Source organism: Elephas maximus, chromosome 11 (genome assembly GCF_024166365.1).
Source record: "Elephas maximus indicus isolate mEleMax1 chromosome 11, mEleMax1 primary haplotype, whole genome shotgun sequence".
Lineage (NCBI taxonomy): Eukaryota > Metazoa > Chordata > Mammalia > Proboscidea > Elephantidae > Elephas > Elephas maximus.
The window spans coordinates 77,725,694-77,865,378 of record NC_064829.1 but is presented as its reverse complement, the minus strand read 5'-3'; the positions used below and the strand labels follow the sequence as shown (position 1 = coordinate 77,865,378).

Genomic DNA, 139,685 nt, shown 5'->3' with positions numbered 1-139,685 from the left:
GAACTGTGCTCAAAAGTGGCTTGACTTAATTCTTCTTTTCTGTGTGGTTATATATTTGATGTATACTTAGGTTCATTATTTTTTACTTGTATTCAATTTTAGTTTGCTTTCTCCATCCTTTGATTTAATTTTTTTTTATCTGCAAGAAAAAAAAAGCATACGCATAATTTAAAAGTCAAAATCATATAAAGAGGTACACTCAGAGAAGTCTCATTCCCGTCTATGCTTCCTGCCCCCATTCCACCAACCTCCACGTGTAAATGTTCTCATTAGTTTATGGTTTCTCCTTTCTACGTGTCTTTTTGCAAAATAAACACGTACATATGTATTTCTTTAATTTTCCCTTTCTTTCTTACAGAAAGGGTAGCATGCTGCATATATTTTTTTGTACTTCATTTTTTTCACTTAAAATATATCCTGCAAGTCACTCTGTGTCAGTTCATAGGAAGCTTCCTCATTTTTGTTTTAGAACTCCATTATGTGGGTGTGCCATAGTTTATTCCATCAGTTTCTCCTAAATGGGCATACACTGTTTTCAGTATTTTTCTGTTATAAATAATGCCACAATTATGAAAAGCCTATTCTTATGTTGCTCTGTACTTATGGAGGTATATCTTCAAAGTAAATTCCTAGAATAGAATTGCTGGGTCAAAGGGTAACACATATGTAGTTTTGCTAGTTCCTTAAAAATTTTTTTGCTGAGGCATCTCCCTGCCCCACTAGCAGTATGTAAGAGGCCAATTCCACCACGGTCTGCTGTAGGAGACACTGCTATACTCCAGCCGACATTCTCTCACCTTACCTAAGTTCACCTGGAGTTGCCATAGGCAATTCTCAGGTTGCGGACACCTCCTACCTCAAGCACTTGTGTCTCTCTTTTCCAGAGGAGTAAGTAGAAGGCTACCAGGCCAGGATGGGAGCCCCATTTCTCTGAGGTTGAGAGAAAATGGTTTGCAGGAGTTGAGTATATAATTTGGAGATTGTTATGGATTGAATTGTGTCCCCTAAAAAGAGCTGTTAAAGTCCTAGTCCCTGCCCAGACAACTGTGACCTTGTTTGGGGGAATAGTATTTTTCTTTGAAAATGTTATCAGTTAGATTAGCAAAGTCATACTGGAGTAGGGTGGGTCCTTGTAAAACAGCAGAAGCACTTTCTCCTCTGGCCATCTGCTTGACCCTTACTCTGACTGTACCAAAGGGATGTGCCTGAAGGGAAGCTGACTTGCTCTCCTAGTGCCTTGGGGTAAGATATATGGTTAGCTATCAAGGGATCAAGACTGGGGGTAATGATCACCCAGACCATCACAAGCCCTGAGCCCAGACTGTGTCAAGGAGCGCCTTCCTCTTTCTCCCTTTCCCCTTTTCTCACTCACTCCAGCACATATACTGCTCCCAGTTCATACTACATAAACCTTGGGTCCGTTTGTCCCTTTATTCTTTTGTCCACAATGCATTAAGGGGCCAGCATAGAATAAGTTTCCTTGTCAACTCACCCTAGAATGAGGACCTATTGGGGGTACCGGCCCAATATAAATCTTACCCAGTTTCTCTTCATCCTTATTACTGTGTGGGTAATAAAAGCTGCTGGATAATGGCAATTATTTGCTGAGAGCTATAGCCCTGCATGAATTTACTTTAATTTTTCATCCTCTGCTCCCCACAGTTCTAGTCCTGATCCCTTCTGAGTGTAATGTTATAAAAGAGAAGGACAGACATGGAAACAGAATCACACACACCAGGGGAAGACAGCATGTGAGGGTTTATCTTCAAGCCAAGAAATGCCCGAGGCCATCAGAAGCTTAGAGAGTCAGCAGTGAGAGAACAGGACCCTGAGGACAACCTGAGTTCGGGCTTCAGTCTCCTGAACTGTGAAATAATAAATTTCAGTTCTTTAAAGGCACCCACTTTGTAGTCTTTTGTTACGGCAGCCCTGGGAGACTAAGACATGGAGCCGTAAGGATCCACTCTGGACAAATTGTGAGGGGCATCGTATGCCTTTGTAAAACACAAAATCAAAGGACAGCATCAGCTGCCACGCCAGAGACATAGGATCGTGGCTGCACCTTTCCACACTGTGTGTCTGCATGAACGTGGAAACAGAGGGCTGTTCTAAAGCGGCTGTCATGAGCGACGTGGCTGGAAGAAGTGTTCATGTAGTAAGGCAAATGAGAAATGACACAGGACAGGTGAAGAAGGGAGAGGACTGTAAGACTTTGAAAGTGAAGCTGAGGTGCTTAGATTTCAATCTATTGCATAGCATTTTTCCGAAGTGTGTTCTGTGGTATATGCTAAAAGGTGATAGATAAAAATATAATTTCACAGACAATTAGTTCAAGAAATAGAGGGTTAAACTAAGTTCAATTGGTTTCTCTACTGCTGGGTTTGCAGAGCCTTTAATATGCTGCTTTGAGAAATTTATCTCCAAAAGTGGAGTAAAATGAGTAGCTTCCCAAATTTGTTTGTCCACAAAATCCACATTTTCTAGAATGTCTTGTGGCAACTGGAAACATTGGGAAATATTGCCATAGGAAATCACTTGACAATTGACATTTCTGACCTGAGCAGCATCATAGAAGAAAGGCAGTATGGTTGCAGGCCAAGACCTCCCAGCTCAGGACCAAGCCCTGCCTAGGTTCTTTCCTTCTACTGACCAAGAAAGACCAGGAGAGGCTCAGAGGTTCCACATGAACAAAGGTTTATTAGTGGCAGAAAGAAAGCAGAGGCTCGCGAGCAGGGAACAGAGAGGGACCAGGCAACATTAGCCTCTGTTCCCCCAAACAAAGGTTTTTCTGGGGCTTATATCAGTTTGGCGAGGACAATAGAGTAATGAATATTCAGTAGGTTTCTTTCAAGGGTAAAGTACTTCTCAGAATGATGGTGCATACTAAATTAGGTTGCACGCACAACTGGAATCCAAGATGAAACCTGTAGCAAAAGCTCCTGGGACTGGGCAGCAGGACTTATTATGGGATGTCACACCTGCACAGTCCCCCCCCCCCCCATGGTGCCGGTTCAATTCCTGTCTTGGGTACTTGCATCAGGCAGAGGTAACCTTGTGGATGTCTCTGCATGCTCCAGGAGCCAGATCAGGTTGGTCCTTCTGAAAAACATCTTACAAGGAAGCACATTGTTTGGTCTTTCCTTATCGCGCATTTCAGGATAGGGGTTTTGCAGTCAATAGCCAAGCACATAATTTTGTTAGTAAGTTGCAAGTTGCAGGTGTTGCAGGGTTCCTTGCCTAGGGGCTCAGTTCTTTTTTCTTCCCTATCTCCCGTATGGTATCATGCCAATTAACCTTGGAACTTTAGGTAAATTTCTTAACTTCCAGGAGGCTCATTTCGTTATCTGTTGAGTGGCAAAAAATTCTGACTCCCACAGGCGGGTAATCTGGTGTTGAGGTTAAGAGTGTGGGCTCCAGAGCTAAGCACTTGGGTTCAAATTCTAGCTTTGCTGCCTAAAAGGTGTGGGGGACTTTGGGCAAATAACCTCACTCTGCCTCAGTTTCCTCAAAATAGTGTGAGAATAACAGCAATTCCTAGTCTATAAGATGTTTACGCAAATGAAGGAAAACATGTAACATTAGACAAGTGTTGGACACGTAGTAACCATTCAGTAGTCATTCCCTCTGATGTTTATAGTTGGAGAATTAACTGGCACCTGCCTCTCAATATTGTTATTCAGAAAGCAGTAATTTGGAATGTTGACCTGAGCATGGATTGTGGGGTAAGTTAGGCGCCTGTGAATCTGAGATCACACATTGACTTTGGGTGCCAGGAGGATGAGCATGGAGGTGGGGAGGAAGAGGTGCCTCTAAGAGTATTTTCCTGGAGATTCTACAGTATTTGACAGCTGAATATGAGGGGTCCAAAAGGACCACACAAAGATGGTCCGAAGGGTGAGCCCAAACATAGGGAGGTGGGCTTCACAGCCTCCGTGAGTGAAGGGTGTCCTGGGTATTAATGTGTAAGCCTGAGGGTCTTAGCATTCTGGTTCAAAAAATAACAGATATTTTGATTTCTGCTTTTAATAAATGCAGGAAAACAAAGACTTTCCATCTGCTTATGCAGAAGCCTGAAACCCGATCAATGTTTGTAAAGGAACAATCTGATTACATAGTTGTACTACAAGGAAAATTATGCCCGTGGTGCAACTTTGAACTTTGAGGACATCTCAGCTTTTTATTTAGGGCACTGAAGTGGTGGAATCGCTCCTCTGAGAGAAAATTAGGAGCGAAAAAAAGCTTACTGGTGCTCTGAATGAAGAAGAGAAACAATACAAGAAGGAGGAATTGAACAGGTCCCTAGAGAAATCAATATGCATAGATTGAAGAATGGGAGAAGAGGAAAAGATGGTTGAAATAGCAGAGAAGATTTAAGTACGGGAAACTTAGCAAGTGACTTAAAACAAGCCAGATATGCCAAATTACATGCACAATCATGTATTTTACTTTGAGTTAAAATTTAGCCCAAATTTGTTGTCATCTTCTCATTTTCTTATATCCTGCCTTTGGATACTAACCTTTGGGAACCCATGGGAGCCCAGAATTCCATTATCAGAAAGTAACAAACCTAAAAACATTCGAATAAGAAATATTTTAATGAATCAGCATCCTTAGTTAATAACAAATTAAATATATGGGTATTGCTTAACTTCAGTGTGCATATTTTCTTGCTTCTACCTCTCTTTTTTATGATTTCTTCCCACAAATTGTCTTGTCCCTCAGTCATTAGGATACCAAAACACAGGGCTGACTGCCCGGAATGAATGAATTTTATCAGACCAGAGTGTCTTTTTGTGTGCCAAGCTCTAAGAGTGAATGAATGCTTTGGGGAAGAAAGAAGGAAATCAATTAATTTGTATTGACTGGAGTGGTAGGCAGAATACTGTCCTCCAAAAATGTCCTTGTCCTAATCCCTGGGACCTGGGAATATGTTCGCTTACATGGCAAAAGAGACTTTGCAGATGTGATTAAGTTAAAGACTTTGAGATGTGAGATGATCCTGGATTATCTAGGTGGGTCCAAAGTAACTATAAATCCATTGCCATCGGTGAATTCCAAGTCATAGTGACCCAATAGGACAGTGTATAACTCCCCATAGAATATCTTTACAGAAGCCAACTGCCACATCTGTCTCCTGCAGAGCAGCTGGTGGGCTCAAACTGCCAACCTTGAGGTTAGCATCTGGTTGCTTAACTATTGCACTGCCAGGGCTCCTTAAAGTAATCATAGGGGTCTTTATAAGAGGGAGACAGGAGACCTAAGACAGAGATGTGACAATGGAAGCGGAAGTCAGAAAGAGAGACAGATTTGCAGATGCTGCACTGCTGGTTTTGAAGATGGAAGAAGGGGCACAAGCCAGGGAGGCCTAGGAGGCTTCTAGAAGCTGGGAAAGGCACAGAAGCAGATTCTCCCCTGGAGCCTCCAGAGGGAACACAGTCTTGCTCCTACTTGATTTTAGCCCAGTGAGACCCGTGTCAGATTTTAACCTTTAGAACTGTGAGCTTACACGTTTGTGTTGCTTTAAACCACTGTGTTTGTGGTAATTTGTTACAGCAGTGATAGGAAACTCATATAACCAGGGATACCTAAGTTGTGCCCCGATGTAGCCTCCGCTCCTATGGGTGTCCCTGAAGAGAATAGCTCTCTGCGCTAAGCAAGGAACGTTTATTTTCAGCTGATTGTTTGACCCATAAGTCCAGGCAGAGTTCTAGCCAGCGGGGTGGAACACTGAGGAAAACCCTTTTACTTAAGGTGGGCCAGCTTTCCAGAGCAGGTGGAAACCTTCCTTGACCTCGTTCCTTAAACCCAAACCCTAGCGACCAACGTAAGGAAAAGGCTAGACACACCTGACGGCAATCAGCAGAAGGAAGTATAAGAGACAGATGCAGATCCCAATCCGGGAAGGTAGCTAGTCCAGACTGTCCAATTTTACAAGCCTCACTCTAACAGCTATGAGAGAGAGAGAGAAATGGGAGAGAGCAGACAGAAACGGAGAGAATGACAGATGCAAGAGATAAGAACAGTGGCAGAGCTTCCCTATTGCCAGCCACAGATTTATGAGAAATAATCAGTTATTGTTTATGCCTCTAAGTTTTGAGGGTGGCCTGGTGTGTGATGTAGCCGCAGATAAAGCAGATAGGTAGATGTGCCCAGTTCTGGCTGATACGGCATGGGGGCCTAGGTGTCTGCTGTAAAAGGTTTTCCTTGCTGGTAAAATCACAAAAAGAAACACTTCATGTTTTTCTGCCTCTAGATCTTTTTCTCAGAGCTATTTTTTTTTTATGGCCACCATCTTAGACAGAGGATGAGAGGGTCATGTGTACTGTGTTTATGGAGCGGAGGGAGAGGTGGTGGGCTCTGGAACTCACAGAGTGAGGGGAGAGCAGCCGACTGAGGCAGGGCCCCTCTCAGCAAGGCCACTTGCTAACCGGCCCTTGCTAGCAGTAGTAAGCAAAATGCCATGGGTCTGAGTGGCCAGGCAGGGAGTCATACAGGAATATAGAATGAAATCCAGACCTTTGAGCAGGAAGGGATTGATGACAGGGAATTAGGCAGCTGCAGAATTGAAACTCGGAGGTCCATACCTGAAGGAGAGCTGTCTCCTGCATGCTCAGGTTGACTTTGAGATTTCAAGGAGCTGGGAGGTTCTAGGCACCAGGAAGCCCAGCGTGTCAGCAGCCACCTCCAGTGCAGGTGCGGCGACTTTACAGAAAAATTCAGGAGGCTGTTGCAAACCTTCTGTCAAAGCACTCATGTCTGCCCACCACAGCTAAAGAACAATACGCATACATTTGTAGAGAGTCTGACATCAGCTCAATAGGAATTAAATTTGGCTTTTCTTCTTATTTCCAAGTCTCATGCAAGTTCCTTTCAATGGCAGGATCTGACCTGGAGTCCTGCTGCAGGGATTCTGTTGAATGTAAAGCCCAGGGGACCGGCTCAAAAATCCAGGAGAGAACAGAGCAGAGGGAACGGGCTGTGTGGTCTGAGAGGCAGACACATCTGGCAGCCACAGCATCCTGTCTCCTCTGGGGATGAAGCCAGAGCCCAAAGGAGAAGGCCTTACTCTCTCCCTTTGAGCCGAGACTAGGATTTTTGAGCACCAATTGGGCTTTTTAGTCCCTTCTTTTTCCTCCTTTCATGCTAAGAACAAACCAGCAAAGTAAGAAGAGTCAGAGTTAGAATCAACAACTGTGTATTGAATGTCTTGTATGTGCTCAGCCCTGCTTTTGTCTTTGGGGATACAACGAGGCTGACTATCTTGGTTTGCCTGTGACTATTCCAATTTTAGCACTGAAAGTCCCATGACCCAGTAAACCTCTGGTCCCAGGGAAACCAGGAGGTTGGTTATCATTGATGCAGCTGTGGATAAGACAGTCTTTGCACTAAGGAACTCATAGTGAAGTCAGGAAACCCAGAGACACACAATCCGCTGCTGTCAAGTTGATTCTGACTCATAGTGACCTTTTGGAACAGAGTAGACCTGCCTCATAGGGTTTCCAAGGCTGTAAGCTCTATGGGAGCAGATGGGCAGGTCTTTCTCCTGAAGAGTGGCCGGTGGGTTTGAACCACCGATCTTTCAGTTAGCAGCCGAGTTCTTAACCAGTGCGCTGCCAGGGCTCTTTTGAGACAGACAATAAACCAAAAACCAAACCCATTGCCGTCATGTTGATTCTGACTCGTAGCAACTCTGAAGTACAGAGCAGAACTGCGCCATAGGGTTTCCAAGGCTGTAAATCTTTGCATAAGCAGACTTCCACACCTTTTTCTCGCAGAGCAGCCAGTGGGTTTGAACCACCAGCCTTTTGTTTAGCAGCTGAACACTTTAACCACTGCACCACCAGTGCTCCTAGGGGGTATAGAAGAGCCACTTTTCTGGCAGACTCAGCCTGCCCTTCCCAGCACTGTGTGCTATGGAGCACCCTGAGGTCTTTTCGGCAGGGTAGGCAACTTCCACATGTTGGAAAGAGGCCCTACCTCTGTGACCCTGCGTTGTTAGAAGCTTTCTGATGATAAGGATAATCCCACTGATGGATGGAGACATTAGCTGGACAGTTCTGGTCTCTTTGAATCAGAATAAGTAATTGACACTACTCACTGACGTGGTTACAGGCCTTTATTTCTTACATGGTAGTCAGGACAATGATAAATACAGCAGTGTTTATCCCAAGCCAAGTCCCCCATTAGGCTCCCTTTCAGAGTTGAGACGTTTAGTCACCTCCGTGCATGCCCCTCGATGCACTGTGGATGAGGAAACAAAGGGATAAAGGAACCCAGGCCTTACATAGTATAAACCAGAGGGTATGCATGCTGGAGTGCATGGGAAAAGGGGTAGGAGGCTAAGAAGAAGGTGCCTTTGTTCAGGGACAAATAACATGGCCATCCCATGACCTAAGTGCCTAACATTTTTTTCCCTCTAGCAATAAGATTAATTCTGCTGATTAATGATAAAGGACTTTAGAAAAACACCAAGGGGTCAGTTTCCTGTGGGGCACATTCTTTGATGTTACAGTAGTCATAGAGACAAAGAGAAGGAACTGAGAGAGAGAGAGACCCAATTCCCAACTTCCTTATCAGAGAATGTTCTGGGCCCAGGGCTTCAGCTTAGGTGCCTGGATGGGCATTGTAGAGGCAGGTTGCCCTCCCAACAGCTGGTAAGAGTGATACCATGGCCTCCAAGAGAGCTGACCAGGAGGGAATGTGGCCTAAGCAAACTTGTCCACTGCTGTATCAGGGTGACCAATCACTATGGTTTGCCCAGGATTGAAGGGTTTCCTGTGACACGGGATTTCAAACCCATAGCCATGTAGATGGCTGTTAGGACGGTCATAGTGTTTATCATTCAAACCAAGGCACTTTTGTGAGTGAAATGGGGAGCTGTTAAAAACACACCAATTGAACCAGGTGAGTATTGGAAGTATCCCGGGGAGCCTAAGACATGTTGTTTGTTGCCCTCACTACTTTACACAACATTCATATCGGATTCAAATTCCAGGAAGGTATGGCTCACCTTGTGACTGAGGCTCTGGGCTCTTCCCCAGGCCCTGGCCAGTGTGGCGACTGTGGGAACAATGACTGTTGTCATGGATTGAACTATATCCCCCCAAAAAAGTGTGTATAAATTTGACTGGGCCATAATTCCCAGAATTGTGTAGTTGTCCTCCATTTTGTGATTGTAATTTTATATTAAAGAGGATTAGGGTGGGATTGTAACACCCTTCTAAGGTCACATCTCTGATCCAATATAAAGGAAGTTTCCCTGGGGTGTGGCCTGCACCACCTTTTATCTCTCAAGAGATAAAAGGAAAGGGAAGCAAGCAGAGAGTTGGGGACCCCATACCACCAAGAAAGCAGAGCTGGGAGCAGAGTGCATCCTTTGGACCTGAGGTTCCTGTGCTGAGATGCTCCCAGACCAGGGGAAGATTGATGACAAGGACCTTCCTCCAGAGCTGACAAAGAGAGAAAGCCATCCCCTGGAGCCGGCGCTGTGAATTTGAACTTGTAGTCTACTAGACTGAGAGAATAAATTTTTCTTTGTTAAAGCCATCCACTTGTGGTATTTCTGTTATAGCAGCACTAGGTGACTAAGACAACTGTGGTGAAAATGTTAACTAAAGAGCTCAAATGTAAACTATATCACCCAGTTGGACACTAAATGTTCCCCAGAAAAGAGAGGAACGATGGCAACATCAACATAAAGAAATTCAGAAGTTTGCAGTGGAAAACACTGGGAAGAATCTGTTTCAATTTAAGCACATATATGTTTTAGAACGTATTTATTTCTAAATCACGAGATGTAGGAGTAAGAGATGCAAAATAACCTTTTCAGCACTTGGGGTCTTGAAAGGTTCCAACTGGCCCTGTCAGGAGTGAAATACACTTTCCCAATGGTAACATGGGGAGGGAGTGCTGGCATTGCTGAGTGCTTCCCTAGTCTCAGGCAGGGGTCTGCGCTACCATCAGTGTGCTGAGGACTGGGAGCCCCACACCTCATGGAAGATGGATCAGGATTTAAACTCAAGTTTAAATATAGAAGGGGATGGAATGAGCTCTGTTGATGGACAGGGGGCTTGGAAGGAGATAGCATATAGTTGCCTGTCCCAGCCCATCTGCAAAGAAGGGGTTGGAATGAGCTCTAACAGTGGACTGGGGCTGGGAAAGGAGATAGCAGATAGCTACATGTCCCTGCCTGTTCATATAACCACAGCTGTCCTGTGCTTCCTGCTGTCATTGAGAACAAACCCCAAAGAAGAGCTCAGCACTTCCCGGGACCTGATACTCCAGGCCAAGGGTCCCTAAAACCTTCTTGCAAATATATATTTCCTTGAAACCATGAGCTCATCAGCATAGGGAAGGTTTTAAATGGAGAGGAAGTAGAAGATGAGGGGCAAGGGAGTCCTGAGTGAAGCCTGAGGAGCAGGACACAAATCCCTACTTCAGGTACTGCTTGTCTGAATGGCTCTGCGCTGTCTGGTTTTTACTGGGATGTGCATGTAGCAAAACGGTCTTCACTTAGTATGCTGTAGAGTTTTTCCTTGCTGAAGTAAAGACTGGCATAATAACTGAACTCCATCCTGTGGATTTACCACAATTAATTTAGCCAGCCCACCAGTAATAGATACAAAGGCTGTGTCTAATTTTTATTAATATAAGCCATGTGGTAATAAAAGTTTACCCATTTTTTAAAATGTACTTCTTTTGCTGAATTTGTTAAATTTATCTTTCCTTAGGAGGAGTATCTTGAGGTGGCTTTGCTGGGGGCAGAGAACAGAACCAGCTGAACTTTTCATGCGCATTGCTTAACTCCCCTTTAGAAACCACTCACCACCTGACAGCATTCGACATCTAGATTTCCACTCACCCTGGAGTTTTTTTTTTTTTTTTAAACCCTGGTGGCATAGTGGTTGAGAGCTACGGTTGCTAACCAAAAGGTCAGCAGTTTGAATCTACCAGGTGTTCCTTGGAAACTCTGTGGGGCAGTTCTACTCTGTCCTGCAGGGTTGCTATGAGTCGGAATTGTCTCTGCGGCGGTGGGTTTGGTTTGGTTTTGGTTTTGTTAACAGTGGTCATTACCATTCTTTTTGCTTATGTGCTGGCAAATCTGGTAAGCAAAAATTAGTATGCCATTGTTTTTATTCTCACTTATTGCAACTGGTCAGATTAAATACCTTTCTACGTTTTTCTATTTGTATTCCTTTTGTGCATTGCTATTTAGCATCCGGTGGAAACTCTGGTGGTGTAGTGGTTAAGCAATACGGCTCCTAACCAAGAGGTTGGCAGTTCGCATCCGCCAGGCACTCCTTGGAAACTCTATGGGGCAGTCCTACTCTCTCCAATGGGGTTGCTATGAGTTGGAATCGACAGCAGTGGGTTTGGGTTTTTTTTTTTTAATGTAGCATCCAATGCCAATATTTCTATTGAAGTGTTTGTGTTTTTTGGTCATTGATATTTAAGCACTTTATATTTTAAAAATATTATATCCCTGTCTCATAACAGCCATATGTCACTCTCCTGTGTTTCCTGCCTTTTTGCCTTGTAACTGTATGTTTGCCATGCCAAAGTTTCAAATTTTTATGTAGGGAATGCTATCACATTTTCCCTGGCTTTCATATTATATAAAAAACAAACCCTATATCCACTCTAGATTTATAAAACATATTCTCCAATTTTTTAGAGTCTTTTTCTCATTTAAATTATTAATAGATTTGAAATTTATGCTGATGTAATAGGTGAGTCCCCCACATGTCTGTCAGTTTGTCATACTGTGGGGGCTTGCATGTTGCTGTGATGCTGGAAGCTATGCCACTGGTATTCAGATACCACGAGGGTCACCCACGGAGGACAGGTTTCAGCTGAGCTTCCATTCTAAGACAGACTAGGAAGGAGGACCCGGCAGTCTACTTCTGAAAAACATTAGCCAGTGAAAACCTTATGAATAGCAGTGGAACATTGTCTAATATACTGCTGGAAGATGAGCCCCCCAGGTTGGAAGGCACTCAAAAGATGACTGGGGAAGAGCTGCCTCCTCAAAGTAGAGTTGACCTTAATGATGTGGATGGAGTAAAGCTTTCGGGAACTTCATTTGCTGATGTGGCGGGACTCAAAATGAGAAGAATCAGCTGCAAACATCCATTAATAATTGGAACCTGGAATGTATAAAGTATGAATCTAGGAAAATTGGAGATCGTCAAAAATGAAATAGAAAGCATAAACAATGATATCCTAGGCATTAGTGAGCTGAAATGGACTGGTATTGGCATTTTGAATCGGACAATCATATAGTCTACAATGCTGGGAATGACAACTTGAAGAGGAATGATGTTGCATTCATCGTCAAAAAGAACATTTCAAGATGTATCCTGAAGTACAATGGTGTCAGTGATAGAATAATATCCATACGCCTACAAGGCAGACCAGTTAATATGACTATTATTCAAATTTACACACCAAACACTAGGGCCAAAGATGAAGAAATAGAAGATTTTTATCAGCTGCCTCAGTCTGAAATTGATCGAACATGCAATCAAGATGCATTGATAATTACTGGCAATTGGAATGCAAAAGTTGGAAACAAAGGAGAAGGATCAGTAGTTGGAAAATATGGCCTTGGTGATAGAAACAATACCAGAGATCAAATGATAGAATTTGGCAATATCAACGACTTCTGCATTGTAAATACCTTCTTTCACCAATATAAACGGCAACTATACACATGGACCTTGCCAAATGGACCACACAGAAATCAAATGGACTACATCTGTGGAAAGAGACGATGGAAGAACTCAATATCAGCAGTCAGAACAAGGCCAAGGGCTGACTATGGAACAGACCATCAATTGCTCATATGCAAGTTCAAGCTGAAACTGAAGAAAATCAGAGCAAGTCCATGAGAGCCAAAATATGACCTTGAGTACATCCCACTTGAATTTAGAGACCATCTGAAGAATAGATTTGACGCATTGAACACTAACGACCGAAGACCAGACGAGTTGTGGAATCACATCAAGGACATCGTACGTGAAGAAAGCAAGAGGTCATTGAAAAGAAAGGAAAGAAAGAAAAGACCAAGATGGATGTCAGAGGAGACTCTGAAACTTTCTCTCGCACATCGAGCAGCTAAAGCAGAAGGAAGAATTGATGACATAAAAGAACTGAACAGAAGATTTCATAGGGCTTCTCGAGAAGACAAAGTAAAGTGTTATAATGACATGTGCAAAGAGCTGGAGATGGAAAACCAAAAGGGAAGAACACTCTTGGCGTTTCTCAAGCTGAAAGAACTGAAGAAAAAATTCAAGCCTCGAGCTGCAATAGTGAAGGATTCCATGAGGAAAATATTACACAATGCAGGAATCATCAAAAGAAGATGGAAGGAATACACACAGTCATTATGCCAGAAAGAAGTAGTCAATGTTCAACCATTTCAAGATGTGGCATATGATCAGGAACCGATGGTACTAAAGGAAGAAGTCCAAGCTGCTGTGAAGGCATTGGCGAAAAACAAGGCTCCAGGAACTGATGGGATATCAACTGAGATGTTTCAACAAACAGATGCAGTGCTGGAGGTGCTCACTCATCTATGCCAAGAAATATGGAAGGCAGCTTCCTGGCCAACTGACTGGAAGAGATCCATATTTATGCCTATTCCCAAGAAAGGTGATCCAAAAGAATGTAGAAATTATAGAACAATATCATTACTATCACACACAAGCAAAATTTTGCTGAAGATCATTCAAAAACGGCTGCAGTGCTATATCGACAGGGAACTGCCAGAAATTCAGGCCAGTTTCAGAAGAGGACGTGGAACCAGGGATATCATTGCTGATGTCAGATGGATCCTGGCTGAAAGCAGAGAATACCAGAAAGATGTTTACCTGTGTTCTATTGTCTATGCAAAGGCATTCGACTGTATGGATCATAACAAATTATGGACAACATTGCGAAGAATGGGAATTCCAGAAGGCTTAATTGTGCTTATGAGGAAACTTTACATAGCTCAAGAGGCAGTTGTTCGGACAGAACAAGGGGATACTGATTGGTTTAAAGTCAGGAAAGGTGTGTGTCAGAGTTGTATTCTTTCACCATACCTATTCAATCTGTATGCTGAGCAAATAATAGGAGAAGCTGGACTATATGAAGAAGAACAGGGCATCAGGATTGGAGGAAGACTCATTAACAACCTGCGTTATTCAGATGACACAACCTTGCTTGCTGAAAGTGAAGAGGACTTGAAGCACTTACTAATGAAGATCAAAGACCACAGCCTTCAGTATGGATTGCACCTTAACATAAAGAAAACAAAAATCCTCACAACTGGACCAATGAACAACATCATGATAAATGGAGAAAATATTGACGTTGTCAAGGATTTCATTTTACTTGGATCCACAATCAACAGCCATGGAAGCAGCAGTTAAGAAATCAAAAGACGCATTACATTGCTGCGAAGGACCTCTTTAAAGTGTTGAAGAGCAAAGATGTCACCTTGAAGACTAAGGTACACCTGACCCAAGCCATGGTATTTTCAATCGCATCATATACATGTGAAAGCTGGACAATGAATAAAGAAGACCGAAGAAGAGTTGACGCCTTTAAATTGTGGTATTGGCGAAGAACATTGACTATACCATGGACTGGCAAAAGAACGAACAAATCTGTCTTAGAAGTACAGCTAGAATGCTCCTTAGAGGCAAGGAGGGCGAGACTGTGTCTTACATACTTCGGACATGTTGTCAGGAGGGATGAGTCCCTGGAGAAGGACATCATGCTTGGCAGAGTACAGGGTCAGCAGAAAAGAGGAAGACCCTCAATGAGGTGGATTGACACAGTAGTTGCAACAATGAGCTCAAACATAGCAAGGATTGTAAGGATGACTCAGGATCGGGTAGTGTTTTGCTCTGTTGTGCATAGGGTCACTATGAGTTGGAACCTACTCGACAGCACCTAAGAACTATAGGTGAGTGTATTAATCAGGGTTCTTAGTTGTAGTGTCTCAAAATAACTCTACCTTACAAGACCGGAGTATTTCACAGACTGAATGGCTGGAGGGGGAAGCTTGCTTGATGCTCCTTGGCCAGGAGCAGGTCCCCCATCGGTGCCTCCAATAGGCCGGTACAGACGGCACTCCAGCTTGCCTACAGGTACTCTGCTGCATGTCCCTGCCCACATGGGACACGAGGCTGCAATGCTTCGGGCAGAATATCTGCGCTGTACTCTCTGGAGATTCCATGAAGCTGTAGCTCTGCCATCCCCTGGCCAGAATGGACCCTAAGGGTCTGCCTCTTTCCTCCCTGCTTTGAATCCCAGAGCTTCTGATTTCAACTGAGGGAAGGCATGTGTGGCATTGGGTCACGGGCCCAAACCCACAAGATACAGGAGGCTGACAAGGCAAGGATCTGGCCCTGAGATGAGGAATTCTCTGACACCAGGTGGGTGTGCAGAGGCTGAGCTGCTCAGGCAATGACAGACATCCACAGTGATGAGAGTTTTCCACATGGCGATTCAGTTTCTCTGTTACCATGTGTTAGGCAATCAGTTCTTGCCCACTGAACTGAAATGTCACCGTTTTCATATATGGAAATTCTATAACTCCGTGGTCTGCTTCCAAACCTTCTATTCTTACAGAGTAAAACACTTTAACATTGGAGCTTTATAATGCATTTTAATATCTGGTAGTGCAAGACCCTCTATTTTTCTTCTTTTTAAGATGAGCTGTGCTATTCTTACGCATTTAAAAAGAGATTCTGCTAATTAAGAACTTTTTTTATTCTAAGAATATTCGTAAACACAAACCACGCTAAGTACTAGAGGAAAAGCACCCCTGACTGCCTCCAGTGATGCTGGCATCACCTGTATAGTCCATGACGAGTGGCTTCATGAACAGCCTTCCCCTCCCTGACCTGCTGAGAATTGTAACTAAAAACCCATTACCACCCAGTCAATTCTGACTCATAGTGACCCTATAGGACAGAGTAGAACTGCCCCATAGGATGTCCAAGAAGCAGCTGGTGGATTCAAACTGCTGAACTTTTGGTTAGCAGCCGAACTCTTAACCACTGCAACACCAGGGGTTCAAAGTGTAACTTGTTGTTGTTGTTGTTAGGTGCCATCGAGTCAGTTCTGACTCACAGCGACCCTATGCACAACAGAAGGAAACACTGCCTGGTCCTGTGCCATCCTCACAATTGTTGCTGTGCTTGAGCGCATTGTTGCAGCCACTGTGTCCATCCATCTTGTTGAAGGTCTTTCTCTTTTTCCCTGACCCTCTACTTTACCAAGCATGATGTCCTTCTCCAGGGACTGATCACTCTTGATAATATGTCCAAAGTATGTGAGACACAGTCTCACCATCCTTGCTTCTAAGGGGCATTCTTGTTGTATCTCTTCCAAGACAGATTTGTTAGTTCTTTTGGCAATCCATGGTATATTCAATATTCTTCACCAACACAACAATTCAAAGGCATCAATTCTTCTTCGTTCTTTCTCATTCGTTGACTAACCTTTGCATGCATATGAGACCATTGAAAACACCATGGCTTGGGTCAGGCGCACCTTAGTCCTCAAGGTGACATCTTTGTTTTTCAACACTTTAAAAAGGTCTTTTGCAGCGAATTTGCCTAGTGCAATGCGTCCTTTGATTTCTTGACTGCTGCTTCCATGTGTGTTGACTGTGGATCCAAGTAAAATGAAATCCTTGACAACCTCGGTCTTTTCTCCATTTATCATGATGTTGCTTATTGATCCAGTTGTGAGGATTTTTGTATTCTTTATGTTGAGGCGCAATCCATACTGAAGGCTGTGGTCTTTCATCTTCACCAGTAAGTACTTCAAGTCCTCTTCACTTTCAGCAAGCAAGGTTGTGTCATCTGAATAACACAGGTTGTCAGTGGGTCTTCCTCCAATCCTGATGCCCCATTTTCACATAGTCCAGCTTCTAGGATTATTTGCTGATCATACAGATTCAATAGGTATGGTGAAAGGATACAACCCTGACGCACACCTTTCCTGACTTTAGGAAATGCAGTATTGCCTTGTTCTGTTGGAACGACTGCCTCTTGATCCATGTAAAGATTCCTCATGAGCATAATTAAGTGTTCTGGAATTCCCATTCTCTGCAATGTTATCCATAATTTGTTATTATCTACACAGTTGAATGCCTTTGCATAGTCAGTAAAACACAGGTAAACATCTTTCTGGTATTCTCTGCTTTCAGCCAGGATCCATCTGACATCAGCAATGATTTCCCTGGTTCCACGTCCTCTTCTGAAACTGGCCTGAATTTCTGGCAGTTCCCTGTTGATATATTGACATGGCTGCTTTTGAATGATCTTCAGCAAAATTTTGCTTGCATGTGATATTAATGATATTGTTCGTGTTTGGCTGGATCACTTTTCTTGGGAATAGGCATAAATATGGATCTCTTCCAGTCGGTTGGCCAGGTAGCTGTCTTCCAAATTTCATGGCATAGGTGAGTGAGTACTGCCAGCACTGCGTCCATTTGTTGAAACATCTCAGTTGGTATTCTGTGAATTCCCAGAGCCTTGTTTTTCTACAGTGCCTTCAGTGCAGCTTGAACGTCCTCTTTCACTACCTTCGGTTCCTGATCATATGTTACCTCCTGGAATGGTTGAAAGCCAACCAATTCTTTTTGTATAATGACTCTGTGTATTCCTTCCATCTTCTTTTGGTGCTTCCTGAGCCGTTTAATATTTTCCCTGTAGAATCCTTTAGTATTGCAACTCGAGGCTTGAATTTTTTCTTCAATTCTTTTAGCTTGAGAAATGCAGAGTGTGTTCTTCGATTTTGGTTTTCTATATCCAGGTCTTTGCACATGTCATCATAATACTTTGTCTTCTTGAGCCACCCTTTGAAATTTTCTGTTCAGCATTTTTTGTTTTTACTTCATCATTTTTTTCCCTTTTGCTTTAGCCACTTGATGTTCAAGAGCAAGTTTCAAAGTTTCTTCTGACATCCATTTAGGTATTTTTTTCTCTCCTGTCTTTTTACCGACCTCTTGCTTTCTTCGTGTATGATATCCTTGATGTCATTCCATAACTCGTCTGGACTTTGGTCATTAGTGTTTAATGTGTCAAATCTGTTCTTGAGATGTTCTCTAAATTCAGGTGGGATATACTCAAGGTTGTACTTTGGCTCTCGTGGACTTGTTCTAATTTTCTTTAATTAGCCCGTGAAAGTGTAGCTAAAAATTATAAAATTTTATATAAATTTCTAAATAGTTTAGGTATATTTTCCCAAAATTGTCATAGAGGAACTTAGCATGTACCTCCACTTATTGTTTTTTTTTTTTTTAAATTCCTTTGGTAGAACTTAATAGATTTCTTTGTATAATTCCCTCAAATTCTTGAGTACGTTTCTAATATTCACATGCACCTATGTGCGTATATACATATGTATGTGTATATATGTAACCCATTGTAGTTGAGTTGATTCTGACTCATAGAGACCCTAAACAACAGAGTAGAACTGCCCCATAGGGTTTCCAAGGAGTGGCTGGTGGATTTGAACTGCCAACATTTTGAGCAGCCAAGCTCTTAACCTCTTTGCCACCAGAGCTCCATGTGTATATATGCAGACATATATATATATATATATATACACATACATATATGCATGTATATGTGTGTATGTGTCCTTTTTGCTGATCTTTTGGAAATGACATAAAATAAAACCATTGAGTTTTATAAAGTTATTTTGCTAGATACCTTATTTAATGTTTTCACTTGTCCTTTTTTATTTGGTTCTCGTGTGTTCGCTGAACTGATCATCTAAAAATTAATACATTTTAAATTATTCTGCAATATTTATAATTCTGATTTCTTTTTCTTAGTCTATTATTTAAAATTTCAGAGCAATATTAATTACAGGGAGTGCTAGTGGTCCTACTTGTCTTATTTAGGAATTTAATTGAGGCTCCTAGTGTTTCACCATTAATCAGGATGTTTGCTGTTAGTTCGTAATCAATTTTCTATCATGTTAATCTATCATGTTAAGGAAATCGCAAAATTGCTATGAGTTCTTATCAGGACAGTATATCTAAAATTATCAAATGCCTTTTTATCATTTACTAGATAAAGTGATATTGTCATCTGTTAATCATAAATGACATTTGTTTATTAAGAACCTGAGACATTTGTCCCGTGACATCTCTTGCCTTCCGTATTCAGTTAATTGCTTCCTCATGGTGTCCTTAAAGTTATTCTGTTCTGTGTAACCCCTATTCTGTGTATTTCCTATAAACTATTAGTTCTTTCTGGAGGCTTGGCTGGGGTCGGGTTCAATTACTTTGGTAAGAGTACTGTACAGGTGGGGCTGTTTTCTTCCTATTGTATCACATCAGGAGGCCCCTAATGTCTGGTTGCCCCACTCTTAGTGATGTTAAGGTTCATCAGAGGATTCAGGTATTGTGAGTTAGCAGTTCCTTTCATTATAAAGGTATCCACTAACATTTCACCTACTTGTTTTAGCATCCATTGACAATTGTTGTCTTGATCCATTGTTTTAATAACCCACCCACAGTCGTTGAGTCGATTTGATTCTGACTCACAGCGACACTGTAGGACAGAGTGGAACTCTCCCATAGTGTTTCCAAGGCTGTAACATTTATGGAAGCAGATTGCTACATCTTGTTCCCACGGAGCAGCCGGTGGGTTTGAACTGCCAAACTTTGGTTTGTAGCTGAGTGCTTAACCACTATGCTACCAGGGTCCTTATTGGTTTAATAGGAGCTCCAACACTGTGATTTGTAAAAATCTATTATTATATTTTTCCACTTTGTAGCTAAATTCTTATATAAAGAGGATCTTGTCCCCATTAACCATTTGGTCACCTTGAAATGCAGTTTGTACTGGAAAGAAAGGTTAAATGCTTGATTCTTTCCCTTTACTTACCGTTTGCAAGAACAATGAGCTGGTGCCCTGGCAACCTTAGAGAAAAGAGGCAGCTATGCGATGCTGTGTCCAGTAATGTCGTGAGTTTTGCTCTGCTTCCTATTTCTGTCAATAAGTGGTAATGTTAAAGAATATTTTTACTTTTAAACTGCTGAAAAGGCTTTTGATGAGTGTCACTGAGAAAACATTGGAGGGAAGAATCTTGTTCATCTCAGTGAGTGGTGGACATGTTCACTCAGCCTCACCGATTTTCCTTGTCTTCACCTCCATTTTGTTCTCCTGGTTGGAACATTTAGGATGACTATTCTCTGGAGGCATACGGAAGTTCCTTTTGTCTTAGGATGTTTTTGTGGTTTATTTTGTGACTCATTATAGGTTATAAAGTCTGTCAACATTATCCTTATTTGCTAAGTAAAATTTTATAGCTTCGTGTTGGAGAGAGCCAAAGTAACCAACTATTATGGACCAAGATATTAGAATGCCTGTGTCCCTCTGGGAGCAGATAGAAAGCTGTTAGGTTCTTATATTACAAGATTTCAAGAGCCTCCAAGAAGAAGCTCAAGAAACCAGAAGGGACAGACCCCTATGGTGAAATATTAAAATTGGTGAACGTTCTACCTCTCTTGATAATAACAATAGCCTCTTTGTGGGATATGGGTGATAGTGAGGATGATGATGATGATGATGTGTGTATTTATGTGTAAACATTGAGTTAGGAAGTGATTATACAAAATAGAGTAATTTGAGCAAAGTACCTAGCCTATGTAATTGTGGATTCTGTGAATCAGGGAGTAGGCAACACAAACTTTCAAGTCCAGATCCCAGGATGTAAGTAGCATCTATTGCAATAGGCTGTGGTGTCCAGTGTGTTGTGAGTAATCTGTGTAGCCAGGGACTGTTTCAGCCAATGCCTCAGGTTTGATTCAGGGTCTGTTAAGTCAGTATGAGGAAGAGTTGGTCTAAATCAGGACAGTTTGTCTTTGGGTTTGTCCTGCAAAATCAATGTGTATTTGATTCTTAATCTTATGTCTTAATCAGTAGGGGGATAGAAAGATGAGACAAAAAGTACACGTTGGACACAGGATGGAATCTGAACTGTGGTTGGTATACTGAATACGTCATGTGAAACCTAACAGATGGAATTCATTGCTTCATCTTCATTCAGCAAATATTGACCAGCACCCACTATGTGCCAGGCACCATCCCAAGCTGTGGGGACAGATCAGTGATTGAGCAAGACTTTATTCCTGCCTGAAGGTTTTATTAAGGAGCCCTGGTGGTGCAGTGGTTAAGTGCTCGGCTGCTAACCAAAATGTCTGTGGTTCAAACCCACCAGCCACTCTATGTAAAAAAGATCTGGCAGTCTGCTTCCGTAAAGATTACAGCTTTGGAAACCCTATTGGGTTTTTCTACTCTTTCCTATAGGGTTGCTATGAGCCAGAATCGACTTGATAGCACTGGGTTTGGATTTTTTTTTTTTTTTTGAGAGGTTTATTAGGCTATAATAAGAGATGCATCAAATAAATGGGCAATTACAATCACATATGATCAACTTTTCAGTGAGGATTTATTTGGGGTTCTCCGGGTGTGACATCTAACCCAGCCTTGGGGGACTTAGGGAGTGTGCCTGAGCTGAGCCCTCCTGGGCAGGAGGAGACAAGTAAGAGAAGTTCAGGCAAAGGTAACTTCATGTGCAAAGAGCCTGCCGTATCAGAGCTCTTCCTCAAGTTTTAAGATGGCAGGTGTGACTGGGGTGTAGGGTGGGTATGAGCAGAAGAGTTATAAGACACGAGACTGGAAAGAAGGCAGAGAGCAGGTCGTGACGGGCTTGGTAGTCAGTGAGAGGCTTGGACATTTGCTGAGGACACTGAGGCAGCCAGTACACATGGGAGGGGTGACATGAGTCAGACAGGTGTTCTAGAAAGCCACTTCTGGCATGTAATAAACACTCAGCAGACATGAGAGTCCTGGTAGCACAATGGCTAAGAGCTTGGCTGCTAACCGAAAGGTTGGTGGTTCGAACCCCCCAGCTGCCCCATGGCAGTCTGCTTCCACAGATTTACAGCCTTGGAAACCCCATAGAGTAGTTCTACTCTGTCTTATAGGGCCACTATGAGTTGGAATCGACTCAACGGCAACAGGTTTGGTTTTTTTTTTTGGTAGGTGTTTGTGTAAGGGCAGACAACATTTAATTTTCTTGGTCCTTGCTTCCAGACATAATGTAGTCCAGCAGGAGAGATCTTCTCTGCACCTGTGATGGCATCACCAAGTATGCAGGTCAGGTAGCCCAGGCAAGTGCCACCTTGACAGTCAAATGCAGTCCTTCCTTCTCAGTATTTCTATGAATTGCATGAGCTCTAACCTCTACCACCATCCCTCATGGCCGTTCAACCTCTACAACCTCATATATCAAAGGGATAATGAACCTCCACAACCTAATATATAAATAAAACTAACTTTGCTGTCCTCTGGTATAGCATAGAAATGATTGCATTTCTAAGACTCCAAATTCCAAACCAAACCCCTAGCCATCAAGTCAATTCTGACTCATGGCGACCCCGTGTGTTACAGAGTAGAACTGTTCCATAAGGTTTTCTTGGCTGTAACCTTTACAGGAGAGTGCCTGGCCTTTCTTCCGTGGTGCCGCTAGGTGGGTTCAAAACGCCAACCTTTAGGTTAGTTCCAGTGCAAACGGTTTCTACTCTGCAGAAGCTGCTAACATGTGGAGATACACACAAATTTATGTGCTGTTTCTGTCAGAGAATGAGAGGCCAAAAAAAGAAAAAGAGGCATGTAGAAGGTAGGACCGAAACTTGTAGATATGGTCAGAGATAAGAAAACTTCCTGAACTTAAGAGGGTTCTGAATAAGAGTGCTTTGATTGGCACAAGAAAAAAAAAAAGGGAAGAAAAGGCAAAGAAGCCAGCTTCAAGTGTTTTGTGTGTAGTTTTCATTTAACGTTACAACAGAGGCTGAGAAACATCCTTTCAAGTTGTAGAAACTCAGGGGATAACAAGAGGGACAGAGCTGTATCTGAGTGTGACGTGCGTCTGAGTGGCTGAAATGGAAAAGATGCCTGCAGAAGCTGGTGTGCTTCTTGACTGGTGTTGATCCTTCAAAAAACATTGCTCCATGAAATATTAACGCTTCTCCTTCAGCAACTACCTGAAGAAGCTGTGCTGGACAAGCTCAGAGCCTCCTTTGGATCCTGCATGCCAACAAGGGAGTAGGACAGCAGGGACACTGCTCATGACCAAAGGGGAGGCGAAGAGGCCAACACAAACAGGAAGGCTGTAACTAAGAAACAGACTGGGAAAGAGAATTAGAGCAAGCAGCCTCTCACCTCTGAAGGTCAGTAACCTACTTAGAAAAAAAGGTTGGAGGTGGCCAAGTTCATACATTTTAAATTAGTAGTGAGTGAAAGGGTGGGGCTGACAGTAAAACCCTATGACCGGTGAGATAGCAGGGAAAGAGAGCTATGGGGGAAAGCTGTAATTAGTTGAATGGTTGATGCTCCATAAACCTACAAGTTTAATGATGGGCATAGTTTAGTAAAAGGGTGTAGCTTAAGTACTTTTTGCTCAGTCTGTTCTTAGAATTGCATTTATAATAGGTCTGACAGTTTACTTCTTGAGAATAATAAAATTAAGCTGATTTGAGCCGTGTCTGAGTTACCAGGCTTAACCTTCCTCTCATAAGAAAGACTGAGCTTAAATATAAATACTATCTACAGACTTATTATCAATGAGGGCTGGCAAACTTTATATGTAAAGGGCCAGATAGTAAATATTTTACATTGTGTAGGCCATACATTATAGGTCACAACTACTCAACTTCATACGGTGAAAGCAGTTATACATGATACGTAAACAAATGAGTGTGGCTAGCAACTAACTTCATTTACAAAATTAGGCAGTGGGCTCAATTTGGCCCACGGACCCTAGTTTGCCAACCCCCAGTACTAGAGGTTCCTGGCTGAACCCAAACAGAAGCCCCTACCCTGAGTGGAGGTGGGTAGTTTAACCCCTGGTGCAGATCCATGACTTGCCAAAGTTCTAGGTATTCCAGACTGGGAGAAACCCCGTATCCCTCACTGGAAATACTCTCTTCAGGAGATTCTTTGAGGCAGGGAGCAGAAACCTGGGTGTTACAGTCCTGTGGAAGTCTTGCTGGGACTGTGAGCCTCTTAACAGCTAGGGTGTCCCGGCAGAAGATGTCAAGCTCTTGCATCTGACAAGAAGGGGAGGAACAAAGGACTTCACACCGTCATCTTCCCCAGCCCTAGTCAATTGTTGTCAGAACGCAGCACAGGCTTTCTGGTTTGCAGTCCCCTTCTTCCCAGCATGTTCCACACATGTCAGTAGTTGTCCAAACAACTGTGGGATGGCATCAGAACAGGGATAGCCTCACCATTGTCCATGTGAGGAGTTTCGCATGTGAGCTGGGGATGGTGGGGTTGGAATGATGAAGTAGAGACTAGAATTTTCCCAATGTTCAGAAAGGATAGAGACAGTACGGAAAGCAGAAAGATAGCAATGCAACTGAGAAGAGCGAATCTCCTGTCCATGTGGCCAGCCTAACAGAAAGAAGACAGCGTATCTGAAGAGCATCACCTAGCCTGGGTCATCAAGAGTCTGCAGTCAGAGGCAGGCTTTTAAGAGGAACTCATGTGGTTAGCTCGGTAGTAGAGAAATTCAGTACTATTCTGATTAATGACTTCCCTGAGGATAAAGCTCTTTCATATAGACAGCTCTATTAGAAAAAACCTGAAGCCAAAATCCCTTCATAAATCATGCAAAAAATGGCTGCCTATGCAACAAAAATAGCTCAAGTGGAGGATTTATTTGTCTTTGGTCAGATGTTGATAAATAGGGGTCAGCCTCTGGAAAGTTGTAAGAGCTGAACTTTACCTTTATCCACACGTCTCTCCTTGCCTTTGATTTGAACCTCTGACCTTTAGCCTCTCGATTTTAGACACTTGGAGGGTAGGTGCTTATGTTCTCTTTGTCTCTTAACTAAGTCTACTTTGGCTACCTTGGGCATGAAGGAGTTACAAAACAGTATTGTCAGTTAGTACCCCTTTTTCAATTATCCTTCCACATACCCGATCCCTTAATCCCAGGGGGAGAAGGTTTGTTGTAGGAGCTACTGAGAGTGGAGGATGCTATATTACACCTATTTTCTTTAGGGTCCATACCCAGCACACTGCAGCAGATGCCTACTGTGTTCCTTTGTCCCTTATATCTCTCTACTTGCATCTCTGCCTCACTTCACCCAGCTCTGACCCGCTTTCTTTTCCTGAAAACTCACACAGGCACATATACATGTGCATAATGTATGTTTTGGCATTCGTTTAGGAAGGTAGTGATTTTTTTTTTTTTTTTAATCATAAACTACTTATCTGACACCTGAACTATATAGTCTTTTGGGTTACTTATTTCCGGCTGTTAGCATAGTGTTTGTGACAAGGACTGTGCCACGGGGCTCTCAGGATGTGCTGTGTGGCTCAGTCTGTTTCTGCCCACCAGGGTGGTTGAGGATCAAGTGATATCGATGAGTACAAGGCCCACAGCAAATTAGGTGGCCTCTGCAATTGCAAACATCTGGGGTGTTTGGGCTCTTGCTACTCACTAGCACTAATTATTGAGGTGAAATTTATATAGCATAAAATTAACCATTTTAAACTGTACAGTTCAGTGGCATTTAGTACATTCACAATGTTGTACAGCAATCACCTTATATCTAATTCCAGAACATTGTCATTGCACTGGAAGAAAGCCCTGTACCCATTCAGCAGTCACTCTCCATTCCCCTACCCCCTGGCAACCACAAACCTGCTTTCTGTCTTTATGGATTTACCTATTCTGGACATTTCATATTAAAAAAAATCTTATATTATGGGACTTTTTGTGTCTGACTTCATCCACTTAGCAGGATGTTTTTCAGGTACGTCCACATTGTAGCATGTATCAGAACTTCATCCCTCTTTATGGCTGAACAATATTTCATTGTATGGATATACCACAATTTGTTTATCCATTCATCTGTTGATGAATATTTAGGTTGTTGATAAAGTCCTTTGATGTACAAAAGTTTTTAATTTTTATGAAATTTATATATATATAAAACCCAAACCAAATGAGTTTCTGTCGAGTTGATTCTAACTCATAATGACCCTATAGGACAGAGTAGAACTGCCCCACAAGGTTTCCAAGGAGCAGCTGGTAGATTCGAACTGCAGAACTTAGCAGCCAAGTTCTTAACCACCACACCACCAGGACTCATATACATGTATATATAACCACACTCATTGCTGTCGGGTCGATTTTGACTCATAGCGACCATATAGGACAGAGTAGAACTGCCCCATAGAGTTTTCAAGGAGCGCCTGGTGGATTTGAACTGCCTACCTTTTTGTTTAGCATCCGAGCTCTCAGCCACTATGCCACCAGGGTTTCCCTCTCTCTCTCTCTGTGTATCTATAAATACATAAAATATTGTATGTATGTATGTATATATGTATCTGTATATATATAAAATAATTTTTTTGTTGTTGAGAATATACACAGCAAAACATACACCAATTCAATAGTTTCTACATGTACAATTCAATGACATTGATTACACTGAGTTGTGCAACCATTTTCACCCTCCTTTTCTGAGTTGTTCCTCCCTCATTAACAAAAATTAACTGTCCCTAAGTTTCCTTTGTAATCTTTCAAGTTGCTGTTTTCAATTTGATCCCATATAGATAGACCTTGAAGGAGCACAATGCTCAAGGCAGACATACTTTAGTAGTTAAGGTGAAGTATTGTTTGGTTTTAAGAAGACTTCAGGGGATATTTTTGGTTTAAAAGGTTTAAAGATTATCTCAGGGCAATTGTTTCGGGTGTTCATTGACGCCCTTGGCTCCAGAAAGTCTGGATTCTATGAGAATTTGAAATTCTGTTCTACATTTTTCCCCTTTTGAGCAAGATTATTCTATAGGATCTTTGATCAGAATGTTTAGTAATGGTTGCCAGACACCACCCAGTTCTTCTGGTTTTATATATATATTTGTTACTCCTGCTTTTGGAGTCATATCTAAGAATCCACTGTCAAAAACAAGGTCCTGAAGCTTTACCTCTATGTTTTCTTCTAAGAGTTTTAGGGTTTTAGCTCTTATATGTAAGCCATTGATCCATTTCTGGTTGAGTTTTAGTTACACGGTATAAAGCATAGTAAAGATCTCTTTGAAAATCTGCATCAGGGATGTATGTGACATTAAGAGTCAGAATTGACTCGATAGCAGTGGGTTTTGGTTTGGGTGATGTTAAGAAATCATGTGTCTATATAATTCTATATGTTTATACAATTCCAAAGAAGTAATGCCAAGGCAAAGCCTTTAGGAACTTAGTGCTTTATTATTATTTTTATTTTTTCCTGTGTCTAATTTGGAAACCCTGGTGGAGTAGTGGTTAAGTGCTACGGCTGCTAACCAAAGGGTCAGCAGTTCAAATCTGCCAGGCGCTCCTTGGAAACCCTATGGGGCAGTTCTACTCTGTCCTATAGGGTCGCTATGAGTTAGAATCGACTGGACAGCACTGGGTCTGGTTTTTTTGGTGTCTAATTTGGTAAATCTTGCTACTACTGTAATACTAGGACTGTATTTTCCCTAATAACTAATGATGTAGTATATCTTGCCATTTGTGTATCTTCTTTGGAAAAATGTCTATTCAAATCTTTTGACAATTTTTTAATTGAGTTATCTGTCCTTTTGTTGGTGAGTTGTAAGTGTTCTTTATATATTCAGCTTCATCCAGGCAGCCTCCATCCCGAGCAGTCCTGGGCCTTCTAGCCCTAAGGGCCGACATGTTTTCCTCTAGTGCTCCTCTCTGAGTCACCTCCCCATCCCTTTTGGCTTGTTAGCTCTTCCATCACCCTTTCTGGTAGTTCCTCTTGTGAATTATCCTCTACTGAATCACTGGTGGCGTAGTGGTTAAGTGCTACTGCTGCTAACCAAAAGGTCAGCAGTTCGAATCCACCAGGCGCTCCTTGAAAACTCTTTGGGGGCAGTTCTACTCTGTCCTATAGGGTTGCTATGAGTCAGAATCGACTCGATGGCAACAGTTTATTTTTTATTTTTACTGAATTGCTGGGTATAGGCTTTATTTTCCTGACTAGATCATGTCTGGGAAACATGGGGTTAAGGATACCTATTACTGGTATATCTCTATATAATGGTAGATAATGTCCTGGCAGTCAGTTCCTTTCTCCTCAACTCCGTGGGAATCATCCTAGTTCAAGCCACCGTCATACCTTTGCTCAGATTATGGAAATAGTGTCCTAATAGTTTGTTATCCCTTCTTGTTCCTGTCCAAATTAGTTTTCATACAGTAGCCAGAATGATTGAACCAGGTAGTGCGTATGTGGATACAGGTAACAGAAACTGGTTTTCTGACTGGCTTATAGTACAAGTAAATTTATCACCTCACACAAGAAGCTCAGACTCCAGTGTTGGTGGATTCAATAGCTCAATGATGCCATCGGAGGCCCAAGGTTTTTTTCTACCCCTTTCTGTGATTCCCCATGAGTCATCTCAGTCCTCAGGCCAATTTGCTTCAGGATGTCTGCCTGTAGTAACTGGGGCAACATTCTTTATTGTATACATACATAGAGAGAGAGAGAGGAAGAGAGAATGAAAGAAAAGTGAAGGAAGGGCAGGAAAACTTTTTTGGCATGGAATATGACTAATTCACTCTTATGGTGTCAACTTGTGCCATGGATATTGCTTCCTTCCCCCAATCAATAATAGCTGTCATGGGGATGGCTTGATTGATTGTAATATCCCTATGGTGTATGAGAAGGAGTGGATTCTCAAAGTCAGGTTTCTGTTAGAAATAAGGAAGGGAAATGGGTTAAGTTCAGTTATCTTTCTAAGAATTTAAATCAGATTCTATCATTCTGGTGTCTAAAGCCAGTAACTTTCAGTTGCTCTTAGAGTCAGCAAGTCTATAAGTGTGAACAGAGTCTCACCTGATCTGTCTGTGTAACCCAAATCTCCAGCCATTTTCTGCCCCATCTCTCCTCAATTACTCTAGTGACAACAGCTTTGAAAAGTTCCCAGATCATCTCTGGATTTGTTCACTTGCTCTCCCAACTACCTGGAGATCTTGCCCTGCACCTGGCCACCTGCTACCTTGCTGCATGCTGATATCGAGTAGCTGACACCTACCAATAAACTTCTGGATTGAAACACGTGTGAAGCTCAGTGTTGACAGCAGGCAAAATCGTCTTTAGTGGTCTTGCTCCCCCTTTTCCTAATTTTTACCCACATTTTATTCTGACCCTCTGCTCATGGACCAAATCCATTCATACAATCCCTCTTGTTATAGAGGTACAAACATATTTTTATACTGTCACGTTAATACGTTCCTAACAAGTTTGTAAGAATTAAACTGTTACGTAACAAGTGGGGGAAGGGAGCAGTGATGGACCTAAAAAACCAGCCACGTTTGGATATTGTACTAGATTATTTAAGACATGACCACTGGGGAAATTGGAAGAGAGCCACAACATGGGACCTCTCTGTACTATCTTTGTGACTTCCTGTGAGTCTATCATTATTTCAAGATAAAAAGTAGAAAAACCTGAGGATTGACTTGTTTATACCCTTAGTCACCATACTGTAGTATCTAGGGGGCCTCCAGTGGTCTGTACATCACCATCAAAACAAATGCCAGAGGTAAGTGAGGAAGTAGAGGTGAAGGGAAGGCCTCTCCTCATGGGCCAGCAGCTCTGGGCTGAGCCGCGTCTCACCCTGCCCATACCCCCTTCCCAAAAGTCACAAGACTCATCCCCCTATGCCCTTGAGGTCTTTGCTCCAATCTCATCTCTCCATGAGGACTTCCTCTCTAAAAAGAGCGCTAATACCACACCCCATTCCCTGTCCCCATGTTCCTGTTTTATTTTTCCTCATAGCACTTATGACCTTTAACATACTATATTTTTTAATTCTTTATTTTAGTTTCTGTCTCTTCCCACTGGAATGTAAGTTCCATGAGGGCAAGAGATTTTTTTTTTCTTAATTGATTGCTGTATCTTCATTGCCGGGAGTGTGCACTCAGTAAATGTTTGTTGAATGAATGAAACTTTGTAGGAAATAAAAGCTTGGAAATAAGCTATTTCCCTGAGAGAAAAGTAATTCGAATCTACCCATCCATGTATGAGAGCAAATGTGCCTTTGAAGCTGAAATCCTTTTCCTGTGCTCACTCTTCAGAAAAAGAAGACACTGCTGATACAATCTGAGAGGAAGGAAATGGTGCTTTGCATACCATCATAAAAATTATTTTTTTTATAGACCAGCCTCCCAAAAGGTTTCCAGAGATGGGTTATTTAACTTTCCTGTTTGCTATTCTTCATGTATACAAAGGTAAAAATAATCTTATGTCTTCATTTTAAAAATTTACTCTTTTGCTGGCCTTATAGTGTAACATGTTCACAATTTGTAAAGCTCTTTAATTGGCTTAGGTAATTTCTCACTTGTTTAGAAAAACTAAAAGTTACAAATTTTGATTGTCAGTGATGGAAACCTTTTTAGACTAAGATAGAAATTGTTATTCTTTTATTATTATCTCAGTTGACTATCTTTCTAGGTTCTAGAAAGCTTAAGATATTTGTTTGGTATTTCACTCCTTAAGTCTAATTGAATTAATATGACGTTGTATATTCCAGCTCTGTGTGAAGAGATATTTTGGGACACAGCTATTAAATTGGCCGAGAATATGACTCTAGAATGTGCGTATCTGTCAATGGACTCCTTAACCCAAATGGAATGGTTCAAGATCAATACAACAAAGAAAGAGTCCATGGCGATTTTCAACCCTACTTATGGTGCCATCATAAGAGAACGCTATGCTGATAGAGTCTACTTCTTAAATTCAACCATGGGTCCCAATCATATGGCCCTGTCCTTTTACAATGCCTCTGAAGCTGATGTTGGTTTCTATTCCTGCTTTCTTTACACATTTCCATCTGGACCTTGGGAAAAGGTAATACGAGTGGTTCAGTCAGGTAAGGACAAGTTTCATTTTCCTTTTCCCCCACCTATGACATTTGATTCCATAAAACCCAAGTAAAAATCAAAAGAAAGAAAAACCTAAACCAGTTGCCCTCAAGTTGAAAGCTCAAGTAGAAGCTACAATAAGCTTGATCATATTTTTGTAGCATTTTCTAGTTCTATTTATAGATTTTATGATTTTATTGTTTTAAAGAAATAATAATGCAAATTGATCTCATTTTTCTTATGATGCTCTCATTTCTGAGTAGAAGCATCTCAGAAATTTGAAAGTAATGGGAGAAAGTGCAGGTTTTATATTGTCTGAATGGTGACGTGAGCCTAGATGTAACTGATGGTGGCAATGTTTGGGTTCAGGAGCCTGGTACCTCCCAGTTGGTGCTTTATCCTGGTGATGTTACACCATCCCCTTTCGCTGGGCACTCAGTGCTAACTTCAGTGTCTGGATGTTCAAAGTCCTTTCTATGGTGCCAGATCTGGAATTATTGGTGAATTCTGGGCAGGATCGCAATACTCGCTCCCTCTTTTGCCTCATCCAAGTTCAGCTAGAGAGGATTCTAGAAGTTATTAACTGTCGTGTTGGGAAGAATTTGAAGATGTCTTGGAGAGTTTTCTGCTGTACCTAACAGTGACTTTTGGCTTGGTGCTTAGCATGTTAATCATTCTATCAATAGCCACATGAGATGGGTTTCGTAGATTGGAAAGAACTTGAGTTTTATATTCATTGCATTCTATATAACCTTTGTTAGTTGCTCCATCCTTTGGAACCTCAGGTTCCTGAACAGTTAATTGGGGTAATAATACCTTTCTCTTTGTTGAGTGCTTTAGAGATAATATTTTTAAAGAATTTGACCCATGATAGAGAAAGGTACGTATTATTATTGCTAGTATTATTATTTCTTATGCTTTTGATACGAAGTGACTAGTGAAGAAATTTTCCAATGTCGGTTACATCCTAGGGGAGGAAATATTTTAGAACTGTATGTTTTTTGCCAGGGGTCATTCAACTTAAACCCTGTGGACATCCAACAGGGGACATGCCATGACATCTGATAGGATGCTTTCTTTTGAGGCATCTGCATCCTAAAAGAACAATTTATAGTATTAACTATAAGTAATATCAAATGGTAGAAGGTGAGAAAAAATTCCCTTTATTAGGGTTCCCTTTCTCTTCAGGTGTAGCTGAACTCAGGGTTGATTTCGTGACTCTGATTGGGGCTTACAGAGTGTCAGTTAACAAAATCTGTTTTTCATCTGTCACTCATTTATAAAGAATTCATGCTGCCACTGAAGTCTTTGTTTGCTATTGTTTGCAGTCATCTGTTGAATGTATCTGCTAATTCTTAGTGGATGGTCCACTTCTGATCAGCTATGGCAATAAAGGAGTGAATTGGCAAGGGTGTTAATGTATAGTGGTCCTTCAACAGATGGCCAGAACCACTGAGGTTAGAACGAGATGGGTCTCCTTTCTGCCCTGCATGGCCAGCCTTGGCAGTGTGGAGCCCAGATCAGATGTTCTGATTTCTGTCAGAAGGCAACCAGTTGAAACCCGGTGGCTTGATGTCTTCTGAAAGCTCAGGATAGAGAGTGAGACAAATTGTAGAGAATTAAATTATGGGTACAACACCAAGATGAGATTCTTAGCATCATGTATGGAAAAAAAAAAAAAAGGCAATATTTTCTTATTTTTATCATTCAGATTGCTCCTGCTGTTTTTTGAGGGCAGGGAAGGTGAGATCTCGGCCTCGTTGGCTTTTTCAGAAACAATGGTGATGTTTTCAGTCAGTCCCCCACCCAGCAAGGGGCCCTGACCCTCCTAGTCATTTGAGTTCTTCTTGATGGCATCCTTAAAAATGTTCTTTGCTGCTGTTGTGCATTTATATTTTAAAGAATGGGTTGAGATAAAGGTTCAGTGGAGTGTTCTACCCAGTATTTAAAAAATTTCATTTGTTTTTTTTTGTTGTTGTTATTGTGAATATATGGAGTAAAGCATATACCAATCCAACAGTTTCTACATGTACAATTCAGTGACCTTGATTATAGTCTTTGAATTGTGCAACTATTCTCAATCTCCTTTTCTGAGTTTTTCCTCATCCATTAACATAAACACCCTGCCTGTTCAGATTCCTGTCTAATCTTTCTAGTTGCTGTTGTCAATTTGATTCCGTATCGATAGGTCTTAAAAAAGTCTATTGCTCAAGGCAGACATTTTTTACCAGTTAAACTAAATTTTTTTTTCTCTTATTGTTTACCTATAGACCTGTCTAATCTTTGACTGAGGGTGAACCTCAAGGGTAACTTCATTATTGAGTTAAAACGGTGTCCAGGGGGTCATACTCTCAGAGTTTCTCTAGTCTCTGTCAGGCCAGCAAGCCCGGTCTTTTTTTTTTTTTTGCTTGTTTTAAGAAGACTTTAGGGGATATTTTTGGTTTAAGGTTTAAAGATTACCTCAGTGTAATAGTTTCAAGAGTTCATCTAGCCTCCATGGCTTTGGAAAGTCAGAAGTCCATGAGCATTTGAAAACATTTTCAACCCACTTTTGAGATTTGGGAGGAATCATTTATTTTAAAGTAAGAATAAAAGTGAATTTAAAAAACAGAGTGGCTGTATTTAAAAATTAACCTTAAATATATATAAAAATCTCTCTTTGTGCTTTATTAAAAACATACCAAGATTTATAAATATTGAATTTGTGTATAAGGTAAAAGGAAAGTGGAAGATCTATTTGACAGTAGAAAATGAGATTAGGAACTCAAAAATCCTAATATGTATAACTGATTGTAAGAGCTTCAAAGGGATTGAGAATTAAGCCACGTGCTCTGGAAATATCTTGATTTCTGTTCTATACTGACAACTAACCATGTGCTATCTCATATCTCACATCACCCCCACCACCCACTTTGATGCTGATAACACCTTGTTTTATTCTGAGCTGCAAAGAGCTCTGGTGACCTCTCCCAAACCTCAAACATCGCACCTGTCCCAGACCTGTTCTTTCTGATGACGATGCCTAGGCTCATTTCATGCCACCATGCTGGGGCCCATGTCTTGTGCTTCCTCTCACTTTTGTTTCTAGAAAGTCTAATCTCAGGCAGCTTTCACTCTGGAAATAATTTTATCAGCAAGTTTACACTGAGTTGAACTGGCCAAGAAAAGAATATATTCACAGTGGACCATTCTTTCTTTAGCCCACAGGATAGAGTTAGAGCACTTAAAGTTATATTTACGGAAATTTCTCCCAAGGGGGTGGCCTACCCAAAGTATGTGTTACCTAACCTTTACTGGGTGCCTATTCTGTAGGCGCGGGAGAAAGATGTGACAGCCTGCTTCTGTAAAGATTTTCAGCCTTGGAAACAATATGGGGCAGTTCTCCTCTATAGGGTTCACTATGAGTTGGAATCGACTTGATGACAATTGGGTATGTTTTTTTTATTCTGTATGAGGAGTCCCTGGGTGGTGCAAATGGTTAGCGCACTCAGCTGCTAACCAAAAGCTTGGAAGTTCGAGTCCACCCAGAAGCACCTCAGAAGAATGGTCCTGCAATCTACTTTCAAAATTATCAGCCATTGAAAACGCTATGGAGCTCAGTTCTACTCTAACGCTCATGGGGTCACCATGAGTCAGAGTGACTCCATGGCAACTAGTTTACTGTATAAGAGGTAGTCAGAAGCCAGCTTGTTTAGTACTCAAGAGACACTATAAGGTAGGTAATGTTATGCCATTATGCAGCTGAATAAACTGAGGTTCAGGGTGGTTAACTGACTTGTCCAAGGTGGCTGAGCTGCCAAGTCACAGCCCTAGGGCAAGCCCAGTCCCTATTTCTGAAATGCTGGAAATGAGGTGAAGGAGAGCATGATTTCAGCAGTGTGAATCGGGAAAGGCTCAGGAAAGGAAACATAGTGCTGGGTCTTGAAGAGTTGGGAGGAACTTTTAAACTCAGAGAATCTCAGGATGAGGGAAGGAGAGAAAGATGGAGGATATGCAGAATTATTGATGTGTGAGCAGAAGATGCATTTAACTCTCTAGCTCACGTTTACAGAGGAGATTATAGATTCTCACTCTGCACATCTGAGTATGTTGTGTTAGCCACATCACATATTTTTCTTACTTTGTGATCTCCCATGCTCCAGTCCATTATTTCAACTTGAGTACAGAGCTGCCTTTCACTGTCTCCCTTCAAGGATTTTATTCTCTCCTAGACTGTACAACGAGTCCCTGGGTAGTTGTTGTTAGGTGCCGTTGAGTCAATTCCGACTCATAGCGACCCCATGTGACAGAGTAGAATTGCCCCATAGGGTTTTCTTTGACTGTAATCTTTGTGGGAGCAGATCACCAGGTCTTTTCTCTGGCAGAGAAGCTGATGAATTCGAACCAAGAAGCTTTTGGCTAGTAGCTGAATGCTTACTCATTGCTCCACCAGAGCTCCTTCCCTCGGTGGTAAACCCATAAACTTGTTGCTGTTGAGTCGATTCCGACTCCTACAAACCCTAAAGGACAGAGTAGAACTGCCCCATAGAGTGTCCAGGGAGTGCCTGGTGGAGTCAAACTGCCGACCTTTTGATTAGCAGCCGTAGCCCTTAACTACTATGCCACCAGGGTTTCCTCCCTGGGTGGTAGCCACTCTTATTGTTAGAATCCTTCCTTTCTACCTCGTTCATGACCAAAGTGTCCTCTGTTCAGGCTACTGGCATTGACACAGCAGCTAAAGTGCTCATGCATTCTCTCACATTTGTTAGTGGGGCTGGGAAGCAAAAGAGGCTCCTTCAGTATTGTCCCTGCAGTGCCAAGAAATCCCATGGTGGAAGGAAATTCTAAAGGCCATGCTGGCCTGTGTTCTGACTATAATCACCACCGGCATTCACTTTTCTCTTGCCACTTGCCTCTTTTCTAATGTTGAGGTGATGCCAGATTTGAATTTGACTTAAAACTGGAAAGAGGGAAGTAGTTCCGATCTGGCTGGTGTAAAGGAGTGTGCTGATTTGTGCGAATGGAATTCACCTCTCTGTGGATTCACTCGTCAAGTCTTTACTGGAGTAATGTTCAGGTGATTTGGAGGACAGGAGGGCATAGATCTTAGCTCTAAATGTCATGCAGAATATTAAGGGCAATAAAAGTTGCATGTAGCAGATTATAATTTAATGCAACAAGTTATGTGTTATTGTAGTTCAGAGAATAGAATTTACTTTCAGCTGAGAAATTAAGGATAGATTCCTTGAAAAAGAGGAATTTGAACTTAACTTGAAGTGAGTAAGAGATGGGTGGAGTAGCATTCAGGATAACTGTTTTGGAAAATTATATAGAAAATAGACGGCTTTGGCTTTAGCATAACCTGGGTTGGAAGGTAACTTTCATTTAAAAACAAAAAAGCTAACAAAACAAAACAAAAAAAAAACCTCTCAAATTAACCCAACGCATGATATTGATTGGCAAACTAATGCAATTAATTATGGTTTACAATTCATGGCTTGGTTTCCTTTAAGATGCTGATTTAGCGCTTCAAAAAATATAGGATGCTAGGTATATTATATACTTTATTTTACAGTCTGTCTTAAGAAATTTGCACACTTCCATTTCAGCTTTTATTTTGCCTGTCCCAAAGTCAGAAGGAGGGAAACAAATGTATGAAAATGGTACTACCTTATCTATTAGTGAAGCCCTGGTGGCACAGTGGTTCAGAGTTACGGCTGCTAACCAAAAGGTCATCAGTTCGAATCCACCAGCTGCTCCTTGGAAACTGTATGGGGCAGTTCTACTCTGTCCTGTTGGGTTGCTATGAGTTGGAATCGACTTGATGGGAACAGATTCTTTTGGGTTTTATATATTAGTGACAGGTGCAGAGTGACACAGGGAAAGACTTGTTCTAAAAGGCTTTTGCCTGTCTAAGGAAATCCCAAAAAAGGGTTAAAAAAGGCCATGGTGAAGGATTCTTTCTTATTCTGCTTTACGAGGGTCATCAATACATGCCAGTTTGCTTTTTCCTTCTTTCGCTTTTGCCCATTATATGCAGCGCTATCTCTTTGATTTTTTTTTTTAAGTCGCATGGAAAAATATTGTTTCAAATCTAATGTTTAAAGAATGAAGCCATAAACACTCTCTTCTGGCCCATTCTAGTAAGCTCAGAAATAGGTCAGAAATTTTCCTTTTTACTTATCTCTGTGTGTGTGAATAAGAGTTTGGTAAAATGTTACTTTTTCACAGTTTTTCATTTAAAAAGAGGGAAATGATATTAAATAGTCCCTGTAAGAAATAGTCAACTGATGAAACAAACATTTGAGGGGCTTAGAAATCTCACTCATAATGAAATAAAATAGTAAATAGAGAAGGCAGACGATGAGTCCTTTAAGGCTTGTAGAAAGCAAGGTTATGGCCACTGCACGCCTCAAGGGTGAAATTAATGGGAATCCAAGAGTGGAATAGGACCAGCACCTGTGCCAAGTAGTTTTTATTGGCTTGCTTTCCATTTCCAAGTTCAGGGAAGAACATGCTGGAGAGTACATCTCACCATGGATCCAATACTCAGGCTTTGGGGTAAAGCTCTATAATCAAAAATTGCAAAGAAAGAAATCAAAAAACAACTCTAAAACGTTACAGTACTGGGTTTATATTCATCATTATATTCAACAAATTGAATGGCTGATAAAGTTTAATTACTGTGCAGGCAACAGTTTCTGCTGGGGGTTTAACGGGAGTGATGGCTCCTGTTTGTCTATCTCCATGCATGCACCTGCCTCATCTTCTTCCACCTGCTTTTGTGCCCTATGAGAACACCCAGTCCTTGACGCTTAATGTTGTTATTAGCTGCCGTGAGTCAACCCCGACTCATGGTGACCCCATGCACAACTGAACGAAACGCCGCCCTGGTCCGGTGCTAGCCCCGTGATTGGTTGCAGATTGGACAGTTGTGATCCATAGGGTTTTCACTGACTGATTTTCAGACATAGATCGATCGCCAGGGCTTTTTTCCTAGACCGTCTTAGTCTGAATGCTCTGTTGAAATGAAACCTGTCCAGCATCGCAGCAACATACAAGCCCCCACTGACAGACGGGTGGTGGCTGCACATGACCTGCTTCGGCCAAATGGAACCAGGGTCTCCCACGGGCAAGGAGAGAACTCTACCACTGAACCACTCTCCCCTGGGCCCTTATACTTCTCAGCTATAGCAAAGTCCAGAAGAAGACCTTTACTTTGGAGTTGCTTGAAAATGCATTCAGGCAACCGGAGCAGGGGATGCGATGTTCCGTGACTTTCGTGTGCACAAACTCTACACTTTTTCCCTTTTATTTCCAAGATGATTGTAGGGTGGGGGCGTAATTGGCTGAATTTCTAGAGAATCAGTGATGGCTGTAGCTCGGGGACAAGTCTTCCCCTGCAGGCCCTGAAGACTGTGTTCGTAGGCATGGAGACTACATAGTTCTTGGTTTTTCCTCCTTTAACTTTCAGTGATCAAGACATTTCAAACACCTTCCACTGCTCCTAACCACAGCTGCTTTTACCGAGCACTTCAGAGGCTGCCAACCACAGACCTGGGGCCCATTTCCTCTGCAGAGTGGGTGCTGGTGGGGTGTGGGGATGGGGTGGGGAGTATGGCCTCATGCCTGAGTAAGAGCCAGAGTCCTATAACCTTTAGTGTCTGTCTGAATGACTGTGGAGTGGAACATGGTCAACCTACATGTGGCCAGCTCCTCCCCACACCATCTAGTCAACAATACTTTTTTTTTAATTGTTTTATTGTGGTGCAATATATAAATTAAGCAAAACAATTGCCAATTCAACATTTTTTACATGTACAATTCAGTGGCATTGATTACATGTGTAACTATCACCACTATCTGTTTCCAAATTATTCTACCACCATTAACAGGGAATTCAGTGCCCCCTAAGCAAAAACTCTCACTTTCTCCCACCCACCCCTGGTAAACCCTCATAAGCTTTGGTCTCTAAACATTCGCCTGTTTCATATAAGTGGGATCATACAGTATTTGCCCTTTGGTGATTCACTTATTTCACTCAGCATAGTGTTTTCAAGATTCATCCATGCTGTAGCACGTGTCAGAGTTTCGTTTCTCTTTCAGGCTGGGTAAGTTTGAAATATTACTCTCATTTTAAGGCTGAGAGCCACAGTGACAGAGGGTAGCTCTCCAACGCTCTCCCCGGAAATTCTCCGTAGAATTAGTGGGGAGGTATCGGTGACCTTTAAAAAGAATTTACAGGAATTTACCCACCGACAGATCACATTCTTGAAAAAAGCAAAATATATTTTACATTTTATAAAATGGAAGCGCTGGGTTTTGGATGTTAAGAACAAAACAACAAGGCAACAAAAAAGGAAAATAAGTAATTGAAGAAGGAAGGAAAAAAGTAAAGCTCTGGGCTTGCTGGATGCTTCGGGCTCCTCCGTTGGCCTTCTCTTTGAGTTAATGCTGCCTGGTGCCAGTTTATTTGGCATTGATCAAAGAGACTTGGTTTCTAAGCTATGCTTTTGTTTGCTGGTTTTTGTTTTTCTTTGGTTTTATAGAGAGTGGGTTGGCAGGCAGGATGGATTTTCCTTTCCTTCGAGAAAATGTTAGGAGACTATTTCTGAAGACAACATTTGAGATTTTGAAACGGTTAAGAACTTTAAGACTATCAAGTCAATTCGTCAGGGATCAAAGTGAAATTATTCCTGTAGGCAGCTTTTCTTCTACTTGCTCCAGAGTGGTTTTAATTAAATAACTCACTGATGGGGCTTCTGGCACTTCCCTGGAGACATTATTCACAATCCAATAAATCTCAATGCGAGATGATTTCCCCTGACTTCAGCTGTTTAACCAACTTCCTTTTTTTTTTTTTCAAGTTGTCTTCATAATCTGCCCAGAGAGAAAGACCTATGTTTCCTAGAAGACTGATATAAAAAGTCTCCTTAGGACAAGGATGTGATATGCAGGATTCCCACTGACTCTCTCTGTAAATAGCTCCATGTGTCATACCTGCTGATTTTAGTGGGGTGATGATTATGGCCAATAAGAACAAAGTCTGTGCATGAATCTGTGAGCCTTTAAGTGCACCATTTAAATAGCAGAATGCTTAAGAAACTTAACATTCTCATTTCAGCAGACATGCTCTTAACAACATATTTGCTCCATTTCTTGGCAGGCTGCATGAACTTCTATATGCTACTAACACTGACATTTCCAGAATAGCTTAGTGAAGGGGTGTGCGTGTGTGCACATGTGTATTCTCTGTATGGACAGGATAATTTGAGGAGCCTTCGTGGTGCAGTGGTTAAGTGCTGAACTGTTAACCAAAAGGTCAGCGGTTCAAACCCACCAGCTTCTCCGCAGGAGAAAGATATGGCAGTCTGCTTCCATAAAGATTTACAGCCTTGGAAACCCTATGGGGCGGTTCTACTCTGTCATATATGGTCGCTGTGAGTTGGAATGGACTCAGTGGCAATGGTTTTTGTTTTTGTTGTTTGGTTTATAGGATAATTTCCTTCACGACAGGTAAAGAACTTGAGACATTAGAAAATGTTAGAGGTTCTGCATAATTTATTCTGCTAATGGATAGAGTGCATTTTTTTCTCTGTACAAACTGAATGCTGCAATTGAAGGTATACTATTTTTCATCTGAGAAACAGCCGGGAAATCTAGTCATTTTGTCTGAAACCGAGTTCGGCAACATAATTGTATCCCCCCAAATGAGACCATTTTCTCTGACCCTGTTATGGATTGAGTTGTGTTCCCCAAAAATATGTGCGTAAATTTTGGTTAGTCCCTGATTCTCAGTATTGTGTGATTGTTCACCATTTAGTCACCTGATGTGATTTTCCTACGCATTGTAAATCCTACCTCTATGATGTTAATGAGGTGGGATTAGTGGCAGTTATGTTAATGGGGCAGGACTTAATCTACAAGATAAGGTTGTGTTTTAAACCAATCTTTTTTGAGATATAAAAGACAGAAGTGAGCAGAGAGACAAGGGGACTTCATACCACCAAGAACGCAGCACTGGGAGCAGAGAGCATCCTGTGGACCTGGGGTCCCTGTGCTGAGAAGCTTCTAGGCCAGGGAAAGATTGATGACAAGGACCTTCCCCCAGAGCTGACAGGGAGAGAAAGCCTTCCCCTGGAGCTGGCACCCTGAGTTTAGACTTTTGGCTTCCTAGATCGTGAGAGAACAAATTTCTCTTTGTTAATACTGTTGTAGCAGTATTAGATAACTAAGATAGACCAATTAGCTTATGACATCATATTTCTCAAAATATCTCTTTATTATCTTTCAAGGAACATAGTTCCTCATTTAAATCAGTGAGTAAATATTTATTTAACATAGGGCTTATCTCTTCTTCCTTCTATTCTTCTTAAATTCTGGAAATGTTCTCTAAAACAGTGAACATTTACTATGATGGAAGTATTTCTACTCACTGGCATTGTGTTTCTTTGAGCTGACACAATATTTGAAATTTTATCCTTAACACAGTCTGACTATTATGTTTTCAGTGAAGATAGCAAAATTGAACCAAAGGGAAAATAGCTAAATTGAAGCAAAGAGAAAATTGTTAAACCTTGTTGTTTATATGACACTTTGAGGCTTTGAAGTTTGTTGTACCGTATAAATGTTGATAACAGTAATTTTAAAATTTGTGCAAATCTTTTCCATGTGTATTGAATACACATTTATTGTTTACTGTAAGGAGAAGAAGAAATGAGTAGGAAGGTCTTTGTTTTTTGAGAGGGAGGCTTGTACCTTGCACTACGTAAACACGTGGAACAAGTGCATGTGATGCAGGGTAGAACTTATCCATAGCATGGAACAAGGCTGTGGGGAGTTGGGAAGAGTTGACACAGATTATGTCAAGTTTGGGGAAACCTTGGAAGGTGTCCACACCAGGCATAGAAGTCGGGTTCTGATTTGGACGGGTGTAGATGAGGGATGGTGGAAAGAAGGGAACTACAGAAGGAAGATGCATCGTGAAAACATTACTTGAAAACAGGGAAAGTAAAGCATGTTTGGGGCAGATGATACAACAATGCATTTTGGCAGAGGTTTAGGGAAAGGTCATAGGGTAGAAGTGCTAAGTTTTGGACTTCATTTGGTGGTGAGTAAAGTTTTCAAATAGTGGAAGCCACATGTTAGCCATGACTGGAGCCATGATTTACAGCCATTACTCTAGCAACTGTGTATGATTTAGAGGCAGACTAACAGAAGAAAGGGAGACTAGAAAACAGGCAGGAGAAAGCAGTGCCTATGGTCCTGAAATAAAGTTGTGAGTTGGAATTGACTCGATGGTACCTTGTTTGGTGTTTTGGCTTTGCCTCCAATGAATGGCCTAACGAATACAGTCCTCGCAATATCTGTTTACTTTTTAAAACTCCGACAAATAAAGCTTCTTCCTTCTCAAGTTTCACCCTTCCGTTCCTAGCCCTCTCTCTTCCTTCCCTCTTTCATTCAGTAAATATTTGTTGAATGTCTATTATGTGCCCAGGGTCTGTGTGAGGTTGACGGTTCATAGGAGAACATCCCAGACCCAGATCTCAAGTTCAATCCTCAATTATAATTCAATTTGGTACTTACTATTTTTTTTTTTTATAATGTGGATGCTGTCATGGATTGAATTGTGTCTCCCCAAAATATCTGTCAGCTTGGCTAGGTCATGATTCCTAGTATTGTATGATTGTCTACCATTTTGTCATCTGATGTGATTTCTCTATGTGTTGTAAATCCTATCACTATCATGTAATAAGATGGATTAGTGGCAGTTATACTGATGAGATCTACAAGATTAGATAGTATCTTAAGCCAATCTCTTTTGAGATATAGAGAAGCGAGCAGAGAGACATGGGGATCTCATACGACCAAGAAAGCAGTGCTGGGAGCAGAGTGCGTCCTTTGGACCTGAGGTTCCTGTGCTGAGATGCTCCCAGACCAAGGGAAGATTGATGACAAGGACCTTCCTCCAGAGGAGACAGAGAGAGAAAGCCTTCCCCTGGAGCTGATGCCCTGAATTTGTCTTGTAGCGTACAAGACTGTGAGAGAATAAATTTCCCTTTGTTAAAACCATCCACCTGTGGTATTTCTGTTATAGCAGCACTAGATGACTAAGACAGGTGCACAGGACAGGTATTAGTGGTGATAGGGTAGCAGTGGCAATGGTGGTGGCGGCGGCAGTAGTGGCGATGGTGGTAGTGGTAGTAGAGGTGATGCACGTCTTTTAGAGAGATCGCTATAGAGCAATGAAAGGGAATCATTCAGGAAAGCTTCATAGAGCAAAAGATGCTTGAGCCTATTCATGAAGGAAGATTAGAACCTTCTTGGATTGAGGGATGGTCATGCTGTTAGCAGATGACATTCCTGCTAGAGGAAAATCAGGCTTAGTGGCACCAATGATGATAAAACAATGTTAAGTGTACATGAAGAAAAGAAGACGAAAGGGGTGTTATTAGACCCAGAGACTCCTCACCATCCACACCAGAGACTGCAAACTGGTGGCACCTAGACCCATTCCATTTGACCAGCATATTTTTGGAAAATTGGAAAAGCTCATATATAACAGTCTTGATGAACTGTCAGTCCTGGTCTGAATTTCATACCTGGCAGCTTTGTCTGGGATAAGTAGCAGCTGCCTTTTGGGAACTCCCTAATAACATCCTCTGTAAAGATGGATCCAAAGAATTCTTTGTTTTTGTCATTCTCTCTGAAAAACTTTTACTATGTGTACTGTTTTCAAATACTATCAAGTTTCTCTCTTTGATATGTCTAAAAACTTTTTGGCATGTATTTTGGAGCCTTTTGCAGGATATTTTTCAAATACTCCTTTGGCCTAGTTACTTATTTGTACCTCTGGGCTTAATAACTCTCCTCAAGTGAATGAACAGCCTCTTTGCTTTTTGGCAATACCTTCATCCCACTGAGGCCCTTTGACTTTCCCAGTTTAGCCATAAGGGGTTTCATTTCAAGCACCTAGTCCTTTAGATCTGCAGCATATATTTTCCCTGGACTTTCAAAGATGTGTCTTTCAGTAGTCTTGGGGATTCTTTTGGGATTTTTACCTTTTCAACTATACCTTTTATTTTTTTTAACCAGAATTTTTGCATTTTATTACAGTTTCCAATTGTGATTATGCAAAATTCCTGATGAATTTGTTTGACTTTGCTTTTCTAGTCAGAATTGCCCTTAGTCCTTTGATGGTGCTGTGATACAAAGTGCATACTATATTCCATAATGCAATATAAATTTCAATATATTTTTATTTCTTGTGGGTTTAGGAACCAAGTTATATGCTTGATCCCAATATAATGGCACCATATTCTTTCAGAGGTAGAATTTTAGATGGAATGTAGTTATTTCAGAACTTCACCAATCTTCCCTAGTGTGATTTTCCAGTTTATTGATTTTATTTAATATTATTCTTTTGGTTTTATGATCTTGGCTAGGGGGAGTCTATAGTACAACACAAGAAGCTAGTTTCTACCTGGTGAAATGTTACTTTTTCTGTAGCAGTTTGCCTATTAGGATATGATTTCTGTGTATGCTGTACCTGAAAAAAAGTCCTTTATCTATCTTCAGGAAATATCTTTTTAGTCTACAGGCACAATACTGCATTGATTTCTATTGATTAACCTCCTTCTACTCTGAATCACATGTGTCACTTATTTCAAGGTTGTCACTTTCTTCCAAGTTTCCTGTTAATCTTCTTAACTTTTTAGTCCTTTGAGATTTGTAGAGATCAAGTTATGAATTTCTGTTGGTCAGTTTCCAAATAAAGAGGGTGATAGAGCCATCAGTAGGGAACAGACATTTTTTTAAAAAGGTTGGAGCTGATGGGGCAGGGTAGGGACGAGGGAGAAGAGCTTTCATTTCTTTTGTCAGTTCCTGCTAAGAGACTAGAAAAAAAAATCATATGTCTGGAGAGTCTACTTGGTCAAAGCTTCAGTCCATGTGTATTTACTCACCACCTCCATGCCACTATATTGCCTTGGTGCAACCTGACCCTCCTTTCCAACATTATGATGTATTTGCTATTTTGTTATTGTACTTCCCTTGAAAACTGTTCTCAATGCGAATTTTTTTTTATCTGCCCTCATTACTTTAAAACCGTTGGTGGGGGTGGAATTGGGTTGACTGAAGGGTGACCTTCCCAGGCATTGGTTTTCAACCCTGTGAGTTCTGGAATGGCCAGGTCTTAGTTTCTGGACTTGCTGGGATTAGTGGAAAGACAAGTGCTTTGCTTCTGTTGAGGTCCAGCATTTCTGAATTAGGGACATGAGTTTCCATACAAGAGCTTCTCTCACTCTGTTTGTTTTTAGCATAAAGAACTACAGATATTCAGCAAGTACTCGATGCCTCTCTTTCTTGACAATGGAGCCATTTCTCAGTCTTTGTCTTAGGCTTCTATTAATATTTTTAAAACATTATTCCTCCTTTTGCTAGAACAAATTTAAAAGTTTGTAATACACTTGCCACATCTCCAAGGCTGTTTTTTCCAGCACTGTATATGCCTTAGTGCTCCATTTAATAAGTGATACCTGGCCATTTCTTGTGGGGAATTTCTTATGTTTGATGAAACTGAATTTGTGGGTAATAAAAACAGTGAGGATTCTTAGCAATATTCCTTTTAGTATAGTTATCCAAAAACAGAAATGGGGGCTTGTTTTTAATTTCTACAAACAAAATAAAACAAAACAAACAAACAAAAAACACCTGGAAGAAAGAAATCTCTAGGGTAAGAAGACACTGCGTAAAGAATATCAAGGAGGCAAATCATGCCAAACAGCACTGGATAAAATTTGGAGTGGTTAGCTTAAATAACATTTGTGTCCTTAACTTTGATTTACAGTTACTTAGTATTGATATTGATAGAGCCCCTGAGTGGCACAATCAGTCAGCACAATTGACTGATAACCGAAAGGTTGGGGGTTTCAGTCCACCTGGGGGTACCTTTGACGGAAGGCCTGGAGATCTACTTCTGAAAACTCAGCCATTGAATATCCTGTGGAGCACAGTTCTACCCTGACACACATGGTGACGCTAGGAACTGGGGTTGGCATATTGGCAACTGGGTTTTAATACTGACTGGAAAGCCTGGTAAAGTAGTGGTTAAGAGCTATGCCTGCTAACCAAAAGGTCAGCAGTTGAAATCCACCAGGTGCTCCTTGGAAACTCTATAGGGCAGTTCTACTCTGTCTTATAGGGTCTCTGAGTTGGAATCGACCCAACGTCAACAGGTTTGGTTTTGGTTTTTGGCGAGCAGAGAAGTCATTAACGGTCATATTCAAAGATAAAGTAAAGTGAGAAAGGGACTCTTGACTCTTCCTATAAGGCCTATCATTATGCTTGACCTTCTGTACATGATAACTGGGTCTGTAGGGAGGAATTGCTGGTTTATTAATGAAATTGGGTAGGGAAGGTAAAAATACTGGCGCTGTTTTTATTAGGTTCAGAAGCAATCCATGCCCTGAAGGTGCTCACAGCCTAATGGCACAATTTGATGTGCTCACTTCTAACGGGAATGTCCTCTCTTTGAAGTCATAAAAGAGGGACATGTGAGGAAATTTTCAGAGGTTCCCAGGCAGACAGACCAGCTGTGGAGGAGTGAATGAGAGTTGTGAATACATGAGGGTCCTGAGCTGCTTGCTGGGGCTGGCATTTATTCGGTGTGGAGGGAAGTGGTGAATGGTGCAGCCTGAGAGGGTAGTGTAGAGACAGGTTGTCCTTCAGGAGACTCTAAGGAGGCAGAAGTTTTTAAAGTGTAGGTTTATAAGTAGAAAGGCGCATGAACAGATTTACATTGGGAAAGATTGCCTTCCTGGAGGAAAGATTAGGTATAATCTCCATAGCCTCAGTATGAAACACTGAGCACTTGGCTTTTAAGATGGCAGTGACTGGTGGTGTGACGATGGAAAGGACAAACACACGTGGCTGCCCAAGTGAGAGAGGCCACAGATTTCTTTAAAAGACTCCAAATTACTAGGAGACTCGGTGTGCCTTATGATCTACCTGTAGCTAATACTCTGTTGCATAATGAGCCTTTGCTCTTTCTATTAAGAATTGTATAAAAGTTCTGGGTTCAAATACAGACTCTGCCTTCACCAGCCATGACCTTTACTACCATATTTTTACAATGATAATAATAATAGTTCCTAAAATGTAGGGTGGTTACAAAAGTCAATGAAACATTCCCTGGAAAGTGTATCACACTGCATGCTATACTGTATTTAGTAAATATCCAATATTATCGTAGTGAATTGGCCAAAATAAAGACACAAGAAGCAGGTACTAAAGTTGTTTTTCAGTTGAAGAAGAATTATGAGTAGCGTGGGGTGTTTTTGATGTTAGGTGCTGTCAAGTCGGTTCCGACTCATAGCGACCCTATGCACAACAGAACAAGATGCTGCCCGGTCCTGTGCCATCCTTACAATCTTTGCTGTGTTTGAGCCCATTGTTGTAGCCACTGTGTCAGTCCATCTCGTTGAAGGTCTCCCTCTTTGTCACTCACGCTCTACTTTACCAAGCATGATGTTCTTCTTCAGGGACTGGTCCCTTCTGATAACGTGCCCAAACTACATGAGGTGAAATCTTGCCACCCTTGCTTCTGAGGAGTATTCTGGCCGTACTCCTTCCAAGACAGGTTAGTTTGTTCTTCAGGCAGTCCATGGTATATTTAGTATCCTTCACCAATACCATTATTCAAATGTGTCAATTCTTCTTTTAGTCTTCCTTATTCATTGTCCAGCTTTCACATGCATATGAGGCGATTGAAAATACCATGGCTTAAGTCAGGCACACCTTAGTCCTTAAAGTGACATTTTGCTCTTTAACACTTTAAGGAAGTCTTTTGCAGCACATTTGCCCAATACAATATGTCACGGTAGAGAGAGAGATACAGAGGATGGATCTTTCATAGAAGTAAAAAAAAGCAGGTCTGGGATTTTTTACATAATATGAAATAAGAGAAGGAAGTATTGTTGAGACTATATGTAACTATATTTTATCAGCTGTGCTGTGGATTGAATTGTGTCCCCCCCCAAAATACATGTGGTAATTCCTAACTTCTGTGCTTGTGGTTATAATCCCATTTGGGAATGGGCTGTCTTTGTTATGTTAATGAGGCAGGTTTAGGGTAGGATGTGTCTTGAGTCAATCTCTTGAGATATAAAAGAAATTAAACAAGGATGCTAAAAGTAGAGATAGGGTAAGAGAGATGCCAAGCCACATGAAGATAGCCCAGAAGCAGTTCAGAAGAGACAAGGATCTTCCTCCAGAGCCAACAGAGAAAGAAAGCCTTCCACTAGAGCCAGCACCCTGAATTTGGACTTCTAGCCTCCCAAACTGTGAGAAAATAAATTTCTGTTGGTTAAAATCATCCATTTGTGGTATTTCTGTTACAGCAGCACTAGATAACTAAGACGAGCTGCATGGGGCATGACTTTTATCTTCCGTCTGAATGGACATTCGAGGGTAGTAGGGGAAGAGCTTTCTATGGGGAATTCTTGTCTTTCAAAAACATACACAGGAGGTTTGTGAATGCGAAGAACAAAAAGAAGTCCATTGACAAGGAGACAACTAGACCACTTTTTATCAGAACAAATGGAGGGAGAGAAAAAGTTCATTTCTAATAGCTTCTGTTAGGTAACGAAAGCAGTTAAGACAGTCTTCCATTTTTCCCATTTCCAGTTTTAGGCTTGAGCCTTGGTGGGAAGAGTGAGAACAACAGTAGATGTCAGTGAGGAGCTAGTTCTTGCTTCTTAAGGGAGCTAATTGACTCTTTTTGGAAAGAACTTCATTTTTTTAATCCTCATGGGGTGTCTGGTACTATTCATCAAATTATGTATCTTGTTGCTCACAGTTATGAATCAGTCATGATAAACAATTCTTTTTGTCAGGCTTAATAACCCTGTCCTGCATTGTTCAGTAAAATAAGAAGAAAATACGCTTCACTGAGTGCCATTTATTTCACGGAGATAATACTCTCTGTCTCTTCAGCATTTATTTATCTTAAATTTTAGATGGCTTTCTCACCTGCGGTTCTTTCAAAAAGCATAGTCATTAGCTTTCTTTTGGTACTAGAGATTGTTTGAAGGGTTTTATCTACCTTTCCAGGTGATCCTTTAAATATTGTGGTAGAAATGAAATATTTTGTCTTATGTGATAAAATTCCCTGGTTCAAGTCTTCCTTCACAATGTTTCAGATATTCTTTTGAGCAATATGAAAGGTCATTTTTTTTTTTTTTCCTCTTACATTTGAGAAAAGCTCCCTCTCAGCTTTTCTGGAATGTTGGAGTTGTCAGAGTTTCTCCAGAGTTCTTGAGCATAATAGGAATGGAGGTACCATGGCTAGTTCTTGATGTTTCTGGAGAAATAAAGCAGCAAATCAGCTGAGATAGTATACAGTGCTCATTTGAAGTAGTGGTTGTGGCTTCAGCCATCAAAATATTTACTTTTTAAAGTTTTAACCTTTTTCTACGTTTGATTCTTGTCTTCCATGTGGGATGCGCAGGTTCAACTCCTGGCCAATGAACCTCATGGACAGCCAATCCCCCCTCTCTCAGTGGAAGCTTATGAGTTGCTATGATGCAGAACAGCTTTCAGCAGAGCTTCCAAACTAAGAAGGACTAGAAAGAAAGATCTAGTGATCTACAAATCAGTCAGTGAAAACGCTATGGATCACAACAGTTTGTTCCGTAATAGATCACGGGGACGGTGGAGACCAGGGAGCATTTCGTTCTGTTGTGCATGGGGTCGCCATGAGTTGGGGGCCAACCCAATGACAGCTAACAACAACAACAACACATTTAACATTTTCTCTCCCTTTTGTTCTTTTCTCTTGTTTTAGTTGCTAGGTTCTCAGAAGCTAGGTGATTTCTCAAATGCTCCTTCATCTTTCAGTTTCTAGGCTTGGGACAGGCTCACCATTACTCCTGCCTCCCCAGTGGCTTCCTATGTCCATACTCTGCACAGCAATCAACTTGCTCTTCCCAAAGCTTCACTACTCTGGCCAAATGGCCAGTGGTGTCTATCGTCTACAAAATTCAGCACATGCATGTTGGCCAACATTCCCAACTGTCTAATTTTCCATCTGTATTTCTAGCAAATTCCATTTACTGTAGAATGTCCTACTCAGATGTACTGGATACTTGTCTACCACTGTGACTTTGCTGAAAGTCAAGTCAAGACATTGCTTTGCTGGCTGGGATATAACTCCTCTGAGATTGCTTCCCTCTCATAACTCATATCACTGTTTATACTGTGATTATCTGCTTAGTTTTCTGGCTTCCTTACTAGCTTATAGGAGTCCCTGGGTGGTGCAAATGGTCAATGTGCTTGGCTGATAACCGAAAGATTGGAGGTTTAAGTCCACCCAGAGGTGCCTGAGAAGAAAGGCCTGGCAATCTACTTTTGGAAAATCAGCTACTGAAAACACTGCGGAGCACAGTTTTATTCTGACACACATGGGGTCGTCATGAGCCAGAATCTACCTGATGGCAGCTTGTTTAGTTACTAGATTATAAGCCCTGTGAGGATAAGGACCGTGTCTGCCTTATTATCCATTGTATCCCTAATAGCTTGTTTAGTCTTCGTAGTCTACTAGGCCCTTACTAAATATTTTTCACCTGAATTAATGATTGGGATGAGGGATTTTTTTTTATGAGTGCCTTCAGGGTAGGGATAAGTCTTGTCCACTTTTATAGTCTATAAGTATTGTCTCATAGTTCCTTCTGCAGGAGGCTCTTACGGGTTGATTTGTTGTTGATGTTTATTCACCTCAGCCTTGAAAACCATTAATGCTCTGTCACACATGGGGAAGTGTTGGGTGTGCCTCTTTGTGTGTTTGGTGTGGTCTGGCACACCCTGGATGTTGTCTGATAGAATTAGGGTGCCTCTGACTCATTTTCAAAGTCTGAATCTAGGGGCTCTTAGTAATTGTAAAGCTGTTTTTCTCCTCTTCAGCATGAATCCAAACTGCTGGTATTTTCCTTCACCAAACCTTCCTCCTGTGACCTCAAAGAATAGTGATCAATGGATTAATAATTAAACTGGAGCCACAGTCTTTGATCCTTTTTAATGACTTTCTCCCCCTAAGCTTTACGAAGACTTAGAGATATGTTTATACAAATAGCTCAGAGGATACTTGATGTGCTGGATGAGGAAAGAGAGATGAAAGTGACAATTTGGAAAAAAGCACTTAAACTAACAAGACAAAATGAGGTAGGAACACATGTACATCTTTCTGCTTTATTAAAAAAAAACAACTATGAGAGGTTTATCTTAGCAGCACACTGCTAATAAAGAGGTAAATATAGGTTAAAATCTAAGCATAAAATAGAAGACCCTAACCTAGTCTGGGAGCCCTGGTGGTGCAGTGGTTAACTGCTCAGGTGCTAACCAAAAGGTTGGCAGTTCAAAGCCACCAGTGGCTCCGTGGGAGAAATATGTGGTGGTTCGCTTTCTTAAAGATTACAGCCTTGGAAACCCTATGGGGCAGTTCTATTCTGTCCTATAGGGTTGCTATGAGTTAGAATCAACTTGATGGCAATGGGTTATGGGCTAACCTAGTCTGAAGGAGCTCTGGTGGTGCAATGGAGAAATCCTCAACTGCTAACTTAAAGGTCAGCAGTTTAAACCCACCAGCAGCTCCGTGGCAGAAAGACTTGGAGATCTGCTCCCGTAAAGATTGCAGCCTAGGAAACCCTATGTGAAACTTCTATAGGGTCACTATGAATCGGAATTGACTCGATGGCATACAACAACAACATTGTCAGAGGAGGAGGAGCGATCTGAATGCTTTATGGAAGACACGATACCTGATTCTGAAAGACAGAAACAGTAGGCCGGGTGAAGCATGGAAGGAAAGATGGTGCTGGGAGAGGGAGTAGCTATACTAGAGATCACAGTTGAGGCCAAGTATGTGTGGTAGATAAAGGGACCTAAGAATAACCACTAGGCCAAGAAGACTGGCAGAATGAAGGGGAAGCTTGGAGAATTAGAAACAAAACAAAACAAAGCTCATTGCTGTTGAATCAATTCTGACTCACACAGACCCTATAGGACAGAGTAGAACTGCCCAATAGGGTTTCCAAGGCTGTCACCTTTACTGAAGCAAACTGCCACATCTTTCTCCTGCAGAGCTGCTGGTGGGTTCACACTGCTGACCTTTCAGTTAGCAGCCAAGCACTTAACCACTGCATCACCTGGGCTCCTGAAGCTTGGAGAAGTAGGAGCCCATTCCGTTAGGTCTTATAGTATGTGCCAAGAAGTTTGAATTTTATTCTAAAGTCTTGAGGGCACATCCACGAATCTTAAGCTGCAGACTTACAGGGTCAGCTTTGTGCGTTAGAAAGATTTCTCTAGCTGTGTTATGGGAGGGTGGTGAGTGGGGATGAGGCAAGTTCAAGTAAGGAGAACAATTACAAGGCTATTGCTACAACCCAGGGGAGCAAGGATGGCGAGCAGCATGTGGATTTAAGGGAGGAAGAGGTGGCAGAACTTGAGGAGGGTTGAATTTGAGTGATGAGCAGTGAAGGATGGATTCTATATGGGTGCCAGAGTGAGTGGGGATGCCATTTGCCAGGATAGAGAGCATCAGAAGAATACCACCTTGCAGAGCTTCGGAATGTATATACCCAAGGTTATACCACTATTTCTACCTCCTTTAAAGCAAAATTGATGAGCATATAATGAATGTTTATTGGATATGCTTATTGAGTATGAAAATGTTCTTTTGTGTTCTCTAATACCAAAATATCTAAAAAGTATGCTTTATACTCTTGGTAGGTTTATACTTTAACTGATGAACTGTTTATTCATTATAAAGTATGAAACTAAGATCTCTAGTCTGCTGGGAATGATTCAGAAATATTATCTTGTGGTTCTACTTTTGTCTAAACATCGAGAAAATACACTGTTTGTATTACTCTGTGAGTCAAACACATCTCTGTTTCTAGTTGAGATGGTATATGTTTTGAGTCACAGCTTTCTGGTTAACTTTTTACTTCATACAGATTAGTCTGATAGCCTATTTTTTCTCTCGTATTACTTCTTTAAAATATCATTTTATTTATTTTGTTATTGAGAATATACGCCGTAAAACACACACAATTCAACCATTTCTACATGTATCCTTTAGTGACATTGATTACATTCTTTGAGTTGTGCAACCATTCTCCTTTTCTGAGTGGCTTCTCCCCCATTAACATAAATTCAGTGCCCCCCTAAGGTTCATATCTAATCTTTCCTGTTGCTGTTGTCAATTTGATTCTACATAGATAGTTCTTAAAAGAGCTTAATACTCAAGGCAGACATTTTTACTAGTTACGCTGAACTGTTTAGTTTTAAGAAGACTTCAGGGGATATTTTTGGTTTAAGTTTTAAAGATTATCTCAGGTCAGCAGTCTCAGGGGTTCATCCAACCTTCATGGCTCCAGGAAGTCTGGAGTCCATTAAAACTTGAAATTCTTTTCTGCATGTTCCCCCTTTTGATCAGGATTCTTCTATAGAATCTTTGATCGAAATGTTCAGTAATGGTAGGCACCATCCAGTTCTTCTGGTCTCGTGGTAAAGGAAGCAGTTGTTCATGGAGACAATCGTCCACACATTCCATATCCTCCTCCTGTTCCCGACTTTCTTTCCTCTGTTGTTCCAGGTGAATAGAGACCAATTGTTGTGCCTTGGATGGCTGCTTGCAAGCTGCTTATAAGAACCCGGATACTACACATTGAACTAGGAGGTAGAACAGAGGCACTAAAACATGTTATTAGGCCAATTAACTAGGTTGTTCCATGAAACCATGACTCTAAACCTCCAAACCAAGAAACCAAATCCCATGAGGTTTTTCATTATACAGCCTCAGCAACTATTCTGTTTTCTCTTTTATTTTTAATTAAAAAAAATATATATATACATATATATATTTCATTTTTTAGGGTCCAATCAATATTTGGTGGATGGGAGAGTGGAAATGTGCAGTGGTCAATGTCATAGTAAATTACTTCCTAGATAGGGCTAGAGTATTGCTAAGTTCTGTTGTATAGATCGGTTCTACTTGATTGATTTTAAGAGATAGGATTTTATAAGTAACTATACACCAAATATACCACAGTCATGCGGTTCAAACCCACCCAGAGGCTCTGAAGGAGAAAAGATCTGGTGATCTTCTTCCATAAAGATTGTAGCCTTGGAAACTCTATGGGGGCAGTTCTGCTCTGTCCTATAAGGTCGCTACGAGTCGGCATCGACTCCATGGCAACGGGTTTGGTTTTGCATGCATCAAATTATTCTTTTCCTGAAATATCTAGTGAGGTTTTCAGTTTTGTTGTGTTGTATCAGAAACAAATCTCAAATCCTCATCTTAGTGGTTATCTCTGGGTGCTGAAACTGTCAGGGATTTTTCTATATTCCCCATTTAGATGGCCAGTTTCAGCCTGTGAGTAAATTATTTTTGCTGTTGAATACAATTAATCTATTGACAGGCAAAAGAGATGCTTTATTCTCCGAACTATTACTTTACAGCAACATGCCTCTGAAACGAAACAGCATTGCTGTGACAAACTTCACCTGGATTGAAGTGCATTGGGGTATATTTGTAATCGCGACTACTGGCTCCATAACAATCTGTGATTAGACCGGAGCCTGAAATTTTACGGCATTTTGTTTTGTTTTGCTTTTAAAAGGGAAACCCATAAATGTAATAAACGTAATTCCAAGATAATGCAGTTAGGAAGCTATTACTGAAGGCAATTTTAGGGGAAAATGGAGAGTGTAAAATGACGACTTAAAATATTTAAAATTATGGAGGTGGAAATTAAACCACAGACTTTGGAGGGAAGTGTGGACCATGCTGGGGAAATGAAAATCATCCCCAATTTAGAGAAAAAAAGTTTAAATGGAGATAAAAGAGCTAGGGAGAATGGCAAATGTTGAACTTATATGTTTCAGACGTAACCATTTTGATTACTTTTTGCATTAAAAAACTGGCACATAGCAATAAACCCGTTGCCGTTGAGTTGATTCCGACTCATAGCAACCCTATAGGACAGAGTATAACTGCCCCATAGGGTTTCCAAGGAGCGACTGGTGGATTCAAACTGCCAACCTTTTGGTTAGCAGCCAAGCTCTTAACTACTGCACTGTCAGGGCTCAGCACATACCAATACATAACCCATTTTCGTTGAATCAGTTCCAACTCATAATGACCCTATAGGACAGACTAGAACTGCCCCGTAGGGTTTCCAAGGCTGTAATCTTTACTGAAACAGATGTCACATCTTGCTCTCATGGGGTGACTGGTGGGTTCAAGCCACCAACCTTTCAGTTAGCAGCCAAGTTTTTAACCACTGTGCCACCAGGGCTTCTATGTCAATATGTACAGGCATATTTGTGGTACAGTGGTTAAAGATCTCAGCTGCTAACCAAAAGGTTGACAGTTTGAAAAGACGAGCAACTCCGTGGAAATCCTATGGGGCAGTTCTGCTCTGTCCTATAGAGTTGTTATGAGTAGGAATCGACTTGACAGCAAAGGGTTTGGCTTTGGTTTTAGAGGCATAATAATCACAGCTCTTTCTGATCTAGCTTCAGACAGTATGTTTGAGTGGCACCTGTCATCTGAAAAAGGATTCCGTTTCTTCTTTCTGTTTCTTCTTCGCTTCCAGTATTTACAACTTACTGCAGCTCTTGAATGAGTTGTAGCAAATGGGAGCACCAGCACAGTAGAATCCCACAGGCCTCTTTGGTTAGTGACATTAAGATTGGATTCATTTATTAGATTAAAAACACATCATACAGGATGTTTGGTTATTTATTAAAACCTCTATACATTTCTGTCTACTTCAACCAAATCTACTACTAAGAAAGCAAGTAGCAGTGATTCCCAGCCCTATCAGACCCACTGTTCCCTTTTATAATAAATACATTGTAAGTCCCCTGAAGTATTTTCAAAATCATATTCATAGATAATGAAACCTGCCTACACGGAATCAAAGGCCTGTTGGTTGGTGTGAAAGGCACTGCAGTGAAGCGTTAGAGGAATGTTGGTGGTTCACCAGTAGAACTGTCACCTTCCATGAGGGAGACCTGGGTTTGATTTCCAGCCAATGTACCTCATGCTGAGCCACCACCCGTCTGACAGTGGAGGCTTGCTTGTTGCTGTGATGCTGAGCTTCCAGACTAAGCCAGACTAGGAAGAAAGGTCTGATGATCTACTTCCACAATTCCACCAATGAAAACCCAATGGATCACAATGGTGTGATCTGCAGCTGATTATGGAGATGGAGTACGACTGGGCAGCGTTCCGTTCCACTGTGCGTGGGTTGCCACGAATTGGGAGCTTAGTTGATGGCTGCTAACAATAACAACACCTACACAGATAACCTCGAAAGAATCAATATAAAGCTCTAGCTGTAACACAAAGGAGAAATAACAGTATGTGTTTATAATAAGATATATAATAATATATCTTATATATAATTAGATAGTATGTATTTTAATATGTAAATGTTCTTGCACCATTACATGAGAAGATAAATGTGTGCGCTAATGCTTAAAATCACCTTGAATCCTACCACTGCACTTGTTCTAGGTGACTCGATTACCCTGCACGGCAGTTTTAAAAAAAATTTTTGTTTATTTTATTGTTGTTGAGAAAATACACAGCAAAACATACATCAACAGTTTCTACATGAACCATTTAGTGACACTGATTACATTCTTCGAGTTGTGCAACCACTCTCATCCTCCTTTAGAGTTGTTCCTCTCCCATTAACATAAACTCACTGTCCCCTAAGGTTCTTGTGTAATCGTTGGAGTTGGTGTTGTGCCTTTGATCTCATATAGATAGTTCTTAAAAGAACAAGACATACATTTTTTACTAGTTAAGCTAAACTATGGTTTTAGGAAGACTTTAGGAGATATTTTTGGTTAAAGGTTTAAAGATTATCTGACAGCAAATGTTTCAGGGGTTCATCCAGCCTCCATGGCTTCAGAAAGTCTGGAGTTCATGAGAATTTGAAATTCTGTTCTGCTTGTTCCCCCCTTTGATCGGGATTCTCCTATAGAATCTTTGATCAGAATTTTCAGTAGTGGTAGCTGGGCACCATTCTGTTCTTCTGGTCTCATGGCAAAGGAGGCAGTTGTTCATGGAGGCAGTTAGCCACACATTCCATGTCCTCCTCCTGTTCCTTACTAATCCTTCTTTCTCTGTTGCTCCAGGCAAGTAGAGGCCAATTACTGTGCCTTGGATAACCACATGCAAGCTTTTAAGACTCTAGGCACTACCCTGTGTGGAATTTTCATCACTGATGTTGTTTCCAAAATAAACAACTCCTGGTAAAGTTTCAATACTTTGAAGTGCAATATTCCCTCAAATGGAACAGAAATAGGATTGCTAGAAAAGTCAGAGTATGCTTAAACAATTCAGAAAAATTTTGTGGACTTTTTTTTGTATTTACATTCAGATGAGACAAGGCCTCTTACATTATTCTTTGTAATTCCTTTGAAGGTTGTCAGGTTTTGTCCCAGAGCTCAAGACATCATCTTAAATAGAGCAGATCCTCAGTGGATGGTTATTTGTGTGAGTTTCTTTACAGCATGGACTTTTCTGTTTTATTGGGAGTTACACAGTGACAGCCGAATGCAACTAAAAAGTTTGGTATTCATTCTCCGTTAGAAGAGGGACCAAAATCTGGCCTTTCTTCCTCTTCCTTTCTTTTCCAATTTCTTTTGGTAGAAATGCTTTTATAAGAGAGTGTGATATGTAGGACCTGGGACAATTACTGAACCTTCAGTGAGAAAATTGGAGACTGGCAGAACCATTACCAGGAATTGGCAATCATGGGCTCAAGTCAAAATTTGAAGCGTAATATTTTGCCTTGTACATGGAAACAACTGATGTGTTGACATACATTGTGCATTGTGAGTTTCTTTTATGGTAATGTTAATGAACTTGAAGGAGGCTTGGTGATGCAAGGCTTAAGCACTCAGCTGCAAACTGAAAGGTCTGCAGTTCAAACCCACCTGTGGCTCCACAGGAGAAAAGACCTGGCCATCTTGTCCTGTAAAGATTGAAAAGACTTACAGCCTAGAAAACTCTATGAGGCAATTCTACTCTGTCATACAGGGTCGCTATGTGTTGGAATCGACTCAAAGCCGTAGAATAACTACAACAGCAATGAACTTGAACCAAGTCCCTCTTGTTCTTCCCCCCATGCCAGTGGCACTTGTTTATGAGGTGATAGGCTGTAGACAATCAAAGAAGTTCTTACCAAACTTCTTAGATTGGCTGGGGGATGCAGTTGGTCTTGTGGCTTGTTAGCATGTGGTAACCTATTAGGCTAAGAGTCACAAAGCTGTCTGGCATGTGGTGCATGGAATATTGTTGTAGAAAGGTAGAATTTCAGAGCCAGAAGGCTTTCGGTTTCTAAGGTAAGATTTACAAACCAAACTCTTACATGGTATTAGGATTGAATTGTGTCCCCCAAAAGTATGTGCTATAAATCCTAACCTCTATACCCGTGGTTATAGTCCCATTTGGGAATGGGTTTTCTTTGTTATGTTAATGAGACAGTATGAGTGTAAGGTATATCTTAATCAATCACTTTTGAGATATAAAGGAGCAGATTAAGCAAGGAAGAAAGCAAGCACACGTGGCAGAAGATAGATGCCACACCACAGGAAGATCACGAAGGAGCCAAGGAATAGAAGCTGAAAGGAGACAAGGACCTTCCCCCAGAGTGGACACAGAGAGAGCCTTCCCCTAGATCTGGCACCCTGAATTCAGACTTCTAGCCTCTTACAGTGTGAGAAAATAAATTTCTCTTTGTTAAAGCCACCCACTTGTGGTATTTCTGTTATAGCAGCACTAGATAACTATGACAGATGGTATTGTAAAAATTTAGATCAGTCTTCTGAAATAATGATAAGACAATATCACAATGAGATAGCTTTCTAAATTATAGAAAAGTCTCTAATAAAAAGAATACATCTCCTCCAACTCATTTTTTTCCAGAAAGCTCATTCAACAGCATTAGAAATATATAGAAAGCACAAGATGCCAATTTCTTCCCACCACACTTAGATAAGAAGCATTTCTTTCTTTCCCTTCCCTTCTTGAGGTGGTCTATAACCCTCTAGCTGTCTCAGCTGGTCTGAGGTTGCCCCATTTCCCTGGGGCTGGTTCCTTCCTTGATGATATGTAGGCTGAGCACTTGGACACTTGAGTCCAAGGAGAAGAGTCCTCAGTCCACAGTGGTCCTACCTGCCTTGCAAAGGGACCACTAGGACTTCCTCCTCAGCTACTGCTGACACTTCCCCCTCACTGGGAATTTAAGTGATAGATGACAGGGGTTGTCACTCTAAGAGTAAGATAAAGGCTTATCGATTTTGCTCTAAGGTGCTCTCCTTTTTTTATCTTAAAAAAAATTGTGTTTTAGGTGAAAGTTTATAGTGCAAATTAGTTTTTCATTCAAAAATTTTATACACAAATTGTTTTATGGCATTAATTGCAATCCCTGCTATGTGTCAGCAGCACTCTCCCCCTTTCCCTTTCCATCCTAGGCTCTCCGTGTCCATTCGTCCAGTTTTCCTGTCCCTTCCTGCCTTCTTGTCTTTGCTTTTGGGCAGGTGTGCCTATTTGGTCTCATATGTATACTTCATTGGACCAAGAAGCACATTCCTCACCTGTGTTATTGTTTGTTTTAGAGGCTAGTCTAATCTTTGGCTGAAAGGTAGACTTTGGAAGTGGCTTCAGTTCTGAGTTAGCAGGGTGTCTGGGGACCATAGTCTCTGGGCTTCCTCCAGTCACTATCAGGCAAGTAAGTCTGGTCTTTTTCTGTGAATTTGAATTTCGTTCTACATTTTTCTCCAGCTCTGTCTGGGACCCTCTATTTTGATCCCTGTAAGCAGTCGGTGGTGGTGGCCGGGCACCATCTAGTTCTCCTGGGCTCAGGCTAGTGGGAGCTGTGGTTCAGGTAGTCCATTAGTCCTTAAGAATTATGTTTTCCTTGTATCTTTGGTTTTCTTCATTTTCCTTTGCTCTGAACGTGATACAACCAATAGATATATCTTAGATGGTTGCTCTCAGGCTTTTAAGACCTAGGTGCTACTCACCAAAGTAGGATGTACAACGTTGTCTTTATGAACTATGTTATGCCAATTGGCCTAGATGTCCCTCAAGACAGAATATTCACAGTTTAATGTATAAACATAGATGAATGAAATTCTAGAGTTGTTTCAGGCAGTTTTCACTTAGATAAAATCATATGGTTAGAAAATTAAAAGCTTATGTTGTTTTCTTTTTGTGGCCAACCCAGTCCTTTTCCCGACTTGAGAAATGAGAAACTTAAATGGCAAAATAATCTTATCGGTGATTTAAGTGTATTTGTCTCCTCAATCAAGATTTCTTTTGTTTCCCAAGCTCTGCCAATCTGTTTTCTAAATGTGCTCATGTTGTTTTTCTTTCTATGATATTCTTGATATTCTACACACCCTTTCCTGTTCCTCTTTAGACGAGCCTCTCTCTCCTCTCTACTGCTTCTTTGAAAAGGGCAGGGGTGGAGTGGGGAAGACATCCAACAGCTCCAGGTACAGTGTTGCTGGTGGATGCTGGGCCAGGCTGGTGAGATGGCCTGTGTCTACCCCTGGTTGTAGGTGCAAGCATGCTCTGCCCACCAGAGGTCATCTACTTTCTCACCTGTACTCCTGATAAGCAGAGCCTCTATTAGACCTGGGGGAACTTACTCTAGTTATAAGAAACCAGTGGATCAAGCGGCTTGTTTCAGGTGGCTCCCTGGATACACTATCTGATAGCTCCTCATTGGCCTGTGTTGCTTTCCTACCTATGGCTGAGGGGAGATAGAAAGATAGCACATTTGTTAAGAAGGATTCGGTTCAAGTCCTGACCTCTCCTTGCTTCTCTGGCCTTACTTTTATCACCTATAAAATGATGGTAATAATACATTATTAGATTCAGATGCCCTGGTGACACAGTGATTAAAGTGCTCAGCTACTAACTGAAATGTTGGTGGTTTGAACCTACCAGCTGCTCCATGGAAGAAAGATGTGGTGGTCTGCTTCTATAAAGATTTACAGCCTTGGAAACCCTATGGGGCAGTTCTACTTTGTCCTATAGAGTCCCTATGAATTGGAACCAATTCAACAGCGGTGGGTTATTGGATTGTTGTGAAGGTTAAAATGAAGTAGTATATGCAAAGCATTTTGCATAGTGACAAGCAGATTATCAGCATTCAAGAAGCCTGGCTGTTATTATTCTTATCTCAGACCTAGAGACTAGATCATCATCATCCTTCTTTTTCTTGATAAGGATCATAAAACATAACGGAAACCCACAGCAAATCAGGGATGACAGTTGTTCTAGTTCTCTGTGTGGGGAGGATTTTTAGATCCAAAATTATAAAGATTTTCATAGTCTAGATATCACAATCTCAAAACGTGTGGAATTTTTATTTGCCAGTTGTCAGGACTGAGGAAGAAAAAGCTGCTGTGTGGAGTAGAGACAGCAAAAGCATAAAATGGACACCATTTAGAGAGTAGCCAGTGACTCACACTATGCCAGTATTTCTCATTTTCCTGTCTCCTTCACATAATAGGACTCAATCATTTTATATTGAACAGAAGATATTAAAGAAACACATTGAGTAGGTATAAGGAAATTAAAAAACAAACAAACAACAACAACAAAAAACTATACTCAATTGAACAAAAATGTGTTAAGAAGTTCACAGCCAGGAAATATGATTAGGAGATACCTTTTGGTGAACAATGATTCTTTGTTTAGTATATTCATAATTTCTATTTTATTTTGAGTAAAGAATAAAAAACACAGTTTTTTGAAAAATTTATACCAAAGTATTTACCTCTTTATTTTAACCAAGTGATGAAAAGATAAAGGAAAACATAAACAGGGCAATATGAGGGGGAGGAGAATGTGACCGTAAGAGCAGGTGCTTTGGACCAGCACGTGTTGATGGAGAATCTTGGCCTCATTTTGAGTGACATTGGTCATTACCCAAACTTCTGTGACCATCAGTGTTCTCATCTGTAAAGTTGATGGTGTACTGGCCTGTTGAAGTTAAATCATGAATGATCGACTAGGTCTACTCTGTTCTGTTCTGCTCTATGAGCTTTGATTTTGAGGTTGTTCCTTGCACAGTTTTTGGAGATACATCTACTTATGGGTCATTTTCAATTTACTTTGGTCCCAGGACTTGGTGGACATATTGGCTTTTAGTAGCTCATTATTTTAGCTGTATATGTATCAGCATTTAGAGGAAATGGTACTGGAGTTTAGCAGCTTTTGCTAATCTACTTCATCCTTTACCCCTTCCTCAAGGAAAGACAACTTCGCAGCCATCTTCAGTGACCCAAACCTATCTCATTGAAGCTTTCTCTGAATTTTATAACATTTTTGACTTACTTTAAAAAATAGGATTAACCCCTGCTTCTCAATGCTTACATGTCTCAAGAGATACAGAGAAATTGCATTCTTCAGCTAAAAAAATGTAGGGCAATTTTAATTAACATTTTTTTGTGTACTCCAGCATGGTGCACTAACTCACTTTCCTAACACCCAGTTTTATGTTTATGGCTTTGGTTCCAGCCATGATAAACCAAAACAACCAAACCCAGTGCTGTTGAGTTGATTCCGACTCATAGCAACCCTATAGAACAGTGTAGAACTGCCCATAGAGTTTCTAAGGAGCGCCTAGCAGATTTGAACTGCCAACCCTTTGGGTAGCAGCCATAGTGTTTAACCACTACGCCACCAGGGTTTCCTCGAGCCATGACAGTTTCTTATTATTCTCCTCCTCTAACCAACTCTAGCGCAGCCCAAACGCCCCCATGGTATTTACTCAGTTTTGTTTGTATTATTCAAGACGACATTGCAAAAGCATTCCTGCTGCTCTACCATCTGCCTTGTCTTCCTTTTCTTTTCTAGGCTCCCAAATCCTACCCCCCTCCCTAATAAAATTTTTATTTTGGAGTATCTTTAGATTTACAAAAAAGTTACAAAGACAGTGGGGAGAGTGATCATGTTCCCTTGACCCAGTTTCCCCCACTGTTAACATCTCACATTGTTGATGTTTTTGTGTGCTTCTACTCTGTGCTTTGGAAGTGAGTCACTAAGTTCAGCCCACCTCCAAAGGGTACTCTCCTGCTTTTGAAAATAATTATTAACGCACAGCACCAAGAATATTCTAACCATGTAGTATACAGAGATTTTAAAGCACATAAAAATAAGTAAATAAAAAGCTCGAAATCCCATTCTTTTGTTTCGTTTTTTATATTTCCTCTTTGGTTCTGTTCAGAGGCATGCATGTATTTTGACTATCATCAAAGTATAGATGTCATTGATAATTTTTTTTCTTTTAACATTATATCATAAGCATTTCAAATGTTGATTTACCAGTGTCCTTATTTTTCATAAGTCACTTAGCCTTATTATGTTGCTGGACATTTATTTCCATTATTTACTGTTTCAAATAATGCTTGATACCCATCTTCACACTTTGAATGCTTTTAAAATTTGTTCATTTCCTAGGACTGATTTGTAGACATTTTTTTTCTAACTTATAATGAACATAAATTGAATATTAAATAAATATATTATTCTTCCCTTTTTCTGCTATGTCTGTTTCTTTTATATGAATCCTGAATTTCCTTTTTAATCCAAATAAATGGCACGGGCACTCCCTGTTTCCCTCCTGCTGCCAGTTCTTTCTGTCTCTTGCTTTTCTGGACAGGTCTGAAGAGTACAACTATCCCTGCCAACAGCCACACTCTTGCTGGTTTTTCAGTATACTTATATTTTTCATTTTAACTTCATTATAACTTGAACTAAATAATTTCAGCCTTCCCTACCTCGGAGGGTTATGAGAAATATTGCTGGCCTTGCCAAGGTTTGAAAAGCACTGGAAGCTCTTTGCAGAGAAGGTATTAAAGCCATAAATACTGCAGTGCTGGTTGACACTCAGGGCTGTGGCTCCAGGAAGGGCAGCTTCTGTGAGTGCTTCACTTGGCCAACCTGGGAACCAAGACCCAAATTCACATAGGACCTCGGCTGGAAAATATTATTCTAGGTTCCTGATGAAAAACAGTCACTGTCAAGTCAATTCCAAATTATGGTGATCCCGTGTGTGTAAGAGCTCAACTGTGCTCCATAGGGTTTTCAATGTCTGAGTTTTCTGAAACAGATTGTCAGGCGGGGGCCTTGGTGATCTAGTGGTAGAATTCTCATCTACCCAGGTTTGATCCCCGGACAAAGCACCTCGTGTACAGCCACCACTTGTCCATCAGTGGAGGCTTGCATGTTGCCATGATGCTGAACAGGTTTCAGCAGAGCTTCCAGACTGAGATGAACTAGGAAGAATGGCCTGGTAACCTACTTCTGAAAATCAGCCAGTGAACAACTTTGTGGATCAAATGGTCTGATCCCACTGTGCGTGGGCTCCTCATGAGTTGGAGACTGACTTGATGGCAAGCAACAACAACAAAAATTGCCAGACCTTTCTTCTGAGGCACTTCTGGGTGGGCTCAAACTTCCAACCTTTGGGTTTGCACACTAACCATTTGCACCACCCAGGGGCTCTAGGTTCCTGGTATTATCCACTAACTTGAAAACAGATTTCCACCTTCTGAGATAGTTTCTCATCCACCTTATTCTACATTTATTGAGCAACTTAGTGTGCCTGGCATTGTGCTAGGATTCAAACATGTAGAAGGCACATTGTCTTTTAGGGCTGGCAGTTTCTTAGGGCAGGGAGATATGGTAGCAAGCAAAAGACAACACAATAGAAAGGACAGAAATAAAACAGAAGAGGAAGCAGTTAGCCTCTCTTGGGATGAGCAAGAAAATAGTTCCTCAAAGAAGGTAGTATTGCAGTTGAGTGTTGCAGGATAAGTCACAATTTTCCTGGGATGGGGAGGAAAGAGTACATCTAAGCCATTTCAGGAAAAGAGATGGCTGATGCCAGATCATAAGTAGGGTGTCTGGTAGATTCTAGCAGGAGATGAGACTGGGGACAGAGGCAGAAGTAAAATCAGAAAGGATTTAGCTAAGGGATACGTACTCTGTCTTGTAGCACAGGGAAACACCTGAACCTTTTCAAGCAGCCATGTGGCAGCATCAGGTTTGCATTACAGCTATGCAATTTTGGACACAGTGTGAATTAGAGGGAGAAAGGGCTAGAATTAGAGAAATCACTGAAGCAACTACTTTAATATTGTAGTTGAAAAAATAGCCAAGTCTCGGAGGTTTAAATTCTTTCCTTTCATTCTCCTTGGTGTGAAAGTCATTCTTTCTGTTGTACGGATTTCTCTGAGGTCATGTTTAACCCATCACAGAAGTCCTTAGTGAATGAGTGAAAGAAGGACTGATGAGGAGGTGAAATTTACTTGCCTCTGTTGTAACCTGTCTTCCTGTAGGCACCCCTCCTTCTCTACCATTTGCTTCCAGGAAGCCTCGGTGCCTTCTGGCGAGGTCGGCTCCCACTTCTTTCTCCCTCCTTGGCTACAGCTTGTCTGTTCTGGGTCACTTGTCTGTGGGAAGCTGCTTCCTTTCTTTTCCCCTGGAAACATTCTAACGGACAATTTCACACCAAAGTGTAGATGCCTGCCAGGAGCTGAAGTTTTTCTGTGCATTTTACAAGGGCAAATAAAGAAATTGATCTCTAATTGTAGGGCTTAAAGCATCAAAAAATTAGATGATATTTAGGAAGAGGGGCTTCTTGGACCCTATTTTGCTGCAGTGAAATTCTGCTTCTGTGCAGGACAGAAGGAGCTGGGTGTCCCATATACTCTGCCACAGGGATATGTGAGGATAGTGCTGACAGGGGAGCCCCATCAGCCTCCTGCTGCTAGAGGAGGGTCCAGTCTCTGCCATTCATCAGAGGGTGACTTGTCTCTGGTTCTTGTGACAATTAAATGCATTAGCACATGCAACACATTGAATGCTGGCACAGAATAAGAACTCATCCCAGGCTTATTATTTTGTTCTTAAATATATACTTGTCTTAGTTGTCTAGCGGTGCTGTAACAGAAATACCACAAGTGGATGGCTTTAACAAAGAGACATTTATTTTCTCACACTGTAAGAGGCTAGAAGCCTGAATTCAGGGTGCCAGCTCCAGGGGAAGGCTCTCTCTCACTGTGGGCTTTGGGGGAAGGTCCTTGTCCTCAATCTTCCCCTGGTCTAGGAGCTTCTCAGTGCAGGGACCCTGGGTCCAAAGGACATGCTCCCCTCCTGGTTTTTCATCCTTGGTAGCATGAAGTCCCTCAGCCTCTCTGCTCGTTTCTCTTTTTTGTATCTCGAAAGAGATTGACTCAAAATACAACCTAATGGTGTAGATCGAGTCCTGCCTCATTAACATAACTGCCTCTAATCCTGCCTCATTAATGTCATAAAGGTAGAATTTATAACACATAGGAAAATCACATCAGATGACAAAATGATAGACAATCACACAATACCGGGAATCATGGCCTAGCCAAGTTGGCACATATTTTTGGTGGACACAATTCAATCCGTAACAATACTGAAAACTTTTTTTTTTAAGGTGTATAGAAGACAAAATGCTTAGTGTAGTCTACAACGACAATTCCCTAATATGGCCTATTCTCTAGCAGGTCATGATTAGAGATAGTGTTAATCTTTTGATTCTTTTTTTGTAAAATCCTGCTATGCAGAAAGAGTGCAGTAAATTTTGAAATCCTGGGGACCAATTGCTAACATTTTAATAGAAAACAAGCCAATGTTCTTTGGCTGTATTGTCAACTTTCAGTTTTTCAAGCCCTCAGAAGGTACTGTTTAAAATTCTTATACCCCATTGGTCGTTTCTTTTCCTGGTTGGGAGAAACTATGGAATTAATTGCCCAAACGTTAGACTTTTTCATGTGCTTCAGCAAACCTTATGGTACTGACATACATAAAAAGCATCGTTCTCATTGCACCGTGACAGAGAGATTAAACACTTACTTTAGCAATCGGAATCTATGAACAGAGGTTACCCTGTGAGAATCCAGGTCCAGTAGACATTCTCAAGCTTTGGCAGCTCCATGAAACGGAGTGTATGGGGCTAGGGGGGTGGACCTTTCATAAAACTGTTTTGTGTGGGTTTACTGGTACGCTTTGAATAAACAAACAGACACCCAAGCTAGTTGCCCTAGAATCTACTCTGACTCATAGTGACCCTATAGGACAGGGTAGAACTGTCCCGTGGGGTTTCCAAGGCTGTAATCTTTATGGAAGCAGACCGCTATATATTTCCCCTGAGGAGCCCCTGGTGGGTTTGAACCAACAACCTTTCAGTTCATAGCTGAGTGCTTAACCACTGTGCCACCAGGGCTCCTCTTTGAATCCTGGGGGCAAAAATCTGCCCAGGCCTGAGTTGAATGTTGTTTGTTCTTCATTGTCCAGACAGGGGCAGCACATTTGGACAGGAATGCAAACCTTCTCCCAATATGGGTTTTCTGGTCTGAAGCTCTGATCTGCCAGCCAGGAGATGCTTTCCTGATTCTAGTTACTTCTTTCCATTTAAACGAATGGCCATGTGTGGCCTGGCTTCATGATAGCTTTCCCAGTCTGTTTTTGCCCCAAATCTTTTTCTGTAGCTCTCATTCTTCCTGTTTTATCTCTGCCTTTCAGTTAAGCAATCATTTAGCTTGTTTTTATTTTGTTTGGGTTCATTACCTTTTATCTGTACTTTAAATGAAGGACAGAAAATGACAATATGTGGCGAGGGTGGTTGTGAAGGCTGTTGATCCTAACAGGAGAGAATTTCTTGCCCCCAACTGGTTTTGGAAAGTTCTGATTTATACCCCAAAGCAAAATATCATCCCAAGGAAGGTCTGACCCTGGACTTGGTCATCTGGGAATGTTCTGACTTGTTTAGGGAAATGCCATCTAATAGTTTCATTTCCCCAGTTCTATGAGTGTTCTTTTTCCAAGTTCTATATCTCGTCATTGTTTAATACGCCTCATACGTCTCTTTTAACCTATAGGTTTCTTCCCTTCCATCTCCCTCCCTCTCTTCCCTCTCTCTCTCTCTTTTGTTGTCATTTTGAGTTTCCCGTAGTCTGGACCTGCTAATTGCTTTCCCTTGACATTGTTTAGCACATTACCCTGCTCCTTCTAGTTCTGTAAGTTGATAGTTAGGTTTAGAAGCTCAGTTAGAGTCAGGATTGAATATTTTGTCATGGCTGCTCCTCCCAGGTAGTCTCGAGCAGAGTGTTCTATGAATTTGCGGACATTTATGACTGTTACCTAGAACCATTGGTTGATTTGGATAGTACAAATCCAATTTTAAACAAATGTTTTAATATTAGAGATACGGTAAAAAGACCAAAAATCTATGGAAACACCTTGCACATCGATGACAAAGTGAAATTAAAAATTAAATTTTTTATTCAAAAAACAATGGCTGAGCTCTCTCTATATGCCAAGCACTGCCCAAGGCTCTAAAGATAGAGTTGTGCATGAGGTCTGTACAAAGGCCTGGCTTTATGAAGCTTATAGCAAAAAGACCCGGGGTTTTGTGGAGTTGAGCAATGTTGCAGAGTTGTTCAAATGCACACACAGCCTTCAACCCATGAGGATGGTGAAAAGCAGATAAGCGAGCAGCAGGGGTGGTGGGCAAGGTCAAGAATGGCTGTCGACCTAAGGTCTATGTGGTCCTTGGAAGAGGTAGTGAAACACACGGAGATAATTCTCAAAAATGATCGATAATCCTGCCAGAAGAGCCAAACACATAGTAAACAGTAGTTTGTCATGATATCCTGTAATAAAAATCAATTGTGTAAAGATAACAGTTTAATCTATGCTTATTCTAAGAATTAATGCATAGTTAAATATAGGCATAAAATAAACTGGTTTTTATTTGTATATTTCGGATTAAATTAGAATCAAACTTTTTCTTCCCTCTTCACTCAGACATTTTGGTCCTGTTTTAAGTGGGTTCGCTCTCCAATTCCAAGTACCCTAGGCTGATGGGTCCACTTGTTTGTGTGACGTCTTCCTGGTTTTCAGAGTCTAACCTACAGCCTGTGCAGAGGATCAGGTGATTTGAGCAGTTGATGCAACTGCGAGCACAAGGCAGGCTCTACTGGTCTCGTCTTGGTCTGCATTTTCACCTGGCACCAACTGGTGACTCTTAGTAAGGAAAGGTTAATTGGGGGCTCCTCTGTGCTTCTGAACCACCTGTTTGTGGGGCGAGGGCCTGGCTCTTCCTGTTCTAGGCCGTGAGTGTAGAGAAGTGGGTCCATTCTCTGACTTAGAGGGGGTGCTGGAAACCTCCCAGTGCCCTGTTTCCCCAGGGACAGCCTGTCCATGTGCCCACACCTAGCAGGTTATCCTTGGAGACACTCTCCACTGACACACGGATCTGTCCTTCTGAAAATGCAGACACTTCTGAGAGGCTCTCTCTTCATACCCGTGTGAACAGGTACATGGGGTTGCTTCCTGGGAAAGCAGGTTTTGGTTAGGAGGTAAAGACTGCTCCTGAGATTGGACGAGGGCAGCGTCCAGAGGAGAGGAAAAAAAAGTGTGTGAGACAAATATGCATCTTTTTCCCTTTCTTACTGTTTTATTTAATTTCCCTGCTAACTTTATTTTCTCGGTTTTTCCACTTCTTATGAATTTTCTCCGTTTTTTCTTCCCTTTTCTTTTGTTAGCTTGTTACTTAGAGATGAACTGTTTCTGTGTGCTTGCTATGTGGGTAAAGTGTTAACTCTGGTAAGTAACTCTATGGTTACAGACTGAAAACGTGGAGTGCTGTGGATTTCTCTTTTCGACATTTTGGCAAAAGGAGCCCTTTTCTGTGGGGCTGAAACTAACACAGACATAGTGTTCTACCTTAATATAGATAGAAATCTTACAGCACACTGTGCCATCAGGGCTTCTTACTGTATTTTAGACTTAATTTCTCACATTCTATCTCTTTTTCAAGTGTGGTATCATTTCTTTTCTTCTTCTTTTTTTTTTTTCTTTAACTGGAAAACAAGAAACTGTCTCCCAGCCAGCCTTGGGCAACATGGTGGCACAGGTGAAGTTTATGATGGGTAGTTTTCACTTTTCTGCATTCCTTGTCTAATGTCCAGGTGCTTGGTGGCACCATTACTGCCAGGCTGTCTTCTCTACTTAAACGGTATACAAAAACTTCTTTTTAGTAGCAGTAAAAGGATCATATTAAACAAGGAGTTAATGACTAATAAATAACTCCTTGTGAGTCTTACTTACCTAGTGTTACCATAACAGAAAAGCACAAGTGGGAGGGTTTTAAAGGACAGATATTTATTTTCTCACAGTTCTGGAGGCTAAAAGTCCAAATCAGGGTCTTGGTTGTGTCAATTCCTTCTGTGGGACTCTCTCCTAGGTTTGGTGTCTGCCAGCAATTCTTGGAGTTCCTTTGCTTAAGGTCTCACATGGTTTCTGTGTTTCCCAAGTGTGTCTCTTTTTGTATTCTGCTCTTTTTATAAGCCACCACTCAGAAGAGATTAGGTTTAGGACTGACCCCCCCCCCAACTGAGATATGATCTCATTAATGAAAGAAAACCTCTATTTCCAAACAGAGTCATATTCACAGGTCCAGGGTTTAGAACGTCCACATATCTTTTTGGGGGACACGATGCAATCCATAACATTTGAATTTTAAAAAATAATCCCTGAAGTTTATTCTTTAGATCAGGTTTGTCAATTTTTTTGGTCTCAGGACCCTTGGACCTTTTTTTTTTTTTAACTTTTATTGAGCTTCAAGTGAACGTTTACAAATCAAGTCAGTCTGTCACATATAAGTTTATATACATCTTACTCTTTACTCCCACTTGCTCTCCCCCTAATGAGTCAGCCCTTCCAGTCTCTCCTTTCGTGACAATTTTGTCAGCTTCCAACTCTCTCTATCCTCCCACCCCACCTCCAGACAGGAGATGCCAACACAGTCTCAAGTGTCCACCTGATATAATTAGCTCACTCTTCTTCAGCATCTCTCTCCTACCCACTGTCCAGTCCCTCTCATGTCTGATGAGTTGTCTTCGGGAATGGTTCCTGTCCTGGGCCAACAAAAGGTTTGGGGACCATGCCCGCTGGGATTCCTCTAGTCATAGTCAGACCATTAAGTATGGTATTTTTATGAGAATTTGGGGTCTGCATCCCACTGATCTCCTGCTCCCTCAGGGGTTCTCTGTTGTGCTCCCTGTCAGGGCAGTCATCGATTGTGGCCAGGCACCAACTAGTTCTTCTGGTCTCAGGATAATGTAGGTCTCTGGTTCATGTGGCCCTTTCTGTCTCTTGGGCTCTTAGTTGTCGTCTGACCTTGGTGTTCTTCATTCTCCTTTGTTCCAGGTGGGTTGAGACCAATCGATGCATCTTAGATGGCCGCTTGTTAGCATTTAAGACCCCAGATGCCACATTTCAACGTGGGATGCAGAATGTTTTCATAACAGAATTATTTTGCCAATTGACTTAGAAGTCCCCTTAGAGCATGGTTCCCAAACCCCTGCCCTTGCTCCGCTGACCTTTGAAGCATTCATTTTATCCCGGAAACTTCTTTGTTTTTGGTGCAGTCCAATTGGGCTGACCTTCCATGTATTGAGTGTTGTCCTTCCCTTCACCTAAAGCAGTTCTTATCTAATTAATCAGTAAAAAACCCTCTCCCTCCCTCCCTCCCTCCCTCCCCCCCTCGTAACCACAAAAGTATGTCTTCTTCTCAGTTTATACTATTTCTCAAGATCTTATAATAGCGGTCTTATACAATATTTGTCCTTTTGCCTCTGACTGATTTCGCTCAGCATAATGCCTTCCAGGTTCCTCCATGTTATGAAATGTTTCACAGATTCGTCACTGTTCTTTATCGATGCGTAGTATTCCATTGTGTGAATATACCACAGTTTATTTACCCATTCATCCGTTGATGGACACCTTGGTTGCTTCCAGCTTTTTGCTATTGTAAACAGAGCTGCAATAAACATGGGTGTGCATATATCTGTTTGTGTGAAGGCTCTTGTTTCTCTAGGGTATATTCCGAGGAGTGGGATTTCTGGGTTGTATGGTAGTTCTGACTGTTTAAGATAACGCCAGATAGATTTCCAAAGTGGTTGTACCATTTTACATTCCCACCAGCAGTGTATAAGAGTTTCAATTTCTCCGCAGCCTCTCCAACATTTATTATTTTGTGTTTTTTGGATTAATGCCAGCCTTGTTGGAGTGAGATGGAATCTCATCATAGTTTTAATTTACATTTCTCTAATGGCTAATGATCGAGAACATTTTCTCATGTGTCTGTTAGCTGCCTGAATATCTTCTTTAGTGAAGTGTGTGTTCATTTCCTTTGCCCACTTCTTGACTGGGTTGTTTGTCTTTTTGTGGTTGAGTTTTGACAGAATCATGTAGATTTTAGAGATCAGGCGCTGGTCGGAGACGTCATAGCTGAAAATTCTTTCCCAGTCTGTAGGTGGTCTTTTTACTCTTTTGGTGAGGTCTTTAGGTGAGCATAGGTGTTTGATTTTTAGGAGCTCCCAGTTATCTAGTTTCTCTTCGTCATTTTTGGTAATGTTTTGTATTCTGTTTATGCCTTGTATTAAGGCTCCTAGGGTTGTGCCTATTTTTGCTTCCACGATCTTTATCGTTTTAGTCTTTATGTTTAGGTCTTTGATCCACTTGGAGTTAGTTTTTGTGCTTGGTGTGAGGTATGGGTCCTGTTTCATTTTTTTGCAAATGGATATCCAATTATGCCAGCACCATTTGTTAAAAAGACTATCTTTTCCCCAATTAACTGACACTGGGCCTTTGTCAAATATCAGGTGCTCATATGTGGTTGGATTTATATCTGGGTTCTCAATTCTGTTCCACTGGTCTATGTGCCTGTTGTTGTACCAGTACCAGGCTGTTTTGACTACTGTGGCTGTATAATAGGTTCTGAAATCAGGTAGAGTGAGGCCTCCCACTTTCTTCTTTTTCAGTAATGCTTTGCTTATCCGTGGCTTCTTTCCCTTCCATATGAAGTTGGTGATTTGTTTCTCTATCACCTTAAAAAATGACATTGGAATTTGGATCGGAAGTGCATTGTATGTATAGATGGCTTTTGGTAGAATAGACATTTTTACTATGTTAAGTCTTCCTATCCATGAGCAAGGTATGTTTTTCCACTTAAGTATGTCCTTTTTAATTTCTTGTAGTAGAGCTTTGTAGTTTTCTTTGTATAGGTCTTTTACATCCTTGGTAGGATTTATTCCTAAGTATTTTATCTTCTTGGGGGCTACTGTGAATGGTATTGATTTGGTGATTTCCTCTTTGATGTTCTTTTTGTTGATGTAGAGGAATCCAAGTGATTTTTGTATGTTTATCTTATAACCTGAGACTCTGCCAAACTCTTCTGTTAGTTTCAGTAGTTTTCTGGAGGATTCCTTAGGGTTTTCTGTGTATAAGATCATGTCAACTGCAAATAGAGATAATTTTACTTCCTCCTTGCCAATCTGGATGCCCTTTATTTCTTTGTCTAGCCTAATTGCCCTGGCTAGGACTTCTAGCATGATGTTGAATAAGAGCGGTGATAAAGGGCATCCTTGTCTGGTTTCCGTTCTCAAGGGAAATGCTTTGAGGTTCTCTCCATTTAGAATGATGTTGGCTGTTGGCTTTGCATAGATGCCTTTGATTATGTTGAGGAATTTTCCTTCAGTTCCTACTTTGGTGAGAGTTTTTATCATAAATGGGTGTTGGACTTTGTTAAATGCCTTTTCTGCATCAATTGATAAGATCATGTGGTTTTTGTCTTTTGTTTTATTTATGTGGTGGATTACATTAATGATTTTTCTGATATTAAACCAGCCTTGCATACCTGGTATAAATCCCACTTGATCGTGGTGAATTATTTTTTGATATGTTGTTGAATTCTATTGGCTAGAATTTTGTTGAGGATTTTTGCATCTATGTTCCTGAGGGATATAGGTCTGTAATTTTCTTTTTTTGTAATGTCTTTACCTGGTTTTGGTATCAGGGAGATGGTGGCTTCATAGAATGAGTTGGGTAGTATTCCATCATTTTCTATGCTTTGAAATACCTTTAGTAGTAGTGGTGTTAACTCTTCTCTGAAAGTTTGGTAGAACTCTGCAGTGAAGCCGTCCGGGCCAGGGCTTTTTTTTGTTGGGAGTTTTTTGATTACCGTTTCAATCTCTTTTTTTGTTATGGGTCTATTTAGTTGTTCTACTTCTGAATGTGTTAGTTTAGGTAAAAAAAAAAAAGAAGTGTTTTTCCAGGAATTCATCCATTTCTTCTAGGTTTGCAAATTTGTTAGAGTACAATTTTTCGTAATAATCTGCTATGATTCTTTTAATTTCAGTTGGGTCTTTTGTGATGTGGCCCTTCTCGTTTCTTATTCAGGTTATTTGTTTCCTTTCCTGTATTTCTTTAGTCAGTCTAGCCAATGGTTTATCAATTTTGTTAATTTTTTCAAAGAACCAGCTTTTGACTTTGTTAATTCTTTCAATTGTTTTTCTGTTCTCTAATTCATTTAGTTCAGCTCTAATTTTTATTATTCGTTTTCTTCTGGTGCCTGATGGATTCTTTTGTTGCTCACTTTCTATTTGTTCAAGTTGTAGGGACAGTTCTCTGATTTGGGCTCTTTCTTCTTTTTGTATGTGTGCATTTATCGATATAAATTGGCCTCTGAGCATTGCTTTTGCTGTGTCCCAGAGGTTTTGATAGGAAGTATTTTCATTCTCGTTGCATTCTATGAATTTCCTTATTCCCTCCTTGATGTCTTCTATAACCCAGTCTTTTTTCAGGAGGGTATTGTTCAGTTTCCAAGTATTTGATTTCTTTTCCCTAGTTTTTCTGTTATTGATTTCTAGTTTTATTGCCTTGTGGTCTGAGAAGATGCTTTGTAATATTTCGATGTTTTGGATTCTGCAAAGGTTTGTTTTATGACCTAATATGTGGTCTATTCTAGAGAATGTTCCATGTGCGCTAGAAAAAAAAGTATACTTTGCAGCAGTTGGGTGGAGAGTTCTGTATAAGTCAATGAGGTCAAGTTGGTTGATTGTTGTAATTAGGTCTTCCGTGTCTCTATTGAGCTTCTTACTGGATGTCCTGTCCTTCTCTGTTAGTGGTGTGTTGAAGTCTCCTACTATAATTGTGGAGGTGTCTATCTCACTTTTCAGTTCTGTTAAAATTTGATTTATGTATCTTGCAGCCCTGTCATTGGGTGCATAAATATTTAATATGGTTATGTCTTCCTGATCAATTGTCCCTTTTATCATTATGTAGTGTCCTTCTTTATCCTTTGTGGAGGATTTAAGTCTAAAGTCTATTTTGTCAGAAGTTAATATTGCTACTCCTCTTCTTTTTTGCTTGTTGTTTGCTTGATATATTTTTTTTCATCCTTTGAGTTTTAGTTTGTTTGTGTCTCTAAGTCTAAGGTGTGTCTCTTGTAGGCAGCATATAGACGGATCATGTTTCTTTATCCAGTCCGAGACTCTCTGTCTCTTTATTGGTGCATTTAGTCCATTTACATTCAGCATAATTATAGATAAGTATGTGTTTAGTGTTGTCATTTTGATGCCTTTTTATGTGTGTTGTTGACAATTTCATTTTTCCACATACTTTTTTGTGCTGCGACGTTTTTCTTAGTAAATTGTGAGATCCTTATTTTCGTAGTGTTTGACTTTATGTTTGTTGAGTTGTTAGGATTTTCTTGGCTTTTATCTTGAGTTATGGAGTTGTTATACCTCTTTGTGGTTACCTTAATATTTACCCCTATTTTTCTAAGTAAAAACCTAACTTGTAATGTTCTATATCTCCTTGTATCACTCTCCATATGGCAGTTCTATGCCACCTGTATTTAGTCCCTCTTTTTGCTTACTGTGATCTTTTACATTTTGACTTCAGTGATTCCCTGTTATGAGCATTTTTTTTTTTTAATTAATCTTAATTTTTTTTTTGTGATTTCCCTCTTTGAGTTGATATCAGGATGTTCTGTTTTGTGACCTCATGTTGTGCTGGTATCTGATATCATTGGTTTTCTGACCAAACAATATCCTTTAGTATTTCTTGTACCTTTGGTTTGGTTTTTGCAAATTCTCTAAACTTGTGTTTATCTGTAAATATCTTAATTTCGCCTTCATATTTCAGAGAGAGTTTTGCTGGATATATGATCCTTGGCTGGCAGTTTTTCTCCTTCAGTGCTCTGTATACGTCGTCCCATTCCCTTCTTGCCTGCATGGTTTCTGCTGAGTAGTCTGAACTTATAGATTCTCCCTTGAAGGTGACCTTTCTTTTCTCCCTGGCTGCTTTTAAAATTTTCTCTTTATCTTTGGTTTTGCAAGTTTGATGATAATATGTCTTGGTGTTTTCCTTTTTGGATCAATCTTAAATGGGGTTCGATGAGCATCTTGGATAGCTATCCTTTCATCTTTCATGATGTCAGGGAAGTTTTGTGTCAGGAGATCTTCAACTATTTTCTCTGTGTTTTCTGTTCTCCCTCCCTGTTCTGGGACTCCAATCACACGCAAGTTATCCTTCTTGATAGAGTCCCACATGATTCTTAGCGTTTCTTCATTTTTTAAAATTCTTTTATCTGTTTTTTTTCAGCTATGTTGGTGTTGATTCCCTGGTCCTCCAGATTTCCCAGTCTGCATTCTAATTGCTCGAGTCTGCTCCTCTGACTTCCTATTGCGTTGTCTAATTCTGTAATTTTATTGTTAATCTTTTGGATTTCTGCATGCTGTCTCTCTATGGATTCTTGCAACTTATTAATTTTTCCACTATGTTCTTGAATAATCTTTTTGAGTTCTTCAACTGTTTTATCAGTGTGTTCCTTGGCTTTTTCTGTAGTTTGCCTTATTTCGTTTCTGATGTCTTGAAGCATTCTGTAAATTAGTTTTTTATATTCTGTATCTGATAATTCCAGGATTGTATCTTCATTTGGGAAAGATTTTGATTCTTTTATTTGGGGGGTTGTAGGAGCTGTCATGGTCTGCTTCTTTATGTGGTTTGATATCAACTGTTGTCTCTGAGCCATCACTGGGAAACTTGTTTTTCCAGAAATTCCGCTGAGTGGGACGCTGGCTCCAGGCTCCAAAAACAGTTGCTGCTTCCCCGTATTTGTTCGTTCTCCGTCTCTAAATCTGTGTTTGTTGTTCAGGGTTCGTAGATTGTTATGTATGTGATCGATTCACTTGTTTTTCCGAGTCTTTGTTGCAAGAGGGATCTGGGGTAGCGTCTATCTTGGCCCTGCCTCCTGGACATTCTTAAAAATAAACGAAGACCCCAAAGAGTTTTTGTTTATGTGGGTTCTATTTCTTAATATTTACTGAGTTAGAAATTAGAATTGAGCAAAACTAAAAACACAAGAATTTACATGGGCACATCCCATTAGATACCAAAGCCTCCAGAAATATCTACTGTATACTTGTGAGAGAAGGAAAGTAAAAAAACATAAATTACACCTGATTGAAACCCTGGTGGTGTAGTGGTTAAGTGGTACTGCTGCTAACCAAGAGGTCGGCTGTTCAAACCCTCCAGGTGCTCCTTGGAAACTCTATCGGGCAGTTCTACTCTGTCCTATAGGGTCACTATGAGTCGGAATCGACTGGATGGCAGTGGGTTATTATTACAAAGGGAAACCCTAGTGGTGTAGTGGTTAAGTGCTATGGCTGCCAATGAAAAGGTCAGCAGTTTGAATCCACCTGGTGCTCCTTAGAAACTCCATGGGCCAGTTCTACTTTGTCCTATAGGGTGACTATGAGTTGGAATCGACTTGACAGCAAGGGGTTTGGGTTTTTATTATTATTATTATTACAAAAATAGTTTTTGCCTTGCAGGTCCCCTGAGAGGGACACAGGGACCTTGGGATCCCCAGAATACTCTATAAGAACCATTGCTTTAGATCTTCAGTGATTCCAGCATTCTAGTAATGGTGGCAGAATGGTGGCAAAATATCTCCGTTTGGAAATAGAGGTTTTCTTTCATTAATGAGATCATATCTCAGTTGAGGCGGGAGTCCTAAACCTAATTGCTTCTGAGTGGCGGCTTATAAAAAGAGCAGAATACAAAAAGAGGCTTTCTTGGTGCCCAGGAATTCATACCATGTGTGGTCCCTACTCTGTCTATTCGTAAGTCAATTCTGTGTACATGAAAAATGGGCTTATTTAGTGAAAATGATCTGGTATCTTCTTTGTGGCCATTCAAATCTTAGTTGGTATGATTGTTGTTGTTGTTATGTGCCCTCAAGTCAATTTTGACTCATAATGACCCCATGTGACAGGGTAGAACTGCCCCATAACATTTCTTTGGCTGTAATCTTTATGGGAGCAGATTGCTAGGTCTTTCTCCAGCAGAGCCACTGGGTGGGTTCGAACCACCAACATTTCTGTTAGCAGCCAGGTGCTCCTTAGTTGATACAATAATAATCTGGACATTCAGTACTCAAAGTCAATGTTTGAGTCACCAGCCCAATGCTATTAGAGCAGTGTTGCTCTGAAATTTAGCTCTTAATGAGATCACTACCACGAGAAACACCAGGGGGTTTCAGTTATGTTTCTCACTATATGGTTAACCAAGTAAAACTCAAGGGAACACGTGTGAACACATGCATCATCTTTAGTGTTTATGTACCAGCCTCTTCCTAGCTATTTTCTTTTACAAAAATGTGATATAAAGTTATCCCTGACAATGGATGAAACTGTGTTAAGTAATGTCACCAATCATTTTGGTTGAAGGTTCTGGGTGGCTTCTACCTCCATATCCAAAAATGGTGACCTAAGTCCAATCATTCCATTCTTCTTTTTCAGATCGTTTTGAGACTGCTGTGCCATCCAATAAACATCTGGACTCAGAACCTGGAAAAAATATCACACTCACCTATCAGCTTCAGAGCAAGGAGCCAATGCAACTAGTTATGTGGGAAAAGATCCAGCCCCATCAGATTGATCTCCTAACTTTCTGCAACTTGTCCCAAGGGAGAAGTTATGCTTCAAAGTACCAAAGACAAATATTGACCAGCTGCAGCCAGGGAATGAGAAAGAGCTTCGTTGTGATCCAAAATGTCACTGCCTCTGACTCAGGACTTTACCGGTGCAGCTTTGAGGCCAGCACAGGACAGAAGGAGACCTTTGTGGTGAGGCTGACCGTGACTGATGGTGAGTAAAGCACGGAGGTTGTCAAGTGTCAAAACGGGGAAAGCCAACCACCATGGATTGGTTTCCATTGTCTTTTCTCATCTATTTAATATGACTTTTCTTCAGAATTTTTATTTTAACGGTTGAATTTAGGCACATTGGCAGCAGGGCTTTGAACCAGTTCTTCTTAGTTGAATCATGGCCAAAGAAATGACACTGGAACAGATGCAAATTTTTTAAATTTGGGTGAGCCAGAACTATAACTGGAACAGGAAAAATTATGGGTCAAAGCCCTGTTAGAAACTTAATCTCTCTATTAGAAAACGAGGGCAGTGTACTTGTTACCTAGCAAACAAATCTCTTGTCCAGTGGATTTTGGGCTGGAAACAGGTCCCCAAATCAAAGGTGGCAGCTGGCCACATGGCTTTGAATGTGTATCCCTCTTCTCAGTCCTGACAATAATCCAGTCTCAAGCACCAGGCTCCTGAAAGGGCTCACCCACACCTCTTCTGAGTCTCCCATTCCAGGGCTTTGACTCGTAATTGTTCCTGTGCCAGTTAGGGTTGTGGATCACTCAAATTTAAAAAATTCAGGTCTGTTCATTCAGGTCTCCTATCTAATCTTTGCTTCATCGGCCATGACTGAAGTGGTTCGAACCAGTTCGTAACCCTGGTTGGCAGTTACTGAATTTTAGTATTTGATATTTCTTTATCTTGCTAATCTGTGAATCACCAAACGAAAATCCATTGTTGTCAAGTCAATTCCAACTCATAGCTACCCTGTAAGACAGAGTAGAACTGCCCCACAGGGTTTTCTTAGTTATAAATTTTTGTTGTTGTTGTCATTGAGAATATACACAGAAGAACATACCCAATTCAACCATTTCTACATGGACAATTCAGTGGCATTGATTACATTCTTTGAATTATGCAACCTTTCTCATCCTCTTTTTCTGAGTTGTTCTCCTCCCATTAACATAAACTCACTGCCCCCTAAGGCTCCTATCTAATCTTTGAGTTACTGTTGTCACTTTAATCTGATATAGGTAGTTCTTAAAAGAGCATGTGCTCAAGGCAGACACTCTTTAATAGTTAAGTTAAACTACTGTTTGGTTTTAAGAGCACTTCAGGGAATATTTTTGGTATAAGTTGGCTGTAATCTTTATGGGAGCAGATCATCAGGTCTATTCTTCTGTGGAGCCTCTGGTTGGGTTTGAACCGCTGACCTTTTGTTTAGCAGCCAAGCACTTAACCTCTGCACCACCAGGGCTCCTGGCCTGTGAATCACAGATTTGACAATAATCTTTTCTGTTTTCTTGATCTGCCACATTCCTGAAATTAAAAAAAATAATTTAGAGGGAGGTTGAAAAATACGTGATACTGACAGCCTGTATATTTCAGGTATACAACTCCTATATTCCCAATTATATTACAACTTTTCAATAGTGGTGGCTAAAATAATAAGATAGGGTAGATCAGTGTTTGCTGAATCAGTGTTGGGTGGAATTCAATAGGTGTTTGATCATGTGGGCACTAATTTGCCAGGAACAGAGCCAGTACTTTTCATACTTGGAAGCAGAAGGACAGATCTTGAAGCCAACGAAGTTTACCTTCAGAGCCTCTCACGTGAACAGGCCCCCTTCCAAGGTGCGGTACTAACTTTGTTTTAGTAATTTCTTGTCTTTGTCTTAATGAAGCCCTAACTTGTGTAAGCTTTGGGCCCCACAAAACCTGAATTCACCCGTGTGTGAGAATAAGGAAAAGTGATGGCTTCACTTCCTGAAGTACCAACATAGAGACCGTGTGGGGTCTGTGCTATGGCCTGTGTGACAACTGAGTGGGAGGGGCATCTCAGCATCACCCAACTCTGCCTCCAGGCAAACTTTCTCCTGAAGATGATACGCCGCAGAAAATAATTAGGTTTTATTGGTGACAGAAATTTTATTTTATTTTATCCTCCTCCCATTCCTTGCCCTTCTCTACCTTTTCTGCCCTCTTCTCTTCTCCTTTCTTTCTTCCCGTCTCTCCCACTCTGTCCTCCTTCCCTCCCTCCTTCATGTCTTTCTTTCTTCCTTCCTTCTTTTCTGTCCTCTGCCTCCAGTCAGCTTGTCTTTAGACTTTTACAGCCATGGCTTCCTGAGCTTTGACTGACTCTCCAGAAAGCCAGTAAAAGCCAAGTCAGTTGCCATCAAGTCAACTTCAACTCCTGGTGACTCCACATGTGCCAGAGTAGAACTGGGCTCCACAGGCATTTTAATGGCTGATTTTTCAGAAGTGGATCACCAGGCCTTTCTTCTGAGGCACCTCTAGGTGGACTAGAACCGCCAACCTTTGGCTTAGCAGCTGAGCATTTGCACCACCCAGGGGCTCTCCGCCTTTATGGACTCTGTTTACATTGCCCAGACTCATATTTGTTCTTGCATCGGAAACGAAGAAGAAAAGGTTCTGTAAAAACATCAGCTTCTGCTGCTGCCATTGCTGCAGCTGTGTGTACTAAGGAGGACACTCGGCAGAGACAGGTGGTTTTTCATACAGAACCACCTTTTGTAGAAGACTACGTCATTCCTGCTTTGTTCCACTTACTGATAGGAGCTGTGAGTGAGATATACATTGGACCCAAGGTAATGCAAAGGAGGGGCTGATGCATTTTGGGGGAAGGAAAAATTCACAGAAATTCCTCATTTTATATGTTGACTCCATTCCTTCAGACATATACAGAAAATATTTCTCATCTAAAAAGAGCCCTTATATTGCAGAGTGTTTTTTGAACATGGCAGGAAAAATAAAGAGTGAACACAGATGCTAGCCTTCTTTCAGAGACCAAGGCAAGAAAGTGTTCTGTTGAGAAAACTGTCATAAAGAGTCATTATCAAACACATAGGGATAAAATATTGTCCATTACATGCTGGAAAAGTAATTATAAACCTCTTCGTCCATAGAGAAAATGCAGGTAATATGACAGGTTCTTATGCAGTGTAGTTACTAAACTCTTTGCAATGAAGTTCAAAAAGTCATTTGTCCAAACTTGACTACTTTCTTGAACAAAACTATTGCTTTTCTTTGAACGTAAGTTTTAAACAATGTCAAAAATCTGCCAGGTGAAAGTGAAAGTCCATTTGGTTTGGACACTCACAAAAATGGCCTTTTTTTTTTTTTTTTAAATGAAAAGACATACTCTTTTATGATTTGAAGAATGCAAAATATAAGCCAAAAGCCAAACCCGTTGCCGTCAAGTCGATTCCGACTCATAGTGACCCTATAAGACAGAGTAGAACTGCCCCATAGGATTTCCAAGGAGCACCTGGTGGATTTGAACTGCTGACCTTTTGGTTAACAGCTGTAGCTCTTAACCACTATGCAGTTAGGATTTCCATGCAAAATAAAAGATGGTATAAATACTTAATGAAACAGAGTTGCTTTCACTTGAGTAGAATTTCAACACTAAATCCCTTATCCGAGATTAGTACATTGTTGGAATATTTGAATGACTCCAATCTAATTGCTCCTTCCTTCAAGAGTCCAAGCTACTGGTTCCCACTGGTGTCTATGTTACCATCTCCTTCTATTCTCAGGATGTTAGCTGTTAGAATTTAGCATACTGGGCAATGTCCCAGGTTGTCTTCTTTTACTCTCGAAGTTTAAAGAGCTATATCTTCACCACGTTCCCCCCTTGTCAGTGGTGCAGAAACAAACACGGCAGTCATCCTGGAGGCCCTGTACAGCTGAAGGTCATGGAGTTACAGGGACCTCTGTGCTTGACTTGATTTCTCCCAGAATCTTGATACCATACAGGTGGAACACAATACACTAATTATGCAGAACAAATTTCTTCCATGCCATCTCCCCCAAAAATGGCTTTTTGTTGTTCAATCGACAGGTTGAAAGAATATCAACTGGGCAATGTGTCCATTAATAAAATGTTATAGTTGGCAGAGGATGACACTCATTGACTGCATGTTTTTGTTTAATTCCTTTTTTCGGGGACTGTAAGTGAAGATTGAAATAAAAGCATCAGATGGAACACAAAATATATAATCTACGTTTTCTCTCGTGCCATTTGATTATTTCAAGTCTTGAGGCTGTTTGGTCAAAAATCAATGCAGAGATTAAAACTGAGAGACAGTTATAAGCCATGGAGCAGATTTAATTTATTTAGACTGTCAGGGGAAAGGTGGTTGTGACTCAGATTTTCTAAACTGCTATGCATCCTTTTGTTAGCTCCCATCCACTTTTTTTTGTAGGGCATAGCGTTGAGTCCAAAGAGAGATTTTTTTTTTTAAACCATGGTGATTATATCCTGGAGCCCTGGTGGCGCAGTGGTTAAGAGTTCGGCTGCTAACCAAAAGGTCAGCAGTTCGAATCTACCAGCTGCTCCTTGGAAACCCTATAGGACAGTTCTACTCTGTCCTGTAAGGTTGCTATAAGTTGGAATTGACTTGATGGCAGCAGGTTTGGCTTTTTGGGTAAGTGTATGTATATATGTGTGTGTATATATAAATATATACACACACATATATACATACATATGCGTATATACACAAAACAAAATATTTGCCATGTCAACATATTTTACATGTCCAATTCAGTGATGTTAATTACATTCATGTTATCCAACCATCACCACTATCCGTTTCTAAATTTTTCCATCACCCTCAACACAAGCTCAGTATTCCCCAAGTAATGAGGTCCTCTTTCCTCCTGCTAATGAACTTTAGTGTCTATACATTTGCCTATTCTAGACATTTCATATAAGTGCGGTCATACAGTATTTGTTCTTTTGTGATTGACTTATTTCACTCAGCCTGTTTTCAAGGTTCATCCAAGTTGTAGCATGTATCAGGACAAAAACAGTTTTTTTAGGGCTCTCATATTCTACACACATACACACACACACACGCCTCTGCACACACCCACACACACACACTTCCCCATATACGCCACATACACACACCATCTGAGCACTCTTCTCCTGAATTTTTCCTACTTAAATTTATATTCTGGCAAGTACCAGGTGATCAGAAATCACCCATGAGACCACCAGTGTCAACTAATACATTGTATACTCAGGCCTTGATGTATTTTGAATGGGGAGAAAGGCACATAAGCATGAATTGGACCCCGATTTGCTATCAACTTTCTTTGCAGAATGAAAAGAATCATTTGTCTCCTACCTTTTGCTCTCCTGACCTGGGAAGTAATGTGAAATTGCTCCATACTGACTTTTTGAATTTGGAACTTGGCCAGACACCAGGGACAAGGAACTGAAGGAATGTCTGTATAGTGACAGTGACCAAAATTATTCTTGGCTCTCATGATCCTCTGGATTTTCGTTATCCATGAGAGGAGTATTTTAAGATTCATCAAAAGAATATTGTGAAGTCTTTTTTAAGACTTTCTAAATGTTGGGCAGACTACTGTTTTTTTTTCTCTCATTCAAAATTTATACACAAATTGTTTTGTGATATTGGTTGTAATCCCCGAAATGCATCAGCACCCTCCCCCTTTCCCTTTATACTTTGGGTTCCCCCTATCCATTCATCCAGTTTTCCTGTCCCTTCCTGTCTTCTCCCCTTTGCTTTTGAGCAGGTGTTGCCCATTTGATCTCATATACTTGATTGAACTAAGAAGCGTGTTCCTTATGTGTGTTATTGTTTGTTTTATAGGCCTGTCTGATCTTTGGCTGAAAGGTGGACTTCGGGGTAAATTCAGTTCTGAATAGGACATCTGGGGGCTGTAGTCTTGGGTGTTCCTCCAGTCTCTGTCAGACCAGTAAGTCTTGTCTTTTCTTGTGAATTTGAATTTTGTTCTACATTTTTCTCCAGCTCTGCCTAGTACTCTCTATTGTGATCCCTGTCAGAGCCAGTGGTGGTAGCCGGCATCATGTAGTTTTTCAGGGCTCAGGCTGGTGGAGGCTGTGGTTCATGTGGTCCGTTAGTTCTTTAGACTAATATTTTCCTTGTATCTTTTGTTTTCTTCATTCTCCTTTGCTCTGGACTGTATGGGACCAGTAGATATATCTTACATGGCTACTCTCAAACTTTTAAAACCCCAGATACTACTATCACCAAAGTAGGTTGTAGAACATTTTCTTTATGAACTATGTTATGCCAATTGACCTAGATATCCCCTGAGACCATGATTTCCAGTCCTCTGGCCCCGTAACTCAGTCTCTCAAGATGTTTGGTGTATCTAGTAAGCTTCTATGACTTTCCCTTTGTCAAGTTGTACTGACTTCCCGTACACTGTGTGTTGTCTTTCCCTTCACCAAAGTTAGCACTTGTCTACTATTTAGTTAGTGATTTCTTTTCCCCACCCCTCCCCTTCCTCATCACCATCAAAGATTTTTTTTTCTATCTGTAAGCCTTTTCTTGGGTTTTTGTAATAGTGGTCTCATACAATATTTGTCTTTTCATGATTGACTTATTTCACTCAGCATAATGCCCTCCAGATTCATCCGTATTGTAAGATGTTTCTCAGATTCATCATTGTTTTTTATTGTTGCATAGTATTCCATTGTATCTTCTTGTAGTTTTGATTTGCAGTTCTCTAACGGCTAATGTATGTAAGAGCTTAGCTGCTAACCAAAAGGTCAGCAGTTTGAATCCACCAGTCACTCTGGAAATCCTATGGGGCAGGTCTACTCTGTCCTATAGGGTCGTTATGAGTCAGAATCCACTTGACGGCAATGGGTTTGGCTTGGTTTTTAATAGCCAGTGATTGCGAGCATTTCCTCATGTGTCTGTTAGCTGCCTGAATGTCATCTTTGGTAAAGTTTCTGTTCATGTCCTTTGCCCATTTTTTAACTGGATTATTTGTCTTTTTGTTGTTTAGGCGTTGAAGTATTCTATAGGTTTTAGAGATTAACCCCTTGTTGGATATGTCATAGTCAAATTTTTTTTCGCCAGTCTGTAGGTTCTCTTTTTACTCTTTTGGTGAAGTCTTTTGATGATCATAAGTGCTTAATTTTTACTTATTTATTTATTTTTACTTCTTTTTTTTTTTTTTTTAATTGTACTTTAGATGAAGGTTTACAGAATAAACTAGTTTCCCGTTAAACAGGGCACATACTGTTTTATGACACTGGCTAACAACACCACAACATGCCAACACTCTCCCTTTTCGAGCTTGGGTTCCCTATTTCCAGCTTTCCTGTCCTCTCATGCCCTCTAGTCCCCACCCCTGAGCTGCTGTGCCCTTTTAGTCTTGTTTTGTTTTATGGGCCTGTCTAATCTTTGGCTGAAGGGTAAGCCTTGGGAGTGACTTCATTACTTAGCTAAAAGTGTGTCCGGGGGCCATCCTCTTGGGGTTTCTCCAGTCTCTGTCAGGCCAGTAAATCTGGTCTTTTTTTGTGAGTTAGAATTTTGTTTTACATTTTTCCCAGAGGGTCTTTGTCTGGGACCTTCTCTTGTGATATCTGTCAGAGCAGTCAGTGGTGGTAGCCAGGCACCGTCTAGTTGTGCTGGACTCAGTCTCTGGAGAAAGTGGTAGAAGTGGTCCATTAGTCCCTTGGACTAATCTTTCTCTTGTATCTTTAGTTTTCTTCATTCTCCCTTGCTCCTGACAAGGTGAGACCAGTGGAGTATCTTAGACGGCCACTCACAGGCTTTTAAGACCCCAGATGCTACTCACCAAAGTAGAATGTAGAATATTTTCTTTTTAACTATGTTATGTCCTTTGAGCTAGATGTTCCCTGAGACCAAGGTCCCCACGGCCCTCAGCCCAGCAATTTGGTCCGTCAGGGAGTTTGGATGTGTCTGTGGTGCTTCCTTCCATGACCTTGCCTTGTTAAGTGTCTAATTTTTAAGAGCTCCCAGTTATCTAGTTTATCTTCTGGTGTTTGTGTATTGTTAGTTACAGTTTGTGTCCTATTTATGCTGTATATTAGGGCCCCTAGGGTCCCTATTTTTAAGACTACTACTTTTTAAACTGAGTTTATGGACTGTAAGAACTAGGACAAACAAAATGAAATCGGCTCTCATAGAAAGTTTCTGGAGGAGTCTAGTTTTTTTTTTTTTTTAATTGTACTTTAGATGAAGGTTTACAGAACAAAGTAGTTTCTCATTAAACAATTAGTACACATATTGTTTTGTAACATTGGTTACCAACCCTGCAACATGTCAACATTCTCCCTTTTCGATCTTCGGTTCCCTATTATCAGCTTTCCTCCTCCCCTAGACCATGGTCCCCATAGCCCTCAGTGCAGTAATTTGGTCCATCAGGGAGTTTGAATGTGTCTATGGAGCTTCCATGACCTTGCCTTGGATGAGTTGTGTTGGCTTCCCAGTATTGTGTACCGTCTTACCCTTCACCAAAGTAACCACTTATCTATTGTCTATTTAGTGTTTTTCCATCCCCATCCCTTCCCTCCCTGGTAACCACCAAATATTGTTTCTTTTTGTGTTTAAACCTTTTCATGAGTTTTTATGGTAGTGATCTCATACAATATTTGTCCTTTTGTGATTGACTTATTTCACTCTGCATTCATCCATGTCGTGAGATGCTTTGCAGATTCATCATTGTTCTTTATCCTTGCGTAGTACTCCATGGTGTGTATGTATCATAGTTTATTTGGGCGCCTAGGTTGTTTCCATCTTTTTGCTATAGTGAACAATGTTGCAATGGACATGGATGTGCATATGCCTATTTGTGTGATGGCTATTATTTCTCTAGGATATATTCCTAGGAGTGGGATTGCTGGATCATATGCTATTTCTATTTCTAGCTTTCTAAGGAAGTGCCATAGCATTTTCTAAAATGGGTGTATCATTTTGCATTCCCACTAGCGGCACATAAGAGTTCCAATCTCCCTGAACCCTCTCCAATATTTGTTATTTTCTATTTTTTTGATTTGTGCCAGTAATACCAGAGTGAGATGGCATCTCATTGTAGTTTTGATTTGCTTTTCTCTAATGGCTAGTGATCGCGAGCATTTCCTCATGTGTCTGTTAGCTGCTTGAATGTCTTCTTTGGTGAAGTGTCTGTTCATATCCTTTGCCCATTTTTTAATTGGATTATTTGTCTTTTTGTTGTAGAGGTGTTGGATTTTCCTGTAGATTTTAGAGATTAAAACTTTGTCAGATTTGTCATAGCCAATTTTTTTCCCCAGTCTGTAGGTTCTCTTTTTACTCTTTTTGGAAAGCCTTTTGATGAGCATAAGTGTTTCATTTTTAGAAGATCCCAGTTATCCAGCTTATTTTCTGGAATTTGTGTGTTTGTAGTTATGGTTTATATCCTGTTAATGTCATGTATTAGGTCCTCTAGTGTTGATCCTATTTTTTTCTTCTATGATCTTTAAAGTTTTTGGTTTTATATTTAGTTATTTGGTCTGTTGTGAATTAGTTTTTGTGTATGGTGTGAGGTATGGGTCCTGTTCATTTTTTTGCAGATGGACATCTAGTCTCGCCAACAGCATTTGTTAAAAAGACTGTCTTTTCCCCATTTGGTAGACTCTGGACCCTTGTCGAAGATCAGGTGGCTATAGGTGGATGGATTTACCTCTGGGTTTTCCATTCTGTTCCATTGGTCAGTGTATCTGTCATTGTACCAGTACCAGGCTGTTTTGACTACTGTAGCTGTATAGTAGGTTCTGAGGTCAGGTAGGGCGAGGCCTCCTACATTACTCTTCTTCTTCAATAGTGCGTTACTTCTCCAGGGTGGAGGAGGCTAGTTTTGACAAACTTCTGCTTGATTCAAATGAAACCATAGTTAGTCATGTCTTTCTATAGTCTTCTTGCACCAACAAGGCGCCTCAGCTAAACCATCAAGTTAGAAACGAGTCATTGTTGATCAGAACTGACAGAACAGGGTAAAACAGATTGTGGTGAGCAGCACAAATAAAATATGCAAAATAGCATTCAAGGAAGATTAAGACCAATAGTTCAGTATAGATTAAAAAAGAGAAATTTGAGGCAGAGAAAATTAGTACAGGGACAGTGGCAATGATCAGTATAGGAAAGATTGAGCTATCAGAGTAGGCTACCACTCTCACATACTGGGCCTTTGAATCACAAAAAGGAGCCCACTGCAGATAGACAGATTACAAATGACACCTCCTCTGGACAGGCACATTAGATCAAAGTGCCCCTTCCTTCAGCTGATGCAGATCCTCGCGGCCTATGGGGCTTGATGGTGTACTGCAGGAAGGAATCTGAATAGGCTATCTCTTATCCACATTTACTGGGTACAAATGTGGCCTGGGCAAGGGGAGAGAGGTGTCATCAGTGTGATATAAAGGCTAGCTTGTACTTGTCACTGCCTCGACACAGTTACTCACACTTTCCTACTTTGTTCTTTTCCTGTCTTAGTTTCCTAAGGCTACTGTAACAAAAATACCACAGGTGGGTAAATTTAAAGAACAGGAATTTATTGCCTCACAGTTTTGGAAGTTGAAAGTCCAAATGAGGGCATTGACTCCAGGAGAGGGTCCCTCCCTGTTGGTAGCTCTGGATGTTCCTTGGCATCGTTTGACTTGTAGACAATTTCTCATAAGATCTCTTCCCCCTGTGTATGCCTCTGTGTCTGTTCTGCTCTTTTCTTGACACCACTCAGAAGGGATTAGGTTTAGGACCCACCTTACTCCTGTATGACCTCATTAGTATAACAAAAGAAAACCCTATTTCTAAGCAGAGTCGTATTTACAGGTAGAATTTCAAATAAATTTGGGGAGACACAATTTAACCCAAACTACTAACCAACTTATTAATTCTCACCACTTTTACCTCCTTTGCACCAGAGTTTTGTTCATGTCTCATAGCCTCCATGTTATTTTCACATTAGCTTTAACTGCTTCCTTATCATTGAACTTTTTAGCATCTTGAATTTTAAAAAATTTAGTAACTTGGAAATTGTTCGAGTGACTGAAAAGTTGCTTCCATTTGCAATGGTTCAGATTCTTATTATATTGGAAATTCCTGAGATTACAAATTTTGGATCTCTGTTTAGGGTTGTAAAAGTGTCTTTTGAGAATATACTCAACAAATGTTCTTGATGGAGTTTATGCTAATGCTTCTGTTTGTTCTAGTAGGGACATGTCCCTTTTATTACGTTTTCTAGCTTGATTATTTATAGATTTTCTCCATCAACATTTAACATTTGAGGTTTAACAACTACTTATCAAAAACACCTAAATGTTCAGAATATCAGCTGCAGTGTGTAGGTAGAAAATTATCACGAACTTTTGTTTCCACATATGAATTTTTTTAAAGTCTATTTCCTTTTTTAAACTTTCTTTTTTTATTTTACATTTTTAATATAAATGGTGCATAATTGCTTTCCACCAGAACTGGAGGACAAAAGAAAACCAAACCCATTGCCGTTGAGTTGACTCTGACTCATCGCAACCCTATAGGACAGAGTAGAGCTGCTCCATAGGGTTTCCAAGGCTGTAAATTTTTTTTTAATTTACATTTTATCTTTGTGTGTTGTCCTGTAAATCTACAAAAGTAGACTGCCACATCTTTCTCCCACTGAGTGGCTAGTGGATTTGAGCTGATGAACTTTTGGTTAGCAGCTAAGCTCTTAACCACTGTGCCACCAGGGCTCTAAACTGGAGGAAATGGGAGAAGGGGTCTGTAAATTAAGATTACAGATGTATTCACAGGGAAATCATAAGCCACAACCCAGAGACTCTTCACATATATTTTCTATGTGAGAAAGAGTGTTGACAGAGGTAGAATCAGTAAATAGAGTGATTGTTGTTGTTGTTAGGTGCCGTCTAGTTGGTTCTGACTCATAGCAACACTATGTAAAACAGAATGAAAGACTGTCTGGTCCTGCACCATCCTCACAATCATTGCTATGTTTGAGTCCATTGTTGAAGCCACTGTGTCAGTCCAACTTGTTGAGAGTCTTCCTCTTTTTCACTGACCCTCAGCTTTACCAAGCATAATGTCCTTCTCCAGAGACTGGTCCCCCAGATAACATGTCCAAAGTATGTGAGACGAGGTCTCATCATCCTCGGTTCCAGGAAGAATTCTAGCTGTATTCTTCCAAGACAGATTTGTTCATTCTTCTGGAAGTCTATGGTATATTCAAAATTCTTCGCTAACACCATGATTCAAATGGATCAATTTTTCTTCAGTCTTCCTTATTCGCTGTCCAGGTTTCTCATGCATATGAGGTGATTGAAAATACCATGGCTTTTGGGGTGGGTCAGGCACACCTCAAAGTGACATCTTTGCTTTTCAGTACTTTAAAGAGGTCTTTTGCAGCAGATTTGCCCAACACATCATTTCATTTCTTGACTGTTGCTTCCATGGGCATTGATTGTGGATCCAAGTAAAATGAAATCCTCGACAACTTCAGTCTTTTCTCCATTTATTGTGATGTTGCTTATTGGTCCAGTTGTGAAGATTTATTTATTTTTTTTATGTTGAGGTGCAATCCACACTGAAGGCTGTAATCTTTGATCTTCATCAGTAAGTGCTTCAAGCCCTCTTTGTTTTCAGCAAGCGAGGTTGTGTCATCTACATATCACAGGTTATTAATGACTCTTCCTCCAGTCCTGATGCTGTGTTCTTCATATAGTCCAGCTTCTCGGATTATTTTCTCAGTATATACATTGAATAAGTGTGGTGAAAGGATACAACCCTGTTGTACACCTTTCCTAATTCAAACAATGCAGTATTCCCTTGTTTTGTTCGAGCGACTGCCTCTTGGTCTGTGTACAGATTCCACGTGAACATAATTAAGTGTTCTGGGATTCTCATTCTTTGCAATGTTATCCATAATTTGTTTTGATCCACACAGTCAAATGCCTTTGCATAGTTAATAAAACACAGGTAAACATCTTTCTGGTATTTTCTACTTTTAGCCAAGATCTATCTGACATCAGTAATGATATCCCTGGTTCCATGTCCCCTTCTGAAGCTGGTTTGAATTTCTGCCAGTTCCCTGTTGATGTACTGCTGCAACCATTTTTGAATTGTCTTTAGCAAAATTTTACTTGTGTGTGATATTAACGATGTTGTTCAATAATTTCTGCATTTAATTGGATCACCTTTCTTTGGAATAGGCATAAATACGGATCTTTTCCAGTCAGTTGGCCAGGTAGCTGTCTTCCAAATGTCTTGGCATAGGCAAGTGAGTGCTCCCATCAGTGCATCTGTTTGTTGAAACGTCTCAATTGGTATTCCGTCAATTCCTGGAGCCTTGTTTTCTGCCAGCGCCTTCGGTGCAGCTTGAACTTCTTCCTGTGGTACCATAGGTCCTTGGCCATATGCTACCCCCTGAAATAGTTGAAGGATGACCAGTTTTTTTTTGGTACAGCGACTCTGTGTATTCCCTCCATCTTCTTTTGAAACCTCCTGCATCATTCCATACTTTGCCTATAGAACCCTCAATATTACAACTCGAGGCTTGATTTTTTTCTTAAGTTCTTTTAGCTTGAAAAATGTCAGGCATGTTCTTTGGTTTTGATTTTCTAACTCTGGATCTTTGCACATTTCATTAAAAAAAAAAAAAAACCCACTGCCATTGAGTCCATTCCAACTCATAGCAACCCTATAGGGCAGAGCAGAACTGCCCTGTACAGTTTCCAAGGAGCTCTTGGAGGATTTGAACTGCCAACCTTTTGGTTACCAGCCATAGCAGTTAACCACTACGCCACCAGGGTTTCTGCACATTTCATTATAATACTTCATTTTGTTTTCTTGAGCAGCCCTTTAGAATGTTCTGTTTAATTCTTTACTTTATCATTTCTTCCATTTGCTTAACTAATCTATGTTCAAGAGGAAATTTCAGAGTCTTTTCTGACATCCATTTTGGTCTTTTCTTTCTGTCCTCTCTTTTTAATGACCTTTACTTTCTTCATGAGTGATGTCCTTGATGTCATCCCACAACTCTTCTGGTCTTCGGTCATTCTGACTCATTGCAACCCTACAGGATAGAGTAGAACTGCCCCATAGGATTTCCAAGGGTGTTCAATGCATCGAGTCCATTCTTGAGATAGTAAAGTGGTAGAGGGAAATCTTGCTTAAAGATGGTTTAGGGGAGATTACTGACTTTGAGACCCTATGCTCCTGAGTCAGATTATAAGCATGCTGCAGAAGAGAAATAAGCTTTGTTTACTCTCTCGTCTGTCCCTCCCTCCAGTTGCTATCGAGTCCATTCTCACTCACGGTGACCCCATACGTATTAGAGTAAAACTGTGCTCTACAGGGTCTTCAGTAGCTGATTTTTCAGAAGTGTATTATGAGGACTTTTTTCTAAGGTGCCTCTGGGTGGACTCCAACCTCCAAACTTCCAGTTAGCAACCGGTTGCTAACTCTTTGTACCACTCACAGACCCCTGGTTGTAGTTTCTGCTATAATTCAACCAGTTTTCTTCCTATTGATTTGGATTCTGGAACAGTTTCAGATTGTAGACAAAAGATGATGTTTTCTTTCAGGATTGTATCAATTCAAAGCCTTCTGTCCCATTCTATGAACTTACAATAGACAGGAAGATTATAGACATGGGGATTTAGCTGGTAGGCACTGGGCTGCAGATATGTCATGTCTGCGATGGAAAATAGTGTGATGATCCTCAGCCTTTCGTTACCTTTACTGACATAGGAAAAAAAGCATCCAAGACAGTTAATCTACGAACTAGAACGATGTGGCCAGAATCCCAAGGTGCTGGTGTCACTGTTTGCAAGTTCAAATAGCCCCTACTGAAATGGATCAACTACAATTTTCAACCCAGTTTAGTTAGGCTTTTAAAATTCTGAGCAGTAACTGAGTTCCAGATGAAACATACTGTTTCTAAAATCACAAGCGTGTTGATTACTCAATCATGGCCGATTATGTCATTCTGTCTTTATTTTACAGTTGTCTCTGCTCAAATCAGTTCTTTTAAGAGACATTGCTTTTTTATTTTTTTTTAATGCAATGGGTCTGCTAATTTGCTTTGGAAGCCCCACGTATCGATTTATTAATTTTTTTCTTATGCACAAAATCCTAAAATGTTTGCCTTTAGTCATTCTTTAATACATGGCATATTTATGTAAATAAACAAGATATTGAATTCAATAGCCATGGTGACAAGTTAATATCAGACAGAAGGAAATGTTTAAGGGTCACGTATTTAATTGATTTGATAACACTATTATATAAGCCTGAGAAAGTGAGCCAGCCGTGTGTACTTCTTGAAATTCTGACTTAAGATATATATGCATACCCACACATACATACATATACACAGAAACAAACAAAACAACCAAACCCATTGCTGTCATGTCGATTCCAACTCATAGCAACCCTAGAAGACAGAGTAGAACTGCCCCCATAGGATTTCCAAGACCGTAAATCTTTACGGAAGCAGACAGCCACATCTTTCTCTCACTGAGTGGCTAGTGGGTTCAAATTGCTGGCCTTCCAGTTAGTAGCCGTGTACTTAACCACTGTGCCACCAGGGATCTTTGCAGTCTCCTTTAAATAATGTGTATTTATAAAATCAAGGTAAGTGCTCAAGAAAGATAAATAAGGATGTGACATCTAAGATTTGGAGACAGCATTGAAATTTTTCTGAAATGAGTATGTTAAATCAAAGGTGTTCACCATCCTGTGTTTTCCATGCTGACCTAGAGACCCTTGTCACACACCAATCCTGATTCAGCGTCGTGGCCACAGAACAGCATAATGGCACATAATGAGCCAGAAAATGCAGCTGAGACAGTCATCTATATTGTGTAGGCAAATTTTCCAGCCTCTCTTAACCTGTCTGTTTCTCAACTAAGGTAAAGTTTTAAAGCAGCACTTAAGCCATTTGGGAAACAATTTTCCATCAAGCAAAGCAAAATCATTGTAGCAAAGTTTGTGACTTGATCTGGGATTTCACTTCCCTCTTGCTCTGCTCTGAAAGTACAGCAGAGTCGCTTAGATTTTCTGTGCCTTTAGTTTCTCAATGGAAATCAGACAATACTTCTATTTGGAGGAAGAGTAGTTGCTATTTACTCAGAAGAAGGATTAGAGGTTGATGACATGACCCTTTAATTCTCTGAAAATAATTTCTTCCCTAGGACCTTCTTGCTATGAAACAGTGAAATGTTTTCAAAGTACAGAGTTATAAAATTGATTTGCACAAAGAAAGCTGACCATTTGAAAACTTGGAATAATATTTTCATACCAAAATTCACCAGATGCATGTTTCTGGTTTTCATGGAAATTCAACAACCTTTGGCCTCCCATTATTTTCTGTGCTCCTCCAAAGCTACAGTTACTTTATGTATTCGTCAACACTACCTCTACCCTTCCCCAGGAAGGCAAGTCCAGCTACAGGAACCAAAAAAAAAAAAAGCATCCTCTTTTATGTATAACTACTTCAACATGAAAAGAATACAAATGAGTTATCTATTTAACCCTAATTTTGAATGTGTATCCAAAACCCAAACCATACCCATTGGTGTTGAGTTAATTCCAGCTCATAGAGACCCTGTAGGACAGAGTAGAACCGCCCCATAGGGTTTCCAAGGCTGTAATCTTTACGGAAACAGACTGCCACATCTTTCTCCTGAGGAGCCACTGGTGGGTTGGAACCACAGACCTTTTGGTTAGCGGCCAAGCACTTTAACCACTGTGCCACCAGGGCTCCTTCCTGCATCATATAAAAAATATCATATAGTGAGTCAAAATTTGGAATGGTCTTGGGAATGTAGAGCTTGTGGGCTGTCACAGACTTCCTCCCAGCGAACTCACACAAGTGTACATTGCATTCGTACCTAGTATGACAGCTACCATTCTTACTCCCTTTATAATAAGGTATGAAAGCAAGAATCATTTTAACAGACATCTACCCTGACCCGCACAAAGCTGGCCAGAGGATCAGGCTCCATGAGTTTTCTTAGCATGTATTTTGGTCCAGATATTTAGGTTCTAGATTACTTGGCTTCCTCACTCCCTAACCCCACCCCAAATCCTGAAGAAGGGTGAACACTAGACATTTGTGCCTACTTTTAGCAGCCTGGCTCTGAGGGATGGTCCTGGCCAAACTTCTATCATGAGTCCATCCTAGGGTTTATAACTCAGTCATAAATACTTGTCACTGACAGAAGCTTACCCTCGAGGGTCACAGTCCAGGAGTGAATTATTCATTTATATATTTCACTGACTTTAAATTGTTTTAACTGTATTAATCTCTTGTGATGGGAGGGAAAATAATGGCTTTATGTGTCAAGACACTTTTGTCCTCCTGTGAATCAGCACAATATTGGTGCATAAGTGAAAAAAAAAAAAATCAGCAAAAGTGCCTGTTGAGAACGGGCAATAATTCTTCCTTCTTTAAGAGAGGAGCTTGAGGGCTGACATTTTTCAGCCTGAGATCTATGAACAGAACTTGGGGGGAAAATGGTTGTTATGAGCTATTGATTAGCTTCCGAAAGCAGTCAACCAGACCCAATTCCCTTTATTTTTAAGTTTTTCTTGTTTGTTTGTTTAGCCATGCAGGGCTAAACAAGTTGTGTGGTAATACCAGCCTGGCACCTAAGTACTAACCACTCCTCACAAAGCAACAGAGAGAGGACAGGGAAAGAGACAAAGGCGATACTGGCTGTAGGCTAGAACACTCTAGATTATACCATCTATGGCACTGGGGTTTTTTTTTGTTTGTTTGTTTATGGCATGTAACTGAAGTCCTATCTAACCCTCCATTTTTACCCTGTTTCTTGTGAGAAAATGCTTGTTCCATGGGCGTCTTAAAATTATCCAGAACTTTTCAAAACTATGTGCATGCCATTAAGTTAGGCACCAAATTTGTTTTTACCCACCACTTTATCCGTCATGCCAGGGACTCAGCATGCACTAGAAGGCTCTGTGTTAAATGAGTGAATGAATAAATGGATCTGACTCCAAAAGGTCAAACATTATAGGAAGGGGATAAAAAGAGGTAACATATTTCATATCAAAGAATGACATTTGAAATTTGGATTTATAGTTGATCAGTGTGATATAAATGGCCATGCTTTTAAGTAGATTCTACTTCCAAATTCATGTAATGTAGAGCTTAATGAAGGATGACTGCTGAATTGTTAAGCATTCCGAGTATTCATCTAAGAGAAGCTATCTGTACCTTGCCCTTCAAATCTAACCACCCCCATTTGGTAGATTATTCTAAGTATGCAAACCTTTACATTTTTGTAGTTTTTTTTTTTTTTTTTAATAATTGCAAAGCAATACATCATTTAGGAAATTTGGAAAATACCAAATAGTCTAAATTCTACTTCCTGGAGGTCATCACTAAAAAATGTTGACATATTTTTCTTGCAGGCAGCCCCCCCCCCCGCCACACCCTGGCCAACACACACAATATATTCTATTCCCTAGCTGAGGTATTATAGCATATGCAGTTGTGAATCCTGCTTTTGGACTTTTTCTTAATTTTAATCAGTAGGCAGCACTTTCCTATTTCTTTAGAATTCTTTACAAAACAGTTCTAATGTTTACCGCAGTGATTGTCAAAGAATGGGCCCCGGACCAGCATCATAAGCATCACCTGGAAGCTGTTAACCATGAGAATTATTGGATAAAGCAGACTTACTAAACTAGATGCCTGGAGGGTGGGATCCAGCAATCCATGTTTTAACAAGCCCTCCAGGTGATTCGGAAACCCTGGTGGCGTGGTGGTTAAGTGCTTCAGCTGCTAACCAAGAAGCCAGCAGTTTGAATCCACCAGGCGCTCCTTGGAAACTCTGTGGGGCAGTTCTATTCTGTCCTATAGGGTCACTATGAGTCGGCATCGACTCGACAGCAGTGGGTTTTTTGGTTTCAGGTGATTCTGATGCAGGTTAAGTTTGAGAGCCACCAGGGCATAGTCTTCCCTTTAAGAAATAAGAATTTTTTTTGCTGTTATGTTTCACAAAACTATGTGTTGACATTTCTGATTATTTCCTGAGAGTAATTAATCAAAGGTGCAAGTATCTAGTTAAAGGGTCTGACACATAGAGACAGAATTCTTTCCAGACATAGGTTATAGCAGCATTTACTCCCCGAATAGAGGTGATGCGGTGGTTAAGAGTTTGGCTGCTAACCAAAAGGTCAGCAGTTTGAATCCACCAGCTGCTCTTTGGAAACCCCATGGGGCAATTCTAATCTGCCCTATAGGGTGGCTATGAGTCTGAAACAACTCAGTGGCAACAGGTTTGGTTTTTTGGTTGAATAGTGTTTGAGGTTGTCTACCTCACCATGCTTTTCCTTTTATATAAACTTATTCTCTAAGTGCATTTTTGTTGGAAGTTGTATTTTTCCTATTGTCTTAAAATAACTTATTTTTAACAGTAAGGATATATTAGGAAACCCTGGTCGTGTAGTGGTTAAGTGCTACGGCTGCTAACCAAAGGGTCAGCAGTTTGAATCTGCCAGGTGCTCCTTGGAAACTCTATGAGGCAGTTCTACTCTGTCCTGTAGGGTCGTTATGAGTCGGAATCAACTCAGTGGCACTGGGTTAAGGATATATTAAAGGCACTTTTACTTTTTGGCGATAATCTCAACATAACAGATATTTTTCATTTTGATCTAGTCAATTTTTTTGTGTGTGCGTGTGTGTGCTTTAGATGAAGGTTTACAGAGTAGATTAGTTTCTCATTAAACAATTAATGTTTCGTGACCTTGATTGCCGAAACCGTGACATGTCAACATTCTCCTCTCTCAACCTTGAGTTCCCTACTTGCCTTTGTCCCACTTGCCTGTCCTCTTGTACCTTCTCGTCCTTGCTGTTGGGCTGGTGTGCCCATTTAGTCTCACATACATGGTTGAGCTATGTGTGTTATTGTTTGTTTTATGGGTCTATTTAATCTTTGAAGGGTGAACCTCAGGAGTGACTTCAATACTGAGTTAAAACAGTGTCGGGGGGCCATACTCTCAGGGTTTCTCTGGTCTTTGTCAGGCCAGTAAATCTGGTCTTTTTTTGTGAGTTAGAATTTTGTTCTATACTTTTCTCCAGCTCTGTCTGGAATCCTGTTTTGTGATCCCTGTCAGAGAAGTCGGTGGTGGTAGCTGGGCACCATCTAGTTGTGCTGGACTCAGTCTGGTGGAGGTTATGGTAGTTGTGGTCCATTAGTCCTTTAGACTAATCTTTCCATTGTGTCTTTGGTTTTCCTCATTCTCCCTTGCTTTAGATGGGGTAGGACCAGTGAAGTATCTTAGATGGCCGCTCACAAGCTTTTAAGACCCCAGACACTACTCACCAAAGTAGGATGTAGAACATTTTCTTTATAAACTATGTTATGCCAATTGAGCTAGATGTCTCCTGAGACCGTGGTTCCCAGTCCTTGTCCCAGTAATTCCATCCTTCAGGGAATTTGGTTGTGTCTAGGAAGATTCTATGACTTTGCCTTGGTCGAGTTGTGCTGACTTCACCAGCATTATGTACTATCTTACCCTTCACCAAATTTACCACTTATCTATTGTCTAGTAAGTATTTTTCCCTCCCTTAGCTCCCTCATAACCATTAAAGATTGTTTCTTCCTGTGTATAAACCTTTTCATGAGTTTTTATAATAGTCGTCTCATACAGTATTTGTCTTTTTGTGATTGATTTATTTCACTCAGCATAATGCCCTCCGTATTCATCCATGTTGTGAGATGTTTCACAGATTCATCATTGTTCTTTATTGTTGCATAGTATTCAGTTGCGTGTATGTACCAGTTTGTTTATCCATTCGTCTGTTGATGGGCACTTAGGTTGTTTACATCTTTTTTGCTATTGTGAATACTGCAATTAACATGGGTATGCATATGTCTGTTCATGTGACTGCTCTTATTTCTCTAGGATATATTCCTAAGAGTTGGATTACTGGATCTTATGATATTTCTATTTCTAGCTTTTTAAGGAAGCACCACATTGTTGTGCAAAACGGTCGTACCATTTTGCATTCCCATCAGCAGTAAATAAGAGTTCCAATCTTACAGCCTCTCCAACATTTGTTATTTTCTCTTTTTTTGATTCATCTTAGTAATGTTGTGGTGAGATGGTATCTTATTGTAGTTTTGATTTGCATTTCTCTAATGGCTAGTGATCACAAGCATTTCCTTAAGTGCCTGTTAGCTGCCTGAATGTCTCCTTTGGAGAAGTGTCTGTTCATATACTTAGCCCATTTTTTAGTTGGATTATTTGTCTTTTTGTTGTAAAGGTGTTAGATTTTCCTATAGACATTAAAGACTAGATCTTTGTTGGATATGTCACAGTCAAAATTTTTTCCCCAGTCCGTAGGTTCTCTTTTTACTCTTTTTGTGAAGTGTTTTGATGAGCAGAAGTGTTTAATTTTTAGAAGATTCTTCTGGTGTTTGCGTATTTTTACTTATGGTTTGTATCCTATTTATGCCATGTATTAAGACCTCTAGCATTGACCCTATTTTTTTTCCACGACCTTTATAGTTTTGGTTTTATATTTAGGTCTTTGATCTGTTTTGAATTAGTTTTTGCAGGTGTTGTGAGGTATGGGTCTTATTTCATTCAGTTTTGCCAGCACCATTTGTTAAAAAGGTGCTCTTTTCCCTATTTGTTGGATTATGGGCCCTTGTTGGAGATCAGGTGGCTGTAGGTGGAGGGATTTACATCTGGGCTTTTGATTTTGTTCCATTGGTCAATGTTTCTGTTGTTTTACTAGTACCAGGCTGTTTTTACTACAATAGCTGTATAGCAGCTTCTGAGGTCAGATAGCGCGAGGTCTTCTACTTTTTTCTTCGTCTTTAATACTGTTTTACTTATCCAGGGCCTCTTTCCTTTCCATATAAAGTTAATGATTAGTTTTTCCATCTCATTAAAAAATGCTGTTGGTATTTGAATCGGGATTGCATTGTATTTGTAGATCGCTTTGGGTATAATTGACATTTTCACAGTGTTGAGTCTACCATCCATGAGCATGGTACGTTTTTCCATTTGTGTAGGTCTCTTTTGGTTTCTTGCAGTAGTGTTTTATAGTTTTCTTTGTATAGGTCATTTTATGTCCCCAGTTAGAGTTATTCCTAAGTTTTTTTTTTTTTTTAGGGGCTATCATAATTGGTATTGATTTCCTGATTTCCCTTCCATAGGTCTCTTTATTGGTGTATAGGAATCAAAACTAATTTTTGTATGTTTATCTTGTATCCAGCTATTCTGCTGAATTTTTCCATTAGTTCCAGCATTTTTCTTGTGGAGTCCTTTGGGTTCTCTATGTATATAGTATCATAACATCTTCAAATAGGGATGATTTTACTTCTTCCTTACCAATTTGGATTCCTCTTATTTCTTCTGCTTATTGCTCTAGCTAGGACTTCCAGCACAAGGTTAAATAGGAGTTGTGATAAAGGGCATCCTTGTCTTGTTCCTCTTCTCAGGGGGAATGTTTTCAGCCTCTTTCCATTGAGAATGATGTTGGTTGTTGGTTTTATATAGACGGCCTTCATTATACTGAGGAATTTCCCTTCCATTCCTATTGTATTGAGAGTTTTTATCAGGAATGGGTGCTGGACTTTAGCAAATGCCTTTCTGCATCGGCTGAGATGATCATGTGATTCTTTAGTTTTATTCGTGTGACAGATTACGTTGGTTTATTTTCTAATGTTGAACTATCCTTGCATACCTGGTATGACACCCACTTGGTCGGGTGTAATTTTTTTTTTACATATGATGTTGAATTCTATTGGGTAGAATTTTGTTGAGAATTTTTGCATCATATTCATGAGAGATATTTGTCAGTAAGTTTCTTTTTTTTGTGGTGTCTTTGCCTGGTTTTGGTATCAGGGTTATGCTGGCTTCATAGAATGAATTTAGAAGTATCTTTTCCTTTTTTATGTTCTGAAGTAGTTTGAGTAGTACTGGTGTGAGCTTTTCTTGAATGTTTGGTAGAATTCTCCAGTGAAGCCATCTGGGCCAGGACTTTTTTTTGTTAATTTTTTTTTTTTTAATTACCTTTTCGATCTCTTCTCTTGTTATGGGCCTGTTCATTTTCAGCCTCAGTTTGTGTTAGTTTATGTAGGTAGTATGTTTCTAGAAATTTGTCCATTTCCTCTAGGTTTTCAAATTTGTTGGAGTATAGTTTTTCATAGTACTTTGTTATGATCCTTTTTATTTCAGTTGGGTCTGTTGTAATGTCCCTCATTTCTTACTTGGACTATTTGCTTCCTCTCCTGTTTTTCTTTTGTCAGTTTGGCCAGTGGTTTGTTGATTTTGTTGGTCCTTTTAAAGAATCAACTTTTGGTTTTGTTGGTTCTTTTTATTGTTTTTCTCTTCTCTATTTCATTTATTTCTGCTCTGATCTTTATTATTTCCTTTCTTCTGGTGGCTGTGGGATTCTTTTGCTGTTCTCTTTCTATTTGTTCGAGTTGTATAGCTAATGTTTTGATTTTGCCCCTTTCTTCTTTTTCGATGTGTGCATCTATTGCTATACACTGAACTCTGAGCAGTGCCTTTGCTGTGTCCAAAGGTTTTGGTATGATGTGTTTTCATTCTCCTTTGCTTCTAGGAATTTTTTCACTCCATCTTTGATTTCTTCTATTAGCCGGTGGTTTTTAAGCAAGGTGTTATTCAGTTTCCATGTATTTGATTTTTTTTTCCTTGCTCTTCTTGTTATTAATTTCTACTTTTATGGCATTGTGATCCGAGGAGAGAGAAGATGCTTTGTATTATCTCAGTATTTTGAATTTGTTGAGGGTTGCTTTGTGGCGTAAGATGTGGTCTATTCTGGATAATGTTCCATGTGCGTTGAAAGAGATTATATACTTTGCTTCTGTTAGGTGGAGTGTTCTTTATATGTCTATGAGGTCAAGTTGGTTGATTGTGGCCTTTAGATCTTCTGTATCTTTGTTGAGTTTCTTTCTAGGTGTTCTGTCCTTTACCAAGAGTGGTGTGTAGAAGTCTCCTACTATTACTATGGAACTGTCAATTTCTTTTTTTCATTTTGGTGCCCTGTCATTGGATGTGTAGATATTTACTATAATTATGTCCTCATGGTGTTTTGTCCGTTTTGGCCTAGTCAATCTTATTTGTTTGTTTTTCCAAATTGTAAAATCATTTCTCATTCCAGAGCTTAAATATTTATTTTTCTTCTAATGTTTACCTTACAAAAATTTAGATCTCTAATCCATCCAGAATTTTTTTAGTATATTAAGTGTAACGAAAGTCTAATTAGTATTTCAAAAAATAAGCAATTTTCCCAGAATAATGTCAATGAATTTTTTAAATTGTAGCTTTCATTTTCTCACTACGATTGCTTGATTGATTTAACCTTCAAATTAGTTAGGTATAACCTGTTACCAGTTGCTGTGGAGTTGACTCCGACTCATGACAACCCCATATATGTCACAGCAGAACTGTACCCGCAGGGTTTTCAATGGCTGAGCTTTCAGAAGTAGATTTCCAGGCTTTTTTTTTTTTTTTTTTCTTTTTCCCTAAATATGATAGTTGCTTTCTTTTTATATTATTTCATTTCTCCAAACTTTTCTTCTGAGGCACCTCTGGGTGGACTCGTACTTCCAAGCTTTTGACTAGTATCTAAGCATGTTACTGTTTGCATTACCTAGGGTAAGCTTAGGTATAACAAGTTTTATAGTTCTGTGTTAAGACTCAAAGTAATTGAGTTATTCTGTTTATTTTTTCATAACATGACATGAGCTTTATTGTTGTTGTTAGGTGCTGTCGAGTCGGTTCTGACTCATAGTGACCCTATGCACAATAGAAAGAAACACTGCCCGGTCCTGTGCCATCCTTACAATCGTTGTTATGCTTGAGTTCATTGTTGCAGCCAGCTGTGTCAATCCACCTCGTTGAGGGTCTTCCTCTTTTCCGCTGACCCTGTACTCTGCCAAGTATGATGTCCTTCTCCAGGGACTCATCCCTTCTGCCAACATGTCCAAAGTATGTAAGACACAGTCTCGCCCTCCTTGCCTCTAAGGAGCATTCTGGCTGTACTTCTTCCAAGACAGATTTGTTCATTCTTTTGGCAGTCCATGGTACATTCAATATTCTTCGCCAACACTACAATTCAAAGGCGTCAACTCTTCTTCAGTCTTCCTTATTCATTGTCCAGCTTTCACGTGCATATGATGTGATTGAAAATACCATGGCTTGGGTCAGGTGCACCTTAGTCTTCAGGGTGACATCTATGCTCTTCAACACTTTGAAGAGGTCCTTTGCAGCAGATCTACCCAATGCAATGTGTCTTTTGATTTCTTGACTGCTGCTTCCATGGGTGTTGATTGTGGATCCAAGTAAAATGAAATCCTTGACAACTTCAATCTTTTCTCTGTTTATCATGATGTTCCTCATTGTTCCAGTTGTGAAGACTTTTGTTTTCTTTATGTTGAGGTATAATCCATACTGAAGGCTGTGGTCTTTGATCTTCATTAGTAAGTGCTTCAAGTCCTCTTCACTTTCAGCAAGCAAGGTTGTGTCATCTGTGTATCACAGGTTGTTAATGAGTCTTCCTCCAATCCTGATGCCCCGCCCTTCTTTGTATAGTCCAGCTTCTTGGATTATTTGTTCAGCATACAGATTAAATAAGTATGGTGAAAGAATACAACCCTGACACACACCTCTCCTGACTTTAAACCAATCAGTATCCCCTTGTTCTGTCTGAATAACTGCCTCTTGATCTATGTAAAGGTTCCTCGTGTGCACAATAAAGTGAGCTTAAAGGGTTAATTTCTTAATTAACGGGGAGAAATTTTCCTTTTGTGTATCATTAATCTATTTATTTTTGTTCTGAATAAATTTAGCTTTCCCTCTCCCTATCATATTTTGACAAAAGCCTTTCTCAAACTCTACGTATACGTCTTTGAAGTGTTCCTGTATTTCCTGGTTTCATTCACCTTACAGGTTAAACAAATTTAAGAAATAAAAATGATGTTCATTCTTTTTCTTAGTTTTTGTAGCCAAGCTTATAAAGGAAAGGGTGAGGCTAGACTTTGAGGTCTTATACTGAAAAAAATTGCAGCTAAATAATGGATTAGGAAGGAAGAAATACTCTGGAAAAAAAAAAAAAAGACAGGGACAAATCAGTCAAAAAGTGTGATTTTCAGGTTGCAGTAGAATTCTAGACAGCCTGCCACTGTGTTTGAGCTTGCAATATGAGAGAGGGAACTTTTGTTGTCTTCAGCCAGGCCTTGCCCACTCGTCCAGAGAGACTTGGAAGTTTGCTGTCCCAAAGAGCTTTTTTTGTTTGTTGCTATTTAGTTGGCTCCGACTCACAGTGACCCTATGTACAACAGAATGATGTTGCCTGGTCCTGCACCATCTTCATTATTGTTGGTATGTTTGAGTCCATTGTTGTAGCCACTGTGTATTTTGAGTGTCTTCCTTTTTCCAACCTAGGGGACTCATCTTTCAGCACTATACTGGACAGTATTCCGTTGTGATCCATAGGGGTTTTCACTGGATAATTTTCAGAAGTATATTGTCAGGCCTTTCTTCTGTCTTAGTTCTAGTCTGTTTTAGTCTGGACACTCTACTGAAATGTATCCACCGTGAGTGACACTGCTAGTATTTGAAACCTATCCATCTTGAGTGACACTGCTGGTATTTGAAAGACCAGTGACATAGCTTCCAGCATCACAGCTACATGCAAGCCACCACAGTACAACAGTACAACCGAAAGAGAGGTGGCAATAAAGCCAACTTCCATTCCCAACAACACATATTTATTGAGTTTCTTCTTCACGTAAAGCACCTCTCAAGGCCCTCTGTTTGTGGGGGGTGGGTGAGATGCATTGTGGGGAGGAAGATATAAAATAAATATGAACCATCTCTGAGCTGGCTGAGCTCACCCTCCAGAGGAGAAGCCCCTCTAGTAGCTGCTTGTCCTTTACGGTGTTAGCTCATTAGATTCCTGCCACCATCCTGTGATGTAATTAGGACTGCTATCATTGCCACTCTTGGCAGATGAAGAAATGAATACAGAGAAGGTGAAGGACTTTGCTGGAGGTCAAACAGCTAAATCGTGACAGAACGAGGATGAGTACTTCAGGACCTGGGCCACTGTTCTTTTCAGTTAGAGACTGAATTGAAGTGACATATTTTTCTTGATTTTTTTTTTCATTGATTTAACTTGAATAAATATACTTCTTAAACAAAATTCTAATTATATAAACATCAAAATTACATACAATTCTATGTTGAATGTACTCAAATATAAAAATAACATTGGGTGAAAAGTCAGAAATATTTAGGGAATTCAAAAAAAAAATAACTTTTTTCCTTTCTCATCCTTTTTTTTTTTCTCATCCTAGTTTTTACTGGATTTTTTGTTTGTTTTGAGTACTTACTGTCTAATGACCTATCAGCCCTTCCTCAGTTTCCTACTTTCCTTTTACTTGGTTTTAGTTGAGTTCCTAATTCCCATATTATTATTTTTTCTCGTAGGTAAAACAGATAACCAATATACCCTCTTCTTGGCTGGAGGGGCATTTTTCCTGTTGCTGCTGGTTATCCTAATTACCATCGTCATTGTCATTTATTGTAACAGGTGAGTATTACAACTTATCCTGAATCTTGTTTCAGCTGAGTAATTGTGATGTAAGAGGGTTTCTATTAACAACCCAGTAGTTGTCAAGCTGTCTCAGTACTTACATTTTTTTTAATAATTTTTATTGTGCTTTAAGTGAAAGTTTACAAATCAAGTCAGTCTCTCACACAAAAACCCATATACACCTTGCTACACACTCCCAATTACTCTCCCCCTAATGAGATAGTCTGCTCTCTCCCTCCACTCTCTCTTTTCGTGTCCCTTTCGCCAGCTACTAACCCCCTCCACCTTCTCATCTCCCCTCCAGGCAGGAGATGCCAATATAGTCTCAAGTGTCCACCTGATCCAAGAAGCTCACGCTTCACCAGCATCCCTCTCCAACCCATTGTCCAGTCCAATCCATGTCTGAAGAGTTGGCTTCGGAAATGGTTCCTGTCCTGGGCCAACAGGTCTGGGGGCCATGACCCCTGGGGTCCTTCCAGTCTCAGACCATTAAGTCTGGTCTTATGCTCTCCTGCTCCCTCAGGGGTTCTCTGTTGTGTTCCCTATCAGGGCAGTCATCGGCTGTAGCCAGGCACCATCTAGGTCTTCTGGTCTCAGGATGATGTAGTCACTGGTTCCTGTGGCCCTTTCTGTCTCTTGGACTCGTAATCACCTTGTGTCCTTGGTGTTCTTCATTCTCCTTTGATCCAGGTGGGTTGAGACCCATTAATGCATCTTAGATGGCTGCTCGCTAGCGTTTAAGACCCCAGACGCCACACTTCAAAGTGGGATGCAGAGTGTTTTCTTAATAGATTTTATCATGCCAGTTGACTTAGATGTCCCCTGAAACCATGGTCCCCAGACCCCTGCCCATGCTGTGCTGGCCTTTGAAGCATTCAGTTTATTCAGGAAAGTTCTTTGCTTTTGGTTAGTCCAATTGTACTGACCTCCCCTGTATTGTGTGCTGTCTTTCCCTTCACCTAAAGTAGTTCTTATCTACTATCTAACTAGTGAATCTGCCTCTCCCACCCTCCCTCCCTCCCCCCTCTCTCAACCACAAAAGAATGTTTTCTTCTCAGTTTAAACTATTTCTCAGTTCTTATAATAGTGGTCTTATACAATATATGTCCTTTTGCAGCTGACTAATTTCACTCAGCAAAATGCCTTCCAGGTTCCTCTATGTTATGAAATGTTTCACAGATTCCTCACTGTTCTTTATTGATGTGTACTATTCCACTGTGTGAATATACCATAATTTATCCATTCATCCGTTGATGGGCACTTTGGTTGCTTCCATGTTTTTGCTATTGTAAACAGTGCTGCAATAAACATGGGTGTGCATAAATCTGTTCGTGTAAAGGCTCTTATTTCTCTAGGATATATTCCAAGGAGTGGGAGTGCTGGATCATATGGTAGTTCTATTTCTAGCTTTTGAAGGAAGCACCAAATCGATTTCCAAAGTGGTTGTACCATTTGACATTCCCACCAGCAGTGTAGAAGTGTTCCAATTCCTCCACAGCCTCTCCAACATTTATTCTTTTGTGTTTTTTGGATTAATGCCATCCTTGTTGGAGTGAGATGAAATCTCATTGTAGTTTTGATCTGCATTTCTCTAATGGCTAATGATCGTGAACATTTCCTCATGTGTCTGTTAGCTACCTGAATGTCTTCTTTAGTGAAGTGTCTATTCATATCTTTTGCCCATTTTTTAATTGGGTTATTTGTCTTTTTGAAGTATCATGTAGATTTTAGAGATGAGGCGCTGATCAGAAATGTCATAGCTAAAAACTTTTTCCCAGTCTGTACGGAGTCTTTTTACTCTTTTGGTGAAGCCTTTGGATGAGCATAAGTGTTTGATTTTTAGGAGCTCCCAGTCATCTAGTTTTTCTTCTACATTCTTTATAATGTTTTGTATACTGTTTATGCCATGTATTAGGGCTCCTAATGTTGTCCCTATTTTTTCTTCCATGATCTTTATCATTTTAGATTTTATATTTAGGTCTTTGATCCATTTTGAGTTAGTTTTTGTGCATGGAGTGAGGTATGGGTCTTTGTTAAAAAGACTGTGTTTTCCCCATTTAACTGTTTTGGGGGCTTTGTCAAATATCAACTGCTCCTATGTGGATAGATTTATGTCTGGATTCTCAATTCTGTCCCATTGGTCCATGTATTTGTTGTTGTACCAGTACCAGGCTGTTTTGACTACTGTGGCAGTATAATAGGTTCTAAAATCAGGTAAAGTAAGGCCTCCCACTTTGTTCTTCGTTTTCAGTAATGCCTTATTTATCCGGGGCCTCTTTCTCTTCCATATGAAATTGGTGATCTGTTTCTCCATCTCATTAAAGAATGTCCTTGGGGTTTGGATCAGAATTGGATTAAATGTATAGATCACTTTTGGTAGAATAGACATTTTTATAATGTTAAGTCTTCTTATCCACGAGCAAGGTATGTGCTTCCACTTATGTAAGTCTCTTTTGGTTTCTTGGTTTTTTTTTTTTTTTTTGGTTTCTTGCAGAAGTGTACTGTAGTTTTCTTTGTATAAGTCTTTTACATCTCTGGTAAGATCTATTCCTAAGTATTTTATCTTCTTGGGGGCTTCTATAAATGGCATTGATTTGGTGATCTTCTCTTTGATGTTCTTTTTGTTGGTGTAGAGGAATCCAACTGATTTTTGTATGTTTATCTTGTATCCCGATACTCTGCTGAACTCTTCTATTAGTTTCAGTAGTTTTCTGGAGAATTCCTTAGGGTTTCCTTTGTCTAAGATCATGTCATCTGCAAAAAGAGATACTTTGACTTCTTCCTTGCCAATCCAGATGCCCTTTATTTCTTTATCTACCCTAATTGCTCTGGCTAGGACTTCCAGCACAATGTTGAATAAGGGTGGTGATAAAGGGCATCCTTGTCTGGTACTCGATCTCAATGGGAATGTTTTCAGGCTTTCTCCATTTAGGGTGATGTTGGCTGTTGGCTTTGTATAAATGCCATTTATTATGTTGAGACATTTTCCTTCTTTCCTATTTTGCTGAGAGTTTTTATCATGAATGAGTGTTGAACTTTGTCAAATGCGTTTTCTGCATCAATTGATAAAATCCTGTGATTCTTGTCTTTTGTTTTATTTATGTGGTGGATTACATTAATTGTTTTTCTAATGTTGAACCATCCCTGCATACCTGGTATGAATCCCACTTGGTCATGGTGAATTATTTTTTTGATATGTTGTTGAATTCCATTGGCTAGAATTTTGTTGAGGACTTTTGCATCTACGTTCATGAGGGATATAGGTCTATAATTTTCTTTTCTTATTGTGTCTTTACTTGGTTTTGGTATCAGGGATATGGCAGCTTCATAGAATGAGTTTGGTAGTATTCCATCCTTTTCTATGCTCTGAAATACCTTTAGTAGTAGTGGTGTTAACTCTTCTCTGAAAGTTTGGTAGAACTCTGCAGTGAAGCTGCCCAGGCCAGGTCTTTTTTTTCTTGGGAGTTTTTTGATTACCTTTTCAATCTCTTATTTTGTTATGGGTCTATTTAGTTGTTCTCCCTCTGTTTGTGTTAGTTTAGGTAGGTAGTGTGTTTCTAGGAATTCATCCATTTCTTCTAGGTTTTCAAATTTGTTTGAGTATAGTTTTTCATAGTAATCTGATATGATTCTTTCAATTTCAGTTGGGTCTGTTGTAATATCTCCCATCTCATTTCTTATTGGGTTATTTGCTTCCTCTCCTGTTTTTCTTTTGTCATTTTGCCCAGTGGTTTCTCAATTTTGTTGATTTTTTCAAAAAACCAGCTTTTGGTCTTGTTAATTCTTTCAATTGTTTTTCTGTTTTCTATTTCATTTAATTCAGCTCTAATTTTTATTATTTGTTTTCTTCTGGTGCCTGTGGGTTTCTTTTGTTGCCCTCTATTTGTTCAAGTTGTAGGGATAATTCTTTGATTTTGGCCCTTTCTTCTTTTTGGATGTGTGCATTTATTGATATAAATTGGCCTCTGAGCACCGCTTTTGCAATGTCTCAAAGGTTCTGATAGGAAGTGTTTTCATTCTCACTTGATTCTCTGAATTTCTTTATTCCATCCTTAATGTCTTCTATAATCCAGTCTTTTTTGAGTAGGGTATTGTTCAGTTTCCAAGTGTTTGATTTCTTTCCCTTATTTTTCTGTTATTGATTTCCACTTTTATGGCCTTATGGTCAGAGAAGATGCTTTGTAATATTTCAATGTTTTGGATTCTGCTAAGGATTGCTTTATGATCTAATATGTGGTCTATTCTAGAGAATGTTCCATGTGCACTAGAAAAGAAGGTGTAGTTGGTTGCTGTGGGGTGGAATGTTCTGTATATGTCTACGAGGTCAAGTTGGTTGATTGTGGCATTTAGATCTTCTGTGTCTTTATTGAGCTTCTTTCTGGATGTCCTGTCCTTCACCGCAAGCGGTGTGTTGAAGTCTCCTGCTATTATTGTGGCACTGTTTATCTCACTTTTCAATGTTGATAGAGTTTGTTTTATGTATCTTGCAGCCCTGTCATTGGGTGCATAAATATTTAATATGGTTATGTCTTCTTGGTGTATTGTCCCTTTAATCATTATATAGTGCCCTTCCTTATCCTTTCTGATGGATTTAACTTTAAAGCCTATTTTGTCAGAAATTAATATTGCCACTCCTGCTCTTTTTTGATTGTTGTTTGCTTGATATATTTTTTTCCTTCCTTTGAGTTTTAGTTTGTTTGTGTCTCTAACGTTAAGGTGTGTCTCTTGTAGGCAGCATATAGACGGATCTTGTTTTTTAATCCATTCTGCCACTCTCTGTCTCTTTATTGGTGCATTTAGCCCATTAACATTCAGGGTAATTATGGATAGGTATGAATTTAGTGCTATCATTTTGATGTCTTTTTTTTGTGTTGATGGTTTCTTTTTCCCACTTGATTTTATGTGCTGAGTGGATTTACTTTATATATTGTCCTTTCCTCCTATTTGTTGTTGTTGATTTTGTTTCTGCTGAGTCTGTATTTTTCCCTTGTATTTTATTTTGATGAGCAGGATAGTTTGTCTCTTTTGTGGTTATCTTATTATTTACCCCTATTTTTCTAAATTTAAAACTAACTTTTATTTCTTTGTTTCACCACATCGTCCTCTCCATATGGAAGGTGTATGATTACATTTCTTAGTTCCTCTTTAATGTTTTAATGTTATCTTCTTTTATATAATAACATCGCCGTTACCCTGTGTTGGGCCTCTTTTTTTTTTTTAATCTTTGTTTTTTTTGGATTTCCCTGTTTGGGTTGACTTCTGATTGCTCTGCCCAGTGTTCTAGTCTTGGGCTGATACCTGATATTAATGATTTTCTAACCAAAGAAATCCCTTTAGTATTTCTTGTAGTTTTGGTTTGGTTTTTACGAATTCCCTCAACTTGTGTTTATCTGGAAATGTCTTAATTTCACTTTCATATTTAAGAGACAGTTTTGATGGATATATGATTCTTGGCAGGCAATTCTTTTCCTTCAATTTTTTAAATATGTCATCCCATTGCTTTCTTGCCTGCATGGTTTCTGCTGAGTTAAAAAAAAAAAAAAAAAAGAGGTTATTGGCTCTCCTTTGTAGGTGACTTTTCTTTCATCCCTTGCTGCTCTTATAATTATCTCTTTATCTTTGGTTTTGGTAAGCTTGACTATGTCTTGGTGACTTTCTTTTAAGAGCTACCTTATGTGGAGTTCGATGAGCATCTTGAATAGATATCTTCTCATCTTTCATGGTATCAGGGAAATTTTCTGCCAACAAATCTTCGACAATTTTCTCTTTATTTTCTGTTATCCCTCCCTGTTCTCGTACTCCAATCACTCGTAGGTTATTTCTCTTCATAGAGTCCCACATGATTCTCAAGGTTTCTTCATTTTTTAAAATTCTTTTATCTGATTTTTCTTCAAATATATTAGTGCCAAGTGATTTATCTTTGAGTTCAGAAATCCTAGCTTCTACTTGCTCAATTCTGCTCCTCTGACTTTCTGTTGAGTTATCTAATTCTGTAATTTTATTGTTAATCTTCTGAATTTCTGATTGCTGTCTGTCGATGGATTTTTCCAGCTTATTAAACTTTTCATTATGTTCCTGAATAATCTTTCTGAGTTCTTCAGTTGCTTTATCTGTGTGTTCCTCGGCTTGTTGTGCATATTGCCTCATTTCCTTCCTGATGTCTTGAAGGGTTCTGTATATTAAACTTTTGTATTTTGCATCTGGTAATTCCAGGAATGCACTTTCATCTAAAAGATCCCTGGATTCTTTGTTTTGAGAGCCTGCTGAGGTGATCATGGTCTGTTTCCTTATGTGACTTGATATTGACTGTTTTCTCCAAGCCATCTATAAGTTATTGTATTAGTTTGTGCTTGCTTACTGTGTCGTAGCTGCTTGGTTTGTTTGTTTTGGTATACCCCTATGGATTGTTTGAGTGAGCTAGCTTGATTATTTTTGCCCCTGGAGCTCTGGTGTCCTGTCCCCAGCTGGCTAGAGCTGTTGTCAGGTATATCAGTCTAGGAGTCCATTCAGTTTTCTTGTATGAATTCAGCTCAGGTTTCTAGGTAGCTGATATCAAGTGTGTGGTACAGGCTCTGTTCTACAGTCTTAGAGGGGCAGGGGTGATTGACGTATATACCGGTATCTGATTGCAGCAGGGGGTCATGCTCTGAACAAGGTAGGGGCCTGAGAACCGACCCCCAAGTGTCTCTGAGGAATACGCGTCTCTGTTCCCTAGAGTGCGCTGCTGGGTGGGTTCTGCAGAGGGATCATGGGCACCCAAAGTTTTTATTGTAAGGACTGGGAGGTACCAGTTATCTTTGGACCCCTGTTGTGGGTTTCTGGGTGACCTGAGTGGAGCCACCAGTCCTTAGGTCCCTGTTGTGGGTAGGTGAGGACTTTGTTTAATAGGCAAAGCAATGTCAAATGTCAAACACCCACCTCTCCACCGCACAGCTGAAATGATTGGAGTTTGCCAACAAGGGCCTATTCTCCCGAAATAGGCCCACACAGGTCCATGCAGAAGCGAAAGGCACTCAAGGTCCACAGATGATTTGTGCCTAGACAGGAGCCGCTTCTGTCCTGAGCTACCCTGGTTAATGGAGATAGCAAACTGTCTTTTCCCCCCAGTTACGAATTTTTTCCTTTCCCAAGGCTGGGAGGATGGCTCTAGGTGCTCACCAGGGTCTATCTCAGGCCCAGGGATTCAGCCGCTGAAGCCAGCTTGGGGGTGGGGGGCGTGGTAAAATATATGCGAGTACTTAGCTTTTGCCGAGAGCGCAGTTCTTCTCAGGTTCCAGAGGTGTGAGTGGGCTGTGTGGCTGGCTGCTTTTCTCTGAGGGAACTGTGGCCGAATGCTAGTATCAGCCTGCCGCCACTGCCACAGCCGCTGCCTTTGCTCTGGGAATGGTGCCTGAGGGCTCCCTGCGATTCAGGTCTGGTAACTCCTCTCCACTTCTGAACGGTCTCTTCCTCCCCCTGCCCCTCAGTTTGTCATCTAAGCTTGCCTTTGATGCTCAGGGCTCCCAGCTTGTCACAAATATTCTTGTTTCACTTGTTTTTTTTGTGTCTTTGTTGTAAAGAGGGCTCGACGGAAGCGTCTGTCTATTCAGCCATCTTGGCTCTGCCCCCACATACACTTTTTTGAGTACTGTTCTTACACAAAAGGGGAGAAGTGGTTTTAATAGTATTAGAGGAAAAAGCTAGAGTCGTTCATTCAAGAAGTAGAGGGAGTTGGCAGTCTGCCCCATGTTAACATATTCTTGGCAGCAGGCTGCCTGATGTCTCTGCTCTTTCTTCCTATTTTCCTCCTCCCCAGGAAAACGCTGTAGAGTAAGAGGGTGTGTGTGTGTGTGTGTGTGTGTGTGTGTGTGGTGTGGTGTGGTGTGGTGTGAGAGAGAAAGATTGACTGATCTGATTGTCTGATTTGGGAAGGGGCAAAACAAGGTTTAACAGCGATAATGCCTTCATTTATTCATCCATCAAATATATATTGTGCACAGTGGTGTGATGAGCAAGATGTTATGAAGCTCAAATTCTAAAAAGCAAAAAATAAATTTCCTATTGTTGTATATGCTCAGAAAAAAGCAATCAAGGTGCTATTTTTAAAAATTATTGAGGGTTAAAGGGGTTAGAGAGGGGGCTACTTTAAGAGGATAGGTTGCTATTTAGGCTTTTTGGTGGTGCAGTGGTGAAGTGGTCAGCTGCTAATGGAAAGGCTGGCAGTTCGAACTGACCAGCAACTCTGTGAAAGAAAGCTATAACAGTCTGCTTCCATAAAGGTTACCTCCTTGGAAACCCTATAGGGCAGTTCTACCCTGTCCTTTAGGGTCACTATGAGTCAGAATGTACTCGATGGCAATGGGTTTGGGTTTTTTTGTTTGTCTGTTTGTTTTGAAACATGGGAGAAGAAGAAAGGATCAATCTAGAATATCCTAGAAAATTCTCAAGTGTGCCACGAGACTGAAAAGGTAAAAGACTTTCAAAATCCGTTGCCATCGAGTCGGTTCCAACTCATAGTGACTCTATATATAGAACAGAGTAGAACTAACCCATGGGGTCTCCAAGGCCATAATCTTTAAGGAAGCAGACAGCCACATCTTTCTTCTGAGGAGTGGCTGGTGGGTTTGAACTGCTGGCCTTTTGGTTAGCTGCTGAGGCGCTTAACCACTGTACCACCAGGGCTCCTTCCTGCCCATATTTATCAACCCACTTTTCCAGGTATTTGTTGAATTTCTTAGCTGTTGGAATTACTCCCTATACTTGTGTTCCAACTAAAGTTTCTCTTCTTAAAGGAGGGAGGGACCAAATCTTTGATGTCCACATTTTGAGTGTCTGGCACACTGCAGTAGACATAACATATGTCTGTTGAGTGAATGAATATACCAACTCTTCTACCCCAGTAATATTACCAAGAAAATACCCCCCCCCACACACGCCCAACACATGTGGGTCTGTTCAGTGGATTTTTCAGTACGTTTCTCACCCATCGTCTCTTCTCCATATGCCCAGCCTCTACCTTTTTGGAGGCTGTTATTATTGCTCTCCTGTATTTTTTGTAAAACTCTCCAACCTGCTCTCAGATTGGCCTCCTGCTCCCAGGTAGCTTCTCTCTTTCTAACCCAGCCAACTTCTCCTTGTTTCTCTCCTAAAAGCTGGGCTGGCCATGCCATCCTCCTGTTTAAAAGCATTGTTATTGTCCCATTGCCCAGACAAAAGTTAAAACTCACTAACCCTGTCATTGAAGATGTCTGGATTCTGACCCCAGCTTCATTTTCAGTTCATATTTTCTACTTTACTTACTCCTCTGATGTTGACAAATTTTGTTAAAAATATAACTTTTTTCATTGACTACACCCAGGTCTCTTTCCATTGGGTATCTACCAAAATGTTGCTTCTCCCATATGTGACCTTAACCCTGTGCATAATCCGAGGTACAGGGAGCATGTCCTCGCTCTGTGGTTGTACTGTTTCTCCCTCTCTGCAAATAGACATGATGTCATCATCTTATCTGCTACTCTTCCCACCCTGCTTTGTATTTTAATTTTTCTCATGCTTGTCTCCCCTATTATTCATAATGGCAGGGATTGTGTTTTATTCATTGTTTAGTGTTTTATAGCATTTAGCACTCACCTTCCAAATAATGGATGTTCAGTAAGCCTTTGTCTAATTAAACTGAAACATGAAACGGTCATTTTACCTCTCTCCACCACAGGCTGCCCTCAAGTCTTTCCCTGATCAGAAATGAGCAAATTAGGGTAAGAAACTCAGGATGTTGGTGACACCAAGGATTTCTCTGCTGCTTTGCCTTGGTTGATAAAAAATGCACATTGGGCAGAGATGCTGGGAAACCACAGTAACATGGGCAACATGACCAAGAGCGAGAGAGTCACAGTGTGGATGTCTGCAGGTCATAGATGTCGGACATAATGGCATTTGCTTCATGAAAATGTATCACTTTTACACGAACAGCTAAACTGAACTATAGAATATATTGTCCCCCATGGTTAAATGTGGTAAAAAGAAGATTAGTGGATGGAGGAAACCCACAGAGGAAAAAGAACTTGTTTTATCTGCCTCACCACTAGTATCTTGTTACTTCAAATGGGAACATTTTGAAAAAAACAGCCCAAGGGCTTAAACATTGCCCTTCCGAACTCTGCAGCTTCATGTGCACTGACTCAAACAGAAGACATGATAAATCAGATAGGGCACCGAACCAGACTGAGCTCTCACTTCACACCAGGGCCAGTAGCTGATGTGCAGAGGCAGTTGAATAGTTGCTTTGTGACTTGTTTGCTTCGTTGTCATTTACTGATAGGAGAGGAACACTATTAATGGACATGGCTAGGGGAAGTGTGCAGCCCTGATAAACATGAGAGGAGCCTAAATATATTTTATAGATGGATGCCTGTGTTTGTAGGAAGCAAGTTAGCATTAATGAGCCCCTGCAAAATGTTAGACATTGATTTTTACAGTTGTCTACTTTGATGTTCACAACAAATAGGGTGACCAACTTGTCCTGGTTTGCCTGGGACTTTCCCTGTTTCTGCATTGAAAGTCCCATGCTCCATGAAACCCCTCCATCCCAGGCAAACTGGAATGGTTGGTCAACCTAGAGCAATCTGCATTATGTTTACTGTCTTTATTTTATAGACGAGAGGCCTGAACTTTAGAAATGTAAATAACTCAGCTGGAAAATTGCAGAGTACAAGTAGACACAGATCATCTGATTCTAAGCACCATATGCCCTTTTCTTTTCTTCGTCACATTGTATACGCTAGGCTTATTTTTTCTCTCTATCAATCTATATTTGGATCTATTTGGGAATGTTAAGTTTATATTATGGGATAGCAAGCCTTGTACACCATGATCTAACCAAAGAGCAAAGGTCATAAACCTGTGTCTCAGTTTTCTCATTGTGAAAAGAGGCTAATAATAGCATTCATACCATAGGCTTCTATTCAGGATTAAATGACTTAAACTGTTTAAAACATCTAGAAACACACCTTACACATAATAACAATCTATGAGTATTAGATCCTATCATCTATTCAGAAACCTTTGTTTATTGCCATATTCACACGACCATTTTGCTAAAGAGATTCTTTGCAATTCTGCTGACGCTGCACTAGAGTTGCAAAGTGACCAGAAGAGGCCATCAGAGGTCAGTATCCATCAGATGGACAACCTTTCCTTACTTAGAGACTACCTTGCCAGGTTTTCAAGATTTTCATGGAGGAATTATAACCTCTTAAAACAAAACGACAAGAAAAAATCTTTAAATTTTTATGTAACCCATTTTCTCTGCTGTTCATCAAGAATCTTCTTTTTAGGGAGACCTAACAGATAGTCGGCATCTCCCCACAGCTCTTTTCACAAACGGTGAAGCCTGTGAGAGCCTGCCCTCGACGAGCCTGCCTTGTTTTTCAAGGTCTCGCAAGTTTTCTGCCTTCGGCAGGGTGCAGTCTTATCACTTTTCTATTGCCCGTTTTAGTGGAAAATTTCTTAGTTTTCCTTCTCTGACAGGTTTCCGCCTAACACAGGTGCCAGCTTTCACAGGTTTTACAGCACTTGGTTATAGTTGTTTCATCTATTGCATTCAGTTACAGCTGTCACTTTTCTTTTGTGCTTTCTCTTCTAAGATTCCTCCTGAAGTTAGGTTTCTATAGCTGTCATGGGAACTGTGGAGAGTTTATTTAATAGTGTGGTTCTAGATGACCCATTCAGCATAAAGACGTGCTTCCAGAGGAGGTAGAGCCTGAGAGTCAAGAGGGAGGGCTGTGGCTACAAATCCTAATACTACCATTGACCAACACAGGATTTGGGGCAACTCGTGGCTCTTCTCTAAGCTTCAAGTTCCTCATCTGTTAAATACAGCATGATGGTGAAATCTAAGTAAGGTAACACATACCGGTGGTTTCGAATAACACCAGGAAGGTTCCATAAAACTTCACTGTTACTATTGTCATCCAAAAAGTTATACCGTTGAAATTTAAGTGGTTTTATTGTGGGAAATCTGTAAGTCCTAAGGTTATTTGGAGCGGTCTTTGAGCCATCTGTGTAATAACCCCACTATGAACAATTCTTTGGTAAAATCACTGAAATAATAACTGATGTACACTGGCTGGATATCCACTTAATTGTCTTCACCATCTGTAACCATCTTGGAGAAAAAAAAAATTTATGAAAAAGATTTCATGTTCATAGAATTTTGAGTAAGTATGTATAAGGCAACTGTGGATAGTTACTTCAACACATTTAACAAGTGTATATGGGCTAGGGGTACAGGTTAAAGCATAGTGAATTTGAAATAATACTAGTGCTAAAGTTTAATGTCTTAATATCCTCTATTGAATATGTATTCCCAGAAGGAGGAAACAGAAAAGAGGTCTATTTCAAGGGCCTTGGGATACGCGAAATAAGGTAAGTTCACTCAGAATTGTCATTTTTGTGCATCATATGTCTTGTAAAGTCAGTCCATTTTGCAGTTAACAATTTTTGTTTCTTCTTTCAATAACCTGGCCAAGTGAGTAGTTGCCTATAATTTGGGTGTCAGCTATTTGAGGAAATAGTTATTTTCTGAACTACTTTCCTTTTATCAACACCCTTGAGACTAAGTTTGTTTCATATTAATATAAATAAAGGAGCCATTCCACCGACATCATGATGGTCAACATTGGCATGAACTCGGGAGGCAGGATGGCACAGTAGGTCACGGATGTTAAATGCACTAGCTTCACATTCCGGCCCTGCTGCTTTATTAGGTGTGAACCTTGGCATGTTTCTGAGTCCCTCAGTTTCCTCCTCTGTTAAACGGGCATAGCAGTATTTGTTATGTCATGAGGTTATTGTGAGGATTAAATTAAATTAGACTTCATGAAAGACTCAGAAATGTATCAAGCACATAAAAGGGCACAATGCATGCTATTTATTATTACTACTATATTTGAATTAATTTATTATTTAATGAATGCTCAAGATAGTTATAAAACTAAAGAACTGTCTTATGGTTATAGAAGCCTGAGAAAGTATAAATTTTTCCTCCTCACCCTACCTTGCTCCTGCCCCTTATTGTTTGATTAAAATGGTACTATCAGTCAAATGGAGCCCTGGTGGCATAGTGGTTAAGAGCTTGGCTGCTAACCAAAAAGTCAGCAGTTCAGATCCACCAGCTGCTCCTTGGAAATCCTATGCGACAGTTCTACTCTGTCCTATAGGGTTTCTATGAGTCGGAATTGATGGCAAAGAGTTTGGTTTTTTTTTTGGTTTATCAGTCAAATATCTCTCTCTAGTAGAAATTTGATTGTACATAATTTTATAATAAAACATTTTCCCCAAGTTCTATCCACATTGCATCAATTTCCCTTCAATTTGATTATTTGCAATTGAATTCTGTGTCTCCTAAAAGTAAAAATTAGTTTCTGACAATCTAATACGTGTGCTTCAGACTTCTTAATCTATTATCTTCACTTTATTTTATTAAGTACTTACTCTTTGCAAAAAAAAAAAAAAAATTCCCTAACAAATTCATGGGATGATTCTTTCAACTGCAAAGAGTCAAGAAGCTTTGCCTTGTTTTATCTGCACCCTAGCATGCAATGAAGTGGTGCTTTGGTCATATACAATTTCTGGACCTCCTTCTTCTTCCTTAGCTGTTGACCACTTAATCCAGTCCAAAGCCAAATTTGTTATCATGAATTTCAAGAGAGGAAAGGATCTTTGCAACTTTCTACATTAGACATCGAACATTTTAAGGCTCCTGTTTGTTCTTGTTGTTAGTTGCCGCCGAGTTGGCTCCAACTCATGTTGAACTTACGTATAACATAATAGATATATAACAGGACAAAACGTTGACTGGTCTTGTGCCATTTCATGATTGTTACTGGAGAAAATTAGATAGTAACTTGGACTTTGAAAGATCAAGAAGTTAGAACTTCTTGATTCTTTTGTTTAGGCAGGCTATGTATGTAACAATGACACTTAAACTCTCTTGTTGCAAACACCAAAACAGTTCTAAATTTCTAACTACCCACCAAGGGACATTTCTCTCTTTCTCTCCCTTCCCTTCTCCTTCCCCTCCATTCCCTTCCTTCCTCTTTTCTTTTGTTCCCTTCTCTTCCCTTCCTACCCCCCTCTCCCTCCTTCTTGTCTTTCTTTTTCCCTCCTTCCCATCTCTTTCCTGTATTCTTTCCGTTATCTACTTATGGGTGGTCTAAGTGACTTGGTTAGAGTGGGGAAGATTAATGATTGTATAACATCATCTTGAAAGTGAATGACAATTTATTTTTTAATTTTTTTCTTGTATTCAGAGCTGCTTATTTTTCAAGCCATGACACTGTATGATTTAAAAAATATTAATTTATTAAGGCATTCACTCAACAGGCATTAATGGGTGTCTACTAAAGGAAACCTTGGTGGTATAGTGGTTAAGTGCTATGATTGCTAACCAAAAGGTCAGCAGTTCAGATCCACCAGACACTCCTTGGAAACTCTATGGGGGAGTTCTACTCTGTCCTATAGGGTCGCAATGAGTTGGAATTGATTCATACCAATGGTTTTGGTTTTTTTGGGGGGGGGTTACTATGGGAAAATACTATATTAGACATTCAAATTGTTGTTAGCGGCCATTGAGTTAGCCCAACTCATGGAAACCCCATACACAAAGATGTTTTATATAAAAATGAATAAATAATTGTTTTCATCAAAAGTAGCTTAATATTGGGAGACGAAGCTAAATACCTAAGCAGGTAATTCATAACACAATATGGCAAGCACTAATCTCGATTAAGCTTTGGTTGCATCTCACGCAGAATGCCGCAAATCAAGAATATGATTTCTAACAGAAGTTCAGCACAATGAAGGGAATGTGTTATGAAATTAATCTCAATGGGAATTTGACCTGTATCTTGATTGAACTGAAAAGAGCAGATTTATGGTTTGTCTATTTTAGTTGCTGAGGTGAAGAATATTATCAAAATCTTTTGCTGTTTGTCTCTCTAGACAGCCACCAACTACAGAAGTCCCACCTCTACCAACCAACCCTCGGATGGTGCAAGAGAGGATATTTATGTCAACTATCCAGCCTTCCCCCGTAGACCAAAGATTAGAGTCTAAGCTTTTTCTTTGATCTGAGAAAATTAACAATGAGTATTATGAACATGAAATCTTTGGACAATTTCTTCCTGTTATCCAGTGTCTACCTTAGATGCAGGTTGACTGTATTTATTTCATTTTGACAGGAAAAATGCAGCATTGTCTAGAAAACATTCTTAACAGAAATGTTTCAGTAAACCTGAACTCTTATATATAATTAGCTTATATATAAGAGGGAACTTACTGAATCGTGTAATGGAACCACCCAGGAGCAGATTTAGCTTCAGGCAAGGCTTATTTATTAGGGCTTAAATGCTGCGTCTAGAATTAAGTATGAGTATAAGCTGGTTTCTGGATCCACTTCTTAGTGCTGGCCTTACTCTCAGTACACTCTCCTTTTGTGTTTCCAAGATGGGTGCCGATAACTCTTGGCAACCCATACATCCTTGTTTCTGTCTGCTAGAAAGTTTGTTCTCTGATGAAACAAACAAATTGGATGATTTGTCCATCATTAAACTGGCATCATGACCAGAAAGGATGAATTGGTTTAAGTCAGTTAAGGGTTTACTTCTAGAGCTGGGAGTGAGGCCAAACTACACTACTGAGAAATTCCAGATATTGCTGGAAAGGGGAGACTGGAAGCTGGGGAGGTGACAAACAAATGTTGACTGCAGTGACATTTCAAGATATCTTTTGTTAACCAACTAAAAAGTGAAGTGGATTTAGCTTAGTGTACTCTTTCCGACTTTTAGCATCTACTGTGTTAGCATAGTCCAGAAGAGTACTTGGCTATAGAATAAATGGGTGATTAATGGGTGATTAAGAGGGTTAAATGTGACAGGGAGATCTCTTCCCTTTCTATTCACAAACAAATTTATCTTTATTCTGTCAAGAACTCAGCCCAGAATTATGATCAGATGTAGTAGATGGTTTGATAATAACTTCATATTTTTGATGTTTTTTTTTTTGAGAATTACTTTTTTAATATATAAATTGTCTTAGGCCTTTTAAAAATAATGACGTGAATCCTGAATACAAGAAAAAGGATGACAGTAGAAGGTGGTGATATACGGGAGTAGGGTAGAAAATCGAGGGAAAAGGAACCTGCTAACTGGAAGGGCACGGGGAGCATGATAAGGAATCAAAGACTTGGAAGATACAAAGAGAAACTTCTGTTTCACAAATTGGCCAAAGACAATCCTAGTGACGTCACTGAAAATCAAAGCATTCGGAGATGTATCTGGTATTATCGAAATTCTAGATGGAAGCAAACAATGACAAGCATTTGTGGGACTAGATATAACTACCATGGTCACCTTGAAGCCACAATGGTCATTACCAAATGTAGTGCTTATTCATCTCTAAAAGATTTCATTACTCATTTTGATTAAAGCTGCATTTCAATATCAAAGTTACAGACTTCTCACAATAATCTTAAAAAAAAAAATTTTTTTTTAAGACAAAATCAATTTCTCATGTTGACTAGACAGATTCTAGGTTGTAATTTATTTTAAGTGAATCAGTGAATATTTTTATGACTTTAGCTTTAAATGGCATGCATGCCAGATGATGCAAATATTCTATGAATTAGGGAAATTGTGAGTGGCCCTATCTGTTTGAGACGGGAGAAAATGACCACTTCCCAGTTGACTTGTGCATACACAAGAAGAGTGAACAACTCTCCTTTTTGTTATGTTTGCTGGAAGACCTTTACATCTGGATTCATGAAGTGTTTCCACAAAGATACTAGTGTAACAGAGCTGAAAGAGTTTACAAGAAAATGATCTACTGTATTGTAAACTGTATGAGACCTATGAAAGATTGCATTGCTGAGTCTCTGTCAGCTGCACAGTGAAGCAAACTTAAAGAAACGTGTTGTTGTTTGGTGCTGTTGGGTCGATTTTGACTCAGTGACACCATGTGACGGAGTAGAACTACCCCATAGGGTTTTCCAGGCTGTAATCTTTACAGGAGCAGATTGCCGGTTCTTTCTCCCATGAAGCCAACCTTTTGGGTTTGAACCACCAACTCTTTGGGTTTGAACTACCAACCTTTTGGTTGACAAAGTGCTTAATGATTGTGCCATCAGGGCTTAGCATCATTTAAAAGGAAAACTGTCTTTTTTTTTTAAAGTAAAAATATTACTTTCTGGAAGATTCTGATAACCAAATTCCCAATGATTAATATAGGTGACTGCAATATATAGAAATGTAAATCCTATTTCAACAGAGAAAGTGAGTGACTCTTGGGGGTGTGAAGAGTACAGCCAGATAGTGTTGTCCTGGTGGCTTTTATTCAGGTTTCACGGTAGACTTTTGTGGCACACCACTTAACATTTGCAAAGCCTCCAGGACAAATAGAACTTGTCTTTTTCTGTGGGAACTTTAAATTTCTTTTAGAAAAATCTCTCACTTAAAAATTTATGAGAACTACCTACGCTATCTCTTCTCTATTTGTCCTTCCTCTGCAGAGCCCAGGGTGTTTTTCAGCACTTGGCAAACCTCTTAAGTTCTGCTGAAAATTTTCTAACCTCCCCTAGTGCTCCCATAACTTGAACTGCTACTAGCCTGACGGAATTCAGTTCATTCATTTCCTTCCTCTGGAGGTCTCCACTCAACAAAGCGCTTGCATTTTAGCCTCTTTTTTTTCCTTTTTTTTTTTTTTTTTAATGTTATACATTGGAGTCCCTGGGTGGTGCAAATAGTTAATGTACTTGGCTGCTAACTGAAAGGTAGAGGGTTCGAGTCTATCCAGAGGTACCGCAGAAGAAAAGCCTGGCAATCTATTTCCAAAAAACCAGCCACTGAAAACAGTATGGAGCACAGTTCTACTCTGACATATGTGGGGTCATCATGAGTCAGAGTCAACTCGATGACAACTGCTTTATTTTTGTAACATTATGCTTTTATTCACTAGAGTTTTGGAATTCTACCTATTATATGTTTTGTTTTTCCTCATCTGTTTTACTAACTCTTCTAGTTGTTTTTAAGGAAATAGATCAAAACAGGTCCACAGAATTAAAGATCAGAATTATAATAAACTATGTTTTAAATCTTTTGGAAAGGTGCTGCTTAGGAGGAAATATGTTTCCTAAGATTCTTTTTTACATATGCAACTTAATGTGAATGTATAATACAACATTAAATAAAAATTTGTGCTTCCTTTGAATGCCCTTATTTTAATACTTACATTAAAGTAACCAATGAAAGGGATTTGCTGTGTTATGACAAGGTAGAGGGGAGCTGATGAAATGTCATAGTTGGAGAACGTAGTTTTGTCGGAAAGAATGCGTCTTACTAACCTATGATGACTGTGTGTTGACTATGACTGTATTATCATCAGAGGGACCTTCAAATGTTATCTAACAGCCTTTATGTACTCAGAGGAAATAGAATAGAAATTTCATCAGCTTGTCTTCATGCTTATGGATGGGAGACAGATGGATGAGAACTATAATTTTCACTTAGTAAAAACTGAAAATTGTAGACTGTTTCGAGTACTTCGTTTTGTTCCTAAAAACACTGTGCACACAGATTTTAAAATACATTGACTATCAATTTACAAGATAAACTAAGACAAACATAACTTTTTTAGGTTTACTTTTATCATAAACATCCAAGTGAAGTTGATTGATATAGAACTGTATTAACTAAAAATTAAATCTCAATGACAGGAATTTTGCCCAAATTGGTAGGGTCCACTTTGAAATTGGAAATCAATTCCTTGATCAAAATGCTTCTCTTTGATTTATAATAATGTGCTCTATTTTGTGCTGCTTTTATGAAATTCCAGCTGAAGATAATGAAGAATAAAGATGCTCAAGAGGCATAGGTAGGGATGCTAAACCGAGTACAAAGTTTAGCTTCTTTCCACATAGTGATAAGAAAATCTCTTTGAAAAATATGAAAAAATACAAACATGTAGCATCATTGTTTGGTGATCGCAATGATTAATAGTTTGGCCATTGTTAAGAAGTAATGTCTAAGAAATATTGACCCTGACATTCAGGCTTTTGCATAAATTAGTATATTTTTTCATTGGGCTGTTCATTGGAATTATTCTAGTAGATTCTCTGGGCTCTTGACCATTTATCTGAAAAGTTAAACCAATTTTTTTTAACGTCTCTATTGCTAATGAGGCAATAGGCAGAACTGTGGCATTTAGAATTAACTGCCCAATGCTTTCTAAAGAAATTTTATAAAATTTCAAGATTGGCTTACATATATATTTTCCAGATTCAAAGCACTATGTTGTAAGATGTTGTGAGAAAAGATATAATTTTGGGCTATGGGTGAGGAACATCTGGGTTGATTCTGGTTTATGCCTGTCGTACCTATTTGAATGATAAATTGTGTTGTCATCCTATTTAGAACATGCTGTCAGGTTTTAGTCTGCAATTTCTGCTACTTGGTTTGTGTAGAGTATGTAAATGTTTACCTGGATGTCCTGTCTTCTTGTTGTTTTGAATGAATAAAACAGTTCTCCATAATCATTAGTTTCATTGCCAGCAAACAGTAGGGGAAAACTCCTACAGTGTAAAATTATCATGAAATGTTAGATGCAGAAAAAAAAAATGGAAAAATCACTGATACTTTGTATTTTCTCTCTCAATGCAACTATCTTGGTTATGTGTGCTGCTATATATATATATACATATTTTTATAATAGAAATACCACAAGTGGATGGCTTTAAGAAACAAATTTATTTTCCCACCATTTAGGAGACCAGAAGTCCTAATTCAGGGTGCCAGCTCTAAGGGAAGGCTTTCTCTCTCTGTTGGCTCTGGGGGAAAGTCCTTGTTCCTTGGTTCCTTGGTGATCTTCATATGGTGTGGCATCTATCTTCCCCCATCTCTCCTCTCCTCTCTGCTTGCTTAATCTTACTTTTTTAGATCTCAAAAGAGATTGATTTAGGACACACCCTGTACTAACACTGCTTCATTAACATAACAGAGAAAACCCATTCCCAAATGGGATTATATTGCTGAGAATTCACAGCACATATATTAGGGGTACACAATTCAATTCTGAACAGCAAGGTTCTGTGTATTTTATAAGTGCATTTAGTTGAAAAGGTCAAATAGCTGTGCAATGGGGTTTTTTTTTTTTTTTTTGAAAAATAGAGCCTCCTCCCCTCCCCCATTTCCCCTCCAATGAAACAATACATTTCACTTCTCCTGATTATTTTACTTCTGTCCACCTCTCTAAAAGCACACTCATACCACTACGTGAGTTTAGACATTATTTTATTGATTTAGCTCTCCTTCTGCTCCCTAAACTCACCACACTTGCACACCCTTCTCCTCTGCCCATCCTCCCAAAATATTCATTTCAAATTTTGATTATATGACTATATGGTGTTTATTTTTTTATGGCCTGGTGACACTCTTGACAGTTCAGACATGTGGTAAAAATTGTTTTCTTTCCTACATAACTTTTTTTTTTCCTACCTAGAGTGAATAATCCTCTCTTTTTAGCTTACTTTTTTGGATTTACCAGAAATTTATCCTAAACTCTTCACCAGTGGTCTAAATCATTTCTCAAGATCTGTGATGCAGCAGGTACCCCAACACTTGTATCTTCGTAAAGAGGTTCCCTTAGAACCTTGACTTAGGCCGAGAGGCAGCAAGTGGCTCTGCATGTGATACACAGCTACGCTGGGGCCACCCTTCATCCAGAAAACAAAGAGAGAGGAATATTAGAAACCTAGAATCAATTCTAGGAAATACCCCAGAACAAACAGACGTGAGTTGCCAGATGGCAAGTGTTCATTCAGCAAGTGCCCAGAACCGTGAATAATAATAGAAACCTGTTATATTTTTGTTTGTGTCTGTGAAACTTTGGGGTCTTGGTTGTAAGCACTGGGAACTGACTTGGACTGTTTAAAAAAATAAAGAAGTTAATTTATTTGAAAGATGGGCCATAGAATTCCCTGGACACTGATGGAATAAGCTTGGAAAACAGGAAGAAGATGTGGCAACTCTAGTTGCTGCCATGAGACAGGAGGCACGAGCACCACTTTGAGCTCCGTGACTGTCTGGAACAGTGCTGTCATGCACCTGCCCACCATCACTGCCCTGCAGGTGGGTGAGTTCTAAACACCCCTTTGTGTTTGCCTCACTTGTTCCAGAACCAGTGTCCCTCATCAGGAACGGCGAGGAGATATCTGCCCCCTTTAGCTTCTATAATGGCAGGCAGGGTGTAACTTACTTTCCAAATAATACACAATATGCTAGTTCCTTAAAAGATTGCTGAAGAGCTTTTAAAATGGATAAATGTCTCTGTTGAATGATAATTTTCTTTTATTTTTTATCGTGCTTTAAATCAAAGTTTACAGTTCAAGTTAGTTTCTCTACAAAAATTTATGCACACATTGTTATGTGCCCCTAGTTGCTCTCCCTCTAATGTGACAGCACACCCCTCCCACCCCAGATTTCCCGCGTCCATTCAACTAGCTCCTGTCCCTTTCTGCCTTCACAACTCACTTCCGGCCAGGAGCTGCACATTGAGTCCCATGTATCTACTTGAGCTAAGAAGCACTCTCTTCAAGAGTATCATTTTCTACTAAATGATAACTTTCTTAATGGTAGGGTTTAACTCGTCTTTTTATATATTTCCAGAGTCCTACATGATACATACGTATATACCATACACACACACACACACACACACACACACACACACACATACCTGGGGCCCTGGTGGCACAATGGTTAAGTGCTACGGCTGCTAACCAAAAGGTCAGCAGTTCCAGTCTACCAGCTGCTCCTTGGAAACCCTATGGGGCAGTCCTACTCTGTGCTATAGGGTTGCTATGAGTCAGAATCAACTCGATGGCAGCAGGCTTCATTTTTATGTGATACCTGAACATATTGCAGGTGCAAATATATCCAAGATAGTTATTAAATAAATTGGTGAATAAATGTAGAAATACAAGTTATATCTCTGTCAACACTTTCAACTGGTAGTCTTAGAAAAATGGACCATAATTCATTTTCTAATAATTCATTTTTAATAATGCTCTTGAGATGGGATTTGAATATCAATAGTCACTAATCCTCCATATAATGGATATGTTACATCTTTCTTCTAGACTTTATACTTTAACGTTACTCACGCTTATTGATTTTTAAAACTACAACTAATGTCTAGACACATGTATACCTTTACATGAAACATCAATTCTTTTGTAACGTGCTACTTCCAAAATTCTAAGTCAAAAGTTGACTTTTGTCTACTCATTATGGAGAACTGCTAATTAAGATGCCATAAAATTATACTGGGTAGCACTTGACCTGTAGAAACCAGTATTATTAAAGGGAGAAAGTAGTGGCTTTGCAGTATAAATCATCAAATAAGTAAAGACAATTTCTGGGATAAATGTTCATGAATTTAAAATATCAGCATCAATTCTCCAAAACTCTAAAGAGTTATGCGTTTTGTTGTATTGCCAAATCACATTTATAAGACAAAATTTTGAGAACAAGTTCTGATAACTTACTTTCTTCACTCCTCAAAATTGAAATAATCTCAACTGGATTTATATTTTTCTGGAAATTCATTCTTAAGATGATCTTCTTTTCAATCACCTATTCATTACAACCTTTATCCCACATAGTCAAAAGTACTTATAATGACTAAGACCATTATTCTTCAATCAGCTGACTGGTGAGTCTTTGGGCTCTCTAATTTACTGTCACTGTTATCACATTTTCTTATTAACAGCTTTGGATGTGACTTCAGTTGAGTTGATTTATTCTACTGTTGTTTTTTATTGTATGAAGGTCATTAGAAGCACATTTTGATATTCCTTTCCATCTCACATAATAAATGTACAAAGAAAGTACCTTCTGGGACATAGATAACTCTTGCAGCTTTTTAGTAATTTTGCATGTCTGATCATTATTTCAGTGGGTAGTGAGTAGTTAACTACTATAAAGTTGGGCTATGGATAAAAAATATTGTATACTATGTGCTATAATTTTCAAAGCTATTTCTTATATTCAGTTATTTCATTCTTGTAACAACAGTAAAACAGTGGCAGGATAAATATTATTGTCCCAATTGACAATTGAGGAAAACTAGCACAGAGAGATTTTGTGCCAGATTGTGCTATACCATTTTGATTAAGATAGGAACTATAATTCCCATAATCCCCTTTTCTCTGTGATTCTGGGCTGTTGTTGTTGTTAGGTGCCCTCGAGTCAGCTCCAACTAGTAGTGACCCATGTATAACAGAACAAAATGTTGCCTGGTCTTGTGCCATCTTCACAATTGCTACTATGTTTGAGCCCATTGTTGCAGCCACTGTGTCAATCTCTCTCATTGAAGGTCTTCCTCTTTTTTCACTGTCCCTCTACTTTACTAAGCATGATGTCATTCTCCAGGAATTTGTCCTTCCTGATAACATGTCCACAGTAAGTGAGATGAAGCTTTGTCATCCTCGCTTCTAAGGAGCAGAATTGGCCAAAATAGAACTTGCATGAGATGTGGCGCGTGGATGTGAAGCCCTGGACGTTACACTTTAGTATATGTGATGATGGACAGATGCAGGGGACCCGGCACCTTCCAGCTTGCCCTTGATCTCTCCCATTTCATACCTGTCTCTCCTTCCTAACAGGTGTCTCTGATGACCAGCGGCAGCCCCAAGCCCACCACTGTGTCTTTGGGTGTAAAACCACAGAGGCAATAGCTACCCAGAGGTAATGGCTTCACAGAGACCTCTTACAAGCTTCCCTTTCCTGCTCCACTTTGGTGGCTGTATGTGGTTGGCTTGTCCAATAGACCTGTTAGTGACTCTAATTCTCTAACTTTCCTCCTAGACCTTCCCTTCTAGAATTATCTGAAGTCTAATTCCTGTAATAAATCCCGCATCCCATAACACTCACAGTCATTTTTTTCCCCTTTATTAAACCATAACAGATATAGTAATTGATACCAGAAGTGGTTTCAGGAGAATAGAACCTAAAGGATGGAAAACATCTGAAATTGGTTTTCTGATCTAACTAGACTTAAATGCAGTAATGATCTTGTTACCAGCGATAAACGAGACATTAGTAGTCTGTGCCATGCAATACCAAAAAGTACTTAAGTACTATGTAATCAAATGCCTAGAGAAGGCTAGACAGCAAGACTTTGGATGACCGAGTAGCTGTAGCTGTAGAAATATTTTACTGGAAATAGGGAATATAATGGGAGAGAACTGATTGCTTCTAAGGGTGCTGGAGAATTTAGAGAATGAAAATGATGTTCTTGGGGCTTTAAATTCCCAGCTTGAGACCTAAATCAGGAAACAGTTTTGTAGCTATAGGGCTGAGATTTCTTGAAACCAAGTCTGCACTGGTTGGAAAGGAATGGGTCTCTAAAAATTTGGGATGGGGACATGTGGGCAAATTGTGATGAAGCTAAAGTCCTCAAGTCCTCAAATTTGGCTGAGTCTCCTTTGACAGCATCCCTCCGCACCTATCTGAAGGGTGAGTCCTCTCTTGCCTAAAGAACCTGTAATGACCTGGTATTAGTTTCCTCAGGCTGCCCTAACAAAATACTGCACACTGGGAGACTTATAAGAATAGAAATTTACAGTCTCAGCCTGGAGGCCAGATGTCCAAATCAATGTGTCAGCTGGATCATGCTCCCGCTGAAGACTCTAGGGAAAGATCCTTTCTTGTCTGTCCCAGCTTCTGGTAGCCCTAGGCATCCCTTGTCTTATACATGCATCTTCACATGGCTGTCCTCCGTCTCTCTGTGTCTCTTCTCCTCATTTATAAAGACACCACTCAGATTGGGTGACTAGTATGACCTCAAAATTTTCAATCAGCATTTAGAAAAAATGGGTGTTTTCATCACCATTACCACTCCTGAGCATTTTTCAACTTTTGTTGGCTGCATAGACTTGAAAGGTGTCATATATTGTTCATTACCTTCTTCAAACTCCTGGATTCAGTCAAACCTACCTGTAGCAGGACATTTTAACAGATCCATGCACTCCCTTATCCATTTTGATTTCTCTGGCTTCAGAGGAAGACTCACACTCTTTTTAAAGGCATGGTACTCTAAAAGGAAAAAGAATCTAGCAAATTAATCTAGCAAACCAACATGAAATGCCCAGTTAGTATTTAAAGATTAAGTTTGAGGAAATGATCTTCTAAACATATTTCTAAACCAAAACCCAGACTGGACATGTCTAAATCCAAGTGACAAAGGCTTCTATATTATGGAATGGAATGTAGTAAAGGGAGCCATTGGTCTCTACTTCAGTCATGACTGCATGTATTTGATTTTGATGTTAAATATTTGTCTTCCAAATGCTCATTTTCAATAATTTTCTTTGGTTATTAGAGCATAAGCATGGTAAAGGAGGAAAGGTCATGTCCTAGTTGTGTGACATTACGCAAGCCATTTAAACTCTCTGGGCATCTGGTATGGATTTAATTGCATTCCCTGGAGCCCTAACCCCTGTACCTGTAAATGTGACCTTGTTTGGGAATAGAATCTCCGGACATGTTATTAGTTAGGTTAACATGAGGTCACATTGGAGCTGTTGTTGTTAGGTGCCGTCAGGTTGGTTCCCACTCATAGTGACCCTATGTATACAGAACAAAATGTTGCCCAGTCCTGTGACATCCTCATAATGGTGGGTATATTTGAGCTCATTGCTGCAGCCACTATGTCAAGCCCTTCACTGAGGGTCTTCCTCTTTTTCTCTGACACTCTACCAAGCATAATGTCATTCTCCAGGGACTAGTCCCTCCTGATAACATGTCCAAAGTATATGAGATGAAGCCTTGCCATCCTTTCTTCTAAGGAGCTTTCTTTCGAATCCAATCTGAGCAGTGTCCTCATTAAAGAGAAAAAACAAGGAGACAGACGATAGCCATGTGTAGGTGCGTGTACAAGCCAGACAACTCCAAGGATCGGCAGCAGTTGCCAGAAGATAGAAGAGAGACATGGAACAGATTCTTCTCAAAACCCCAGAAGGAATCAACACGGCCATACCCAGGCTCAGACTCCTAGCCTCCAGAACTGTAACACAATACATTTCTGTTCTTATAAGCCACCCCATTTACAGTATACTGTTATAGCAGTGGTTAAGTGCTATCTATGGCTGCTAACCAAAAGGTTGGCAGTTCGAATCCACCAGGCACTCCTTGGAAACTCTAAGGGGCAGTTCTACTCTGTACCATGTGGTTGCTATGAGTCGGACTCAACTCAATGGCAATGGGTTTGGTTTGGTTATAGCAGCCTAGGAAATCAATACAGTGTCATTTCTTTCATCTAGAAAAATGAAGGTTTTGATGACCTTTAAGGTCATTTTCAGTATTAATATTCTATGACTATAGCAAGACAGAGTCAACCTAATAAAAAGTATACTTGATTATAACGTAGGGTCAGGAAAACACTGCAAATAACGTAATTCTTGGTAACCTTACATTTAATAAAGGGCCTTCTTTCACTTTAATTTGAAAATAGCAAGCTAATAAGTGAAGAAATAAGTGACATTTTAAAAGTTAGCAGCATATGATTGTCAGAATTCTGTTTAATTACATAGTTACAGTTCATCACATGATAACAAAAATGTAAGGAAACCATATAATATTACAGTGTTGACAATATTAAATTACTCTTGGGTAGAAATAATTAGTTGTTCAAAAATCTCGATCATGCAAAGTTTTGCTGTAAAGTACTATTTTTTGAACTGTTTTACCTTCTTCAAAGTGACGGAGCAAATCTTAATATTGTACAACTATAAATTATCTTCCTTGTAGCAACAGCATTTGTAAGTTTCTTATAATTATACATAAGAAATTGATAACAATAGATTTATCTCTTCAGTAATGAGATATAGAAACTGTAAATTCAGAAGGTAATTCTTCAACTATATATTTCATATATTTTTACCAAGGGGAAAAATCACACACACAGATTTTTAAAAATTTAATTTCCTAATTTTATTATTGCCTCATTATTATAATATTTTCTGCTCTGCCAGAAATTCACATTTTGGTCTCAGGGACAGTTACTCTTTTGTATTCCATTCCAAAAGGTCATTCAACTAGTATTTAAGTACACACATAACTAAACAAATTTATCTGGAATAGATCATAACTAAAAAGTATGTCAAATCATCTATTTTCCAAAAGAAGCAAATTTAGAGTGGGTGTTTTATTTCTTACCAAGGGCCTAATGTTCAAGGTTAATTTTATCAAAATGATCGTAAACATTATACTTAATCAACTACAAATGACATCTCTTTATAATATACAGTATAAGACTTCACAAAGAATATATATATAAATTAATTAAATAAGGATTTACAGAAAGTAAAACATAACATATAACTTAATATATTTTAAAGATTCATAAGGATTAGAATTGTACAAGATGGGGTGCTTCTGTGTGGATCTTAAAAAAAAAAAGGTAACCAGTGGGACATATAGAGGCGGTCAAAAGTCGAAAAGTGTGTGTGTGTGTGTGTGTGTGTTAGGGTTCAGGGGGAGGGGGCATGACAGGAGCCTCTGCAGCTCCTGGGAGGTCACCTGTGGTCTAGAGTAAAGAGGATACTGACTTTGTGCTCACTTATTGTCAGGGAGCAGCCTGGTTTGTTGACATGATTTATATACTGCCTGCTCTAGGTAAAATAATACACAGCTTCTTTTTTTTCCTTGTAACTAGAAAGAATCATACTCGATTTCAGGTCTTCGTGAGATTTACAGCTCCAACCTTCCCCTCCCACTCACTGCTAACCTTTTTTTTGGACAAGAGTAAACATTGTTCCTTAAATTATATAATAGATACATAAATCCAAATTTGGCTAATCAAATTAATTTTGTATTGATCTATATCACGTTACTTTTAGGTTGCTATTTAATATCAAGATCCTACCCTTATTTTATTCTTCATTGTTTCTGCATTTTAGCCCCTCCGTCAAATAGTTAATCATCTGGAACCAACATAAAAACCCTCTTGAGATGTTTTAAGAGAAATTATTTAGTGGCTTTTTTTTTTTAGTTGAAATCATCCATCCCAATCTTCTTTTCCTTAATTTGGGTTTTTTAAATTTCAGATTCTTGGAAATAATTAACTCTTATTGTGGGTCACTTGATTGAAGTAAGATAGCAATCAAATTCCAGTATCAGCACGACTACAGGGTCAAGGAATAAAGCTGTGCCACTGAGCGCACAATACCGTGTCTACAGAAAGGGTCGATTTTATGTTCTCTTTAAGTCCAAAATGTCTCCTACAGGCATGAAAAAAAACTGAGGAAACTCATTGTACCAATTCCTAAAATTGGCCCCAAATAACTATTAGAACATTTAAATTCATTCATTCTTCTGACAACTGGAATGTGGAATATAGAATAGAAGAACAGTATAGATGACGAGATAAAAACTTATTAGTCAAACAGAATTTTTAGGAGGAAATGGAGTATTTCTATTACAAATGTATCTTTTCTCTCCTTTAAAAGTTCACAAGAGATTAAAATCTTAAAATGGGAGGTGGGGGAGAGTGCCTGAAAATCACAAGAAAAACGTGGTTTTAACAAAATGTAGTGATTTTAGCCTATTCTTTATCTAAACTTCATTTAAATAATTGCCTACTAAAGTTTATAAGAAAAAACTTGATGTGTATTTTAATGTAAAAAACATTTCCCGAAGACCCTTTGAAAATGAAATCTTTTCAAAGTTCTTGTGAAAAAAAAAATACATCACCGTTGGGTATTATCTAACAAAGTCTTGACAAATAAACTAAATAATTATACCATAAAGTGCCACAGAGTCATAAAGATTCCCAAAATAATCACAATTAAAATATAAGCTAGTAGGAATACAAAACACACTTAATTTTTTCTTTTTAACTTGACGATCATATAAGATAAAAATTTTTGAATTTCAAACAAAGAACTGGATGGTAATTAAGAGTCAGTAAAGCTTATAACATTCACTCATGACCTACAACAGCATGGTGATGTGAGTTAAGTCATATAAGTTGCCACATAAAGCCTTTCCATTGATAAGGTTGGATGAGTCCAGGAAGAATTAGAACATCTGAAAAATGTAGGAAAACACTTGAATGCACAGGGTTTATTTCTCTAGACGCCCTGTGATATTTCTCAACTCCTATATCTAACTGGGAGACAAGATGGTGTCAAGGAAACTTTTCTGGATGAGGATCTCGGAAATATGTCAAACTCTTCCTGGCCTTTTCTGTACCTTTGACCAAATCACAACATGCATGAGTTTGTTTTTCCCATGACCTTTAAAGTGGCTTCCAGAGCTGGCATTCTGCCTATTTAGACAAGGAGCCTAACACCCCATGATACTTCCATCAGAATCTACAAACTACCTTATGTCTCCTGTAGTTATAATAATCGTAGAATGTATACAAACAAGATTCACATTCTTGAGTAGGAAAAGTACGGATTTGTGGTAGTTCCATGGAGAAGAAGAGGGCTTAATCATTCAAATTATATTTATAGAGAATACACACATGAGTTTGCTCATCTCTTCTCAGATGTTTATCCCCAGCCAATCTCACTGAAGATATATCATGAAGATGTATCTTCATGATGAAACTCCAACGTGGCTGACCATACAAAAACGATTCTCGTGTTACTGAAGATACAGTTTACTCAGGATTTTATACACATTCTTTTTTTTGTTAAATAATTTTCACTAAATTGAAAGAAGCATACTTGTTGGTAATGTGTCTTCTTTCTGTGGTTACTTCAAGACATGATATAACTGATTGATGTCCTCTTTTAATTTTATACTTAGTACAAGGTTAAACTAGCGAGAAGACCAAGTCTGTGACATGGTGAAAATATTTGGAAAGTGGAGTCCATGTGTTAGTCTGGATGTTTCCCTGGAGTCTTCATAATTTTATCTAAATCCTTACCCTTCCAACTAGTTCCCTTCCTCGCTCTCAACCCCCTCCAAGGGAAATTGCACCATATAAATTTCAAAGCCTACAAACACACATTATATAAATTTCTTTGGCTAGAAATTAACTTGTGTGGTATATCACATATTGTTATAATTATTAATATGCATCAAGTGACAAATTATTGTTCTGAGAAAGCCAAGTCTGGGGGATTATATAGTTAGTGATTAAGTAATTGGAAATTTTAAGATATCTATAGACATGTTAATAGGATCGGAGAAATATCTATAATTTTCACTTTGAGCAGATTTTAGTATAATAATTTTTTACAAAACATGAAGTATTAAAGGCCCAAAGCTCAGTTCCACTGAATGTATTTTGTCCATTTATTGTGCTATGTTGTAATAGTCAAAACTGGACTACATTTTTTTATACGAGTATAATTTGTTCAGTTTGTTTTCATTGTAGCATTAATGGTTGATTTTAGTAAACGGCTCAGATAATCTAGGAATAGGGTACTCATGCTGTTTTGCAAAGGTTTCTGAATTACTGGCCAAAGGATAAAGGCAAACAGCAGTTCTTATAACGTGTTTTTAATATAAAGATACTGCATGCAATAAGTTGGATTTGGAGAGGCTACTACTATCAGTGTGCATTTATTTATAAGTCCACTGTTTCTATACTGGACAGAAGGTATAAGTGATTGACCATTTCATAGGTGAAAAATGACTTTCAAACATAATTGCCCAGTGAAGACAGAAAAGAATTTTACAAGATACAAGGACTAATACTCTAGTTACTATTTGCTGAAAAAAGGTGAGGTTTACTTTTAATAAATACGTTTCATTTTATTTTATATGCCCTATCAAACTGCATCTTCCCTAATACATAAGTAAGTACATACTTTTTAGTTTCATTAAGTTCAAATGTGGCAGTGGTCAGAACCTATTGATTCATAAATATTTGCAACCTGCATAAATAAATTAGTTCTGAGTGCCTATTATTTAGTTAGATAAGTAAGTGAAAGACATGTTTTCTTCCCCCCCCCACTAGAATAATAAACTATTGGATCAAGGTTATTTTGTACTTTTCTGCATTTTGAATATAATGCTACGTGTTGAATATGGGTAGCAGTAATTAATATTTTCAGAAGAAAAAATTGGGGACATAAAAAACTATTCCCCTCATGCAGTCTTTCCATGAAAAGTATGAGACCTCCAGGTTCGCTCTGTTCTGGGTAGAGTATCACTTATGCTGCTTCCTTCATCGTTGCTCTCTTCCCACCTGGCATGGAAACTCTGACCATCTCTATTCACCTCTACAAATCCAGATGGAACCCCAACTGGGTTACTTATAGAAAGAGCCAAAAGATGTCTTTGGTTCATATCAATCCCTCCCTCACATGGAAAAGCCACATGTACATTAAAGATATAATATAACCCCCCCACCCCCGAAGGGAGAAAACATGACTCGCGAGTGTAGAGGCATCTTTAGTCAAAAACCTATGGGTAGAAGTGAATTAAATACAAGTCTCTGATCATCTTAGTTGCTCCAATGGAATTGATTTTAAGAAATTCCAGGAGACTGACACAGTAAGTTTTCATCTTTGGTTTTTGTGGAAGATTTATCTGCTCATCATTTTTATTACTGCGTGCCTTGCCTTATGTCAAGTACATTAGGTTAGTATAAACTCTCCTATCTGTTCATTTAGCAATTTTGACTTAGCTACAACTGTACCAAGAGTATACCGGGAGGAATACGCTAGCATAAATCTCTAAAAACATACCGTGAGCTATTTTTTCAGCATTATGCTCATTGTGGTGCGACTGGGGCGCTGACTTGGGAAGAGCATTTCTCTCTCACACGCTCTTTTTGTGACTTATTATTTTCAGAATGAACTGGCCCAAGGTGATGTCTAATCTTTGGTGCCCCTCAGTGAGGCTCACTGATAATGATCAGATCCAAAGGGTGTTCCTGAAACAACTTCCTGGAGGTACTGTGTCTTCCAGCAAGGACACAACTGAGCAGATTCGTCTAATGAGCAGAATCCCCTGGGCTCACTGTCTGTATTCTCCGCATGTGAATAAAGCTGAGACAGGAGCCAGGACCCCCGAGGACCTTTCCCCCTGGGTCCCTCGGTAGAAACTCGTGGTCTCTAAGCAACAGCTCGACTGAGTGGCCAGAGGCTCTCTCTGAATGAGGCACCACTAGGAGCTGTGCTGAAATGGTCTCAGAGGGAGTTGCTCTGGTATATCTTACAAATGGCATTTCAACAGCAAATGCCATGTGCTAAGGTAATTCAGAGACTTTTGACCCCGAAAGCTAGAATCTCAGGTAAGGCTGTGTCCCAACCAGTCAGAGCCGCTTCTGCTGTGTTGGCAAAATTCACATACAGAGAGTTTGGGTAATTTTTATCCCTGAAAGCTTAAGGTAATTATTTTTCATATGACTCTTCTGATTAACATCATGATGGGGTTTTCACACTTATCTGAGGGATCTGAAGACTAGATCATTGGTACAAGTGCAAATTCATCCAGGAGGGCCACAGAACTATTTTTATTCAGTAGTTATTCACGGAAATGAACTGTCACTCTGCACTCAAGCTATGGGTAGGGATGAAAAAAAATCTTATCACAGAGGAGCAAAAAAAGGTCCCCTTTCAACAGACTAACTATGACAGTTTTTAAATTTCTGCTGTTAAAATAAACTGAGAATTCATCTTACATGACCTGGGCTCAGTGTCCTTCAAATCTTCCCTCAACTGTTTTGAGAGCTGACCATCTGAGCCCCATGGCATCAGATTATTCAGAAAGAATAACTTTTATTTCTGCTTGAGTAAACTCTAAAATTAAAGGCAAAAAATTGCTGTGGTCCTGAATTTGCCCATCACCACTTCCCTTCAAACCTTGATTCGGCATTAGTGTCAGGGATGAAAATATGACATTTTCATGTATAATCCCAGCGAACATTTGTCCAGTGAAAGGAAAATGAAGCCCAACAAAGTCTGGCTGCACCACACATTATAAGCCCTTGATGGTACTCTGAGAACGGCCGCTACGAAATGTTAGATATCTAGCTCTACAATTCCGAGTCTGTCGTTCTTTTTAGTGATTGCAAAATAGCTGAGTTCTTTCTACATGTGATTTCTATTTCATTGTGGAACAGTTTCTCCTTTAGAGTCTCTCTGTTTTTTGAGATTAAATGGAAGCTGATCAGGGAACACACCCGAACTTCCTCACGTAGCTCAGATTGGGTGGTCAAAGGGAGAAAAACGGTCAA

The 139,685-nt window shown here is 39.9% G+C and overlaps 1 protein-coding gene across 3 annotated transcripts; it reads left to right on the top strand.

Annotated features, from left to right (window-relative positions):
* The first annotated feature begins 22,834 nt into the window (after positions 1–22,834).
* Positions 22,835–124,694, top strand: CD226 (CD226 molecule). 3 transcript variants are annotated; one of them, XM_049902002.1, is made up of 7 exons: positions 22,835–23,254; positions 30,244–30,315; positions 30,618–30,956; positions 78,718–79,065; positions 106,349–106,451; positions 118,802–118,856; positions 121,434–124,694. In XM_049902002.1, exons 2-7 carry the CDS (start codon positions 30,270–30,272, stop codon positions 121,545–121,547), a joined length of 1,005 nt encoding a protein of 334 aa, XP_049757959.1. In that variant the 5' UTR covers positions 22,835–23,254; positions 30,244–30,269; the 3' UTR covers positions 121,548–124,694. The 3 variants fall into 3 exon arrangements, with proteins under 3 accessions (XP_049757959.1, XP_049757958.1, XP_049757960.1); XM_049902001.1 differs by having other exon boundaries at positions 30,163–30,315; XM_049902003.1 differs by lacking the exon at positions 30,244–30,315 and having other exon boundaries at positions 22,836–23,254.
* Positions 124,695–139,685: the final 14,991 nt, after the last annotated feature.

Bases quoted from the DNA above. Each gene is read 5' to 3' on its own strand.
- CD226 (XM_049902002.1), top strand. From the start codon at position 30,270: ATGGGTTATTTAACTTTCCTGTTTGCTATTCTTCATGTATACAAAG. The intron at 30,957-78,717 runs GTAAGGACAAGT...CTTCTTTTTCAG, and splicing joins AATACGAGTGGTTCAGTCAG to ATCGTTTTGAGACTGCTGTG. The intron at 118,857-121,433 runs GTAAGTTCACTC...TTGTCTCTCTAG, and splicing joins CTTGGGATACGCGAAATAAG to ACAGCCACCAACTACAGAAG.